The following is a 144,179-nucleotide window of genomic DNA, read 5'->3' on the forward strand; positions in this document are numbered from 1 at the left end:
AGTGACAGTGACCCAATCTGAGTGTATACCATTAATAACCACCCTCTGTTTTGTATCACTGAGCCAGTTACTTACCCACATACAGACATTTTCTCCCAGTCCAAGCATATACTAATCTTTTATGTGGTACAGTGTCAAATGCTTTGGAGAAGTCCAGATATACGACATCCATTGATTCACCGCTGTCAAGTCTAGAACTTACCTCCTCATAGAAACTGATAAAATTAGTTTGACATGACCGATCCCTCATGAAGCCATGCTGATATGGTGTTATTTGCTTATTTTCATTGACATACTCCAAGATTTGCTCACTCACTTATATCCTATGGATCCATTCTCATTTGCATTTGCCTTACTAACCATGATAACGTGATGTCATAATCACATGACACAAGCAGGCCCAGTCATATGACCGAAGGTGGGTTTCTTATAATATTTTGCATTACCATTGAGAATTCACTCATCACGATTCCTCTGAGAACCTCAATGTTATAGGATCCATCGACATGCTTTTCTGATTGTTATTCCTTTTTATCTTTGTATATTTCATCTATAAATCCTTGTTTATATCTATCATGGTTACCGTGCCAACGTGACATCACAGTCACATGACACAAGCAGCCCTAGTCACCTGACTAATGGCGGACCATTTAAATGTAAGATCATGTCTTCACTTACCTATCCTGCTGCTCACATTGCTTTGATAAAGGCACTTGCATGTGTCGAAATGCGCGTCACCTCTTCTATGAGTGGCGAATAAACCCGATATAATTGCAGTACCAAGGAGTGCCGTTCTCTTCCTTCATTTAAGCATCCGGAGTGATGTCCGCTAACCGCGCACCCATACCTTCACGCAGAGCCGCCCAACTATTCATAACCAATATTCCAAGATAGCATCTCTAAAAACACCTTCAAACAGTTTACCCACGAAAAACTTACCGGCCTATAGTTTCCCGACTCAGTTTTTGTACCCTTTTTGAATATTGGCACCACATTTGCTATGCGCCAATACTGTGGAACACTCCCTGTCAGTATAGAGTCCTTAAATATCAGAAATAAGGGTCTGGCTATTGCATTACTTAATTATCTTAGGATATGGGGTGTATGCCATCTGGTTCTGGCGATTTGTCTAGTTTAATCTTTTTAAGACACCGCTGTACTTCTTCCTGGTTCAGACGGTGCACTTTTAATGGAGAATTAACTTTTACATTCTGCATTTCATCTAACAGTTTATTTTCTTCAGTGAATACAGTGGATAAAAAAATATTTATTAGCTTTGCCTTCTCATCACTCTCTGCCACTCTCCCCTCATTACTCTGTAGAAGGCCGACACCTTCAGATTTATACTTTTTACCATTTATATGGGGACAGGTCCACAACCTGTCCCCTCCCTACATCTCTAAGCAACTTTACCGATACATCCTCACACGCAATCTCTGATCCTCCTATTCTCTTATCACCTCTTCCCGCAATCGCCTCCAAGATTCCTCCTGTGCATTGCCCATTATCTGGGACTTGCTACCCCAACATATCAGACTCTTCCCTACAGTGGAATCCTTCAAAAGAAACCTAAAAACCCACCTCTTCAGACAAACCTACAACCAGTGACCCTGCTGCCTCTATACCACCATGACTAGCTTCACCCATACCTACTGTGTCCTTCTCCCATACCATGTAGATTGTAAGCCCTCACCGGCAGGGTCCTCTCTACTTCTGAACCAGTTTGTAACTTGTCTTGTTCATGCTTAGTGCAATTGTCTGTATTATGTACAGTATGTATACCCCTTTTCGTATGTACAGCGCTATGGAATGAATGGCGCTTTAATAATAAATAATAATAATATAATTGAAGAACATTTTAGGGTTAGTTTTGCTCTCTTTGGTAATTAATCTCTCGGTCTCTAGTTTGGCTGCTTTTATTAGTTTTTTACATATTCTATTTTTTCCTTATAGTTTTTCAGTGCTTCCTCACTCCCCTCCTATTTTAGTGATTTAAATACTTTCTTTTTGTCATTTATTGCTTTCTTTACAGTTATATTTATCCACATTGGCTTCTTCTTGTTCTTTAACCTTTTATTCCCATAATGTATGTAGCTCTCACAATTAGATTTTAGGATGCTTTTAAAAACATCCTAATTTGTGGCTGTATTTTTATTTTTGAGGACTTTGTCCCAGTTAGTTAGGCCTATGGCCTCTCTTAGTTGGCTAAATTTAGCTTTTTTGAAGTTTGGTATCTTTGTTCCTCCCTGAGGAAACACTCTTTTGAATGATAATAGGAAGGTTATTACTTTATGGTCACTATTTCCCAGGTGTCCCCCAACCTGCACATCTATTGTTCTGTCAGGTCTATTGTTTAATACTAAGTCCAGTATGGCCATCTCTCTAGTCGGGTCCTGAACCAGTTGGGAAAGGTAATTTTCTTTCATTATTGCCAAGAACCTGTTTCCTTTATGAGATATATAAGTTTCAGTTTCCCAGTCTATATCTGGGTAGTTGAATTCCCCCATAATAACCACATTATGATTTGCTGCCTCATCTATCTCGTTTAGTAGTAGATTTTCTGTGGACTCTGGTATATTAGGTGGTTTATAAAAAAAACTCCTATTAATAATGTATTATTGTTTTTGCCTCCATGTATTTGTACCAACAGTGACTCCACATGTTCATGTCCCTCACTTATATCCCGAAGTGTGGACTTTAGACAGGACTTTACATAAAGGCAGACCCCTCCCCCTCTCCGGTTTTGGTGATTCTTTCTAAACAGACTGTAACCCTGTACATTAACTGGCCAGTCATACCTATCATCCAGCCATGTCTCAGTAATTCCCACTATGTCATAGTCCTCCTCACACATCACTAATTCCAGTTCACCAGTTTTATTAGTCAGGCTTCTGGCATTAGTATACATACATTCAAGAGGTTTATGTATATTGTTTACCCTACACTTTTCCTTCCAAACTGTTCTAGTCCCTCCTTCCATTCCTCCCCCAGTCCCGTTACCTCGCCCCCGGTCTCTATCTGCACTATCTTCCCATTCTATAATGTATTCCCCTACCCCCCAGTCCCTAGTTTAAACACTCCTCCAAACTTATAGCCATTTTCTCCCCCAACACAGCTGCCCCTTCCCCATTGAGGTACAGCCATCCCTACGTTAGAGCCTGTAGCCAACAGAGAAGTCGGCCCAGTTCTCCAGGAACCCAAACCCCTGCTTCATACACCAGTTGTTGAGCCGCTTGTTAACCTCCCTAATCTCCCACTGCCTTTCTTGTGTGGCTTGTGGTACCGGTAGTATTTTGTAAAATACTACCTTTAAGTTCCTTGCACTAAATTTTTTACCTAAATCCCTAAAATCATTTTTAACCGCCTCCGGACCGCCTAACGCAGGATCGCGGTCCGGAGGCAGCTGTCTCAGGCAGAGTCAAGCATTGGTGCGTCATCTCGCGAGACGTGAGACTTCCTGTGAACACGCGCATAGAGGCGCGCGCGTTCACAGGAACTGCAGGTAAGCGAGTGGATCTACAGCCTGCCAGCGGCGATCGTTCGCTGGCAGGCTGTAGATGCAATTTTTTTAACCCCTAACAGGTATATTAGACGCTGTTTTGATAACAGCGTCTAATATACCTGCTACCTGGTCCTCTGGTGGTCCCTTATGCTTGGATCGACCACCAGAGGACACAGGCAGCTCAGTAATAAGTAGCACCAAGCACCACACTACACCCCCCTGTCACTTATTAACCCCTTATTAACCCCTGATCACCCCATATAGACTCCCTGATCACCCCCCTGTCATTGATCACCCCCCTGTAAGGCTCCATTCAGACATCCGTATATGTTTTACGGATCCACGGATCGGATCCGAAAAACGAATACGGACGTCTGAATACAAACACACACTGGAACTCAAACATATGAACACTCACAAAGTCGCGTTATTTGCCTGCTTGTATAAATGCAGATCTCAAACCAGCCTGCTTTTTTTCCTGTAGATTCAAAGGTGTAGAGTCACTGCTGCCATGGCTACCACTGCCCCTACCATCACCACCATGACTACAAGTGCCACTACTACTTCTACCATCACCACACCCGTCCTACACTGCTTTCAGTTCTGCAGGCCAATCAGTGTCTAACCCCGCTCAATTTGACAGTTGGTAAAGTGGTGTGCGACAACGGTGCCAATCTGCTGAGCGCGCTGAAACAGGGCAAAATGACACACACGGCACATGGCACATGGCACATGTCCTGAACTTTGGCCAGAGGTGGGACAATTTGCCATGGAACTATTGGCTTGCCCCTCGTTGAGGGTCCTGTCCGAAAGGACAATCAGCGCAGCAGGGGGGATCTTGACCGATAAGCGCACTCGCCTAACTCAAGACAGTGGACTACATCACATTTCAAAAAATGAGGCATAGATCTTGGAGGAATTTAACACCTGTGCCGTGCATGGCACATGTCCTGAACTTTGGCCAGAGGTGGGACAATTTGCCATGGAACTCTTGGCTTGCCCCTCGTTGAGTGTCCTGTCCGAAAGGACGTTCAGCGCAGCAGGGGGGATCTTGACCGATAAGCGCACTCGCCTAACTCAAGACAGTGGACTACCTCACATTTCTAAAAATGAGGCATGGATCTTGGAGGAATTCAACACCTGTGACGACAACGTGTAATTGAATTTCCTCATGCCAGCCCACACATATTGCCACAACCCAGAACAAAGAATGGTCCTTGTCTTATGTATATACAGCGGCATAAAAGGCCTTTTCTGTCAGGTGAATGCCTAATTTTTGGGGCCTATACTGACCATCTAAAATACCTCAAGCCACATAATCACTTGTTCTTTTCTGTCAGGTGAATGCCTAATTTTGGGGGCCTGTACTCCACTGGCCTACAGTAAAATTGTTATTCAGTGACCACCTAATGTACCTCCAGTCACATAATCACTTGTTCTTTTCTGTCAGGCGAATGCCTAATTTTTGGGGCCTGTACTAACATGGTATAAAATATAACTTTTCTAGGCTTCAGCAGCGTGCATTTTTGAGAGTTTCACTTTAAGACACATAAAAATGGCCCCGATTAAAATACATATTTTTTGTGGGAATTTTTGACATTGATCCCCCCTCTGGTATGTCACTGTCCATGTTGTGGGACTATTTGTGCACTTCTAGTAAGTATTTGGTGGCTGCATATATGACCTGTAGGTTTTTCAGGTTCACATGCCATTAAAGTGAATGGGGCCCGCTGCGAATGTTTGATCGCGAACGCGCTTTCGGTAAACGTCCTGGCCGATGTTCGTCCATCACTACATTTGAAATCCAAACAATCATATATATCAAAAAATCTTTATTTCATATTATAATTAGTTTATAATTAAAAATCTACATAGAGATCCACATTACAAGATTAGTTTTATAAAAGAGGGGCCACTGGAAAAGGCTAGCAATAAAGTACTATATATCTGAGTAGACCAACTAGTGGCGTGTTGGTACCATTAGTATTCCACAACACACTCGATACACTGACAAAGCCATTGGGCGAAATGCGTTGGGTAAATTAGGGACATTGGTATGGCAGCGATGTGTTAGATAGGTATATGGCATACAACTGACTCGTATAGGTAGAACATTGTTTTAGGCATTTTTGTCCATATTATTGTTTGATCATATCGAATGTGTTGTGGAATACTAATGGTATCAACACGCCACTATGGCATTGGTCTACTCAGATATACACTGTATAGTACTTCATTTCTAGCCTTTTCCAGTGGTCCTTCTATTATGTAACTCATCTCTATGTAGATTTTTAATCTTGTACTAATTATAATATAAAATAGATATTTTTTTATATTTATGATTGTTTGGACTTCAAATGATCTGGGAATGCATATGTTTATTGTAGGAATTGTATAATGATTTACGTGGCCCTCATTGGTCGGTTTATAGGTATTCTAGATATATCCCTAAACTATCCCTGCCTCACCCTAAGATTGATGACTTGTGTATGCAATTAATGTTTGTCAGAGCAGCCAAAAACATGGCACATATGTCCTCTCACATCACTGGCTGAGCTTACAATGGAGTCTTTGGTTCTGAGCTAGCACAGAGCTTGAAGAAGTAGCCAATATACTGCCACCTGACAGGCTGCCTTCAAAGCTCAGTAGGCAAGACAACCAGCTAGGGCCCCTTTGGAGTTGTGATCCTCCCTATCCTGCTTCCCCGTAAGGGTACTTTCACACTTGCGGCAGAGGATTCCGGTAGGCAGTTCCGTCGCCGGAACTGCCTGCCAGATCTGGCAAAAAGGACGCAAACCGATGGCATTTGTCAGACGGATCCGGATGCGGATCTGTCTGACAAATGCATTGAAATACAGTATCTGTCTCTCCAGTGTCATCCGGAAAAATGGATCCAGCATTCTTTTTTTTTGCATTTTTTTGCATGCGCAGACCGGAAAGCCGGATCTGTTTTGCCAGAACACTTAACGTCAGATCCGGCACTAATACACTTCAATGTAAATTATTGCCGGATCCGGCATTCGGGCAAGTGTTCTGTATTTATGGCCGGAGAGAAAACTGCAGCATGCTGCAGAATTTTTTCCGTCCAAAAAACGTGAGAGGGACTGAACTGATGCATCCTGAAAGGAATGCTCTCTATTCAGAATGCATTAGGATAAAACTGGTCAGGTTTTTTCGGTTATTGAGCTCCTGTGATGGAACTCAATACCTACCGGAAAACAAAAACGCTAGAGTTAAAGTACCCTAAAAGTAAAATGGCGAGCGCAGTGAAATCGTGAAACTCCTGACAAATCCAAATCGCTTATCTCTAAATTATACTCCTTTTCATAGTTCTATATGTCATGAGAAAATGCCACAACAGATGTGTAGTGAATACAATGCATAGCACAAGATTATTGTACTACTGCATTGCCAACCAATCATGATGTTGACAGATTTGTTTGTGATCCACGTTTAATTTTTAAATATATTAAAACTCTATGGATGCATAGTAAGGATGAGTGAACCAGTTCAGACTGAAGCAAGTTAGGTCCAAACTTTGGTATTTATCAGATGACAGACTAACCTGAATCTTTCCAGGTTCATTTCAGATTAATCCACTAAAACGGCGTGTAGCGCCATTTTAGTGCACATGTTGGAGGAAAAAAAATCACTAGGGAGGAAGAAGAAGAGTTTTCACATGAGCCTGAGAGGGTGGAAAGGCTTGAACTGATTAGCTCCCAGGCTGACAGACAGCCTGGATGAGCCAATCAGTGCTGCAGCAGGATGGAAGGTGCCCTAGCAGAATGAGCAGAGCGCCATTTTGTGCTGGGCTATGAATGAGGGTAGTTGGGTGTTATAGTGTCTGCCAGGAAAATGATCTTAGGGAGACAGGGACACTGCAAAATCAATCAGGGATAGTCAGAAATCAATAAAGCATGTTGGGGAAAATGAAGAAAAAATCTTATGTGGGAGAAGAATAGTGTGTATTGTGTACAATGTACAGAAACAGGGCAGTTGACAGACAGGGAAAGAGGACACAGGACCTGTGGTTGGCTGTGCCTGCTATCTGAAGTGCAGGTGCACCTCTAAAGCACCTCAAAAATGTCCATTTACGCATTTTCAGTTTCCACACAGTCACAATGAAATTTTCAGTTTAATTAAGCAGCTTATATACATGATTTTTGCATCAATACCCACAGTGTGGTAGCAATTTATCTGTGTGTGTTAGGTTGAAATTGAGCATCACGCCTCAATAGTCTATTTACGTATTTTCAGTTTCCACATAGTCGTAATTTACATTTTATTTGTGGGGTGCTTTCAATTTAATTAAGCAGCATAAATACGTGATTACTGCCAGGGGCGTTGCTAGGTCAAAACATTCGGGGCCTGGGCCCCTGATGTTTTGTCCCAGGCCCCGAATGTCCTGCCTGCCTGTTAGATATAACTGTATTGCCATCCTCATGACGGCAATACAATTGAATCTAATGCACTACAAGAGCTGAAGGACCTGTGATGACCTCACAGGTCATGTGATCAGTTCTAAATGCATTAGCTGAAAAGGACCTTGGATGATGTCACCATCATGTGACCAGTGCAGGAGAGGATGGCTCCGCGGTGAAGAGAAGTCCTGGGAAGAGGCTGAGGTGAGATCTGCTACATAAGGAGAGGTAAGTGAAGATTACCGTGAGAGGCAGAGCAATGTTGGGAGTTGTAGTTATTTAACTGGGACTGTATGTTAGGGCTGAAGGAAGGGAAGTTATTTACATGGGACAGTGAGGTGGAGTGATGTTAATTACATGGGACTGAAATTTGGAAGTGGCTGGGGTAGTGTGATGTTATTTACATGGGACTGTATGTTGAGGGGTAATGTTATTTCTATGGGACTGCATGTTTAAGACAGCTGTGGGAGGGAGTGATATTATTTACATGGGATTGAATGTTAAGGGGTAATGTTATTTACATGGGACTGCATTTTGGAGGTGGCTGGGGAGGGGGTGATTTTATTTACATGGGAGTGTATGTTGAAGGTGTCTGGGGGAGGGAGTGATGTTATTTATATGGGACTGAATATTGAGGAGGTGATATTATTTACATGGGACTGTATGTTGAAGGCGGCTGGGGAGGGGGTGATGTTATTTACATGAGACTGTGTGTTGGAAGGGGCAGGAGAGACGGTGTGATGTTATTTACAGGAAGCATTGCAGGTGGCATTATAAATATTGGGGGCACTTAAGGGTGAGCATTATAACAGTAGGGGGCACTGCAGGCAGTATTATAAATACTTGGAGCACTTCAAGGCGAGCATTATAACAGTAGGGGCAGTATAAATACTGGGGGCACTGTGGGGGCATTTTAAATCCAGGAGACATTAGGTGTTTTTATTACTACTGGGGCTCTATAGGAGGTACTTATAGATCCGCATTATTTCTAAGAGCACTATGGGGGCCTTATTAGTACTGAGGGGTCTGTAGAGAGCTTTATTGCCTCTGGGTCGAATAATAGGGGGCCATATTTCTACTGGGGGCTCTGTGCGGGTATTATAAATACTGGAGGGCTCTTCTACTAATGGAGGCACTCTTGTGGAGCAGTATCACTGTTGGGTGCAGTAGGGGGCGGTATTACTAATAAGAGCATTCTAGAAGGGAATTACTATTGGTGGGACTATGAGGAGTACTGTTACTATGGGGGCACTAATTTTTCTTCATGATAGTATTTGGGGGTACAGAAAAGTAAGGAAGCTAAGATGTCTGTGTGTCACACTCTGCAGAGATGAGGCGGCTGAGAGAAGTGTCCGGACCGAATGGAGAAGATGATGACAGAGAAGATATACTTCAGAGCAGACGTCACCAGAAGGCCCTGGATGTGAGAGGTACCTGCTGCTGTATAGCAAGTACAGTAAAATGTCCTCAGTGCTAGTGTTTGCAGGGGGGGGGATGCGGTTGTTCAAATTAGAGAATTGGGCCATATGCATTGGTGCTTGGGCCCCGGATCTTTTGAGACCCTAGCAACGCCCCTAACTTTAGCAATACTCATGGTGTGGCAGCAATCAACCTGTGTGTGTTAAGTTGAAATGGAGCGTCACACCTCAATCGACCATTTACATATTTTCAGTTTCCACACGGTTGGAATTATTTTTTCTTTAGCTTTGTTAAATGTAATTAAACCTGCGTATATATGTGATTACTACAAGACACAAGGTATAGCAGCAAACTACCTGTGTGTATTAACAAAAAATTCAGTGTCAAGCCTCAGTTGTCTATTTCCGTGAATTCTATTTCCACACCATTGGAATTTATATGACTGTTTAGGACTTGTTCAATTTAATTAAACCAGCATGTAGGTGATCAACACCAATACACAGGCTAGCACACAAAAGTATCTTTGACGTATAACAAATTTACGCCTAAATCAGTTTTTCTTTTTTCTGTGTTCACAAACACGTTTCCAATTTTTTTTTATATTTTTTTTATTGGGGAGTGATTATATTCGAACTAGCAGGATATGTACGTGATTACTACACCAATAGACAGGAAAGACCCAGAGCCAGAATGTGGGTAGCAGCAACACCATCTATCCAGCCAGTAGTGGCATTGGTAGGCTACAGTTTTCCATGCTGGCTTCGGAAAAGTACATTATAGTTGAGGAGAAAGAGGATGAGATTGTGGTTTGGATGGTTCACTACTCCTCTCAGTCACAGCAGGTTGGCATTGAGATGACTTCAGAGTCCAACACCATGCCGTGGAGCCGGGGGTCACAGCTTTCTTCCTGATCCACCTCCTTGCAGCCCCAAAGAAGGCTTTCAGTGGAGTCCTCCCAGTCTTCACAACGCCTTTCTAGCATAGCACCTTCCTTTTTCCTAAGAAGTGGCAAGAAAACCCCACCATACCCTATGGCAGATAGTCAAAAGAGTCTCCCTGTTGATGACTTGTGTCAGAGCCCTCACAGTTTGGGTCACCCTGAGAAGGAGGTTAGGGAAGAGGCTGGTGACCCCATGCATACCTATGTTGATGGTAGTGGTAAAAGTGGCACCTGTAACCACGGCATTGGGGGTGGGGCAGCGACAGAGGCAGTCAGGGAAAACACAGCAGCAGGGGAGAGGGGACCAGGAGCCCTTCATGATATCTCCCAGTCTGATAAAAGCGGCAGGGAGGGTGAGGACTCTTATGACGATTGTGTGCTGGACAGAACCTGGGAGCCAAATCGGGGTGCTGAGAATGAGGCAACATCAGTGGAGAAGGGCGGTGTCAGCAGCAATAAAGAGCAGAGGCAACGTACCTCCCAAAGAACAGGTGATGCTGCTGATGCTATGGGTGGATTAGGCCCAAAAGGTGCCACAAGTAAGCCCAGCTTAGCTGCCTGTAGCTCTGTGCGAGCAGGGGTGCACCTAGCCTTTCTGCTGCCTGAGACGAAAACTGAAATGGCGAGCCTCCCTCCCCAATGCCAATTTCTTAACCTAACCCCTTTGCTTTAGCCTACGGCCCTTCGGCTGCCCCTCTCTTGTTCCTACCTGGTGCTGCCTGAGGCAATCTCCTCACCTGGCCTCATTGGTAGTGCCCCTTTGTGTGCGAGCAACTCCCTTATGGTGCTTTATCTTCACAAGGTGTGCAACCACAGATGTGTGCAAGATCTGCAGGATTAAAATAAGCCGTGGCCGTTCATACACAATTATAGGTTCCAGAGGTCTATTGCAGCACATGAGACATGAGGTGGCATCACCAAATCCTTTAGGAAAATACAACTGGCCAGCATTCCCAATCAGAAAAAGTCAGTCTACCTTCTCCTGGTCCTCTTTGTGGCAGCCAACCTGCATTCCCAAGCAATACAGAATCTTTGTCATCATCATTATCACCTTCTTCTTTTCCTGCTAAGACTCCTTATCCTCAGCTCCACCATGAGACATCCATAACAGAAAGTTTGGCTGTGAAAAAACTTTTCTCCACCAGCAATTAGCTTGTCAACAAGCTGAACATTACCACCTTCCTTGTGGAGAAGCATTTTTACATGAAGCCAAATAAAGAATGAAGATTTTATTTTCATCTAGATGCTGGACACTTATAATTTTTTTTATGGTTTACTTGCAGACTAGACTGGGTTCCTGCACAAGAAGTCATATGGGCAGTGCTGGCTTGACTCCTGATCTACACCAGACTGCCTCAGCAGGGAGCATGTGTTTCCAGGACAGGGAGTAGCAGCTCATGCCATTCATTAGGCAGATGTCCCTCATACCTCTCATATGTATTTTTTGATGCTCATGCAACAGGTGGCCATGCAGCTGTTGGGGACCGACAATGAGAAAATCCCATGGGGGAGGAGGTGCTGCCTCCAGTGTCATCTTAGAGATGGTTTTCAGCACCGCAGGGGGCATGGTGACACCCTGAACAGACCAAGTTGTCCTCCACCAGTGTCCAAAACACGGTGCCCCATCTTGCCACTGTTGCTGTCTCTCTGCTGTCTTTCTCCCTATTATCAAGTTCTGTACGGCTGCTGCTGCAGCCTGCAATTATGCTAATCATATTTTCCTGGAGTGTTAATTTAATTGGACTGAAAAGTATAAAATTCCTAAACCCAGATTATTATTTTTTATTGGTCACAGTTGTTGTATCAGCCTGGAAAAGAAAAATGGATCTGGCTCAACTTTACTTATACCAGAAACAATTGGGAAATATTTTCAGAACGCGTCTAAATCGCTAATTGCATTTCCTTGGTTGTGTGTCTGGATTTGTCTCACAGTAGGAGGTGGTATCTCCTTCACTTCCACTGACTTACCAGGCAAGATCCCTTTTCTCGCTTTTTTTTTTTCTCCAATATTTTCCCCTCACTGAGCATAAGCATATGATTATACAATTAAACTGTGCTTTGTTTAGACCTAATTTTATGTGGAACTGTTAAGAAATATCATGTTTAACTGTGCTTAATGTAGATTTCTTCTTAATGATATTTAAGTGCTCGACTGGTGTGCTTGGGAGAAACAATAAAGATCATTATTACAAGATTTGCATGTCTGCGCTCTTCCAAATATCGTACATAACAGAGAATTTCATCTTCATGTCCCTGATGTATGAAGAAGGAATGCTAATTAGCATTAAACAATGATATAAACCCTATAAATTGCACACACAAAAAAGAAAGCAAAAGGAAATCAAAATAAAACAGGTCAAAAATATAATTTATGGGTGGGGTTATAATGGTTGCGATTTATTTAATTCCATGTACAAACATAAAGTATTTGTCCACAAAATTCAGTTATTCTATCTCTTATACAGGAATCATCAACCCAAAAGCTCTGGCAAACAGAAGACAAAAAAGTAAATTAATACAGCTGTTTGGCAAAATTGGTCCTTATATGTGCCTCATCAACCAATGGAACAAGAGGCATAAGAAGCCCCTTGCCTAGTGTATATCTCCAGCATTGCCCGGGTGTACATCTATCTACATAAATATATTCAAATGCTTTTTCTTAGGCTACCGTCATAGGGTCTCAAAAACACTTCTGTTTTGTCCCCATTCATTGTAAATGGGGACAAAACGTAACTGAACAGAACGGAGTGCTCCAAAAAGCATTCCGTTCCGTTTGGTTGCATTCCCATACTGGGCAGCAAACCTGCCGCTAATGGGGGGTTAGTTAATTTTTATGAGGAGCGCCTGACTCTTCCCTGGCAGATGATGTCAGGGGAGAGAAGGATTGTGTGAAATGAATTTTTCACCTGATCCCTTTGTTCTCCTGGGGGTAAACTGCCACTTGAAGTCTCTGGCATCGGCTTTTTCTCTCCCCCCATTAAATACACATCCAGTACACGTTCGGCTTAGCAGAATGTGTATGTATGAAGGGGAGTCAGGAGAGCTAGCTGAAAGTTCAGCCAACAGCTAATTAATGTGTTTGGCCGCCCTAACACTTTGGTCATGCCTGCAAACTTTGCAAAAACTCTCATAATACATGACAGACTGGAGCTATAAAGTTATAATGGGTGTTGTATTTCTGCAACAGCTATAGCGCCATAGGTTGTGGAACATAGGTCTACAGTAGACATGGCCTTGCAGTTCACCCAGCGGTCGATTCGCATCGAACTTTGCTCATTCGCAATTAGCCGAACATGCGAACATATGGCGATGTTTGCATGCGCCATATTCTTTTGGATTGCGCCGAATTTTGACCCATGAAACATCCATCAGGTGGGACAGGACAGCCAATTGAGACGTTTCAGCACATGGACACACCCCCACCCTAGAACAGAACCCGATCTGGCAGCCATTTTACATTCAGTGTTTTGCCAGTGTAGGGAGAGGTTGCTGTGTGGAGCAGGGACAGGCTGTTAGGGACACCAAACGCTAGCTATTAGGGCCACAAAAGTCCTTTTAAGGACTGGAATAGGTGTGCTATCAATAGGTGTAATATACTGAGGGGTGTGATATACTTATAATATACTTTCTAACATAGAAAGTATATTGTAGTGCATTTGTATTGTGCGGCAGTTGTGTTCGGTTCTGCTGTGATACCGCAGGTATATAGAGGGTCAAGCGTTATTGGAACAACTATTTTCAACGTGTGTGATATACATGTTGCCCCCCCAAAAAATTATTGAGAGGTGTGATATACCTGCTTTCATCAAATATTGATTCAGGTGTTCTATATACCTACTTCCACAAAATACTGATTAAGAGGTTTAATATACCAGCTTTCACAAAATATTGATTGAGGGGTGCGATATACCTGCTTCCACAAAATACTGATTCAGGGGTGTGATATACCTGTTTCCACAAAATACTGATTGAGGGGTTCTGTATATAGTGGATATAAAAAGTCTACATACCCCTGTTACAATGTCAGGTTTCTGTGATGTAAAAAAAACTTAGCCAAAGATAAATCATTTCAGAACTTTTTCCACCTTAAGGGTCCATTCACACGTCCGCAAAATGGGTCCGCATCCGTTCCGCAATTTTGCGGAATGGGTGCAGACCCATTCATTTTCAATGGGGCCGGAATGTGCTGTCCGCATCCGCATTTGCGGATCCACACTTCCTCATCCGTGCTTCCGTTTCCGCAAAAAAATAGAACATGTCCTATCCTTGTCCGCAATTGCGGACAAGATTAGGAATTTTCTATTATAGTGCCGGTGATGTGCGGTCCGCAAATTGCGGAATGCACATTGCCGGTGTCCGTGTTTTGTGTATCCGCAATTTGCGGATCCGCAAAACACTTACGGACGTGTGAATGGACCCTTAATGTGACCTATAAACTGTACAACTCAATTGAAAAACAAACTGAAATCTTTTAGGTAGAGGGAAGAAAAAATATAAGAATAAAATAATATGGTTGCATAAGTGCACTCCCTAAACTAATAATTTGTTGAAGCACCTTTTGATTTTATTGCAGCACTCAGTCTTTTGGGTATGATTCTATCAGCATGGCACATTTTGAATTGGCAAGATTTGCCCACTCTTCTTTGCAAAAACACTCCAAATCTGTCAGATTGCGAGGGCATTTCCTGTGCACAGCCCTCTTCAGATCACCCCACAGATTTTCAATCAGATTCACGTCTGGGCTCTGGCTGGGCCATTCCAAAACTTTAATCTTCTTCTGGTGAAGCCAGTCGTTGCTTTGGGTCGTTGTCATGCTGAAAGATGAAGTTCCTCTTCATGTTCAGCTTTCTAGCAGAAGCCTGAAGGTTTTGTGCCAATATTGACTGGTATTTGGAACTGTTCATAATTCCCTCTAGCTTAACTAAGGCCCCAGTTCCAGCTGAAGAAAAACAGCCCCTTGGCATGATGCTGCCACCACCATGCTTCACTGTGGGTACGGTGTTCTTTTGGTGATGTGCAGTGTTGATTCACAGGGGATCACAGCACTCGGCAGATAACTGGCAGACAAATGGGTGCTCGTCACTTAATTATCCCTGACTCCACCGCAGGAATTTCTTCAAATAATCAGAGTTTCTGACAGCACACCACGATAGATTTTCAATGCAATTAGTGTTTTATTCAGCTGGACATTACATCATTTTAGACAGCAACGTTTCGGGTTTACATATTATGCCCTTCATCAGGCTGGTAAAAAATAAAAGTTGAAAAGACATCCAGTAGACATATAACATGTCATCCGATAGAGGCGATAGTGAGCATAAGTCTGATAAACATAGTCTTAAAGAAGGCTTGCATAGTCACATAGAAAGAAACTAACGATGACAAACTAGGCCATATCAGAAGAGAGATGTATATGAAGTCAAACAGAGTAGGTTCACATAGTGCGCCTCCATAATCATTCAGCAGAATGGGCTGGATATATTAACCAACATGCAGCAGTAGTGGAGACAAAAATAGCAATATACAGTGGCACATAAAGCAGGCAGGAGAAGCAGTCTTTCTTACCTATGGCTGATAGTGTATATATGGAGCGGGCATGTCCGCCAAATTCGCGCTCTGGATATAAATAATGGTGCGCTATGCGCTATTGGTGTCCGCGCTATAGTAGGCAGGGAATGTCCGATAGTAGTGTTCACTTAAATGGTCACCTATGCTTTCAATCAAAGGAGCCCAGGCTGTAATGCCGAATGGGGAGATTCCGCGGGAAGGTGGATTGGTGCTTGCACGGTAGAAAGGAGCGCATAGATTCCAGTAGTCAGACTGAACTTGCGCACTGGAGAGGATTTGTACCGCGCATGCGTGACGGGCGGCCAGCACTCACTGAAGGGCTGTACTAGAAGAAGTCAATGATAGCATCGTGCGCATGTGCGAACGCAAGCATAAGCAGATATGCATGGTGGCCATATTGGAGAAGGGCAGTTGCCCTTATGGTACAAAGGCTGCTTCCTCAACTGTTAGCAAAAACGAAGGCATCGTTACATCAACTCTATTATGCTGTGTAGATTAGGTATCGGCATAAATAAAACATCTAAGAGACATAGTATAGAGGACCATACTTAATAGACATAAGTAGTATTGATCCTGTTGGATGGGTGGATCGTGGTGTGTGCTTAGCGAGTGTCCCCATATCGCTACTGGACGACATACGACCTGAAAGGAAGGAGACAAACATATTAGATTTAATTTAGTGGTACATTAATCCCAGCAATATTCTTTATTTAAACCAAAAGGGTGCAGGGTATTAAGACATCTTATCCATCTCATCTCTCTCTCTCCTGGAGCACGGCCTCACGGTTACCGCCACGTCGTAATGGCAGAATCCAGTCTATGACCTGGTACCGAAGTTGGCTTACTGCATATTTCTGGGAAATAAAATGCTCAACCAAAGGGGCATCAATTCTTTGTGTGCGTATATTAGATTTGTGTTGTCCAATACGTTCTTTCACCTTTTGTGTGGTTTCCCCTACATAACCCTAGGCCGCATGGGTATTTAATTAAGTATACGGCATAGGTGGTTAACCACTTCAGCCCCGCTAGGTGAAACCCCCTTCATGACCAGAGCACTTTTTACACTTCGGCACTACACTCCTTTCACCGTTTATCGCTCGGTCATGCAACTTACCACCCAAATGAATTTTACCTCCTTTTCTTCTCACTAATGGAGCTTTCATTTGGTGGTATTTTATTGCTGCTGACATTTTTACTTTTTTTGTTATTAATCAAAATGTAACGATTTTTTTGCAAAAAAATTACATTTTTCACTTTCAGCTGTAAAATTTTGCAAAAAAAACGACATCCATATATAAATTTTTCGCCAAATTTATTGTTCTACATGTCTTTGATAAAAAAAAAATGTTTGGGCAAAAAAAAAATGGTTTGGGTAAAAGTTATAGCGTTTACAAACTATGGTACAAAAATGTGAATTTCCGCTTTTTGAAACAGCTCTGATTTTCTGAGCACCTGTCATGTTTCCTGAGGTTCTACAATGCCCAAACAGTAGAAAAACCCCACAAATGACCCCATTTCGGAAAGTAGACACCCTAAGGTATTCGCTGATGGGCATAGTGAGTTCATAGAACTTTTTATTTTTTGTCACAAGTTAGCGGAAAATGATGATGATTTTTTTATTTTTATTTTTTCTTACAAAGTCTCATATTCCACTAACTTGCGACAAAAAATAAAAAATTCTAGGAACTCACCATGCCCCTCACAGAATACCTTGGGGTGTCTTCTTTCCAAAATGGGGTCACTTGTGGGGTAGTTATACTGCCCTGGCAATTTAGGGGCCCAAATGTGTGAGAAGAACTTTGCAATCAAAATGTGTAAAAAATGACCGGTGAAATCCGAAAGGTGCACTTTGGAATATGTGCCCCTTTGCCCACCTTGGCAGCAAAAAAGTGTCACACATCTGGTATCGCCGTACTCAGGAGAAGTTGGGGAATGTGTTTTGGGGTGTCATTTTACATATAACTATGCTGGGTGAGAGAAATATCTTGGCAAAAGACAACTTTTCCCATTTTTTTATACAAAGTTGGCATTTGACCAAGATATTTTTCTCACCCAGCATGGGTATATGTAAAATGACACCACAAAACACATTCCCCAACTTCTCCTGAGTACGGCGATACCACATGTGTGACACTTTATTGCAGCCAAGGTGGGCAAAGGGGCACATATTCCAAAGTGCACCTTTCGGATTTTGCAGGGCATTTTTTACACATTTTGATTGCAAAGTTCTTCTCACACATTTGGGCCCCTAAATTGCCAGGGCAGTATAACTACGCCACAAGTGACCCCATTTTGGAAAAAAGACACCCCAAGGTATTCCGTGAGGGGCACTGCGAGTTCCTAGAATTTATTTTTTTTTGTCACAAGTTAGCGGAAAATGATTATTTTCTTTTTTTTCTCTTTTTTCCTTACAAAGTCTCATATTCCACTAACTTGCGACAAAAAATAAAAAATTCTAGAAACTCGCCATGCCCCTCACGGAATACCTTGGGGTGTCTTCTTTCCAAAATGGGGTCATTTGTGGGGTAGTTATACTGCCCTGGCAACTTAGGGGCCCAAATGTGTGAGAAGTACTTTGCAATCAAAATGTGTAAAAAAATGGCCTGCAAAATCTGAAAGGTGCACTTTGGAATATGTGCCCCTTTGCCCACCTTGGCAGCAAAAAAGTGTCACACATCTGGTATCGCCGTACTCAGGAGAAGTTGGGGAATGTGTTTTGGGGTGTCATTTTACATATACCCATGCTGGGTGAGAGAAATATCTTGGCAAAAGACAACTTTTCCCATTTTTTTATACAAAGTTGGCACGGCGATACCAGATGTGTCACACTTTTTTGCAGCCCAGATGCGCAAAGGTGCCCAAATTCCTTTTAGGAGGGCATTTTTAGACATTTGGATCCCAGACTTCTTCTCACGCTTTAGGGCCCCTAAAAAGCCAGGGCAGTATAAATACCCCACATGTGACCCCACTTTGGAAAGAAGACACCCCAAGGTATCCAATGAGGGGCCTGGCAAGTTCATAGAAATTTTTATTTTTTTCGCAAAAGTTAGCAGAAATTGATTTTTTTTTTGTTTTTTCTCACAAAGTCTCACTTTCCGCTAACTTAGGACAAAAATTTCAATCTTTCATGGACTCAATATGCCCCTCAGCAAATACCTTGGGGTGTCTTCTTTCCAAAATGGGGTCAGTTGTGGGGTGTTTGTACTGCCCTGGCATTTGAGGGTCTCCGCAATCATTACATGTATGGCCAGCATTAGGAGTTTCTGCTATTCTCCTTATATTGAGCATACAGGTAATGAGATTTTTTTTTACCGTTCAGCCTCTGGGCTGAAAGAAAAAAATGAACGGCACAGATTTCTTCATTCGCATTGATCAATGTGGATGAAAAAATCTCTGCCAAAAAAAAAAAATGGAGGGGAAAGGCGTCTGCCAGGACATAGGAGCTCCGCCCTACATCCATACCCACTTAGCTCGTATGCCCTGGCAAACCCGATTTCTCCATTCGCATCAATCGATGTGGATGAATAAATCATTGCCGGGATTTTTTTTTTTATTTTTTTTTATATATATATATACAAAGTGTTTGCCAAAGCATAGGAACGCCGCCTCCTCCTCAGCTCGTATGCCTCGGCAAACGTATCTGTCACTGCAGAGGAGAAAATCCCGTCTTGCAGTGCCGCATACACCGACTTGCGTGTAATCTGACAGCAGCGCAATGCTTCTGTCAGAATGCACATCGGTGCTGCAGCTGGTCGATCGGTTGGTCCACCTGGAAGGTAAAAAGACAAAAAAAAAAAAAGAAAAAACCAGCCCGCAACGCAATAATTTTATTAACTTTGCAACAGAACATGTAACTTTAACTTTTTGAACTGAACATTAACGTGTTTGCTTACTGGTGTGTTTTTTTTTTTTTTTTTTTTACCTTTATAGAACAAACCTCTCCTTCCCCATGGGTCAATGTGCAAAGCGCAAATCGCCCAAAGATGTGGCGAAGTGCGTTATGCACTTTGTCCCATGTGAAAGGAGACGTTTGCAGCAGCAGTGAGTGAATGGGCCCTAATAGCCCTGTGTGCCTATCCTGGTGAGATGATCCCTATGCTAATAGTGTACCTGTGAGTGGTACTTCCGGAAACACTCTCCAAAGCATAGGGCAGGGTGGTCAGGACAGTCGGGACAGAAATAGCGGGTGTCACGCCTTATTCCACTCCTGCTACAGACACGACATCTTTTTCGGGGTGACGGTTGGGTTGAGGTACCAGGAACGACATTGGGGAAATGTCGCTCGTGTAGACGGCTAACTACACTGGTGGATGGGGCCACGGAACCTCCTGGGTACAGGAGGTTCTCGATGATCTCTTCCTGAAATTTGAGGAAGGATCCAGTTCTCCCAGCCTTACTGTAGAGAACAAAACTATTGTACAGAGCCAATTGAATTAAATATACAGACACCTTCTTATACCAGCGTCTGGTTCTGCGGGAAACTAAATACGGAGACAACATCTGGTCATTGAAGTCCACCCCTCCCATGTGGAGGTTATAGTCGTGGACTGAGAGGGGCTTTTCAATGACACGGGTTGCTCGCTCAATTTGTATTGTCGTGTCTGCGTGAATGGAGGAGAGCATGTAAACGTCACGCTTGTCTCTCCATTTCACCGCGAGCAGTTCTTCGTTACACAGTGCGGCCCTCTGCCCCCTTGCAAGACGGGTGCTAACGAGCCGTTGGGGGAAGCCCGCGCGACTAGTTCGCGCGGTACCACAGGCGCCAATCCGTTCTAGAAACAAATGCCTAAAGAGGGCCACACTTGTGTAAAAATTGTCCACATAAAGATGGTACCCCTTGCCGAATAAGGGTGACACCAAGTCCCAAACTGTCTTCCCACTGCTCCCCAGGTAGTCAGGGCAACCGACCGGCTCCAGGGTCTGATCTTTTCCCTCATAGAACCGAAATTTGTGGGTATAGCCTGTGGCCCTTTCACAGAGCTTATACAATTTGACCCCATACCGGGCGCGCTTGCTTGGGATGTATTGTTTGAAGCCAAGGCGCCCGGTAAAATGTATTAGGGACTCGTCTACGCAGATGTTTTGCTCTGGGGTATAAATATCTGCAAATTTCAGGTTGAAATGGTCTATGAGGGGCCGAATTTTGTGGAGCCGGTCAAAAGCAGGGTGGCCCCTGGGACGGGAGGCGGTGTTGTCACTAAAGTGCAGGAAACGCAGGATGACCTCAAATCGTGTCCTGGACATAGCAGCAGAGAACATGGGCATGTGATGAATCGGGTTCGTTGACCAATATGACCGCAATTCATGCTTTTTTGTCAGGCCCATGTTGAGGAGGAGGCCCAGAAAAGTTTTAATTTCGGAAACTTGGACTGGTTTCCACCGGAAAGGCTGGGCATAATAGCTTCCCGGGTTAGCGGTTATAAATTGGCATACCGATTTGTTTCTGCCACAACTAAGTCTAAAAGCTCCGCAGTCAAGAACAGCTCAAAAAATCCCAGGGCCGAACCGATCTGAGCTGTCTCAACCCGAACTCCAGACTGGGCGGTGAAAGGGAAAACTACAGGTGCGGCTGAAGTTGGGGACTGCCAATCAGGGTTTGCCAGCACCTCTGGGATTCTAGGGGCTCTACGGGCACGTCTTTGCGGTGGCTGTGACGGGGTCACTACTGCACGTGCCACCGTACCAGCTTCAACTGCCCTTCTGGTGCTCGCTACTTCACCAGGTTGTACGGCAGTGCTGGTACTAGGTCCAGGAAGGGCTGGGCTGCTGGTGTATGCCTCACCACGTAATCCGACAGCACCAGCCCCACTCTGCTGCTCTTGAAGCGGATCCTGCGCAACCTGTGGTCTAGCGACACGGGGCTGGGTACGCCTGGTTCTATCAGGGACCTCAGCCTCCTCGTCCGAACTTTGGGTCAGAGAGCCACTGCTTTCTACAGGTTCGTATTCTGACCCGCTGGATTCATCAGATGAGGGTTCCCACTCCTCATCCGACTGGGTCAGAAGCCTGTAGGCCTCTTCAGAGGAATACCCCCTGTTAGACATGTGGGCAACTAAATTTAGGGGTATTCCCTGAGACTACCCAAGAAAAAAAAAGCAAGCCTGTCTTACAAAGGGGAGCCTAGCGAAGTACCGGAGGCCGCTGCGGTTGATAAAAAATATCAAAACTGATTTTTTTTATCGCCGCAGTGCGTGTAAATTGAATGTGCAGCGATCAAAAAAAAATTTTTTTTTTGTCACTGCGGTGGGGCGGGTGTGGGCGAACGCACGTGTGGGCGAGCGATCAGGCCTGATCGGGCAAACACTGCGTTTTGGGTGGAGGGCGAACTAAAGTGACACTAGTACTATTATAGATCTGACCGTGATCAGTTTTGATCACTTCCAGATACTATAAAAGTACAAATGCTGATTAGCGATACGCTAATTAGCGAATAACGGACTGCGGTGCGGTGGGCTGGGCGCTAACTGATCGCTAACTACCTAACCAAGGGACCTAAACTATACCTAAAACCTAACGGTCAATAACAGTGAAAAAAAAAAGTGACAGTTTGCACTGATCACTTTTTTCTTTTCACTTGTGATTGACAGGGGTGATCAAAGGGGTGATCAAAGGGTTAATTGGGGTTCAGGGGGGTGATCTGGGGCTAAGTGTGATGTTTGGTGTACTCACTGTGAAGCCTGCTCCTCTGCTGGATCCAACCGACGAAAAGAACCAGCAGAGGAGCAGGCAGCCATATAACAGATCATATTTACAAATATGATCTGCTATCTGGCCCTTTGATTGGATTTTTTAAAAATCAGCAACCTGCCAGCCACGATCATTGGCTGGCAGGTTGCTGACGAAATGGTCCTGAACGAAATGCCGGCGCGAACTGCGCACGCTCGGGCGCATACTCGCGTCATCTCGCGTCTCGCGAGATGACGCGTATATGCGTGACTCTGCGCAGCGCTGCCACCTCCGGACCGCACATCTGCGTTAGGCGGTCCGGAGGTGGTTAAGCAAGAGAAATGGTCCTGTATGAGGAATTTTTTCCCTGTTGAGGGATATGTGAAGGATGGACCCTTCATGACATTTCCACACTGGGCGCATGTAAGACAGGGTATGTCCCTTCAATGAGAGTCCCCATAATAGTGGATTGTAGACTATGAGCCCTATTAAAGCCAATGTCAGATTTGACCAAAATGTCTCGTATATTCCTTCCTCTTTTATATGACATTAGTGGTTTTTGTAAAAATATATTCTGAAAATTCCTAGCTAGTATGTGCCAGTGTTTGGATATAATAACCTTGATATACTGGCTAAGGTTCGAAAATGTGGTGACACATGGTATACGTTTATTGTCACACTTATCAATAGTTTTTCTTGGAGTTAACAAATTAGTTTGTGTGAGTCTTAGGACCTGCTGTTCATGTTGATTTAGTACTCGTTTAGGGAACCCTCTCCTTAAAAATTTGTCCAACATTTCCTTCAATCTAGTGTTTGTTAAAGATTCATCGGATACGATTCTCTTTACCCTCATCAGTTGTGAGCGGGGTAATGACCGGACTAGGCCTGGAGGGTGATAACTGTTCAATTTAAGGAGACTATTTTTGTCTGTGGGTTTTTTGTACAGGACTGTGGACAATATGTTTTCACTCACCTTAATGAGAACGTCGAGGAAGGAAATTTCTGTTTAGCTGTAACTCAGGGAGAGGGAGATGGATGCTATGCTAGATGTGATGATTTCATGAAATGACGTCAATTCATTTTCTGAACCCTGCCAAATAAAGAAAATGTCATCTATGAAACGTAGTCAACACCTGGCATATTTTTGAAAAAGGGGGTTACTATAGACAAATTTCTCCTCAAAATTATTCATGTACATGACCGCGAAAGTGGTCACCACATTACACTCCATTGCTGTCCCGGATATTTGAAGGTAAAATTGATCCTCGAACAAAAAATAATTGTGGGTTAATACAAATGTCAAGAGTGACACAATAAAGTTTTGTTCGTCGGGTGTAAATTCTTGGGTTACATTCAATACCTCTGTTATACAATCTATTCCTTCTTTTGTTGGAATGTTAGTATAAAGACTGGTCACGTCCATCGTGACCAGAAAGCATTCTCTCCAGTCCAGATGGGTATCCTGGATTTTATTTAAAAAATCCGTAGTATCCAAGATAAATGACTTGCCCTTCTCGGCATATGATCTTAGCAAGGCGTCAAGCATCTTGGCCGAGGGTTGAAAGAGAGAGTCACATCCCGAGACATCTCTGTTTTTATGTACCTTGAGTAGGGTATAAATCACTGGAATCCGTGGGAAACCAGGGACCAGATGTTCAGCAGTCCTTTTATTGATCAGACCATCCCTGAGGGCCTTTTCAATAATGTTGGAAAGTTCCTTATGATATGCCGTATACCACCTATGCCGTATACTTAATTAAATGCCCATGCGGCCTAGGTTATGTAGGGGAAACCACACAAAAGGTGAAAGAACATATTGGACAAAACAAATCTAATATATGCACACAAAGAATTGATGCCCCTTTGGTTGAACATTTTATTTCCAAGAAATATGCAGTAAGCCAACTTCGGTTCCAGGTCATAGACTGGATTCTGCCATTACGACGTGGCGGTAACCGTGAGGCCGTGCTCCAGGAGAGAGAGATGAGATGGATAAGACGTCTTAATACCCTGCACCCTTTTGGTTCAAATAAAGAATATTGCTGGGATTAATGTACCACTAAATTAAATCTAATATGTTTGTCTCCTTCCTTTCAGGTCGTGTGTGGTCCAGTAGCGATGTAGGGACACTCGCTAAGCATACACCACGATCCACCCATCCAACAGGCTCAATACTACTTATGTCTATTAAGTATGGTCCTCTATACTATGTCTATTAGATGTGTTATTTATGCCAATACCTAATCTACACAGCATAAGGCCTCATGCACACGACCGTTGTGTGCACCCGTGGCCGTTGTGCCGTTTTCCGTTTTTCTCTGCGGCTCCATTGACTTTCAATGGGGCCGTAGAAAACTCGGCTTGTGCACCGTTTTTACACCGCGCCCGTGACCCGTGTTTCGAGGCCGTGAAAAAAATATAACCTGTCCTATTTTTTTCACGGCCAACGGTTCACGGGCCCATTCAAGTCAATGGGTCCGTGAAAATCACGGATGCACACAAGATTGTCATCCGTGTCCGTGATCCGTGTCCGTGATCCGTGTCCGTTTTTTCCTATCATTTCAATGGCAAACTTGACTTAGATTTTTTTTTCATCTTTCATGTCCGTGGATCCTCCAAAAATCACGGCAGACCCACGGAAGAAAAAACGGCCACGGATCACGGAACAACGGAACCACGTTTTGCGGCCTGAGAAAAAAAACTGTCGTGTGCATGAGGCCTAATAGAGTTGATGTAACGATGTTTTTGCTAACAGTTGAGGAAGCAGCCTTTCTACCATAAGGGCAACTGCCCTTCTCCAATATGGCCACCATGCATATCTGCTTACGCTTGCGTTCGCGCATGCGCACAATGCTATCATTGACTTCTTCTAGTACAGCCCTTCAGTGAGCGCTGGCCGCCAGTTACGCATGCGCGGTACAAATCCTCTCCAGTGCGCAAGTTCAGTCTGACTACTGGAATCTATGCGCTCCTTTCTACCGTGCAAGCACCAATCCACCTTCCCGCGGAATCGCCCCATTCGGCATTACAGCCTGGGCTCCTTTGATTGAAAGCATAGGTGACCATTTAAGTGAACACTACTATCGGGCATTCCCCGCCTACTATAGCGCGGACACCAATAGCGCATAGCGCACCATTATTTATATCCAGAGCGCGAATTTGGCGGACATGCCGGCTCCATATATACACTATCAGCCATAGGTAAGAAAGACTGCTTCTCCTGCCTGCTTTATGCGCCACTGTACAGGGAGTGCAGAATTATTAGGCAAATGAGTATTTTGACCACATCATCCTCTTTATGACTTACTCCAAGCTGTATAGGCTCGAAAGCCTACTACCAATTAAGCATATTAGGTGATGTGCATCTCTGTAATGAGAAGGGGTGTGGTCTAATGACATCAACACCCTATATCAGGTGTGCATAATTATTAGGCAACTTCCTTTCCTTTGGCAAAATGGGTCAAAAGAAGGACTTGACAGGCTCAGAAAAGTCAAAAATAGTGAGATATCTTGCAGAGGGATGCAGCACTCTTAAAATTGCAAAGCTTCTGAAGCGTGATCATCGAACAATCAAGCGTTTCATTCAAAATAGTCAACAGGGTCGCAAGAAGCGTGTGGAAAAATCAAGGCGCAAAATAACTGCCCATGAACTGAGAAAAGTCAAGCGTGCAGCTGCCAAGATGCCACTTGCCACCAGTTTGGCCATATTTCAGAGCTGCAACATCACTGGAGTGCCCAAAAGCACAAGGTGTGCAATACTGAGAGACATGGCCAAGGTAAGAAAGGCTGAAAGACGACCACCACTGAACAAGACACACAAGCTGAAACGTCAAGACTGGGCCAAGAAATATCTCAAGACTGATTTTTCTAAGGTTTTATGGACTGATGAAATGAGAGTGAGTCTTGATGGGCCAGATGGATGGGCCCGTGGCTGGATTGGTAAAGGGCAGAGAGCTCCAGTCCGACTTAGACGCCAGCAAGGTGGAGGTGGAGTACTGGTTTGGGCTGGTATCATCAAAGATGAGCTTGTGGGGCCTTTTCGGGTTGAGGATGGAGTCAAGCTCAACTCGCAGTCCTACTGCCAGTTTCTGGAAGACACCTTCTTCAAGCAGTGGTACAGGAAAAAGTCTGCATCCTTCAAGAAAAACATGATTTTCATGCAGGACAATGCTCCATCACACGCGTCCAAGTACTCCACAGCGTGGCTGGCAAGAAAGGGTATAAAAGAAGAAAATCTAATGACATGGCCTCCTTGTTCACCTGATCTGAACCCCATTGAGAACCTGTGGTCCATCATCAAATGTGAGATTTACAAGGAGGGAAAACAGTACACCTCTCTGAACAGTGTCTGGGAGGCTGTGGTTGCTGCTGCACGCAATGTTGATGGTGAACAGATCAAAACACTGACAGAATCCATGGATGGCAGGCTTTTGAGTGTCATTGCAAAGAAAGGTGGCTATATTGGTCACTGATTTGTTTTTGTTTTGTTTTTGAATGTCAGAAATGTATATTTGTGAATGTTGAGATGTTATATTGGTTTCACTGGTAAAAATAAATAATTGAAATGGGTATATATTTGTTTTTTGTTAAGTTGCCTAATAATTATGCACAGTAATAGTCACCTGCACACACAGATATCCCCCTAAAATAGCTAAAACTAAAAACAAACTAAAAACTACTTCCAAAAATATTCAGCTTTGATATTAATGAGTTTTTTGGGTTCATTGAGAACATGGTTGTTGTTCAATAATAAAATTAATCCTCAAAAATACAACTTGCCTAATAATTCTGCACTCCCTGTATATTGCTATTTTTGTCTCCATTACTGCTGCATCTTGTTTAATATATCCAGCCCATTCTGCTGAATGATTATGGAGGCGCACTATGTGAACCTACGCTGTTTGACTTCATATATATCTCTCTTCTGATATGGCCTAGTTTGTCATAGTTAGTTTCTTTCTATGTGACTATGCAAGCCTTCTTTAAGACTATGTTTATCAGACTTATGCTCACTATCGCCTCTATCGGATGACATGTTATATGTCTAATGGATGTCTTTTCTACTTTTATTTTTTACCAGCCTGATGAAGGGCATAATATGTAAGCCCGAAACGTTGCTGTCTAAAATGATGTAATGTCCGGCTAAATAAAACACTAATTGCATTGAAAATCTATTGTGGTGTGCTGTCAGAAACTCTGATTAGGTGATGTGCAGTGTTGTTTTTGCGTCAAACATATCTTTTGGAATTATGGTCAAAAAGTTTAACCCTTGGTTTCATCAGACCATAACACCTTTTCCCACATGCTTTTGGTAGACTTCAGATGTGTTTTTGCAAAATGTAGCCTGGCTTGGATGTTTTTCTTCAGAGGAAAAGGCTTTCGTCTTGCCACTCTACCCCATAGCCCAGACATATGAAGAATACGGGAGATTGTTGTCATATGTACCACACAGCCAGTACTTGCCAGATATTTCTGCAGCTCCTTTAATGTTGCTGTAGGCCTCTTGGTAGCCTCCCAGACCAGTTTTCTTCTCGTCTTTTCATCAATTATGGAGGGATGTCCAGTTCTTTGTAATGTCACTGTTGTGCCATATTTTCTCCACTTGATGATGACTGTCTTCACTGTGTTCTATGGTATATCTAATGCCTTGGAAATTCTTTTGTACCCTTCTCCTGACTGATACCTTTTAACAATGAGATCCCTCTGATGCTTTGGAAGCTCTCTGTGGACCATGGGTTTTGCTGTGGGATGCGACTAAGAAATTTTCAGGAAAGACCAACTAGAGCAGTTGAACTTTATTTGGGGTTAATCAGAGGCACTTTAAATGATGTCAGCTGTATGCTGACTCCAATTTAACATGATTTTGAATGTGATTGCTTAATTCTGAACACAGCTAGATCCCTAGTTATACACTTATGCAACCACATTATTTTAGTTTTTTTTGTTTTCTTCCCTCCACCTAAAGGATTTCAGTTTGTTTTTCAATTGGGCGGTACAGTTTATAGGTCACATTAAAGGTGGAAAAAGTTCAGAAATTATTTATCTTTGTCTCATTTTGTTTACAGCACAGAAACCTGACCTTTTAACAGGGGTGTGTAGACTTTTTATATCCACTGTACCTGCTTCCACAAAATACTGATTGAGGGGTGCGATATAACTGATTCAACTAAATATTGATTCAGGGGTTCTATATATCTGCTTCCACAAAATAATGATAGAGGGGTGCGATATACCTGCTTCCACAAAATACTGATTAAGGGGTTTGATATGCCTGCTTCCACAAAATACTGATTGAGGGGTGCGATATACCTGCTTCCACAAAATACTAAATAAGGGGTTGATATAACTGCTTTCACAAAATAAAGATTGAGGGGTGCGATATACCTACTTACACCAAAAATAGATTCAGGTGTTCTAAATACCTGTTTCCACAAAATACAGATTGAGGGGTGCAAAACACCTGCTTCTAAAAAATACTGATTAAGGGATTCCATATACTTGCTTCCACAAAATACTGATTGAGGCCTGAGAAACACCGGCTCCCACAAAATACTGACTAAGGGGTTTGATATACCTGCTTCCGCAAAATACAGATTGAGAGGTGCGATATACCTGCTTCCACCAAATATTGATTCAGGTGCTCTATATACCTGCTTCCACAAAATACTGATTGAGGGGTGCGATATACCTACTTCCACAAAATCCTGATTAAGGGGTATGATATACCTGCTTTCACAAAATACAGATTGAGAGGTACTATATACCTGCTTCCACAAAATACTGATTAAGGGGTTTGATATACCTGCTTCCACAAAATACAGATTGAGGGGTGCGATATACCTGTTTCCACCAAATAATTATTCAAGTGTTCTATATACCTGTTTCCACAAAATACTGATTGAGGGGTGGGATATACCTGCTTCTACAAAATACTGATTAAAAGGTTCTATATACCTGCTTCCACAAAATACTGATTAAGGGGTTTGATATTCCTGCTTCCACAAAATACAGATTGAGAGGTGTTATATACCTGCTTCCACCAAATATTAATTCAGGTGTTCTATATACCTGTTTCCACAAAACTCTGATTCAGGGGTGCGATACACCTGCTTCCACAAAATACTGATTGAGGGGTGTGATATACCTGCTTCCACCAAATATTGATTCAGGTGTCCTACATACCTGTTTCCACAAAATACTGATTGAGGGGTGCGATTTAACTGCTTCCACAAAATACTGATTGAGGGGTGCGATTTACCAGCTTCTACCAAATACTGATTGAGGCCTGCAATATACCTGCTCCCACAAATGCTGCTCTTCTCTAGGGACTTTGGCACAGGGTCATTTTGAAAATGACAGGCAGATGAAGGAGCAGGCCATTCCACAGGGGTGGTAGAGGTCGGGCAGGTGCACCAGGCAGGAGCCTAAGTGAGAAGTTAGAGAAGGTGCGTGTGTTAAGTCAAAGGAAGCACCAAAGTTGGCTCATTCAGCCTTCCACTTCTGCACCCTCCTCATCCTCTGTATCTGCACCCTCCTCACTCTCTGCTGTGTGCACCCACAAAGACACCACCACCACCACCTTCATAGCCCTTTTACTCGAGTCAGAGGAATTATTTTCCCATCCATTTCCAGACCTTACCAATGTGCAGCCATACTTGGCATCGGATGAGGAGGTAGCAACTGCAGTCACCCAGCGGTCTGACAACAGTACCCAGATCAGCAAAAGGAGGGTGGTCCTCACTGTTGCTGCCTACTCCGAGATCTCTAATGTCAGTGGTGGTGAAGGTGACGATAATGACGTGTTGATGGACGTCACGTGGGATCCCACAAGAGAGGAAGAGGATGGGGATTTCAGAAGGAGAGACGGAGCAGCAGATAGAGAGGAGAAGGAGGAGAAGCAGGCAGAACTCGCAGTGCACAGGAGGCAAAAAGCAGACTGCAAATTTATCTGGAGCGAGCCATCCACCATGCACAGTCACATCTTGCGCTCCCATGACGCCATCACATGACTTCACAGTGTGGGCTTTTTTTAACAGGTCAGCTGCTGACAATAGTGTTTCCATCTGCAGCCTGTGTTGTCAACACATAAGTCGCGGTAAGCCAAACACTCAACTAGGGACGACCGGCTTAAGAAGCCCAGTGGGAGCAACGCCGTCAGAACCCACAAAGCCACACTCCCGGTGCTCCACATCCAGCCTCTTCTCCTTCTCCTCTCATTTGTCCTCCACTCCACCTTCCACCGTGCTTTCTGGCAGAAGGCAGGTTTTCTTGGCCCATGTGTTCAAGCGTAAAAATTTGATGACGCCGGATAACCCTCTTACCCAACGGCTGACCGCAAGATTGTCAGAACTTCTAGCCAGCCAACTACTGCAAAATAAACTGGTGGACTCAGAGGCCTTTAAAAATTTGTGGCCACTTGCACACCGCAATGGATGGTCCCTGGAAGAAAATATTTCTCCCAGAAGGGCATCCCAGACCCATATGGCCACATTCAGCGGTAATCGAATATATCTTTGGCACACAGTGTCAGTGCCAAGTTACATCTGACCACAGACATGTGGTCTAGCAAACATGGTCAGGGAAGGTACATAACTTTTACTGCCCACTGGGTGAACCTTCTAATGGCCATCAAGCATGTAATCCGTGGCACCCGTGTGGATTTGGTGTTACCGCCACGGAGAGAAGGTTTTGAGGGGGACTTTAACCTTTTCGGGGATCCCTGGTGTTGTCCGTGGCTGGGGGTGGAGACCGAGGACGACATTCTTCTGGGCGATGAGCAGAAGCCAGGGCACTCCACCACTTCCAATTTAGTGCAAATGGGGACCTTCATACTTCAGTGTTTGAAGAGGGACCTCCTTATAAAAATCATAAAGGGCAAGGACCTGTACTGGGTGGCGACGTACTTAGACCCTCAGTACAAACACAAAATGGTGGACACATTGCCAGCATCACAGAGGGCTGTCAGAATGCAGCATTTCCAGGCCTTGCTGCGAGAGATACTGCATTCTGCTGCTGCGGGTGCTGGCAGAGGAATTTCCACTTACAGCGAAACAGGTGCAGGTACCAATCCTACCGCACCTGCAAGAAGAGGGCAGTTTGAAGATGTGTTGGTCACTTCGGATATGAGATTATTCTTGCAGCCAACCCATCGACAGCAGCCCTCCAGATCCAGCCTCAGGGGATGCCTAGACCGACAGGTGTCCGACTACATCGGGTAAACGGCCGATGTGGACCCTCTGAGAAGCGAGGAACTCCTGGACTACTGGGTGTGCAGGCTTGACCTGTGGCCAGAGCTGGCACAATTTGCCATGAAACTCTTGGCTTGCCCCTTGTCGAGTGTCCTGTCCAAAAGGACGTTCAGTGCAGCATGGGGTTCATGACTGATAATCGCACTCGCCTAGCTCACAACAGTGTGGACTACCTCTCATTTCTAAAAATGAATGAGGCATGGATCTCGGAGGAATTCAACACCTGTGACGACCACTAGTTTTGATCTAGCACCAAAGTGCTTGTGTACTCGGGTGCTCAAATAGAACACTTTGCGATGCTCGGGTTCTCTACCGAGCACCCGAGCACAGTAGAAGTCAATGGGAGAACCACAGGCACCCCCTGCTCTGAAGAGGGGATGGTGTCGGGATACTAGTTTGGCTTAGGAGTCCCTGCTATACCTCCATATATACAGGTGAAACTCGAAAAATTAGAATATTGTGCATAGTTCATTTATTTCAGTAATGCAACTTAAAAGGTGAAACTAATATATGAGACTCATTACATGCAAAGCAAGATATTTCAAGCTTTTTTTTTGTTATAATTTGGATGATTATGGCTTACAGTTTATTAAACCCCAAAGCCACAATTTTGAGGTACCCTTTGCTCAGGGGGTATGGATTAATTAGCTGACTAGAGTGTGACACTTTGAGCCCAGAATATTGAACATTTTCACAAAATGTAAATTTTAAGCTGCATTAATGCAATTCCTTTTAAGTTGCATTACTGAAATAAATGGACTTTTGCACGATATGGAGTCAGTGCTTGGTGACACCCCAGTGTATTTAAATCTAATTTAGCCTGTATTTAAGAAAAGTTTCTGCCGGGATTCAAACTCATGACTTCCTATATTAGAGGCAAGGCACTTAACCACTAAGCTATAATAGCTGCATAGCTAGTTACTTCAAATAAATACATAAATAAATAAAATGAGACTTCTACTGAGACTTATACAGTAGAAGTAATTTTTTTTTTGTGACTGGCTATCTAGTGTAGTGGTTAAAGTCCTAGGACTGTGATGCAGAAGCTGTGAGGTTAAATTAGATTTATATATTGTAAGAATGAACAAGGAGCCGTCATTAACGGAAGATACGTGTCACCGAGGTTCCTGGCCTCGGTGAGTTAAGAACCATATTTTTTCCTGAAATGTCAGTTCTGTTGTGCAGTCTGACACTTCAGCTGTCAGAATGGCTGTAAAGTCAATCCGGGACGGTTCTTATTGGGAGAAGCCAAAGAGCAGGGAGGGTGGCTGTTCCCCACGCTTCCAGGCAGGGTTTTGGCTGGGATATAAAAACCCAGCCAGCATGTTCAGCTGTGTGGATTATCCTCCATCTGCTAGTGGAGTGTTGGCAGTCTGGGTGTTGGAGCTTGAGTGTTTAGGCCTGGACTAGTCCTGCTACACTGTTTGTGGACAAAAGCACATGGACTACTGCTTCCTTCAAGGACTTATGCGCTGCTGCAGCCTGGTGTGAACAAACCCCAGAGTCAAGGTGACTGTTTTTCTTGAAATTGTTATTTTGTCACTTTACGTCTGTGTGAATAAAACACTGCACTATTTAAGTTAAAGACGTTGTCATTGCCTCTGTACTGCGTCCTGTCTACCAGAGCAAATCCCCACAATATATACAGTACAGACCAAAAGTCTGGACACACCTTCTCATTCAAAGAGTTTTCTTTATTTTCATGACTATGAAAATTGTAGATTCACACTGAAGGCATCAAAACTATGAATTAACACATGTGAAATTATATACATAACAATAAAAGTGTGAAACAACTGAAAATATGTAATATTCTAGGTTCTTTAAAGTAGCCACCTTTTACTTTGATTACTGCTTTGCACACTCTTGGCATTCTCTTGATGAGCTTCAAGACGTAGTCACCTGAAATGGTCTTCCAATAGTCTTGATGGAGTTCCCAGAGATGCTTAGCACTTGTTGGCCCTTTTTCCTTCATTCTGCGGTCCAGCTCACCCCAAACCATCTCGATTGGGTTCAGGTCCGGTGACTGTGGAGGCCAGGTCATCTGGTGCAGCACCTCATCACTCTCCTTCATGGTCAAATAGCCCTTACACAGCCTGGAGGTGTGTTTGGGGTCATTTTCCTGTTGAAAAATAAATGATGGTCCAACTAAACGCAAACCGGATGGAATAGCATGTCTCTGCAAGATGCTGTGGTAGCCATGCTGGTTCAGTATGCCTTCAATTTTAAATAAATGCCCAACAGTGTATAGCAAAGCACCCCCACACCATCACACCTCCTCCTCCATGCTTCACGGTGGGAACCAGGCATGTAGAGTCCATCCGTTTACCTTTTCTGCGTCACACAAAGACACGGTGGTTGGAACCAAAGATCTCAAAGTTGGACTCATCAGACCAAAGCACAGATTTCCACTGGTCTAATGTCCATTCCTTGTGTTCTTTAGCCCAAACAAGTCTCTTCTGCTTTTTGCCTGTCCTTAGCAGTGGTTTCCTAGCAGATATTTTACCATGAAGGCCTGATTCACACAGTCTCCTCTTAACAGTTGTTCTAGAGATGTGTCTTCTGCTAGAACTCTGTGTGGCATTGACCTGGTCTCTAATCTGAGCTGCTGTTAACCTGCGATTTCTGAGGCTGGTCACTCGGATGAACTTATCCTCCGCAGCAGAAGTGACTCTTGGTCTTCCTTTCCTGGGGGGGTCCGCATGTGAGCCAGTTTCTTTGTAGCGCTTGATGGTTTTTGGGACTGCACTTGGGGACACTTTCAAAGTTTTCCCAATTTTTCGGACTGACTGACCTTCATTTCTTAAAGTAATGATGGCCACTAGTTTTTCTTTACTTAGCTGCTTTTTTCTTGCCATAATACAAATTCTAACAGTCTATTCTGTAGGACTATCAGCTGTTTATCCACCTGACCTCTCCACAACGCAACTGATGGTCCCAACCCCATTTATAAGGCAAGAAATCCCACTTATTAAACCTGACAGGGCACACTTGTGAAGTGAAAACCATTTCAGGTGACTACCTCTTGAAGCTCATCAAGATAATGCCAAGAGTGTGCAAAGCAGTAATCAAAGCAAAAGGTGGCTACTTTGAAGAACCTAGAATATGACATATTTTCAATTGTTTCACATTTTTTTGTTATGTATATAATTCCACATGTGTTAATTCATAGTTTTGATGCCTTCAGTGTGAATCTACTATTTTCATAGTCATGAAAATAAAGAAAACTCTTTGAATGAGAAGGTGTGTCCAAACTTTTGGTCTGTACTGTATATAGTATGTATATATATATACACAATATAGGACACAATGCAGAGTGGATGAGTACTGCGAAGTGCTTCCCTCACCGCTCCCTGCACCTCCCGTATGCTGATGACTGCTTCCATAATTCTTAGATGCACTACCACTTTTTCCGGGGGGAAAAGTGCATCTCATAGTCCAAAAAATACAGTACACTAAAGCAAGGTATAAACCTAAGCTAAGGCTGGAGTGACACCTAGACTTTTTGTAGCATTGTTAAAGGGGTTGTCCCTTGAAAACATTTCTACCGTTTTCAAAACAGCATCTGGATCTGAATACTTTTGTAATGACATATATTTCGTATAGCTGCTTCCTATATTATACCCTACAATCATGTGATTTTCTGGTATCTTGAGAATAGAAGAGCTGCAGGGTCTTAGCAGACCCTGATCAGTTATGCTTGTATACAGTGCCCTAACAGGAAGCTGTTTTTCCCCTGCAACTGAGGCTCCTTTGGATGCCCCGATTACAGTAGGAATAATAATACGTTTTAAGAAAGTGTCGATGTCCCCAGAGATCTTTTGATGACCTCTAGAGAGACATAATACCAACAATAAATTACACAATACATAAATTATATAATAAAATACAAATAAAATAAAAAAAATAAAAACACCCATGCCAACCAAAATTGTCACCATTATACCAATTTTAATAATGTATTTTGGTGTCAGTTTACATACTGTATTTAAAGAATTAAAAATGTTGTGTGCCATTTTCTCCAAATCATCCTAAAAAAAAGAAATTAATCAAAAACTAAACATCACATAAAAAACAGCAAAAAATTACACACATTCTTGTGTTCGCATTCGTATGTCTGTTCTGTGGCCACGCAAAAAAGACAGAACATGTTCAATATTCGTCCATTTTGCAGACAAGAATAGGCAGTTCTAACAGAGGACAGGATGTACTGTTCTGCAAAACGCGGGACGCACACAACTGGTATCCATGTTTTGTGGATCAGTAATTTGAGGACCCCAAACATGGCTATAGCCGTGTGTAGGAGCCGTTACATATAGCATAGCACCATGCTGAAACAGCTTGAAAAGTGTTGCACTGGATATGCATGCAGGAATCTTAGCTCCTACATAGTGTGAAATAAGTGACAATAATAATACGAGAAGTGTCATTTGTTCAGTGGTGATAGCACATTGTCAGCTAACATATCCAGAATGTTACACACCTATATCACTTCATCCCGTACTGAAGATCTGCTTCCAGAGGAGATTACACAGGGTAAACAGCACTTTGATTCAAGCAATTGGGTTTTAATCTCCCAGTGTAACAATTATTAAAACAAACATCTCTCCATTTTAGGACAAGGTTCCTTTAGCAAATGTCAACACATTTACATGTCATATACACAGCACATAAAGTCTGTGCCAAAATCTAATAATCCCGAGAGAACCAACTCATTATGCTCTGCCTACAAGAGAGAGAACAGAAGTGCATTTTATACAACCAAATGGAGGGCTGAATAGAATTTCAATCCAGGATTGTCACTATCTGTGTAGTGTTACTTTTCCTAAATGTTGGAAGATTACATTCCAATATTCAAATACAGCTAAAGTTATTAGATTTCACTAGAGGTTTCCAATCTTAACTTTCCTAGCTATTGCAAAACCAAACCGGGAGTTGTAGTTTTGAAACCACTGGAGGTTAAAGGAAATGTGTTTTCAGAAAATGACCTATTGTGTAAATCACGTTTTTATGGTTACCATATTTTAAATAATTTTTGATGATGTAATTTTTAATTGTCACTATCTAGATTTAGACAAAAACTATAAAATCCTGCAGTTTTCCCATTGGCTACTCAGCCTAATAATAGGCGTCACCTCTTGGTCTGTATAGATCAGTGTTTCCCAACCAGTGTGCCTCCAGCTGTTGCAAAACTACAACTCCCAGCATGCCCGCACAGCCAAAGGCTGTGCGGGCATGCTGGGAGTTGTAGTTTTGCAACAGCTGGAGGCACACTGGTTGGGAAACACTGGTATAGATCACTTTTCTGCAGTTAACTGCTTATCTGGCATTCTAATTGTTAGCTATTTTTCTCGGCAGGTTTATGATGGTTATATTATGAGGCTTCAGACCTCCAACCCGTGAATATTTTCCCTGTGCAACGAATATCCCCTTTGCTTCTGATCAGAGAGATAAGACAGCCCTGACTCAACATAGGTTGTCAATATCTGAAATCTTTATTCTCCCAGCACATAGTTTATAGGGCTTGTTGGGGGTGGGAACATAGTGTCCTTCCAGATCCAATGGCACCAATCCTCCTAGAACTCACAAGGCATTGGGAAACATGTGTTTGTCAATATACAGTTGAAACTTTGCTAAACAATGCTGACATCTGCTATATACAATACATGAAAGGGTTATTTTACATTGAACAGGTTTGTCTCTCCATGCTAACGAGTTGAATAGGAAATCACAGGTTCCTATGAATGTATGTGAGGTGAGATGTTAAATAGCCTTTTGGTCAGGAAGGCTTCTATTGTGTCCAGGACTAGCAGAGGGTGTGAAATATGTTAATGCAAGGTACTGCATTTGACAAGAGAGGAGGCTTGTATAATATATGTCTAATCTGTGATGTATCAAAAGTAAGATTATGAAAATCCCTTTCAATCCAACCATTGATCCCAACTTTTATATATATATAAAAACGGGATCACTGTATGTTTTCCTCCATCTAAGGCTGTGTGTGTGTATATGTGTATGTATGTATATATATATATATGTGTGTGTGTGTGTGACCCATGAAGACACTAAAGACTATGAAGGAGATGAAAAAAACCTTCTGTGTAATTTGGCGCACAGTAGGAAAAAATCTCCTGCATAGTGAAAAGAGAGAAGAAAGAAAAGGAAGAAAAAACATAAGGCATGCAAGTTCTACACATAGATAGGATATTCGGGTTAAACCTTTTACTGGGCTAACCCCGCCCTCTATGGCACATGGCTGCCCAGTAAAGTTGCAGATATGCAGGTACATTCCACCTTATGCCTTGACCAATAGAAATTATTTTTAGACCTGGAAGGTATACATTCGCACATTTCCTGAGAGTGCCGGTGGGTGGTGCTCAAACACTCACCATCCACCACCACACCCAGAACATGCGCAAATGCTCCCAAATGAATCAGCCCTTTTTTTAAACAAATGTGGCCCTAATCGGACAGCATCTATTTAATCTGGTACAAAGATGCTACTAACCCACAGTGAATCTCTGTTAGACATGGTTCCAAAAGGGGGGATCAGTCCCTGAGGAAGGTCTTTTAAAACAGGGTCGACCAAGAAAGGTGATATAGCATTCACATGGACACCAGTCCCACCAACCAATGTTTCATGTTGGGGCGCCCATGGTTCAGTGAGACTGGCATCAGCGTGCCATACCCCACCGTTTCTGATGAGGACCCGCTGGTAGCTTTCACTAAGAACATTGCTCTCAGAGCCAGCAGCCATTAGATCCCTCTCAAACCAACGGTGGCGGCTTTCACATGGGTAGCAGGAACCAGAGTGCTGATCTATAGACCTACATACCATTCCTAAGCCAAAAAGAAAGTCTACCATAGTCATCCTATGCTTAATAAAACTTTCCACGACAGTTCCCTCCTCTCTGCAATATGTCCCCTGTGTTCTTTGAGTCTCTTGCTGAATCTTCGGTTTCCTCAGCTTGCCCTCGTCGATTGTGGTGCTCCTTGGGTGTTATTGCCTCCATGATGATGCTCCATCCTTCGGTTCGATTCTTCAGGGAGTTGACTCTGAGCCCTGATGTGGCGATGAACGTTTAGTTGGACATCCTTTCCATCAAAGACATAGGTTGATCCGTGGTGTATCTGGGAGCTGCGATGAGGATGTGATTATCTGCACGTGACTGGGCGATCCGATCGATCAAACAGCAGGAGCATCTCACCAGGATATATATGATAAAGAGAAAACAACAACATGAGGATATATACTCCTATTTCCTTTAACCAGTTACCTATGGAAAACAGGAAATCTCCAAAACCACCCAAAGCTGTGAAAGGATTCTATCTCTCATTAATAATAGCCCTATCTATGCCCTGAACTACAGTGACCTTATCTATATGGGCCTGGACTTTATCCCTGGTATCTGCAGTCCTCTCCTATAAACTCACAGAAACCCCCCCTTAGAAGCTAAAAGATAATCCAGTGCCATCTTTTCCTCTCAGACGAGGGTTGGGTTGGTGCACCTGTTGGCAAGGGAAACAAAAGCGAAATATCATCATAATCAATGTTTTTATTTTTCAATCAGTTTTGTCATATATTCCTCTTGTATCTGCTGCAAGTATCTAGGCATCAGAATTAATGGATTCATTGTCCATGGGGCTGGGAGAGGTCTGCCCATACTACTCCTCCCTTTGAGCATAGACCCATTAGAGTCTTTGCTCATCCCTTGAATCTTTGATGCCCTTGCATATATTGTTCTATTGGGCTGTGCAGACTGTACAATAGGCTGATTTGCATGCCCAGACAAAACTTGTTCCTCAGATTCTGTAAAGCCAGGAACCTGTGGTAGAGTCAAGTGTGCGCACATCTCATCATCTGATTCTGTTGTTAATTTTGTTGCTACGGGATACAATGGCACGTATGGGGGTGGGGCAGGAGTTGGATTCACAATGGGGATTCTACTTTGTTGTTTTGTATTTGAACTGCACAAGTCAGTCCAAAACTTCTGCACAGATAGCCATGCTTGGCCACAAGTTTTCATATACATTTTATTCCAATGAGGGTCTCCTTTGTACCATGGAAAAGTGTCTATGTCATTCAGACATAGGCCCTTGATCATGGCCATATGAAAGTCTGAAAAAGACCCTTCTTTTGGGAACGGGTCAGTACATTTCATTCCTTCTGTCCATTTACACATATTATCAACCCAAGGATCAGTATAAAATGGACCTAAACACCTCTGGACAAACATTTTTTAGACTTTTCCCCAATTCATTTTTAGGAGACAGTTTCACCATAGAGATTTGCAGCAGACTCAGGGTACATGATTTTCAGTTCCAAATTTTAAAATTGTTTCTTTATGGGATCCTTCTTACCATAAGAATTGCCCTTTTTTTTTTTTTACTTAGCTAAAATATACAGTGAGATCAGCTGAATTTGAAGGTTTATCTAAGGATAATTATGTTTGTGTTCAGTGCGAAAATACTTACTGATAAACCTTATGCTTATCAGTTTATGTGTTTGTTTTTTTGTATCCTATTTCTTCTAATTCAGGTTCATAACTACTCCTGAATTTATGGCAGATTTTAAACTATTCTGGATGGTATTACTTCTAATTCAGGCTCATATTACTCCTGAATCTATGGCAGATTTTAAACTATTGATGGCCAATTTTATACCTTCAATTTCAGCATGAACTCGCATACAATCTATACATAATCTATACACAGTCTATACAGTAAAATTCAACCTTATACATATATATAACGACTAAAAATGCTTAAGCAACTATACAGCTATATACAGGTTTAGCCAAGGATATTCGTTGCACACAATACTGTTTTTCAAACTAGGGGAATACAGACCCCATTTTTTCTTCAGGAATATCAGATTCCTGCGGGATTTCAGATCCCTCTATTACTTTAGGAATATCAGATTCCTGGGAGACGCTTATCAGAAGCGCTTACCGGGTTCAAATAATCCACTCTTACAGTATAGGGCAGTAATAATATATATCTTAAATATAGAATCACTTACCCGATACTGCTTTGGCGGATCCCACCTTCTGACACCAAACTGTTAGCTATTTTTCTCGGCAGGTTTATGATGGTTATATTATGAGGCTTCAGACCTCCAACCCGTGAATATTTTCCCTGTGCAACGAATATCCCCTTTGCTTCTGATCAGAGAGATAAGACAGCCCTGACTCAACATAGGTTGTCAATATCTGAAATCTTTATTCTCCCAGCACATAGTTTATAGGGCTTGTTGGGGGTGGGAACATAGTGTCCTTCCAGATCCAATGGCACCAATCCTCCTAGAACTCACAAGGCATTGGGAAACATGTGTTTGTCAATATACAGTTGAAACTTTGCTAAACAATGCGGACATCTGCTATATACAATACATGAAAGGGTTATTTTACATTGAACAGGTTTGTCTCTCCATGCTAACGAGTTGAATAGGAAATCACAGGTTCCTATGAATGTATGTGAGGTGAGATGTTAAATAGCCTTTTGGTCAGGAAGGCTTCTATTGTGTCCAGGACTAGCAGAGGGTGTGAAATATGTTAATGCGAGGTACTGCATTTGACAAGAGAGGAGGCTTGTATAATATATGTCTAATCTGTGATGTATCAAAAGTAAGATTATGAAAATCCCTTTCACTAATCCTGTCTGTAATGATATCACCTCTGTGTATAGATAAGACAGGATCCATCATTAACAATAGGAGATTGTCAAAACTTATCTATTTTTTTCCTTGTACAATGACCTCTGCCATAAAGCAATTTTCTTAATGATTTCTAAATGCTGTAATAACAGCTTAGGCAAGATGGCCGCCCCCATAATTATGTTTAGAAAATAGAATTAAAAAAATCTACAAGCAGGAAATAAAAACTGATTAGAAAAAAGGAGATTCAGAGAACCGCTTTGCGCATCAGTTTTCGTCCACCCAATCCTGTGCATATTTGCTGGGTTTTGGCCGGATCTCCACCGGCCCCCACTATACTTAATGGGGCTGAACGGCAGCGTGGTAGCTTTTTTATTTTTAATATATTTTTAAAGAATTTTGATGCAGTTATTTTTTATTTTCTATGTCAGTATCTATGTTTAAACAAAAAACATAAAATCCTGCAATTTTCACACTGGACACTAAGCCTAATAATAGACAACACTTCTTGGTCTCTACAGATCACTTTACTGCAATTATCTGCTTATATGTCATTCTAATCCTAGCTGTAATGATATAACCTCTGTGTACAGATACGACAGGATCTACCATTCACAATAGGTGATTGGCAAAGCTTATCCATTCTGCCCTTGTACAATGACCTCTGCACAGGTCATGGAGCATGCCTAGAAAACTCTCCCATACAAGTCCAGGAGGTCCCCTCCAGAACATTGTGTCTGTGACCCATGGAGCTGCCGTGATTTTCTCTGGTGGGTCCCAAGAACACCAGTACTACCAAAAATTGTATATTTTCTCCAACACAGGGCCCTCTATTTTTGGGATGGAGTGTGGTGGTACAAATCAACACCAGCATGGGGGCTCTTATTAGTATAATCCTCCTAGTTCGTTCTATGCAAATTCTTATAAAAACCAAAAATTACATAAAAAAATTGTTGCAAATTTAAATCCACAATATATAAGAAAATGAACTATACAGTGATATGTGTTTCCAATTGTAATGGGATGTTAAACAGAGCTTACCTAAGCTGGAAGTGAACCATGTCATACTTAAGTACTTACCTGTCTATGTAATGATGAAATATAATGATTATGGTAAAGAAAACAGACCTCGGAGTGAACCCTGAGCCATCTAAATCTAGCATTTCAAGAGTTAATAATTCCTTATGACTGTTTATAGTTCCTGTCTAATCAAATGAGAAACTTTAAGAGACTTTAATCCACCCTAAAGTTTTACTATAAACGGATTTCAAGTGGAAAATATACAGATGAAGTCAAGTATATTTCTAGTGGGGACTCTGTAATTCCATGTAACATTTTGACAGGTTTGCAGTCAAATTGTATCTTTACGCATGATCTTTAATATTTTACGTTTCAAGGAGTAAAATAGGTTTATGGTGCATGATGTTCTGAATGAGAGTGATGGCAATATGGCCTTCAATTTAATCTGACACAGGAAATGCATGTAATGTGTATGGCCACCTTAACAAACAAGTTAGAATTGGATAAGACTAGAAATTATTTAGGACTTGCTAAGTTTACACTCCAGTTATTTGGTCAGTTATTTCCATCAGTTATTCTGAGCCAAAACCAGTAGTGAAACCTACACAGAGATGGGGTATAATAGAAAGATCTGCACCTGTTCTGTGCTTTTGACCCGCACCTGGTTTTGGCTGACAATCACTGATGGAAATAACTAACCAAATAACTGTAGTGAGAACTTGGCCTAAGTGGGTAACTGCAGTAAAGTTATCTATACAGACCAAGAAGTGGCGCCTATTATTAGGCTTAGTGGCCAGGGTGAAAACTGCAGGATGCAATGGTAATATAGATAGTAACATTGAAATAAAAAATAATGTTATAAAAAACACTTAAATAAATATGGTAAACATAAAAATCGGATTTAAACAATAGGTCATTTTCTGATGACATTTTGCCTTTAACAGATTCCCAGTCTGCCTCTAAAATATGTCCAGCTCTCGGGGCCTTTCATCTTCTGGACAAATTAGTTGTGGAGTACATAAGCCTCTCAAACATAGTATCTCCACAGTCTCAATTTTGCACGCACCTCCTCTGAACACTGGTATGCTCCACAATCTCGTCTTCTCCACTTAAACTGGTTTTGAAGCTTTTTTCTCTAAATTCTTTGCTCGTCTCTGGTTCTTCTTCAGGGCTGTTCTCTGCATCTGCTTACATCACTGTCTCACTGTCCACTAACTCTTCTCCCTTTGGGGAGGGTGACACAGCGCTACCTAGCAACGATTACTATGGTCTGTTAACCCTTTGTGCTGTGCACATACAGGAAATACATAAAATCTATTTTTCCACTTATGCAGTGGACCATTGCTGTAGTGGTGGGACACTGCTTGGACGCAAAAACATAACTTCCATTATTACTTTAGTCAGTTAATTGTGTCTTTCTCTGCCCTCAGCTGTCACATCAGAGAACGTAGAATAAGATTCATTAATTCACCAGCTTATTAGTGAAGCTATAACTTTTAGCAACTATATTCATGGTTTAATAGTCCTGCAGAGGCCATTTAATTACAGCGTGCACCTAGGAAACAGAGTCAATTGAATTATTAATTGGGCTGTCTGGCCTAGGACACAACAACCGCATGTCTCCTAATATGTGCCCCATAGAAGAAAAAAAGTCAATCATCTGGCCGTCATCTGCAGCAGTGGTATATCATTCACTCAGATGTTACCGCTGAGGCTTGTGATTGGCTGCAGCAGTCACAGGACAAAGCCATTTCCTGGTCCTGCAGGGACTGGAAGGGCCCCTAAACAGGATAGCAGGGCAGCGGAACCACAGGCAGGTAAGTGGCATTTTTGGGGGGCACACATTATGAGCATTGGAGTTTTCGGCACTTAGGCTGGACAACCCCTTTAAAGAAAGGGTACATTAATGCTGTTGTAGTTAGGTTCTATGCTAGATATTATGAAAATACCCCATCAGAGGCAAAATGGAGGTTTTGGCATAAAATAAACAGAAGGACTGTAAGTATAGATGTGGGAATTTGCCATTTGTAATGGTCTTGAATAAGTCTGACTTCTATACAAGGAAACCCTGGACAGTGCCTAGGATAGGCTTGTGGGGGTCATGGTGGCCTGGGTAAGCATTTACCATGATTGTTAGCTGGGTGGTGTGGATAGGGGCCCACTGTAACTAGTCACCTAGGAGCCCACACTTACAGTTGCCTCTGAACTTTATCTATATTGACAGTCATAGAAGATCTTACAAATAGTGTTGTTGATCTGCCATTCCTCCTGAAGATGTCTGACTAAATTGACTATTTAGTGTGACATTATTGTCAGTGTGATAGTAAGACACTGATAACCTTGACATGGTGTGAAGAAACAAGCCCCATCGATAAGAAAAATTGTAATATCCAGTTGTCAATTTATATATACATTTCCAGGAGGAATAAAAGAGAGATGGTACAATACACAATTGGTGCTGCAGAATTTATATTTCATGAGGAATACAAGCATTTACTAAAACAGACATGTCAGGAGAGGCTTCCATCACCTTCCATCTTTCATCACCACTCTGGTTAGTAGATGTAAAGATACCCAATACCATAGTTATTCACCAGAGCCTGCTTCAAGGCCAGTTGGACTTGGACCCAAGTTGCATCTGTGGAGTAAGATGACAAAAAAGTGCAATTTCATAGGTATCAAACTTCTCAGATGCCAAAGACTAGACAGTAAAACAAGCCAGAGTTAAAGCAAGAAAAGAAGGGGTTGATCCAGAAACAAGACAAGAGTCAAAGACAAGAAAAACAGTAGAATTCTAATTAGTAGACAAGAAGGGAAATCCTGAAACAAGACAAGCAGCAATGTTCTGAGCACAAAGAGTAAAGAAAAGCTAGGAATCTATGAATCACACGCAGACTTAAATCCCCCTAGCTCTGGGATTTGATGTTGAGCTGGTGACCTGATTGGTCTAGAATTGAGACTCACTGATAGGCTGACCAGCTGGAGTTTGGTTGATCAGCAATGCAACCCTCCTGAAATGTGGCTGGGTAAGTTCTTGACAAGTGACAAGTTAACTTTTAATAGAATGCACCAAAACATAAAATCATGTTTGGAACCATCCTGCTATATGGTATTTTAAAGAGGTATTCCCATCTCAGACATTTATTGTAGATCACAAGGGATGTCATAAATTCCTAATAGATGCAGGTCCTACTTCCTGTCTCTACAATGGGCCCCCCTCCACTTTTCCTGCCTCCACGTGGCGGTTGGGACTACTCAAGCGGTCTGTGCTAATACCGATACAAGTGAATAGGCGTTACTGAAACAGTGTCGCACAGCTGTAACTTTTGAGAGGAGGAAACAAGATAGCTCCAACCTATTTGTATGGCAGTTATAGTGTAGAAGAACCCGAACCCATTTCTGTAGTTCTGTAGTCTCTCCCACCTCTGACTGCTGCAACCAAGCGGGATGGTGTTGGAGAGGCCTTCCTAAAGATATTTGTGGGTTCCAGAGGCGGGTCTCACATCTATTAGACATTTTTGACATATCGTGTGGTTATGGCATAAATGATGGAAATACTCCTTTAAATCATTCAATAATTATAATTGTGTATTATTATATTATATGGAATTATCATCTATCATATCACATTAAATTGCATATTAAGGTTATAATTACCACGCAAACCCACAGATTTTTGCCACTTCTACTTTGCTGTGTGTGTCAGTAAAGCCTACAGTATGTGCCTTTATTGGGAGCTGAAAGCATTCTGCTAATCTCTTCCCAAAGAAACAGCTTTCCGCATAGAAAATGGAGCTTATGTGGTCATTAGCAGATGCTACATGAAGCAACCAAAAATATACACATTTAAATTCTTAAGCACAATCTATGAACACTACACAGATGGTTTCCAAGAAACTGTACCTAAATTGATTACGATAAAAATGATCTGCAGCAATTGTTTCTGTCAAAAGGGAGAAGAGAATTTGTCCCAATGTGTCGCTCTGCCCAGTCATGCAGAGAACCCAGCTGCTTGGACAGATGTTGCTCCAAGCACTTTATTTTAGGGTCATTAAAAATGGTTACAGGGGTTAGTCATTCACTGTTTTATAAATTGTGCTTACTAGCTGATCCTAACAGACGTTAAAACAACTTCTTTATTGTTTCGCAGGAGTTTAGACGACACATCTTACGAGGCTTTCTTGGAATAGGAGACTTACTTCATCTGTTATGCTCCATGTGATATTAGTGCTGATATCAATGCAACATCTTGTAAACATATTGTTTTCCATATCTCAACAGAATCTTATCAATGTCAAACACAGTAGAGATATGTGGCGATGCCGACATCTATAGGTTGTGTAATGGGAAGCTTAATCAGTGCATGGATGGGTGGAAGATGGAAGCAATGATTGGATATAAGGTGCTGTCAGTCTACTGGCCCCTATGATATTAGTGGACTGGTACTTCTCTGGGTTAGTTTAGGGTTAAATGAACAAGATGTTTTCTGTAGGCCTGCATTATAGACAGTTGGTGTGCCAATCTGTAGAAAAAGAAAATGGATTGCACATCCACCTACCTTGATCTGTCTCTTCTCACAATAATTTATAAACATGTACAAGAGACCCTTTGTATACATTTCGATCAACATGGTAGAACTTGCTGCTGTGGTGCTTTGTCTGTGGGCTGGTAGGGCCAGGTGACATGGCAGCTTATTCTGACAGCAGAAGTGTAGTAGTTAGGCTGCTTGGTCTTGGCGCCTCATGGGATATCATACCTTTTATGGATTTCTGGACCAGGGAGAATGAGAACGGCCTGTCTGTCCAATGTTCTGAACTAGCACCAGATCTCCTTAGCACCTCTGCACCTGCCCTACCTGGTCCAAGAATCCATAATCAGGATCCATCCCAGTATTTCAGTTCAGCTACAAGCAATCATGCTCAAAGTCTAGGCCTCTTCCTTGCTAACTTTTGCTATTGCAATCCAAACCCTTCCCAACATTGCTAATTCATTGAATTGACGGCTCTGTTTAACTGCAAATAAAAATGGCAGCCTCCAATAAATCAATATGGCAGCCCCATGAAAATTTCAACAGATGGAACACTGAGCGTGTCAGAATGGAACCCTTCTGCATACGTGCATGATGACATCACAATAGGCCCTTGGAGTTTTCCTCCCTGGCACCAGCCATGATGCTTCATTCTTCAGTCAGGTATGGATCTGTGCACATCAAAAGCTAAGGGTGCCCATCAGCAGATAAGAGTGCATTTATTTGTGGTCCCAGTTTACTGGAAGATATGTTTAATCGAAAAAGGTGCTTTTGTGCAGGTAGGAAAACTGTCCAGTGTATTTTAGCATGCACACAACACACAAGCCTTCTTACCTGTTTCTGATGGTATGGCCATTAGAAATTTCAAGGTTCCCTTCTTCACCCTCTGTCTCAACACGAGGAGAGGAAACGGCCACAATTAGTGCTGAGCCTTTTCTGGTTGTTGCTTTTTGGACACTGCAATGCAGGTTTAGATCAGTTTAACTTCTGCACCTCTGAACCTCCCATGATATATCATACCTTTTATGGACTTTTGGACCAGGGAGAATGAGAATGCGCCTCTCTGTCCAATCAACGTTTTATGTTAGTACCAAATCTCCTTAGCACCTCCGCACTTGCCCCACCTGCTCCAGGAATCCATAAGCAGGATCCAGACCATATTTCCAGTTCAGCTACAAGCAATCATGCTCAGAGACTAGGCTTTCTCCTTGCTGACTTTTGCTGTTGCAATCCAAACCCATTGCAAATTCATTGAACTGACAGCTCTACTTATCCTCAAATCAAAATGGCAGCCTCCAGAAAATAAATATGGCAGCCCCCATTAAAATGTAAATAGATGGAACACTGAACATGTCACAATCGTCTCCTCAGCCTACAGGGATGATGACATTACAATGGGCCTTTGCTGCTTTCCTCGCTGGTAGCAGCCATGGTGCTTCATTCTTCAGTCAGGTGTGGATCCATGCACATCAACAGGTAAGAGTGCACATCAACAAGTAAGGGTGCATTCATGTGTGTGTCAGCTGAGAGTGTCAGTTTGTTTGATGGAAAAAAGATCTTCTGTGCAGACTGGAATACCGTCCAGCATATTTTTAGCCAGCCCAGAACACACACGCCTTCTTACCTGTTTCTGATTGATATGGCTATTTGGGCTCCCAGAACTGTCCTCTGCACCTGCTGTCTCAACAAGGGTGGGAAGAAGTGGTCACCAACAGTGTAGAGCCTTTTCTTCTTGTTCCTTCAGTTTACCACATCCAATGGGATATCATATCTTTTATGGATTGAGAATAAGAATGTACCTGTCTATCCAATCAATGTTCTGTGCTTGCACCAAATGTCCTTATCACCTCGGCACCTGCCCTACCTGCTCCAAGAATCCATAAGCAGGGTCCAACCCTGTATTGCAGTTCAGCTGCAAGCAATTATACTCAGAGTCTAGGCTTCCTCCTTGTTGACTTCTGCTGTTGCAACCCAAACCCTTCCCAATATTGCTAATTCATTTAACCCCTTAGTGACCACCCATACGTGTTTTTACGGCGGTCACTAAGGGGCCTTAGACTGGGCCGCCGCGTTTTTACGGCGGCCCGGTCTAAGCACTGCACGGCTCCCCGGTGCAGTGGGGAGCGCGGACCCGGCTCTCACATGAGAGCCGGGGCCCTGCTCTAACAGCCCCGACCGGCAGGAGTGCCGATCCGGGCTGTTTAACCCTTTACATGCCGGGCGCAATGGCGCCCGCTGCATGTAAAGTGGTGACAGAGGGAGCAGACTCCCTCTGTCTCCCATTAGCACCCCGAAAATAAGATCGCGGGGTGCTGATGTGTTCGGATGTTAGCAGTCATGATGCTGTGATTGGCTACAGTGGCTACCACTGAGGAAGGGGCCACTAAGAGCACCGAAACGCGTCTGGTACTGGACCCCCCAATTGGACTTAAGGACCACGAATTCTTGCAGTTCCGACCCTTCTTGGAGAAAATACACTGAAGGTTGATCGTATATCTGCAGAGCTGTGGACTACAAAGATACTGCTGGTGCCAGTAAGTGAGGAACTCTGATTGTTCAATTGAAAAACAGCTTGTCTAAAACCCTTTGCGAAATCCACTGGGGGTTATCATAGACCATCCAATTGTGAAGTCGAGGCTCACACGTGCAAGCGGAGATCATACCCTGACCATTACGCGGGACGCCGCGGATTGTTGATCTGAGCCGCCTAAGTACATCTATTATGTGAGTAGACTGAACAAAAATATAATCGACAAATAATTCATTTGGAAGTTAACGCTGTTACCTTGAACTGTGCAAATATATTCGTATCCACGATTACAATTATACAGGCTACTAGTATCTGCAACAGAGCCTAGGATATCGGATCGACTATTTCAATTTAAATTCCGAATATCATCTGTCTTTTCTTGTATATGGCATACCTCTGACATTGGACTGAACATTTGGATAGTTTCGGATATTTCCTATCCTCCATATATGCGAATTATTGGCCATATCCGCCTTTTTCATATATCAAATAGGTCCTTTTTACCATTGTGTTACAGTGATTATATATATATTTTAGGTACTTTTATTACTGATGTGTATGTATATGTGTATAAATATATGGTTTTAATAATATTATATTTTATTTTATTCAATAAAGTACCACGGCTACCAGATATAGTGAGTGCCCAGCCCTTTCTTTTGTATAATTTTCTGCTTGTTAGATTGGGTGAATCTGCGGGCTGTGAGCACCCATCCGGGTTCCCCCATACAGTAGTGCGACCTATCACTTGTGAACCAATACAATTAACATCTTACCCCAATGACGGAAGCACCAGAAGGCATCGGCACTTGCAGTAACATCAAGGCCTTCTCGCAGTTTTGCCTAGGCTATGTGACCTCACGTTCATCAGTTACATGACGTAGGTGCAGATCAGCCCCATTGAAGAAAATGGGGCCAAGCTGCGATACCAGGTATAATTGCTATCAAATGGTTCCACGATGTGCTTGGTGAGCAGAAAGAAGGCCTCGGCGCTACTGCGAGTGCCTGTGTCTTCTCAAACAGATGATTGGCAGAAGTCCCATATTTTAGACCTCCAGCAATCGCAATCAGATACTCATGACCTATCCGAAGGATAGGGCATCAGCTAAAAAATCCTGTAAACCCCTTTAATGGGGCAATTAAGAATCAGACGCGGCAAGCGGCAGTCCAGACCACAGGGGGACACCTAACATGTGACATCTTCTGGGCAATAAATGTGAATTCTCAGTTCCTCCTACTTGGCCTGCCCCATCATGGTATCAATCAGGACACAGTAAATACATCCAGTATTATCTGTTTTCTTCATCCTGCCTGATGTTGCCCATTATAACTATTATCTTCTAACCGACCCCCTGATGAACCAAAAGTGGGGAAACGCGTCGGGGTAAAAAATTGACATCATCTGTAATAAATTCCCACTGTACAGGGTTGTACAGGGCTAGACAGGGTAGGTACAGGGACAGGGTGATCCCACCATCAGGGCTCATCCCTGGGCAGAGGATTATCTTAGGGCGGGTACAGGGAGAGAACCATCCCTAATACCCCTATTAATGTGCCCCACTCTCTACCCAACTCCCAACCTTGAATAAAAGTCACCAATGCCCCGGGAATTTATACATATCTGAATTATTTTGGTGTTTATCTATTCTTTTCTTCACCAATTCACGGTGGTAGCTGGGCAACATCTTGTCCTATTATTATTTTGGATACCCGGTTATCAGAGGGTGTTTATACTTATGCTTTTTAAAGTAAAATTAATAAAAGCGATATTTTAAAAAGGGTCTACTTCCAGGTTAAAACTCACGTATACGGACACCCATACTAATTGTATATTTAATTCTATAATAAATGTTCTTGGCAATTAAGAATCCCATATTCTACTTTACTTGGTGTCCATATACTATTAGATATCTTTCTACATTATCTGATCTCTTCCATTATTAAAAATATTTTGTCTCTGGCAGACAGATATATTTTCCAGGTGGGCGGACGACAAGTGTTTTATCAGCAGCGATAATATATATTTCAACTAATTGTGGTGTGACCTTCAAGCCTTCATTTGCAGACTGTATTCATGTTCAGTACTAAATGAGCATTACTTTCTGTTGTAGGCACCAAGTAATAATGACCATGTCTCATGCAGATGAGGTTAATATATTAATAGGTGTGGTCAGAAGTCATCAAGGCAAGTGTGCAAACACCTGGCCCTGTGTAGGCGGCACTCATTTCTCCTCATCTTAGATTGCCGTGTTCATCAACTTTGATGCAAACCACATCCTTTCACTTACGGCACCTTCAACCTTCAACCTTTATTAAATCTGCAGAAACATCTGAAGATCAATGAAAACTTCATGCAAAATATCTTGTTGTTTGGAAAATATGATGTTAAATGTAGAAAATTGAAAACAAAGGCACCCTCAGCGACCAAAGACACAATTCTAGAAAGATATGGTAAAGGAAAAATATATTCTATTTATAACGGTGGGTAATTTTCTATGGCTTTCAATAAGTATTCAATAAAAAACATGTTATTGCGTACAGTGAATGCTTTTGCAGGCTTATATAATTGGAATGGTTGCATCTGTATTGTATATATACAGGGTATATATCAAAACAGCTCTACCGAATGAAGGATAATGGAGAAATTGTAAACTCAAAATATAGTTTATTTAAAAAAAGAGAGGGGCGAAGGTTGCAGTAATAATTGGGTCCTGGTGCTTGTGGGGGTCCATTGATTTGGAGTTAGAAGAGCCTTGGTGCACATTTTGTCTTGGGGCCCAGAAACTTTGTTTCAACTCTATAACCATAATGGTCTGGTGCCAGAGAAATGTACAGCTGATCGTCTATACTATCATAAATTGTGCTCGTCCATTGGAAGAAACAGATAGTAGCTGTAACGGTCACGTACACACACACACACAGGGGGGATGATAGTGACCACTGCGCTCCACCCTCACCCCTGGCCCTGCCTACTTGCCCCACGAGTCCTGATGACAGGGGACAACTGGACGGCAGTCCCTATCTTAGGATACGTGCAGGAAGGACAGACAAGACAAATAACGGATAGTGAACGGACCGGGTCAAAACCAAAAGGACAACACAGTACAAAGGGATAAGCAAAGAATGGTCAGGAGAAGCCGGGGTCATAAATACCAGGAGAGTCGAGAAGTACCAAAGGAGTCCGCAAAGAATAGTCAGGTGGAAGCCGAGGTCAAAATACCAGGAGGGATGAGCAGTACAGGAGGAGCAGGCAAAGGATTGTCAGGTAACAGGATCAGGTAGGTATACAGGTATCCAACAAACGCCAGGAACCTAAATTAACAAGCAACCTGTGGCCAGCAGGCTGTCTGTATTTATAGTGGGGAGTGAGGGTCATGTGACGTGGCCAGCGTCACATGACCGACAGACCGACCAGTCGAGCCCCAAGTGATCAGCTTGGCGCTCAAGGCAGACCTAGGAGCAGGGAGCCTCCCAGCTAGCAAAGCTGCCCTGGGAACCTGGGAACGAGGTCAAACACAGATCCTCGCTCCCAAAGCTAAGCAGCAGGTCTGCAGCTGATGGGAGACCGAGTGCGCCTTCGGCACCCTGTTACAGTGGCCATCTACAGATTAATACATTGGGAACGGTTGTCTCCCAATCCTTGCCTTCACTCCATTCCTTTTGTAGAGGTCAACTGCAGACTAATTTTAAAAAATACCTCTACGTACCTCTCTAAGTTCATAGTATGTACAGGTTGCATTATTGCTCATCTTACAGATCATTGAACTGGTAAATATATCCAGTGGCAGTCTTTATCACCATGCAAAGGGGCCCTTCGGACTCCTTGATAGGCAAGTCAGACAGAGCCACATCTTTCCACCAGACACGGGAGTCTACAACTCCCATCTCCGCTGTTCACTCTCGTAGGCCTCAGGCAGTCAATGCAACCTCCTGTGCTGGGTCTTAGGTGGCGCAATGACCTAGTCCACAGGCTGATGTGCCTGTGTCAACACACAGATGGATGTGATGATGTCATCATCGGTACACAGGCAACGCATTGTATGGCAACATGGAGCTGGAGTGAGGTGAGTACTTTTTTTAATGAAACAGTATATCAACTGTAATACTAATAATGTAATATACCTTATTCTGTATAAAGCTTGCAGCCTAAAGTATGTGAACTGTACAGCGGGACCGCTTAAAATCAGAATCCGCAGACACTTATCGGATGGTACCAATCTGAAAAATAAGAACAAAAAAACATGAAAACATATATCTGCTGTTTCTCATCATATTCTCCATGTGCACGAAGTTCACACCTGGAAGTGCAAGGCATTGAAAAAGTGACTCTGCCAGTCGGAGGTGGAGGTGCACACTGAAGACTATTAAATGCTGAAGCTAGAGGGATATTCAAACTGGATACTTGTGTACCTAATGGGCTAAACAGCAAGCAAGATTTTATATTACATTATTGATTTTGACCTTTTTTGCCCTCTGTTTATTTGATTTCTGTATTAGTTTTTCCTATGTGTATTGCTGTGGCTGTCGTATTTGAAGTCAGTGGGGTCATTCACTGTGAGCTGCTGCCACACATGAATTACATTTTATAATTAATGAATTCAGCTCTACCGCAGCCTTAGATATAAGCCGTAGCAGTATTCACATCACCTTGCTATGACTAAGGGTGTTGTACACACCCGAAATGCGTCAAAGGATTTGCATTTTTCTGTGCACTGTGTATTTGGCATACCTGGATTTTATGACTATTCTTCAATAAAGGATTCTGTCTTTTTTTAATCCGGAGGCTGAAATTAACTTTTTTTGTCAGTTTGCACTACTGGGGATTGTTATAGAAATACAAGGATCACTGCTGGGGGGCATAATACTGGGAGCAGAAGAGAGGGAAGAGCATTACAAATAAAGGGGCAATACTTGGGCACATTGTAATAATAAAGGGGCAGTAACAAGAAGGTGCATTATAAATACAGGTTGCACTGCTGTGTACATGAAACATACTGGGGATATTACAGGCTGCAAGTATAAAAACTGGGGGATTAAATATAAGTGGCACTACTGGGGGCCTTAAAAAGATTGGGAAGCATTAACCATAAAAGGGTCACTAATAGGGTATTATAAATACTGGGGGCACTACAAGATGGGGCATTATAACTGCATTATTACTACTGGGGTACTGTGGGGGCATTACTATTGGGCATCGCTACTAATAAAGCGCTCTTGAAGAACATTGTCACTAGTGAGAGTACTCTGGTATAGAATTATTACTATTGGTGGGACCTTTGGGAGCACTTTGGGGACTGTCTGCATGGCACAGTTTTTTCTGCAGCATAGTATTTGGTGGCATTGGGGAGCACAGCGGGCACAGTATTGGGTATAGCAACAGAAAAACACTGTTAGAAAACCAGTGTATGATGGAAAGGTGAGGGATCTAAGATGTCTGTGGTATGATAGGTAGAACATGATACTTTTACCCAGAGGAGCAGTCTCTTGTACTCTAAGTGTGAAGACAGCGATGAAGAAAGTTGCAGTGGGGGTAGTAAATTACATATAGCATAATTAACCATGAAGATGCATCTGAACACTGTGATTTCTGCATCAGCCAGTTAAAGTATGCCTCTGACCCCTTCTCCTCGGTGTACCTTGGTCAGGGAAACAGCTAAGGTACAGCAACCATTTTTCACAGCTAGGGGGCAAAACAGTCTTCTATTTTTTTCTACAATGTTCCACTAATGTCTTCTCCCATTGCCATAGTCAAGTTGTTGGTTCTGATGTCATACAAAACACACTTTTTGTATTTTTGCAAGTGTTGAAAAAGTCTGATTCCTGTTTGTCAAGGTGCTGGACTCTTGTTGTTCCATATACAGTACATCAATCTCCATTATAGGAAGTAAAAAAGATGGAAAGTGTTATTTTTGTAAAATAAATGTTACTTAGAATAACACGACATATTTGGTACCCTAAGATCTTGTACAATACAGTAAACCTGCTATTTATGGCCATTTGTTCTGCATTTAGACCATTGTAAAAGGTAAAATAAACAGAAGAAATGAACAAATCGATTCTAAACACAACAAAATAATAAGTGGCACCCGAATCTGAATTTTGGGTGATTGGATTCGAGCAAAATTGGCGGTAGAGAGAGATAGAGAAAAATAAATTGATTAAAAAAAATGAGTCCTGGAAGAACTCACAGTCTCCGAGTAAAATGTTCAAAGGAGGCTGTTTGGAGCATTATTTTTTTATTCAGATGGAATCGTTTAGATTTGGACAAATCAAACCTGAATCAAATCTTGATAGATTCGTTCATCTCTCCTAAACACTTATTTATGTGTATGGCTGTGTAAAAAAAACTACAGTTGCAAGAAAAAGTATGTGAACCCTTTAGAATGATATGGATTTCTGCACAAATTGGTCATACAATGTGATCTGATCTTCATCTAAGTCACAACAGCAGACAATCACAGTCTGCCTAAACTAATAACACACAAAGAATTAAAGGTTACCATGTTTTTATTGAACACATCGTGTAAACATTCACAGTGCAGGTGGAAAAAGTATGTGAACCCCTAGACTAATGACATCTCCAAGAGCTAATTGGAGTGAGGTGTCAGCCAACTGGACTCCGATCAATAAGATGAGATTGGAGGTGTTGGTTACAGCTTCCCTGCCCTATAAAAAACACACACCAGTTCTGGGTTTGCTTTTCAAAAGTAGCATTGCCTGATGTGAATGATGCCTCACACAAAATAGCTCTCAGAAGACCTACTATTAAGAATTGTTGACTTGCATATAGCTGCAAAGGGTTATAAAACTATCTCCAAAAGCCTTGCTGTTCACCAGTCCATGGTAAGACAAATTGTCTATAAATGGAGAAAGTTCACCACTGCTGCTACTCTCCCTAGGAGTGGCCGTCCTGTAAAGATGACTGCAATAGCACAGCGCAGACTGCTCAATGAGGTGAAGAAGAATCCTAGAGTGTCAGCTAAAGACTTACAAAAGTCTCTGGCATATGCTAACATCCCTGTTAACGAATCTACGATACGTAAAACACTAAACAAGAATGGATTTCATGGGAGGATACTGTTCTGGTTCTGACAAAGCTGCCAGTTTGATTTGATGTACTGCTCCAAATTAATTAATTAAGATACGTGCACGGAGAGATCAGACAGACAACTCACTACATGGAGTTAATCAGTATCTCTGGTTTATTTCTGAAAACAACATGGGTTTCATGAGAGGAGGGAGTGGGAGGGGGGTGAAAGATAAAGTATATATTTTCTATTGGCTATGAACTCTCTACTTTTCTGTAACCTTGACGGCCAGAGGAAATTCCTTCTCCCTCCCCCCTGGGTGAAACCGTTACTTCTTTCTTTGTAGCTGCTTGCTTGAGCTGAACAGAAACCACAAAGAAACACATGATAAAAACACAAAGTAAGATTCTAGTTTATAGGTGTTGGCTGAATGCCTGGCCACCATCTTAGCTCAACAAGCAAGTATCCATTTTGTATCAATAGTCCATAACAGTCCCCCCTTGGAGACTTGATTGTAGACTTTCCCTTCGCCTAGCGAATCCCCTGGGCATACCATTCGTATCCTCTTCACCCGCAGTGGCGACAACCTACCCCTTATAGGTAGGCTCCCGGTTGCTCGGACTTGTGGTAATACCCTGGGATTCATCTCACCCTATCTCAGCCAGGCATCATTGTGAGGAGGGGGAGCTGTGTTGAACGATGTTTCCTTCTGTCCTTCTTCATCATAGAGGAGCATAATAGGTCGTTCATCAGTTTTCTTCATTCTTTTTGAAAAGCGGGTCACACAAATAAGAACGAGCTTAATCACTACATATATCACCAATATTATTAGGGCTACCTGCAATATTACCTGGACAATTCCCATGAGCCAACCCCCAATACCTTTGAACCAGTTATTGGGGTTAAGGGAAGAGAAGGTATCAGACCACCATGTATCTTTACCAGCTTTATGTGCGTCCAGCCATTTATCTCTTAAATCCGCCATTTCCTCTATACCCACCTTAACTTGCAAATTACCCTGCGGGTCTATGTAATGGCAACAAGAGGGTCCCACAACCTGGCACATACCTCCATCTTTAGCTGTGACATAATCTAGAACTAATGTGTGTCAGTTGGTGACAATGATTAACTGGTTTTGCACAATGTTTGAGGTATTCATAAGTCTAATCACTCCCCATATTTGGTCATCCAGGTAGTCTGTTGCTACTACCAGATGATCCCACATCTGCGCTATCATGGGATATATGAAGATGGAACTGCTCATCTCTACTACATGTGGCTTGCCATTTGGTCTGGGTGTGTTATCTTTGGCCCTACGATACAAGGTGCGTTTAGGTACTGCATTTATGTCAATTTGAGAGTGTGATACTATAAAGGTGGCAGGAGTAAGCCTGGCGATGGTGCACAGTCCTGTGACATTCTCGGATAACCATTTGTACACTTTGTGTCCACAAACTAAGTATATGTCGTCTGGAACTGCTACTGCTGTGCCATTGAATAATCGGGTAATTAGTTTGGCTAATTGTGTCCCTTTCGCCAACTCATATCCTTTTGACTGACTTTCGGTGTCGTTAGCTAATATACCTGTCCGGAGATCCTGTACAGTATGGTGGTTACAGGGCAGATCCTTTCCGTTCTCAGCATCTACACCAATACACTGCACGTGGCTGTCTGTTTTTGAATCATTGCAACCTGAGTGTATGTGTGGACTAAATGTCATCCCTTTGGTTTGTACATGGAGACAATATCAGTGTGTCCAGCTTGGAAAACATGTGACATTAGCCCAGTGTCCCTCTTGCCAAGGAGTAGAGCTATAATCTACCGAGGGTCCTGATCTGTTTATCATGAGCCATGGGGCATCTGCCCACCCTGCAACAGAAAAGGCTATTTCCCTGTCCTTGTGTATACTGGATTTAACTTGGTGTATACTAGTGAGAAAGATGGTAGAATTAGACAGGTCAATCAGTTCAGAAAGGTCCAAGGGAATTGCAACATAAGGCATACTGGTTGAACTCACGGGACTGCGGGTACAGATCCAACAATCTCTGAGTGTCTCAACCCCTGGACTAGAATTTGATGGTGCCGTGTCAGTGAATTGTCCCATTCATCACCCAGTGGTGTGAACACTGCTGATATGCCTACAGTCAAAGTCATAAGTAGGTGGACCCTCATGGCTTATTGTTCCAGGGTCGTCGGGACAGCCTTTACTCTTTTACAATGTGAGGCGTGGATCCAGGTAAGCCTCCCTTCGAGTTTCACAGAGGTCGGGGTAGTCAGCAACACCTGGACGGCCCCTCGTATCGTGGTTCGAGGGTGTTTCTGACGTGTTTCTTGACCACCACCCACTCTCCAGGTTTGAGAGTGTGTATTCCCTCTAGGGAGTCAGGATCTGGAATGGAAGAGAAAACTTGTGCACATATGTTAGACAATTGTTTACTCAGGGCAATCACATATTTAGCAACAGTTTCATAATGCAATTGCTGTGGGAAGTACTGTCCCATCCTAGGCCGTGTCCTAAACAAAATTTGGTGTGGAGGCCTAGGGGTGTGTCTAACTGAAAATAGTGCTATTGGCAGGCATTGTACCCAACTGAGCCCTGTCTCCCCATTCATTTTCAGCATCTTGGACTTCAGTACCCCGTTCAGTCGTTTGACTTTGTCGCCGCTTTGGGGTCTGTAGGGTGTGTGATAGGCTAAGTGTGACCCTACCATCTTCCAGACTTCTTGGGTTAATCTAGCAGTGAATGCTGGGCCCTGATCACTCTCAATGACCTCAGGTACTCCGAACCTACAGACAAGCTCCTGCATCAGTTTTTTTGCAGTAGTGGTTGCTGTCTGGTTTCGGACAGGGTAGGCTTCTGGCCACCCAGAGAACAAGTCTATCACTACTAGCACATATTGAAACCCTTGGCACATTGGCATCTGGATGTGGTCAATTTGAATCCGTTGGAACGGGTACTGGGCTTTGGGGAGACATTTGGTTGGTGTAGGCTCAGGTCTTCCCGGGTTGCACTGCGCACAGATGAGGCAAGACTGAGTATGCCTCACCAGGACAGGGGTTATCCCTGGGGCCATTGTCTATTAGTTCTTTCATGATGGTCTTAGATTGGTGGGTGGGCCCATGAGCTATTGAAGCTATCAGAGGATAGAGAGCTTTGGGCAGAGATGCTCTCCTTCCTTGGGTCCACAGTCCAGATTCTTTCTCTTCTTGGGCTGACTCTTTTAGCCAATCCAATTTTTCTTGTGGCGTGGCCTGTTTCTGTATTTGTTTCAGGAGGTCCTATGTGATTTCTTCTTGTTCCAGGTCTTCCTGTGTTATCATAATCTGGTCTGACTGGACTCTTTCCTCTTTCACTGCTGCTTCCTTCGCAGCTTGGTCAGCTAGGGCGTTTCCTCTGGCCTCAGAGGTGTCAGCTCGAGTGTGCCTGTAGATCAATAAAATCTTCAGAATGTCCATTATACTCCCCCCTTGGAAGAGGAAGGAGTGCAGCAGGATGGAGGATGTGGCACCTCCGAATCGTGACATTATCTGGCAGAAGCAAACTACACGGAAGCCGGAGGTGGCGCTGTGCAGTGAGGTGTTTAGGTTGAGTCTGCTGGAGGATGGCAGAAATGTCATGGGGAGCCAGAATAGTGAGGGGATGACCCAGCACAACGTCAGATGTGACGTTTAGAAGAGAGCTGGCAGCATGGATAGCTCTGACACAGGAAGGGGCTTCTCTGGCTACTGGGTCCAGTCTCTTTGTATGGTAGGACTTTGGGGTCCTTCAGGGTCACAGTGACTGGTGGGACATTGAGGTATCCAATATCCTGGGGTCCTCTGGCCCAGAGAGTATTGGGGATGAGGTGCAAAATGGTTTGCAGCGAATCCCCTTGCTCATATAAATCAGTGCAGAATTTTATTGTCAGACATCCGGCATCTGTGGGTGTCACATAATTTGAGTAAAAACCACAAAGACCAAGAAGCAAGACAGTTTCTTATCAGAAAGAGGAGCTTAAACTAACACAGCAGAAACCAACATTTCTGTGAAAAGAAAAAAGGTGGGGGTCAACTGATCCCCCGCAGCTGTCCTGCAGTGTGGTGAAATGATCTGCTTGGAATGATCTGCAAATTTAGCTTTTGTCCATTTCTGTAGTTGTTCTATAAAGAATTCTCCAGACTCATGATCCCGGGGGTCAAAGTTAGCACCTTTAAGTTCAGGGATGTGGATTTGATCCATTATCAGTGTGGAGTATTCACCTGTCTTGTTTTCCACTATACTTTGCAGGTCCGACCATGTGCACCCATAGGTTTGATGCACTTGGGACAGCTTCCTGAAAAAGGGCATGGGATGGGTCTCAGGGTCAGGCAGTAAATTCACTATGGTGAATAACTGTTGTGGGGTGAAAGACACATATTTTGGTGGTCCCTGTGGCCGGTTAAGTGCTAGGGCTTCTTTCAGTGTCTCAAGGTTTCCCTGCTCAATTTTCTGTAAGTTCTTTTGTAACTCTGTAATCTGACCCTGCAGTATTTGATCTTGTGAACGTCGTGATGGGCGCACGGTCATGGGTACAGTCCACTGTGGTGCCAGGGGTAAAGTTGGCGGATCACCGTAGTCTGTCGGGGTACCCCGCGAAGGAGTTTGCATATTACCCGGTGCATTTTGTATGCCCATTGTGGATTCTGCAGCACCGTCTGCATCCCCCTGTTCTGCTTCATCAGGTTGCCCCCCTACCATTATAGGAGTAAGGGTGGCAGGTGAGTGGGGTAGCATGAATGTACCGTCCGGGTTTATCATCGGGTACAGCATAGAGATCACCGGGACACTAGGGGTGACATAGGAGTGACGGGGGGGGGGTCCGGACCGAATGATATTAAAGGTCCGTTCATGGGCGTTGCCTGGGGACAAGATGGCGCTGTAGCTAACACGGGAAGTGATGGGACGTGCCGGGGAGTAGTTACCAAGGTGTGGTTTTGTGGGTGGGGAACCCCACAGGGAAGGCACGTATCACGGGAGCAGGGATTCTGTTGACCACATGTTTTGCAGGTCCACCCACCTGCTTTCTTCCCGGCGCCATTATAGGGTGGTGGCTAGTCATGTATCAATGCAACACCAGGCTTACAGAAATATCTGTCTTTTCTCATCAAAATTTAGTTCCCCCCCCCCCGGTCTGTTCAAATTCTTTACTACAGTCCAACCACACACGGACCATGTCTGTCAATTAATCATCTTCTAACTTCCCTCTCTTCTCGTTTAACAACACTTGCCAGGTAGCACTACATAGGATGCCTCCTTTACAGACACCTTTAACTCTTCTCCAACTTACTTAATCCTTTTATGAGGATGCCTCCTTTACAGACACCTTTAACTCTTCTCCAACTTACTTAATCCTTTTATGAAACGTTTGCCTCTCCTGTCCGCCACGTACTGTTCAGGTGAACAGTAACCCTTCGGGACACTTTCCTCATTTCCCATTATCTCTCGTACCTACTGAAGCCGCCTAAAGACCTCTGCATAGAGTAATCACTGGACGTGAAGACCTTTGAGTCCCGGTCAGCACACTCTGGGCTACCGCGAACCGCTCTCCACCCATCTGTGATCGTCCCCTTTATGGAGATTCGAGTCAGACACCGGGCTGAACTCCGATACAGGAACACAGGAGAACTCCGTGTCTCAGTCAATGATACTTGTCAACAGGGTCTTCACAACTTATAGGCACAACACAGTACATCAAGACTTTAAGAAAACATATGGGGTTCTTACTTTCATGCCCTCGAGGACGTCCCAGACTGCTTCCGCACCCCTCCCTCAGACGAACACCAAGAGGCTACACCAGGGGACACTTTATAGGCAAGATGACTCAATTTTCCTACCTCATATCACGGGTTGCGATCCCGGTGTCCGTTAGTGCGCCTCTCCTCGTCTGGTCTCTGGGGGTACGGGAACAGAGGGTCCAATCCTCGAGCCCCACGTTGGGTGCCAAAATTGTTCTGGTTCTGACAAAGCTGCCAGTTTGATTTGATGTACTGCTCCAAATTAATTAATTAAGATACGTGCACGGAGAGATCAGACAGACAACTCACTACATGGAGTTAATCAGTATCTCTGGTTTATTTCTGAAAACAACATGGGTTTCATGAGAGGAGGGAGTGGGAGGGGGGTGAAAGATAAAGTATATATTTTCTATTGGCTATGAACTCTCTACTTTTCTGTAACCTTGACGGCCAGAGGAAATTCCTTCTCCCTCCCCCCTGGGTGAAACCGTTACTTCTTTCTTTGTAGCTGCTTGCTTGAGCTGAACAGAAACCACAAAGAAACACATGATAAAAACACAAAGTAAGATTCTAGTTTATAGGTGTTGGCTGAATGCCTGGCCACCATCTTAGCTCAACAAGCAAGTATCCATTTTGTATCAATAGTCCATAACAATACCACAGAGGAAGCCACTGCTGTCCAAAAAAAACATTGCTGCACATTTACAGTTTGCACAAGAGCACCTGGATGTTCCACAGCAGTACTGGCAAAATATTCTGTGGACAGATGAAACCAAAGTTGAGTTGTTTGGAAGAAACACACAACACCATGTGTGGAGAAAAAGAGGCACAGCACACCAACATCAAAACCTCATCCCAACTGTGAAGTATGGTGGTGGGGGCATCATGGTTTGGGGCTGCTTTGCTGCGTCAGGGCCTGGACGGATTGCTATCATCGAAGGTAAAATTAATTCCCAAGTTTATCAAGATATTCTGCAGGAGAACTTAATGCCATCTGTTCACCAGCTGAAGCTCAACAAAAGATGGGTGTTGCAAGAGGACAACGACCCAAAGCATAGAAGTAAATCAACAACAGAATGGCTTAAACAGAAGAAAATATGCCTTCTGTAGTGGCCCAGTCAGAGTCCTGACCTCAACCCGATTGAGATGCTGTGGCATGACCTCAAAAAAGCGATTCACACCACACATACCAAGAATATTGCTGAACTGAAACAGTTCTGTAAAGAGGAATAGTCAAGAATTACTCCTGACCGTTGTGCACGTCTGATCTGCAACTGCAGGAAACGTTTGGTTGAAGTTATTGCTGCCAAAGGAGGTTCAACCAGTTATTAAATCCAAGGGTTTTTCCACCTGCACTGTGAATATTTACATGGTGTGTTCAATAAAAACATGGTAACATTTAATTCTTTGTGTGTTATTAGTTTAAGCAGACTGTGATTGTCTATTGTTGTGACTTAGATGAAGATTAGATCACATTTTATGACCAATTTGTGCAGAAATCCATATCATTCCAAAGGGTTCACATACTTTTTCTTGCAACTGTAGATTGTCTCGCAACATTCAGCGACACCTAAAATAAATAAAAAGGTTATGGCTGTTATGGCCATGAACTCAAACCAATTTTTTTGGCTCAAGTACGGCACAAATTTCTATCAGTAAAAGTATTAAATGTGATGTGATGGGACTTTTTGGTGGTCTTTGGTAGAAATGACAAATACATGTATATATTTTTGCTATTTTTTTAATAGGAGCAAAGATTATTAGTTGTGTATAGCAGTGTTTCCCAACCAGTGTGCCTCCAGCTGTTGCAAAACTACAACTCCCAGCATGCCTGGACAGCCTTTGGCTGTGAGGGCATGCTGGGAGTTGTAGTTTTGCAACAGCTGGAGGCACACTGGTTGGGAAACACTGGTGTATAGTATAAACATAAGGGGAACCAATGTACTTCTGTTTCCCAAGGGCCCTCTATAATGGCAGCTGTGGGTAGCCAACATTTTATATATCTGAGTGCTATAGACATATATTAAGAGACTAATCAACCTAGAATATTAGACCTAAAAGTGACATGATGATGAAAGAAGGTTCACTTTAAGTTAATAATAGACATGAGATGTCTGTGTTCCCTGATGCCTGGCTGAGCATACATATGTGATTTCACTAGGGGGATAAACAGCCAACAGGTACCGTATCTCTGTATAATGGAACAGCGGATGTGAACCCACTGTGCCACTAAGTAGCAATACTCCAGAGGCTTGTTACTAAGCATCTACCCGGATTTCACTAGAGCCTCTGATGGTGAAGGTAGGCTTGACTGTCGGTAGTTGCCAGGGTCTGGTCTAGGCAGACCAGGAGGTACCTGTAGGTACCGACAGTACAGACGTAGTTAACCAGGCAGGGCCATGACCAGGAGCAACAAGACAGGAACAAGAGGATAATGCAGAGACGTAGTCAGGACGAGTAAAGGGTCAAGGCAGGCGGCACAGGAGCAAGGTCAGACAATCCAGGTCGGCAACAGGAGAGGCGATGCAAGCAGGCTGGAATAGGAGATAAACGAAGTCCAGGAACATAGCACGAAGTCAGGAACATGAGTGGTAAGCAAGCTCTTTAACTAAAGATTAAGACCTACTAAAGTACCTGCAGGAGAGCCAGGATAGATTAAGGAGATCACCTCACACAACTCAACCCCACTCAGGGAGTGATGCGCACTGCCACAACTGAAGCCAAGTTCAAGCAGTGTTCAGGTTGAATGGAAGTTGTGGAGTGGAATCTTCAAAGGTAATACTAACCACACAGGCAGAACCCAAAGCTGCAGCAGAGACAGGAAAGCACAGACCACGATCCCAGATGAGTACGGTGACCGGAACCGTGGCAGTAAGCAAGGGGACAGCGTGGCACAGAGGATGCTGTTACACTCTGTTACCACTTATATCCTGGGAAATAAAGGAACAGGCACTGGGCTGTCCCCATAGATACATGTTTTTCATCATATTCAGTGGGACTCACAGATAAATATCTCTTGACCATGCCCATCTTTCCAAAGACGTGGCTGATCGACTACTGTACATCCCACACTAAAAAAAGGTAACTCTTTCCCAAGGTTGAGTGTGAGCAACAAAATTAATTACCTTCTTCATTTACATGCAATCTAATAGACTGTATTTAACAGCTTTTAAGGTGACTCTGGGCCCCCCTCCCTCCAAGCCCACTGTGTGCTGCAAAGGTGGTATGATATGGTATGGTATGTGCCCTCCTGCTCTGTCCCAGTCTACACAGCAAAGCTGACAAATGTTCACTATGAGGCAGAGGTGTAATTATTTTGTGTGCACTCTAGTGACCAATGTAAACACTGCAAATAATATATGATTCTCATTCAGGGTTTTCTTACCAATATGCCCCTAAGTGTTAACTATAGCATATCTCCACAAATGTAGTAACCGGCTCCAGGGTATTCAAACTCAGCGTGCATTCCATAATGCTTCTGCAAGAGGAACCAAAGGAGCAGGGGTCAGAGGAATGGTTAATAGGTTTAAGGGGTTGCAGAAATTTGTAGAAGGACATTTGTAGCAGGACGTAAAGGTGATATTGGAGATTTGCTGAGGGGGGGGGGGGCCTAGATTTGGAGAGATATCACCAGCAATAAGGAGAAGCTATGGAATGAATGGAACTTTAATAATAAATAATAATAATTTCTTTCTGTTCTGACTCCTCTTTATGCCCGAACCATTTATATACTGAAGTTCTTCCACCACTATGCTCACCATGTGTACTTTCTGACTCACAGAGACTCCCACAATATGGAATGAAAGTCTTTTCATATGCGCTGTAAGGGCATATGGAAAGACTTACCAAGAGTGGTCACAACTGAAACAGAGTTTTAGTAGGAAACATAATTTGACCCTTCGATAACACAGAAAACTTAAAAGCGCATCATGGCTGAATTTAAAATGTGAAAAACCTCATGTTATGCCTAGTTAACTGTATATGTCAATTAAATTATAATTATTTTTCAAGGAGAACATCTTCGTGTTTCCTCTAAAGAAAAATATCTTAATGTAATCCCAGGGTGCTCAAATTAAAATAATATTACCATGAGTGATTGTAAAGCAATTACACAATTGGGCAGAAGTTCCAGGATTGGTTAAGGAAAAATCTGTAAGTTATTCATATTTCTCACTCTTTTCAATATGTTATAACTGGTGGCAAATGGCCGGGTTGTTTATTTTCAAGTTTTACACAAATTGCCTAAAAGGTTTCACATTGCTTCAAAGTTAAGTGGTTACTGCCACGGACTTTAATTCAATAATCAATCTAAGAATCTTACAAAGCAGCCATTCTATCCATTTAATTAATGATCCTGTAAGATTCACCAATTGGCGCCAGGTAATAATCAGTGACTCTAATTCCCCAAGGAGCCATTTGAATCTAAGGCTTCTAAATTAAAATTTACTGTAGGCTGGTACAAAACCATCATTAATAAGAAGGTCAGTGAATTATAACTTAAAACACAATTACTGACACTTTCCTATCTGCATAGTCAGACTATTCTAAATCTAAAGCTGTTGATATAAGAAATTAAAACTTGTAAAAAAAAATAAAAAGTGCTCATTAACTACACGGTTGTCATTATGTAAACATCCTTATTAATGATGGGAGTGATTTACTTAAAAAAATATTAATTAATATTATAAAATCATTATGCAGCTACCTGCTTTATCTGCCATCAACTCCAAAGACTCTGGAGGTAAATGAGTTTGCTGCCACTTACTAATTATTATTGTTTAATACTATCATGTGAAAAAATACCGTAAGCACACCTGATGTCATTTTTTTATTTTGCAAGGTGTGCGGACAGATTCAATATTTTATCTTCATTCAAACAGTATATAACTATAAAGTCAAATAATAGAACAAAAACTATGACATATTGAGATCAGGTTGATAATCTCAACAAAAAAAGTACTGGCATGTCAAAACACCCTTCCAGTCCTACTATATACACTGCCTGTCAAAAAAAAAACACTTTAATATCTCGTTGGACCGCCTTTAGCTTTGATTACGGCACACATTCGCTGTGGCATTGTTTCGATAAGCTTCTGCAATGTCACTAGATTTATTTCCATCCAGTGTTGCATAAATTTTTCACCAAGATCTTACACTGATGATGGTAGAGTCTGACCGCTGCGCAAAGCCTTCTCCAGCACATCCCAAAGATTCTCAATGGGGTTAATGTCTGGACTCTGTGGTGGCCAATCCATGTGTGAAAATGATATCTCGTGCTTCCTGAACCACTCCTTCACAATTTGAGCGCTATGAATCCGGGCATTGTCATCTTGGAATATGCCCGTGCCATCAGGGAAGAAAAAATCCATTGATGGAATAACCTGGTCATTCAGTATGTTCAGGTAGTCAGCTGACCTCATTCTTGGAGCACATACTGTTGCTGAACCTAGACCTGACCAACTGCAGCAACCCCAGATCATAGCACTGCCCCCACAGGCTTGTACAGTAGGCACTAGGCATGATGGGTGCATCACTTCATCTGCCTCTCTTCTTACCCTGATGCGCCCATCACTCTGGAACTGGATAAATCTGGACTTATCAGACCACATGACCTTCTTCCATTGCTCCAGAGTCAAATCTTTATGCTCCATAGCAAATGAAAACCTTTTTTTCTGGTTTGCCTCACTGTTTAGTGGTTTTCTTACGGCTACACAGCTGTTCAGTCCAAATCCATTGAGTTCCCTTCGCATTGTGCGTGTAGAAATGCTCTTACTTTCACTATTAAACATAGCCCTGAGTTCTACTGTTGTTTTTCTTCGATTTTATTTCACCAAACTTTTAAGTGATTGCCGATCATGATCATTAAGGATTTTTTCCCCGCCACATTTCTTCCTCGAATACGACGGGTCCCCACTATCCTTCCAGTTTTTAATAATGCGTTGGACAGTTCTTAACCCAATTTTAGTAGTTTCTGCAATCTCCTTAGATGTTTTCTCTGCTTGATGCATGCCAATGATTTGACCCGTCTCTAACAGACTAACATCTTTTATTACGACCACGAGATGTGTCTTTCGACATGGTTGTTTAAGAAATGAGAAGCAACTCATTGCACCAGTTGGGGTTAAATAACTTGTTGCCAGCTGAAATTATCCAATTGGAGGCTTATAACTATTTGCTTAGTTGCAGAGACAGAAAAAATGGTAACTGTGGGAAACAAACGTGGGCAGAAACTCGCCATATCACGCCCCAAATTCCAGTACCTGGGGAGTCCAGAGCCCACTTGGCTCCCTCCCCACCACGCCCTCCCCGGCCGCTATGACATTTAAAAACTTTACCTGCCTGACCAAACAAAAACCCACCCATAACCACTGTGCCATTACCAAGAACCACCATCACTCCAGGAAACCAAACCACCTCATGAACCAAACACAGCCCAAAGGGTGGGTGGGTGGGAGCTGCTGCAGACTCGCTGTCCCTGCAAAATGGCCCCTTTTCCCGCTCTCCCCACCCCTTTTAAAATCTTAACCCCCTCCCCTAATGCAACGCCCACCCTTACCTACCAATTAACCCCATAACTCCCTAACAGCTCCACTCCCTCCAAGCCTCTGTCATGCCAGGCCTCCCCCAGGCTTGCAGCCCTAAATCCGGCCTGTACTTGACAAGCGTACTGTTGAGTCGTTTTCCCCTATATCCCCCCATTCCCAGCCAAATAAAGACACAACACCACAGGTGGATTTTATTGGCCACAGCAGCCATTTTATTAAATAACAAACATACAATAAATAACATAAATAACTAACCCCAAAGGCTTTCCCACCTAAAGGCCCACCCAAGGAACACATAAAACATGGGGAGGGTCCTTGGAGCCTCGCAAACCTGACGGGTAACTGCCCCACCCCTCAATTTAATTGAATTACCTGTAGCCGATAAACGCCAGCTCAGAGGCAGAAAAAATGCTAACCATGGGCAACAAACGTGGGCAGATACCTGCCATATCACGCCCCAAATTCCAGTACCTGGGGAGTCCAGAGCCGACTTGGCTCCCTCCCCACCACACCAGATCCACCATAACCAACAACTCCAAAGACCCACCACCGCCCACGACCCAAGGTGTTGACACCTCACCTCCTTACGTCCCGCCACACCTGCAAAGCCAACTCAATCCTGTCTTGCAAAGCTGAACCCATAAATCAATACCCACCCCATTCAAATGTACTTCATCCCCGCTCCAAAACACCCCCTATCCCGCTTCCAACTCCCTATTACGCACCGCAAGACCGCCATTCCTCACCACAAAATGACCTACCGCCTTATTAATCTTTAATCCTGGCTTTTTTGACCCTCTCCACTGACCTGGCGTCCCTCCACTGCTTCCGCGGCACTATGTTTGACCAGACTGTCACCAAACCTGGAAACTGAGCCCACAACCGCAATAAATCAAATTTAATATCTTTTGTGAGCTCCCTGAAGGGGCGCACCCCCAAATAATTTCCCCCCCACAAGTAACACCAACACCCCCGGGGCAACATATAACCTTACGAATCTATGGAATTCTGGAAGAACACGACTCCACAGTATTCCTCTCATCCCCTACCAGCGGATCACTACCACCTCTCTCGGAAAACCCAGTTGCCCAGAACACGTAGGAATGCCCCATGATTCTCCAACTCTTTAAAGCCTGCAACACCCAAAATGATTTTGTTACATCTGGCTTAGCCCTACACTTTCAACCAAAACTCACCCCCACTGAAAACGTTCCCATTCTTGACACTAACCACCTCTTCTCTCTGCAATGCCCCACAAACAACAACAACAGAACCCCATCCTCTAAATTATTCCCCTGAAAACGCTGACACCATTCCAATCACAATCCCCATGCCTTATCATATGCCGCCCAGGTCCCTGCCGACAAGGATCCCCTCACCAACTGACCAACTGATCAAATGGCAGATTCCACAACTTCTGGGGAAAGCTTGTTTCCTGTTCATCCGCCCCCGGTGCCAACGCCTGAAACCGGTCCCACTGAAAACGAGACAATGCATCCGCAATTGAGTTACTGACCCCAGGTACATGGGTCGCTACTATCCAACCATTCAGTGAAAGACAGCCCAAAACCAAATGCTGACGCAAGCACACAACTGGCGGAGATGAAGCCGAAATGCTATTAATAGCCTCCACCACCCAGAAGTTGTCACAATGGAATCGCACTTTCCTATTTCGTAAAAATTCCCCCCAAATGGACACCGCCACCACAATGGGAAAAAGCTCCAGTAGCACTAAATTCTTCACCCAACCTTCTTCCCTACAACGCAATGGCCACTCCCCTACACACCACCGACCTTGCAAATACGCCCCAAAAGCAGGGATAGACGACGGATCCTAAATATTGTTAGGCAAGCAAAGCAGGAAAGGGAAGTGGATGTTATTCTCCATCTTGGGACAAACGATCTGGCATGCAATGAGGTTTCAAAGGTGAAGGAAGCTTTTCACACACTTGGAAAGGATATACGGGAGGTTGCATCAACTGTTTCATTCTCTGCAGTTTTGCCTGTGCAGAACCTTCAGCATGACAGGAAGATGCGCATTAAGGAATTCAATGTATGGCTTGGTGAATGATGTCTGAACCAATGGTTTGGCTTTGTGTTTCTCATGTTAGCTCTTGTTGGAATGGAAAAGAACTGTACAAGAAAGATGGTTTGCATCTTTCTCTCAAGGGAACGAATGTCCTCGGTGAACAGTTCCAAGTATTTGCTAAGAAGCATTTAAACTAGGAGAGAGGGGCAAAAGAGTGATAATCCAGCAGTCCGACTGCCCCCCCCCCCCCCCCCCCCGGAACAATGCCAGAAGAGGCCAGTAGCACAAAGGTTAAGAAATGACAAGCTCAGAGTCTTGTCTACAAATGCTCGCAGTCTAGGGAATAAGATCAATGAACTTGAGGCTATAATGGCATCTGAGAATATAGATGTTGTGGCTGTTACTGAGACGTGGTTCAAGGGGAGTAATGACTGGGATACATCAATACCAGGGTTCTCTCTATACAGGAAAGACAGAGTAGGCAAGAAGGGGGGAGGGGTGGCCCTGTATGTGAAAGATAGCATAAAATCTAATTTGATACAAGTTAGCAAGAACAATTTGGAGTCAGTTTGGGTTACCTTGCAGCTTGATAATCATAAGGTAACTCGTGTAGGTGTGATATATAGACCACCTAGCCAATTCAAAGAATTAGATGATCTACTAGTTGAGGAAATAGCTAAAATGACATTGAAGGGGGAAGTTATCATTATGGGAGACTTCAATCTTCCAGATGTAAACTGGAAAACCAAAATAGCTAGTTCTGCCAGGAGTACAGATATTCTAAATTCCCTACTGGGATTATCTCTACAGCAAGTAGTGGAGGAGCCAACCCGGAAGGAGGCCATTTTAGATTTAGCATTCACAAATGGGAATTTGGTATCTGATATTACTGTAGGGGAAAGCTTGGGATCTAGTGATCACCAGTCAGTGTGGTTTACTATAAGTACAGTGACTGAGTCACACCACACAAAAACAAAAGTTTTAGATTTTAGAAAAACGGACTTTTCTAAAATTAGATTAGTGGTACACGAGTCCCTATCAGACTGGAACAGTTTCATTGGAGTACAGGAAAAATGGGACTACTTAAAAGTGGCACTATTGAAGGCAACAGAAAATTGCATTAGGCTTGTCAGTAAAAGCAAAAAAAGGAAGAGACCACTGTGGTACTCAGCAGAAGTGGCCAAAATCATAAAAAAAAAAAAATGAGGATGACAGACAAATTTATAAGATTAGGCAGAGAGAGGCCAAACAAGTTATAAGAGCTTCTAAAGCACAGGCAGAAGAGAAATTAGCTCAGTCAGGGAAAAAAGGTGATAAGGCATTCTTCAGATACATAAATGAAAAAAGGAAACTAAAACAAGGAATTACCAAATTAAAAACTAAAGAAGGCAGGTATATAGAAAGAAGATAAAGAACTAGCTGACTGCCTCAATAAATACTTCTGTTCAGTTGTTACAAAGGAAAATGAAGGAGAAGGACCTCAGTTAGGAAAGAAGACTAATGAATCTTTTGACGCATGTGTCTTTACAGAGGAAGAGGTTCTAAGTCAACTGTCTAAAATTAATACAAATAAGTCACAGGGGCCTGATGGGATACACCCAAAGCTATTAAAAGAGCTCAGCGGTGAACTAGCAAAACCATTAACAGATTTATTTAACCAATCACTGGCAACAGGAGTCGTCCCAGAAGATTGGAAATTAGCAAATGTTGTGCCCATTCACAAGAAAGGTAGTAAGGAGGAATCGGGCAACTATAGGCCAGTAAGCCTGACATCAATAGTGGGGAAATTAATGGAAACCATACTTAAGGAGAGGATTGTGGACCATCTAAAATCCCATGGATTGAAAGATGAAAAACAGCATGGGTTTACTTCAGGGAGATCATGTCAAACTAATTTTATAGATTTTTTTGATTGGGTGACTAAAATAATAGATGGAGGAGGTGCAGTAGACATCGCTTATCTAGACTTTAGTAAGGCTTTTGATACTGTCCCACATAGAAGGCTTATCAATAAAGTGCAGTCATTGGGCTTGGACTCCCATATTGTTGAATGGATTAGGCAGTGGCTGAGGGACAGACAACAGAGGGTTGTAGTCAATGGAGTATATTCAGACCAAGGTCTTGTTACCAGTGGGGTACCTCAGGGATCTGTTCTGGGACCCATATTGTTTAATATCTTTATCAGCGAAATTGCAGAAGGCCTCAATGGTAAGGTGTGTCTTTTTGCTGATGATACAAAGATTTGTAACAGGGTTGATGTTCCTGGAGGAATACACCAAATGGAAAAGGACTTAGGAAAACTAGAGGAATGGTCAAAAATCTGGCAACTAAAATTTAATGTTGATAAGTGCAAGATAATGCACCTGGGACGTAAAAACCCAAGAGCAGAATATAAAATCAGTGATACAGTCCTAACCTCAGTATCTGAGGAAAGGGATTTAGGGATCATTATTTCAGAAGACTTAAAGGTAGGCAGACAATGTCACAGAGCAGCAGGAAATGCTAGCAGAATGCTTGGGTGTATAGCAAGAGGAATTACCAGTAGAAAGAGGGAGGTGCTCATGCCGCTCTACAGAGCACTAGTGAGACCTCATTTGGAGTATTGTGCTCAGTACTGGAAACCATATCTCCAGAAGGATATTGATACTTTGGAGAGAGTTCAGAGAAGAGCTACTAAACTGGTACATGGATTGCAGGATAAAACTTACCAGGAAAGATTAAAGGAACTTAACATGTATAGCTTGAAAGAAAGATGAGACAGAGGGGATATGATAGAAACTTTTAAATACATAAAGGGAATCAACAAGGTAAAAGAGGAAAGAATATTTAAAAGAAGAAAAACTGCTACAAGAGGACATAGTTTTAAATTAGAGGGGCAAAGGTTTAAAAGTAATATCAGGAAGTATTACTTTACTGAGAGAGTAGTGGATGCATGGAATAGCCTTCCTGCAGAAGTGGCAGCTGCAAATTCAGTGAAGGAGTTTAAGCATGCATGGGATAGGCATAAGGCCATCCTTCATATAAGATAGGGCCAGGGGCTATCCATAGTATTTAGTATATTGGGCAGACTAGATGGGCCAAATGGTTCTTATCTGCCGACACATTCTATGTTTCTATCTACGATACCTAGCTTCATGTCCCAGTTTGCAGGGCGGCGCAGGACACCACTCTTGAAGTCAGACCAATACGACCAGGTGGTCGGTTGGATTGCAGCAGATAATGCTTCCAGTCGGTTAAGCACCACCCTGTCTTCCACAAAGTCCAGTCTCAGTAGCCAAGAGTCTGGTCAATAGAATCCTCACCCTGATACTCCTTTCAGCCACCATGAAGAGTCTTGACAAACAAGTGATCCCCCACTCGGATATTCCGAGGAGCTCTTTTCATCGCCATTCCTTAATTTGGGCCTCTCACCAAGCCCGCTTGAAGAGGGACATGAGGAGATCTTGTGCCTTGATTCCCAAACTCTGGAGCATCCACAGTCGGAAGAAGATGAAGGTGGGAAACGACAATTAGTGTTTAACGAGGTGGATGATGATGATAAGACACAATTGCCAATAAGTCAACCGCAATTAGTGTCTCAAGAGGTTCATGATGCGGATGAAACACAGTTGTCAATAACTGAGGTTGTTTTTTAGACAACAAGTCAGGAGGATGACCAGAGTGAGGAAGTGGAAGAGGAGATGCTGGACAATGAAGTCACTGACCCAACCTGGGAAGGTGGCAAGCCGAGCGAGGACAGCAGTACAGAAGGGGAGGGATCCGCAGCACCGCAACAGGCTGGAAGAGGCAGTGGGGTAGCAAAAGGGAGAAGGCGTCAGTAGCGTCACCAAGGGGGGCCAGAGGGGGCCACGGCCCCCCTACATCACGCTGTGCCCCCCCATGTGCCCCCCAACTGAAATGCCCCCCCAACTGAGCGGCCGCAAGGCAAAGGGAGATGAGCGCTTCCATTGCGCTCATCTCCATAGTCATCTGCCTGTGCTAGTGCAGCGGGGCAGGGGAGGGAAAGGCGTGTCCCTTCTTCTGATAGGCTGCAGGCACTAGGCCGGCAGGCTATCAGAGGCTGGCGCAGGCGGCGCGATGACATCATCGCGCCGCCTGAGCCATACAGAGCGGGACACAGGTCAGAAGAGGGCTGCATCGCATCCCTGACATGGAGGTAAGTATAAGTGTTTTTTTTTATATGTACAATAGTTTTACAGGCACATTGGGGGGGGGGGGCTCTTGTTACTGGCACATTGGAAGGGCTCTAAGCTCTTGTTACTGGGCTGGCACATGATGGGGGGGCTCTTACTGGAACATGGGGGGCTCTTACTGGAACATAGGGGCTCTTGTTACTGGCACATGGGGGGCTCTTGTTGCTGGCACATGATGGGGGATCTCTTATTACTAGCACATGGGGGGCTCTTGTTACTGGCACATGGGGGGGCACTTGTTACTGGCACATGATGGGGGTTCTTTTTACTGGCACATGATGGAAGGCTTATTACTGGCACATGTGGGGCTCTTGTTACTGGCACATGATGGGGGGAAATTATTACTGGCACATGATGGGGGGAAATTATTACTGGCACATGATGGGGGGCTCTTGTTACTGGCACATGATGGGGGCTTATTACTGGCACATGATGGGGGGCTTATTACTGGCACATAATGAGGGGCTTATTACTAGCACATGATGGGGGCTTATTACTGGCACAGGATGGGGGGCTCTTGTTACTGGCACGTGATGGGGGCTCTTGTTACTGGCACGTGATGGGGGAAATTATTACTGGCACATGATGGGGGGCTCTTGTTACTGGCACATGATGGGGGCTTATTACTGGCACATGATGGGGGGCTTATTACTGGCACATAATGAGGGGCTTTTTACTGGCACATGATGGGGGCTTATTACTGGCACAGGATGGGGGGCTCTTGTTACTGGCAAATTGGGGGGCTCTTGTTACTGGCACATGATGGGGGCTCTTGTTACTGGCACGTGATGGGGGGCTCTTATTACTGGCACATGATGGGGGCCTCTTATTACTGGCACATGATGGGGGGCTCTTGTTACTGGCACGTGATGGGGGCTCTTGTTGCTGGCACATGATTGGGGGCACTTATTACTGGTACATGATTGGGGTCACTTATTACTGGCACATTATTGGGGGCACTTATTACTGGCACATTATTGGGGGAATTTTTTGTCGCATTATAAGGAGAATTATTTCTACTGGGGGGCATAATGGTGGGCTTTATTACTCCCCCATGGTATGAGCTCCCTAGTAGCAGCACCAGCCTCTCCCTGCTCTGCGACCCCACTGCCCCTTCTCCAAATCCTTATTATAAAAATATTTCTCATTAGGATAAAACACAACATCAGCTCACCCGAGCCCCCCAGCCAGGCATTGAAGTGGTGTCCAAGATCCCCAAGGGCCAAGCCAAGTAATTGTAAGTTTTCATGTGAAATATGTATATGTTATACACATATAGCATACACTGTGCCACACAATATACAGTATAACTCTACACTGTGTAGTTTGTTCTATAAGCACCATTGTTTTGTGGCGGCGGACAGAAAATAATCTAGACATGCCGCTCCCGAGACCAGGCTCTGGATCCGCCACTGGACCGCTCACGGGAGTGTACATTTCTTCTAAACTGTAATCCGTATTGTCTGACCTGCAGAAATCAGCGCTCGCTCGGTAACAACTAACAGGTAGTGCCTGTAGGCTGTAGCCTGGCCCTGTTACCGAAGCTAGCTGAGTGGTGTAAGGTTAAGGTACTATTAGAGATGAGCGGCTGCTTAATCCTGATTTAAAGTTAGTTACTGCAGGATATGGATTACAGTTTAGAAATGTCAAATGTCTTTAGTTTATTCTGTATGTTGTGTATGTTATTGTTGTATTGATTTCGGCCACGTTGGTGCTGCCAATGTGGCTATGTGTAGCGCTGACCGTAAAGCCGTTTGTCTTTTTTTTTCTCTCTCTCTTTTTTTTATGCATAATCATGTATGTCTCTTTTTTAAAAAAAATTAATAAAAAGTATTGAATAGAAATGTCAAATGTACACTCCTATGAGTGGCGGGGAGGGAGATCTGTGGATGACACTGTTATAGGGAGGGGGATCTGTAGATGACACTGTTATGGAGGGGGAAATGGGGATGACACTGTCATGGGGTGGATCTGTGGATGACACATATAGCATAAGATGCTATATACGGTATGTGTTATCCACAGATTCCCCGCCATAACAATGTCATCCACAGATCCCCCTCCATAACAGTGTCATCCACAGATCCCCCTCCATAACAGTGTCATCCACAGATCCCCCTCCATAACAGTGTCATCCACAGATCCCCCCCATAGCAGTGTCATCCACAGATCCCTCAGTCCTCAGCAGCCAATATTTTTTTACGGTGTGCAGTCCTAGCTTTACGCCAGCATGTGTCCCGTAACATCACCCGTGCCCTGACCAACGCAGTTATTTGGAAGGTCCACTTAACGACTGACACATGGACAATTGCTTTTGGCCAGAGACGCTACATTTCCCCGAAGGCACACTGGGTGAACGTTGTGGAGGCTGGGAGCGAGTCGTACCCTGGGATGGCACAGGTGCTACTGACCTTAAGGATTGCGGGCCCTACTTCTATCAGGGTTTACGCCGCCACCTATATTAGTGGCTGCACCCCCATCCCCTTCTCCTCCTCCTCCACTTCCACCTCTGAATTATCATCTTGCAGCACCAGTCAGCCATCAGTCAGTAGCTGGAAGCAGTGTAGCACTGCAGTGGGGAAGCGGCAACAGGCCGTGCTTAAACTGATCTGCTTAGATGACAAACAGCACACCGCTGCAGAGCTGTGGCAAGGGATAAGAGACCAGATTGAGCTGTGGCTCTCGCCACTCAACGTACAACCAGGCACGGTTGTGTCTGATAATGGCCATAACTTGGTGGCGGCTTTGGAGCTTGGCAAGCTCACACACATACCATGCCTAGCCCACGTGTTCAACCTAGTGGTTCAGCAGTTTCTCAAAATCTACCCCAATTTGCCTGAGCTACTGGTGAAGGTACACTGTGTGTGTGCCCATTTTCGCAAGTCATCGCTGGTCTGGAAACAATGCAGCAGCTTATAATTTCCATCTCACCAACTGTTGTGCGATGTAAGCACGTGCTGGAATTTGGCGTTTTAACATGTTTGCCAGGCTTTGTGAGCAGCAGAGGGCAGTAGTGGAATACCAGCTGCAGCATAGTCGTCGCCTTTCCAGTCAGCTTCAGGTCTTCACAAGCGACGATTGGGCATTAATGTCTGTTGACTGAAAAAAATATACTTAATTGGTAGTTGTACCTAGAACACTATCACTGAAGCCAACTACCTAAAACATAACTTTTAATCAAAATATATTTAAAAATACACACATAGAGGTCCCTCATGTGGGGACTGGTATACATACAGAACAGACAGTAAGAACCAATTAAAGGAAGAGGCAGGAGAAGATGTTAACGGTGGTGCATCAGGGCCAGAACCATATGGGTCCCTAATGTGTCCCTAGGGTGTCCCTGCCCTAGTCTCAGCCCAGAGATGCACCCAGATGGTAGGAGCACTCCGTCCCCGTACCTAGACTACCTGTCCTTAAAATGCCCTTACAACACAATGACCCATATGGATGTCTGGGTCCTGCAACAATAATTAACAATAGTTGCATTTAAATTTTTAGTCTTAATTTCTTGATCCAAATAGATGCCTGGGTCAGTCAATATAAAACAATGATTTACATAAGTTGTTATAAATTTATAATCCAAGTCTCGACACGTTTCCCCTTTCAATGACACAGTTCGTCAGGAGACCATAAGAGTGGATAAATCAATACCTCGCTGCCAAAATCCAGCGGCTACATAACAACGGTTTAACAGACTCCAAATGAAAGTCAACATGAAAACCCAAAAATACTGGAGCACCCCCAGGCGGTCCTCAACTGTCAGAGGTGGAACATCCACCAATAATAAAGATACAATTAGTAAAGGATGATAAAATACTTATCCGTTCCTGTGGATCCTCTCTGAACAGTGGACTGCAGTCTGGAGAGCTTGCAGGAGAGCGAGTTCGTTGACTTTAGAGTACTATGCGATCTGCATGAGGAAGGTTCCCGTACACCCGGCCAGGGTTCATTTACAGACCTTCGTCCCAAAAGCAAAAAAGCACCCCCACCCATGAACTATGATCATATTGAGATATTCCTTCGGATGGTCACTGAGGCTATTGATAAATTGCCCCTCAAGAAACCATATTTCCATAATCTATCTGGCGGTAAAACGGAGGCCCTTCGTAATCTTGAGAGGGATGCCTCAATTATAGTTAAACCGGCAGATAAGGGAGGGAACCTTGTGGTTATGGGGCACTTGCAATATAAACATATGTGCAAACAACTGCTAAATGACAAGAACTGCTATCGTGTGCTGCCCTCTGACCCTACGGAGACCTTTCTGGGAGATCTCACGTCTATACTCAATGACGGACTGTCTAATAGAGTGATCAGTGATGCGGAGTACCACTTTCTGCTGCCTAGTAAACCCCAGACAGCAACATTCTATGGGTTACCTAAAATCCATAAGGATTTGTCCCCCCTCAGGGGTCGCCCCATCATATCAGGGGTAGGCTCAATCATACAGAATAGCGGAATATACATAGACAGTGTTCTTAAGAGCTTTGTGTCCTCTCTTCCGTCTTACACAAGAGACACAATGGATTTTTTACGCAAAATTGAAGCTCTGAGTATTGAACCATCGTGGTCTCTTGCGAGTGTAGATGTGGAATCACTTTACAGCTCGATACCCCATGATAAGGGCCTGATGGAAACAACAGAATTCCTTAAAACCAGGGCAGTATGTCATAAATTGCACAACACTTTTGTGGTGACCCTTCTCGAATTTGTGCTTACACATAATTTCTTTCTCTTTGATGGGCAATTCTTCCACCAGCTCAGGGGGACTGCTATGGGGAGTCCCTGTGCCCCGACCTATGCAAATCTCCTCCTGGGCTGGTGGGAGGATAAAGTGGTCTTTCCTGACACACATACTTGGTGGGGTGACAAGATCGTCTTCTAGACCAGGTATATAGATGATGTCTTTATTATCTGGAACGGAAATTCTGACGAATTTGATTTATTCATTAGGGCCCTTAATATCAACGAATTGGGGCTCTCCTTTACTTCGGAATTTCACCCTGATTCATTAACGTTCCTTGATGTCAGGGTTACTAAAACCAGAGACGGTCTTGTCACCTCCACCTTCAGGAAGACCACTGCCACAAATAGTTTACTACACTGGGATAGCCATCACCCAGTGAGTTTAAAGAAGGGTATACCCCGTGGACAATATTTACGCATGAGAAGAAATTGTTCGGATCGAGAAGGCTTTCATCATGAATCCAGGAAATTGCAAAAGAGATTTGCTATGAGGGGCTATCCACAACGTGTCCTCAAGGAAGCGTTTCATAACACATCCATATGTGAACGTAACACCCTTCTGGTACCGAGAGAATCAAAAGGAAAAGATGACGTTATCAGGATTATCTCGACTTTTGACACCATGAGCCAGGAGGCTAGGGACATCATTAATAAATACTGGCCTATCCTCTTAATGGATCCAGATGTGTCAGACAGACTATCTTCCCGTCCGAGCATTTCATTAAGAAGGGGTAGATGTCTCCGCGACCGGTTAGTCCATAGCCATTTCTCTGGACCCACTCCAAAAGGAACATGCCTAGATTGGAAACCACTGGGCACATTTCGCTGTGGATCCTGCCTGGCCTGCACTAACATGAAAAACACTGAATTTAATATCTGTTCGGTCACGGGTAAAACCTTTGACATCCGGGATTTCATCAACTGTCGTAGTAAGGAGGTGGTCTACCTGGCCCAATGCACATGCCCAAAAGATTATGTGGGCAAAACTTTCAGGGAATTTCGGATGTGATTACTCGAACACTTAAATGATATTAAGAACAAAAAGGATACGCCCCTAGCTAATCATAAGTGGGAAGTCCATAATGGGGACCCTAGACTCATTAGGTTCTCCGCGCTGGAACTGATTAGACCCTCTCTAAGGAGGGGCGACTGGGACCGCAGGATCCTCCAGAAAGAGTCTGAGTGGATCTTCCGGTTCCGGTCGCAATCTCCGGGAGGTTTGAACGAACAACTTACGTTCTCATGCTTCCTGTAATGTACCTGGCCTCCTTGCTTTTACCCAAAACTTCTTCCTCGCATGATAGAACTGATTATCGACACGCGAAGTGTCAATAGATAGAATTTAGGACCCATCTTCATTAGTAAGGTCCATCGACTATGTTGATAGTTTATCGCCCCAGGATGCCGTCGTGGAACGCAAGCGCTCATGTGATCCAACGCCCGCAGCTCTTTGATGACGCGGACGGCCTGGACTGGTTCCTCTGCGGTGGAACGCACGGCCATCTTTAGGCCTCGGCGTGTGTTCCACTGACGATCCAGGACTAGTCATATCGGATTCAGCATCCGCTTCTCGGCACATAGAATGAGGGGACATTATGGACATCAATTAAAGGTACCCCAGCCTTTTTTTATGCCACATCTCTAACTGTGCCCTATAATTTTGCTCAAAATCATTAAGACTATCAGGTCACATGAGTAAGAGTGGCACGGTGATTAGAGTGCAATTATGGAGGTCTGCCCTGTCCAGGGTATAAGTAATCGTATCGTCAGTGTACAAATTGGAGCCTTATCTTGTATGCCCCCTGGAGCACCCCAGACTGCAGTCCACTGTTCAGAGAGGATCCACAGGAACGGATAAGTATTTAAGTATTTTATCATCCTTTACTAATTGTATCTTTATTATTGGTGGATGTTCCACCTCTGACAGTTGAGGACCGCCTGGGGGTGCTCCAGTATTTTTGGTTTTTCATGTTGACTTTCATTTGGAGTCTGTTAAACCGTTATTATGTAGCCGCTGGATTTTGGCAGTGAGGTATTGATTTATCCACTCTTATGGTCTCCTGACGAACTGTGTCATTGAAAGGGGAAATGCGTTGAGACTTGGATTATAAATTTATAACAACTTATGTAAATCATTGTTTTATATTGACTGACCCAAGCATCTATTTGGATCAAGAAATTAAGACTAAAAATTTAAATACAACTATTGTTAATTATTGTTGCAGGACCCAGACATCCATATGGGTCATTGTGTTATAAGGGCATTTTAAGGACAGGTAGTCTAGGTACGGGGACGGAGTGCTCCTACTATCTGGGTGCATCTCTGGGCTGAGACTAGGGCAGGGACACCCTAGGGACACATTAGGGACCCATATGGTTCTGGCCCTGATGCACCACCGTTAACATCTTCTCCTGCCTGGTCCTTTAATTGGTTCTTACTGTCTGTTCTGTATGTGTACCAGTCCCCATGTGAGGGACCTCTATGTGTGTATTTTTAAATATATTTTGATTAAAAGTTATGTTTTAGGTAGTTGGCTTCAGTGATAGAGCATTAATGTCTGACCTCTGTGAGGTTTTATGCAACTTTGAGGAATCAACACAGATGGTTAGCGGCCATAACACTATTATCAGTGTAACCATCCCACTTCTGTGTCTACTCAAATACTCTCTGCTCACAATTAAGGACAACGCTTTGCATGTGGAGGTGGAAATGGGGGAAGAAAGTACACAGGGTGATAGCCAGACCACACTCAGTTCGTCTTCTCAGTGCGAATTGGATGATGAGGAGGAGGAGGAGCAGGAGACGGTTGCCTCCGCTACAGAGGGTAGTACCCATGGAAGTTTTCTTCTATCTGTTCAGCATGGATGGGTAGAAGAGGAAGGAAGAGGATGAGGAGATTGAGAGTCATCCTCCTGATGAGGTCAGCAAAGTCTTGTCTGTTGGGACTCTGACACACACGGCTGACATGTTAGGCTGCCTTTCCCATTACCTTCGCGTTGTACGCATTTTGGCCAACACCGATTACTGGTTGTTCACCCTTCTCAACCCCTGCTACAAAGAGAACTTCTCATCTCTCATTCCTGTGGTGGAGAGGACGAGCAAAATGGTGCAATACCAGAAGGTCCTTGTGGAAAAATTGCTCCAAAAATTTCCAGCTGACAATGCTGGCTGCAGAGTACATAGTGGAGGGGAGAAGAGGGGAACACACAGCAGTTCCAACAGAGGCAGAGCAACACTCTCCAAGGCTTGGGACAGTTTTATAACACCCAGCCAGTACCCTCAACCTGATGCGCAGTGATCCCTGTGTGCCTTACAACTATTGGGTACTACCCTCTGTAGTGGAGGCAACCGTCTCCTGCTCCTCCTCCTCCTCATCATCCAATTCGCACTGAGAAGACGAACTGAACAATTGTACCACAATGTGAATGAGGCCCTCCTTTATGTGATATACAGGTTGTATCAGGGTGCCTCTTCCTTGTAATTTTTGGCAGCACTTGCACTTTATATACAAGTAACTATACAGGAAAGAATGTTTCCTAACAATTTTTCCTCTAAAATCGATTTTATCTTTGCTTAGGTGCGTATTATTGATAGTCTGTAAAAGTGGCGTACTACTCGGACAACATCGTTCCCAGCAGCGACCTGGGAGTCCAAGATGCATCCAAACATCCTCCCTATGCTGTTACCGAACCATTTCAGCGGTGTTTCCATCAATTTTACTATGAACCAGACACCCTCCCCTCTTCAGAGCAGGGTGTGCTTGGTTTAATGCTCAGGTGCTTGGTAGAGCACCCGAGCATCCCGAGATGTTCTACTCGAGCACTTTAGTGCTTGACCAAGCACTACTAAAGAGATTTTTAAGTTAAAACAAATATTCAAAGAAGTACTGTATCTCCCAAGAAAGAGAATCATCTTGTTAGTCCTACCTCTTGGAAGTGGCTCCCTATGAGTCAAAATCCAACTTTCCAAAAAAGCCTTGGGATATGACAAGAGAATACAGCCGAGCCAGATATCTATACACTACGTGCAGAATTATTAGGCAAATTAGTATTTTGACCACATCATCCTCTTTATGCATGTTGTCTTACTCCAAGCTGTATAGGCTCGAAAGCCTACTACCAATTAAGCATATTAGGTGATGTGCATCTCTGTAATGAGAAGGGGTGTGGTCTAATGACATCAACACCCTATATCAGGTGTGCATAATTATTAGGCAACTTCCTTTCCTTTGGCAAAATGGGTCAAAAGAAGGATTTGACAGGCTCAGAAAAGTCAAAAATAGTGAGATATCTTGCAGAGGGATGCAGCACTCTTAAAATTGCAAAGCTTCTGAAGCGTGATCATCGAACAATCAAGCGTTTCATTCAAAATAGTCAACAGGGTCGCAAGAAGCGTGTGGAAAAACCAAGGCGCAAAATAACTGCCCATGAACTGAGAAAAGTCAAGCGTGCAGCTGCCAAGATGCCACTTGCCACCAGTTTGGCCATATTTCAGAGCTGCAACATCACTGGAGTGCCCAAAAGCACAAGGTGTGCAATACTCAGAGACATGGCCAAGGTAAGAAAGGCTGAAAGACGACCACCACTGAACAAGACGCACAAGCTGAAACGTCAAGACTGGGCCAAGAAATATCTCAAGACTGATTTTTCTAAGGTTTTATGGACTGATGAAATGAGAGTGAGTCTTGATGGGCCAGATGGCTGGATTGGTAAAGGGCAGAGAGCTCCAGTCCGACTCAGACGCCAGCAAGGTGGAGGTGGAGTACTGGTTTGGGCTGGTATCATCAAAGATGAGCTTGTGGGGCCTTTTTGGGTTGAGGATGGAGTCAAGCTCAACTCCCAGTCCTACTGCCAGTTTCTGGAAGACACCTTCTTCAAGCAGTGGTACAGGAAGAAGTCTGCAAGGTAAGAAAAACATGATTTTCATGCAGGACAATGCTCCATCACACGCGTCTAAGTACTCCACAACGTGGCTGGCAAGAAAGGGTATAAAAGAAGAAAATCTAATGACATGGCCTCCTTGTTCACCTGATCTGAACCCCATTGAGAACCTGTGGTCCATCATCAAATGTGAGATTTACAAGGAGGGAAAACAGTACACCTCTCTGAACAGTGTCTGGGAGGCTGTGGTTGCTGCTGCACGCAATGTTGATGGTGAACAGATCAAAACACTGACAGAATCCATGGATGGCAGGCTTTTGAGTGTCCTTGCAAAGAAAGGTGGCTATATTGGTCACTGATTTGTTTTTGTTTTGTTTTTGAATGTCAGAAATGTATATTTGTGAATGTTGAGATGTTATATTGGTTTCACTGGTAAAAATAAATAATTGAAATGGGTATATATTTGTTTTTTGTTAAGTTGCCTAATAATTATGCACAGTAATAGTCACCTGCACATACAGATATCCCCCTAAAATAGCTAAAACTAAAAACAAACTAAAAACTACTTCCAAAAATATTCAGCTTTGATATTAATGAAGTTTTTGGGTTCATTGAGAACATGGTTGTTGTTCAATAATAAAATTAATCCTCAAAAATACAACTTGCCTAATAATTCTGCACTCCCTGTATGTAGACAGCTGTTTCAGTGTGCTGGCCCTTCATCAATACAGAGTAGGACTCTAGCTGGCTAAGTGCGATCCCTTGAATGTGACCTAGACATGACACTAAATCTCCTTAAAGAGACCAGTCCTGGTTGGAGACTTACTCAAAGTGCTCCATTGTATGGAGACTTATTGACAATGCTCCATGGGAAACGACTATGCAAAGAGAAACTGTATATAACCAGAAAGAGAACCATCTGGCTAGCGCTGCCCTGCCTACGTTAAAACAGTTCTGCAAATAATGATAGGAATGCATTTGGGGGCAATTTCTTCTTCTTATGCATGTTTTAAGTGTAGAATAATATAGTATACCTTATAATTCAGTACCGGTATTATGTGTTTAAAGGGGTATTCCGGTTACCTAACCTATTTTTCAGAAAACTATATGCTGACTGTACTGTATTATACCTAAGCTGATGTATTTTACCTTCTAATAGATCTCTTGTACCTTTTTCTTCACACTGTTAGCTCGCGTTGCAATCTCATTGAATTTCAGACTGTCATGACTGTTGTGCCTGCCCACATGACCATAAACAGGGTTGCTATGATCCTTTGCTGCAGTGGTCATGTGCGTTTATGAGTGCCTCTGCTCCTTCATTGGCTGCTAGGAGAGCTGTGTGACACTCACATTGCAGAATCCCAATGATTGTAGAGATGGTGAGCTCATTTAGTTCCCGTTGTCCAGATAAAATTAACGTAAATGCGCACCAGTGCTCAATCACGTCACTGTGCATGGACTCAGTGTCACGTGCCGGAGGCCCAAGGCAGACCTCCGGGACATCATGCGAACAGGACACAGGCAAAACAGACCAAGGACGCACAGATAACTTTATTACAAGTGTAATAAAAGAACATGACAGTAATTAGGTTAGGCAATAGTGGTAGCACTACCACAGAACCAAGTGCACTGGCAGACCAGAGGCAAACCCAGAGAGTGGAGAGCCAGTGAGCCCCGTTCTTCACAGAGATCCTGGTGGTGGGGATGAACTGGGCTGAGGGTTCACTGGTCGCACCTCCAGGAAGATCCCAGTAGACTTGGCCCCTACCTGCAGAGAACCACCAGCGAAAACAGACAACAGAACTGGAACCCAAACAAACACAGGACATGGAACAGACAACAAAACAAACAGGAACCAGCACAGAAGCAGATGCCTGGACCCCAAGTGGAATGGAAGCATGGCGGTCTCAGGCAGAGCTGCACACAGACTAGAGGTGCTGCACACAGACTAGAGATTAACACAGACTAGAGATCCTCCCTCTGGAGAACCCAGGGACCCTCTCACGAAGGCAGGAAAAACATGGGATAGGAACATAAGCAGAAAGGAACTACAGGCAGACAAGAACAGACAAGGATCAGAAGCAGTAGGCACTCCCAGGCAGGACATAGGACAGGATATAATCAGAAGCAGTTTAGCACTGCCAGGCTATCAGATGCAGTTGCGCACTGCCAGGTGAAACAAGGTACAGACAAGGATAACATAAATATCATACAGGACAGGTACAGATCAGACAAGGAAATAACACAAAACACCATCACAGAACAGGTACCAACAACATCAGACAAAGCAGCAACAATGCATTACCAGGTGACACCACAAACAAGGGCAGATAAGAAAAAACACTGTATCAGCAGCAAGGGGCTACACCCAGTAAGGCACTGTACAGAAGATAGACTGACCTCCTGGGTGAGCAGCGAGGTTCTACACCCAGCAAGACACAAGAAAGAATGACCACAAGCCCCACAGCTCACAGATGGATATAGCTGGATAAGGAGGGTACCTGATAGGGAATGTTAACCCCTTCAGAACAGGGGTACCGGAATCACAGAACACACAGGTTGCAGTACAGGACATTGCCCCTGGCAACCAGCATACACCACAGCCAGCACGCCAGAGCACAAACAACCCGTGTCACAATGACAAACAGGGAAGCATCCAAATTCAGACCCAGTTCACACACAAGCTTGCAGCCAGCACACATCACAGAACCAGCATGCATGGGAAAGCCCATAGCCAGTACACAAGGTGCATGCAGCCAGCCTGCACGGCACCAGAGACATGAGCCACAGAGATGCAGACACGGGAATACACAAACACAGGACACAATTCACACACTACACTGCAGCCAGCATGCAGTCCCAAGCAACAAGCATACACAGGTGTAAGCCTGCAGCCAGTACGCGAGGGAACCTGTAGCCAGCCCGCACAGCAACAGTGATAAGAACTGCACAGAGAAGCAGACATGAGGAGAGCAAACATTCACAGGCAGCAGTTCACAGAAGACACAGCAGCCAGCACGCAGCCCCAAGCAACCAGCCTGCACAGGAGGCAGCCTGCAGCCAGTACGCGAGAGGGCATGCAGCCAGCCTACATGGCCAAAACAGTCACAGTGAACCGCACCGTGACACTCGGTCAGGAAAGAAGGAACTGCTACAAAGGTCTTTTTTTTAGCAAACAATAGAAACCTTTTAACAACAGTATATTGGGGACTTTATTATATTGATAAGCTTTCAAACATTAGTCCAACTTTTAGTAACCAGAATACCCCTTTAATTAATTTGTCTGATAATACATTTTGTTGAAAGTCAGATATCATTCAGTGTGACTGCTATACAATATTATGATGAGAGAGGAAACATACTAGTCGTATATTGTAAACCAAACCAGCAAAATAGATCTCATATTCAAGCTCAATCCTATTTTAATGGGTTTGCTCATCAAAAGTTAAAAAAGAGTAAAAACAGTTTCTGAGAAGAGGGTGGAGGGCCGCTGAATACATCTGTTCTGTGTTATCACATACAGTGCTGGCTATGCGTAGGTGTTAGGTAAAACCACATTGACTTTATGGCACTGTTTATCACAAGGTACCATAGATTCTTATTTTATCTCAAAATAAAATAAAAGCAATGGATAAACCAAGTCGTGGCATATGCGAAAAACCCATCTCCTGTCAAATGACAAAATATAACAAAGGGACCGTGCCACCTACTGCCAATCCCTTTTAAATCTAATTGAAGACAAACACACAGTACATTATGAAATCTTGCAGCTGGGTAAGCCATGATGAAATATCCATTGATCCATTCTTTTTTATTAGTTGTGAGAGATTTCAGTTGATATGACAGTAGGAAGTCTCCAGTGGCAAACAATCAAATAATTTCCAGCCCAAAGTATATATAATCATTGTAATTTTTCTCTTTGAGATTTGTCACATGAACAGAACAGCTGGGGTCCTAGGAAACAGTTTAAATTGAAGGTTTCTCTGATGCATACAGTGAAGGAAACGTATTTGTCCTCAGACGTGTTGTAGAAAATGAGACAAGAATACTGAGATTCTAAACAGCCATTGTCTAGGTTTGGCCTATGTGCCATAGAAACTCATTTGCTAAACTGAATATTTTACTATAGTGCCTATCAAAATTGTTGTTATGTGACCACTTAGAACTCATGTGCCTGAGCATATTGTGGCCCATATAGCAATCACGTATTTCTAGCGGCCCTATTGTACCTGATTGCATATGAGACACACAGAGGTTTCCCATACAGGAAATGTAGATGGCAGTACATGCCCATGTGTGTGTGACTCTGTGTGTTTTTTGTGCATATATAATAGACTTCTTTCAGAACTCCTACAAAAAAGAATGGAAACACACATTCACAGTGGCCACGGTACCAAACTGGACAGGAACCACCATTCTGGAGATAGATACGGGTCCCAGAGATAGGACATCCCACATCTATCAAAGCTGTATGGCCTCTCCTGTCAATATGCCATACATGTTTAGGATGAGAAGACCCCTTCGAGGCCTCATGAACCTAGTTAAACCATGTGCACAGAGTTTTTCCATGGTATAAAGACTCCCTAGTATTATGTATCTACTACAGAGTCATAGGTCGTACATTGAAAGTAATTGTCCAGGGTACCTGTAAGAGCAAGGACTTAAGTGGTTTTGTAGAAGATGGCAGGTGAATGAAGGGACAATAGTTTTAGGAGTTGGGACTGGACAGTGTGATTAAAGCTCATAAAAGTCATGAATTAAAGGGGATTTCCAGGATGCATAAATCACTGCAAAAGGTGCACTACAACAATATGCAAATGATAATACATAGCTAAACCCTCACGCTGCTGTTAAAAATGAGATTTTAGCCAATATATTCCGGTCAAGAACATATCGGAGCCTGCGCACCCCGACAAGGTATCTCAGTGTAGTGTGGGACCTAACGCTAACCTACTTGTAGTGTGTGAACACTGTCTGATAGGCGCAAAAGTCAGACTCACAGCCAAAGCTCCTAAAATCCTCCAAATTAGGATCACAAATACAATGGGAGGAGGGAGGAGGAGGCTGTGAGCCCCACCTATAACAGGCTCATGTGAAGCAGGCTACCAGGTGCACCAGAATGTTACCATAGAAGAAAGGAGGATTTGCTCCCCCGGTTATAAATACGCTGCAGTATTTGGGGTTCTGAGCACTTCCTCCCATTTAGGCCATTTTATTCAGTGATTTGGTTTTGTTATATGTATGGAATGTGCTGTTTTTTTATCTTTGGTAACATTCTCGTGCACCTGGTAGCCTGCGTCACATGAGCCTGTTATAGGTGGGGCTCACAGCCTCCTCCCATTGTATTTGTGATCCTACTTTGGAGGTTTTTGGGAGCTTTGGCTGTGAGTCGGACTTTTGCACCTATCAGACAGTGTTCACACACTACAGGTAGGTTAGCATTATGTCCTGCGCTACACTGAGATACATTGACGGGGTGCGCAGGCTCCAATATGTCCTTGACCATAATGTATTCGCTAAAAACTAATTTTTAACACCAGCGTGAGGGTTTAGCTATATATTATCATTTGCATATTGTTGTAGTGCACCTTTTGCAGTGATTTATCTATTCTTATAGTCTCATCCACACATGTATACATTTTTGTGTAGGATGTTGTTGTGGCACATGTGGTCCGTTGCCGGCATCCTCCATTGTATGCATTTTTGCTGGGGATTGCCGTTAGCAAAGGACCACATGAGGAGGATTTGCTCACCCGGTTATAAATATGCTACAGTATTTGGGGTACTGAGCACTTCCTCCCATTTAGGCCACTTTATTCAGTGATTTGATTTCCAGGATGCAGCAGCAAGTTCTTATTAACTTTAATGGGCAGCCATATTTAATTTTGCAACTTTTTGTATTTATAATTCCTGCCCCATGACCACATTGTTTTCTTCACTTCCACTTCTTCTGATGTCACATCCATTTGCTTGCAGCCAGGTGTTCTCATTGGTGCTGTGTTCAGGAGCATGAATGTCCATCTAATTAGCATGGGCAGGGAGTAGGCATGTCCCTCTGATCCTTCTGTTTGCCTGAAGTGAAGTAGGGTGCATGTGCTGTAGAGCGTTCTTCAACAGAAGTGTCTATGCATGTGCTGGATCTATATTTTTGGGTAGAAGCCTTAAGATATTACGGGGTTATTCATAAATAACCAACAAGCAACAAGTCTGCACGGCAACTGCGTCATGTTCAAACACCAATATATGACCATGACAGACCTCCACCATTCCCTGCCCCCTTAACAGAGACCTCAACAGTGCCTGCCCCTTTAACAGTGACCGCCACAATACCCCCCTTAACAGTGACTTCCACAGCAGTCCGCCCTTTTAACAGTGACCTCCACAGCGACCACCCCCTTATTAGTCACCTCCACAGTACCCCATCTCCTTAACAGTGATTTCCACAACACCCCATCCCCTTAACAGTGGCTTCTACAGCAATCTGCCCTACAACACTGACCTCCATAGCGGACCGTCCCCTTAACTGTGACCTCCAAAGCCTGCCCCTAGGGTGGCCAAAGGTCCGGTTTTAGGCTTTCAGACTCCCTGTCCTCCGTCCGGTGCAGGGCCTGGACGGACACAGGGATGTCCTTTTGAACAGCTAACTCTCAAACAGCAGCACTGGAGCGTGAGCTGCAGTGAGAAAGTCAGCCTCCCTCCCCCTGCAGCTGACAGAAGTTGAATTTTGCCTTCATTTTTTCAATCCCCATTCGCAATATTTCACAGATTTTTGGCCGAATATTCGCCGTAAATTAGCAAATTCAAGAATTTGTGATCTCCAGTCATTGTTTACTTAATTGCAAAAATCGGCAATGTAATATATTTGCGATTGGAATATTTAACACTATTCACGCGAACAAATAAATAGCACTATATTCTAAATATTCGCGAATTCTCAAAGTGGCAATATTCGCGCTCAACACTACTCTTCTTTGCCATGCGCTGTATCACACAAGGCTATAAGGACGTTTTTGTTTACAATGGCACACTGTTAGGTGGAGTATTCTGCCCAGCAGTGTTCCCGGTGACATCACCTGCTCTGATTGGCAGGCTTTAGTGCTGCCCTAGCCATTTGACAGGCCCACCCATTATTGCCGGTGATGTCACCGGGCTCACTGCTGGGCAGAAGCCTCCATCTAGCAGTCCCTATGGAGAGCCAGGTACGTCACTGGTAGTGTTTAGCGAGCATGCTCGGTCGAACACCAGTTCAGATCGAGCATCGCAATGCTCGGCTGAATACCTCATGTGCGATGCTCGAGTCAGTGTATTTCAATCCAATTTAGTCTCTAGTTCCGAAACATTTCTGCTGGGATTTGAACTCACAACCTTCTTCATTAGAGACAAGGACTTTAACCACTCAGCTATAAAGCTACATGTTAACCTGCAGTGAAATATGAAATTATACTTCTGCTGTATAGGAATGCTTACTACATGACAAACTACTATGAGGTTTTTAGGACATAGTTTATCATTCAGCTTTATAGCTGAGTGGTTAAAGTCTTTGCCTCTAATATAGAAGGTTGTGAGTTCAAATCCCAGCAGAAACTTTTCAGAAATAGAGGCTAAATTTGATTTATATACACTGGGTGTCCACAAGCACTGACTCCATATATGGACTTAGCTATACATAGAGTCAGAGCAGGGACTCCTAAGTCGCGGACTCACACTGTAGAGCACCCAAGAATCTCAAAGTGTTTTACTCGAGCACCCAAGCACTTTGGTGCTCGATCAACACTAGTTACTGGAACTCCAAAAAATGCCTTTGCCCTGTGTGATTTAGCGCAGGGCAAAGGAGAGGATCGGAGAATGAAATGCTGTGATGCTCAAGATAGAGGAGCCAAAGGGGTGAACCCAGACAATTCTTTTTAGTGCATGGAGTATCAGGGCTATGGTTGGATGAAGGCTACAGGTTTGAGCAAATAATATAGAAGGCGGCAGAAAAGAGTTACATTAGGGATTGTTATAGGCCTGCCTAATAACATGTTTTTAAGGCGATGTTGGGAATCAATATGATTTTCTGCATTGCAGAGAAAAAGGGGTGGAGCTTAGTAGGAGGGTATTTGCACCACCCGATTTACTATAGAAACTGGTATAAGTTATAGCTGAAGTCTGTGCCAGCCTGTAGGGTATCGCTAAAGCAGCGATCTGTATATTTTACTCTATACAGGATAGGGATAGTGTAAAATGTAAACTTTATTGACGTTTGTGTTGTATTTGGTGCAACTTATATGATATGGACCCTGGTAAGCGTCTGATTAGGCAGAGAGGAGTGATAAGATGAGTAAGGGCTTTTGTTCACAATCCTTTTTCTGTAAAAAAGACTCCCTTTATGTGACAATTAGTGTTGATCGCAAATATTCTAATCACAAATTTTTATCGCGAATATCGTCAGTTCGAGAATTTACGAGGATGTAGAATATAGTGTTCAATCTTCGTAATCGCAAATATTCTAGTTTTTTTCATCAGTACCCTCACTGCTTCTTGCTTGTGGGCCAATGAGAAGGCTGCAATATCTTTGTCTGAGCTTAGCAACATCCCTAGCAACCAATAGGAAAGTTGCCTACCCCTTACTATATAAGAAACTCTCCAGAAGCCATTTTCTGCTGTTTTTTGCAGTTGTGAGAGAGAGAGAGCAGTGACATTGCTGTGCTCTGTGATTTGCTGAGTCATCTGGATCCTTATTCAATTACTTTAGATAGTTAGTTAGCTCATATATACAGGGTGGGCCATTTATATGGATACACCTTAATAAAATAGGAATGGTTGGTGATATTAACTTCCTGTTTGTGGCACATTAGTATATGTGAGGGGGGAAACTTTTCAAGATGGGTGATTACCATGGCGGCCATTTTGAAGTCGGACATTTTGAATCCAACTTTTGTTTTGTCAATAGGAACATGGTCATGTGACACATCAAACTTATTGGGAATTTCACAAGAAAAACAATGGTGTGCTTGGTTTTAACGTAACTTTATTCTTTCATGAGTTATTTACAAGTTTCTGACCACTTATAAAATGTGTTCAATGTGCTGCCCATTGTGTTGGATTGTCAATGCAACCCACTTCTCCCACTCTTCACAGACTGATAGCAACATCGCAGGAGAAATGCTAGCACAGGCTTCCAGTATCCGTAGTTTTATGTCGCAAGTTGAACACAGAATGGGGTTCTATGACGTTCTCGGCAAAAAGACCTTCCTGAGTCCTACTCCTGATTGGCTGATCAAGCTGTCTATCAGCCTCTGAGCCAATCAGGACAAGCCTTACTCACGCGCTTCCAGTATCATGTGATCCTCCATCTCCTTCCTCTCTCCTGATTTCCCCTGCCAATTTTCACAGTAAAATGGTGCCTGGAGCTATTTTTGCAGCATTCACCCAAAACTAATAGCCAAAACTTTGGATCTGTTTGGTGGATGAATTTTTGTGAAACTTATTTAGAATCGATTCACTTATCTCTAGTATAAAGGTGTTTCACACGCTTTCACACAAATCTGGAAAATAGTGGTAGACAATCTAAATATCAGGTCTGCGAAACCCTAGAAAATGATATATAGTTTTGCTTATTTCTTTTTGAAATATACTGTAGATCAGTCATCTCCTCCTAGCAACAAAGGCATGCAGTCTAGTAGAGGTTCGAGCAGGTGCTTGTCTGTAATTACATCTATAATTGATCTTTTTTGGAGTAGCAACAAAGTCTTGATACAGATATGGAGTGTTAGAGCTGTAATTCCAGCTATAGTCCTGATAGTGAAATCTTTTTTATGTGGAAGAGCTGGAAATATTACTTAACCTCTTAAAAATGGAGCTCATTCTTAACTTGAGGATGCAGCATGTATTCTCATTTTTGCCTCATAAGTTGTTGTTTTTTTGCTGAATGTTCTGTGGATGAGGTTTTCTTTTTCTACATTTTAGGTGCATTTTTCTTGGTATAATATTTGGTGCATAAAATTGCATTGCATTTATGTTTTGTTTTTTCAACTAGAATGTGTAACAATTAAATTTTTAAAGCTTTTTTCCTTAGTTCTTAGTTTTTGAATTTAGAGGGATATACAGTACTGTTGCAAAGGTTTTTTGGCTGGTGTAGAAAAAATGCTTCAAAGTAAGAATGCTTTTAAATAGAACTGTTATTATTGGTTCCAAATTTATTCTGCATTCTGCAGCAGAACAACAACCCCAAACATACAGCCAGTGGCATTAAGCTAGCTTCAGCAAAAAAAAAAAACAAAAGAACAATTTGTCCTGGAAGGGATGGTATGGCCACCATAGGGCTCTGATCTCAACATCATCAAGTCAGGGATTACATGAAGAGACAGAAGGATTTGAGAAAGCCTACATCCACAGAAGATCTGTGATTAGTTCTTCAAGATGTTTTAGAACAAGCTCCCTGCCGAGTTCCTTCAGTGTACCTAGAAGAATTGATGTTGTTTTAAAGGCAAAGGTTTATCACACCAAATATTGACTTAAATCAGATTTCTCTTTTGTTCATTTACTTTGCATTTTGTTAATTGATAAAAAATAAACTAGTAACACCTATATTTTCAAAAGCATTTTACATTTCCCCCTAAAACATTTGCTAAGTATACTATACTATATATATATAATTATTATAGTAGGTTTTATGACTGATCTTTACTTGAAAGTTTTTTTTTTTTATAATTGTGTTTTTTTTTCTCTCCACATGCAAGGTACATGTGTGTTAACTAGTTATTTAAAGGGACTCTGTCACCTCCATATGGCCATATACAGTGCTTACACTGTCCTATAGCACACCTATACATAAATGTAATGGTACCTTTGTCTTTTTCTTTACACTCGCAGAAGCTGGAAAAACAAAGTTTAATTCATATGCAGATGAGCACTCGCAAGTGCCCAGGGGCGACGTTCACTGTGTTGGAACCCAGGCTGGTCTGCCTTCTTTCATTGTTTCCCCGCCCCAGCCTCTGCCTATGCCCGCCTTCCTATGCCCTTGCCTCATCCTTCAGTTCTGTCGAGATCCCGCGCCTGCGCACTGCCTTGCCGGGCCGGGGAATGCGCGCTGCGATGCCCATTGTGGGGACGGCATCGCTTTAACTACTGCGCATGCAGTTAATCAATACATTACTGTACCATATTAGCATTTCTATTTGACCTTAATTAGCAAGTCACATTTTGTGATTATTTGATGGTTTATGAATCTTCCTACGGGAATGGATTTAGCCGGTAGTCTTGGAATTGAGACATTAAGCACAATATATTTATCTTAATGTTTACTGTTTGTATCCAGCGATGTGCGACTTCTAGTGTACGTCTGGTGAACTTAAAGACTCCTGGGAAGAATACAGCAGTGAATGCTGATTACTATCATAACCACAATTAGCTGTGGGTGAAGCAGAGCAAGTTGTAGAAAGTAGCAGACACTGAAACACTACTGTTACTATAAATAATGAACTGGTTAACATGGATATGGCATACAATGCAACTCTAACTAGACGTGTCCTGCTTCACGACAGAATGTATTTACCAATATGAGCCGTTTCCTTACTTCAGTCCTATAGGCACCAGCTGTCCTTGGATAAGCTCAATTTCCTTGCAACATTTGAGAAACCGCTGACCACCTCTTATCTTAGCTTTGTTAAACACTAGGAAAAGTCACATCATCATCCAAGTCAGGCATGGTCTATTTACCAAGATAATATGCAACTGTCTAGGACATTATGAAAAATGACGATTCAGCAAGCACTGACGTGGAAATCTAATAGCTCCATTCTGACCTTCATCGTATGGAAAGTATGTATGCTAGAAATACAGTATGTGGAAAGTTCAGTTTTATACAAAACATATCACATAGTATTAAAAGGGTTGTACAATGCAAAGATACTGATAAGCCTTTCCTCAGAATAGGTTATCGATATCAGATCGGCACCTTCACTGACCAGCTGTGTGAAGAGGTAGTGGCCCACATGCGAGTTCTGCTTCCATTTAAAAGTTGCGAGCGCATCGTCTCACTTGTAGAGGCGGCCCAATGTAATTACAACTGCTCATTCCATTCAAGAAGATGTTGCACCGGTAATTTTGAAAAGGAAGCAGCATTTGCACGAGGGCCGCCACCTCTTCACACAGCTGTTAGGTGAGGGTGCCGGGAGATGGACCCCCACAGATCTTATATTGATGAAGATAGGTCATCACTATCTTTGCACTGCACAACCCCTTAAAACAACTGCACTAAAAGTCTAATAAAATATTACATATAAATGATAAATAATAAAACCCCAGTCAGTTGATGCAGATGATAAATTAAATAAGCCAGGAACCAGCTCTAAACATGAAGGTGACAAAAGAATGTGTGCAAGGACCTGCGCTCTTTGCTGAAATGATCTGGTTTCACGGGCATCACCATCGCTTTAAGATATTTTGTGCTTCTTAATATTCACAACCCCAGAGATTCGGCTTGTTGTCACTTTTAGGTACAGTTTCTCTTATCCCAGGAACCAAGTTCAATTGTGTTGGTCAATCTTCATTCATAAAGGAAGGCTGATATGGGTTCAAGGATAGAGTGTAGTTAGGACAATGCTGACCCTAGTCTCCATCTAGTTTTCCCTGCCTAACTGCGGAGTAACCGCCTTCAAAAGGAAGCCCCTGCTCCACGGAGGCTGACACCTGTTTTGTCACTGCAATGACCCTGCAGTTTTGATAAATAAAAAGTTCCAACGCGTTTCCCTGCTAATGATACAGAGAGAGTTCTCCTGGAGATACTTCATGCTGCTTAATAGCTATTAGAAAGACAAAGGGATCTTGGTGTTGGACTTCTCTGTCCAAAAAGATGCTGACACCCATGATAGTCTGGTCTGGGCGCCTGGATATCCAAAGATGGAGCTATGACAAGTTCTATTGGTTTCCACAATCATACTTTACATATACTGTATTTTTTGCTTAAGAAGACAAACTTTTTTCCCCAAAAAGTGGGGGGAAATGATTTTGTGTCTTATAAAGAGAATACTAGTGAGCACTACCATGATGGATCACTAGTATGCTTTAAGTGCGGGAAGTGGGGAGTGAAGCGCTGTGAGCACTTCCTGTCCTCACCCTCCCTGGTCTTCTTCCCTGGGTCCGTGCTGCACTGCAGGTCCTGACCGTGTACAGCGTTACGAAGGTAGTGCGTGCACTATCACCTGATGCTGCACTTAGTCAGATGACAGTGCAGCACGGGACCCGGAGAAGACAAGGGAGCATGACAGAAGAGCGGCAGATCAGGAGAGGTAAGTGAAGTTATTTATTTTATCTCTGATGGGGATCTGACATGAAGGTCTGATAGGGGTCTGACATGGAAATCTGATCTGAGGTCTGAGAGGGGTCTGACATGGAGGTCTGATTGGGGTCTATCATGGGAGTCTGATCTGAGTTATCGTGGGGGTCTGTCACCCCAGTAACCAAAAAGCTGTATTTCTGGCCTAAATGTGACAGTCACTTATGCATGTGTAATCCCAGATGCGCAGTATATTAGAGGGTTTTTTCACCCCAGTAACCAAAAAATAAATGAGGGGCCAAGCAGCAATCCATGTTCACTCTTCATTTTTACAAAGTGACATGCACAGCACAAATGGTTAGTAAATACAGTATGTTGCACAGTAGACAAGAAGTCAAATTGAAGTAAAATGTACCAAAAAGTCACAAACACAATAATACAAATGGGTCATCACATAAGGGGGTAACAGGTTGTAGGAGGCTGGGTCTGAGCAGAGGTAGTATGACTTGGGTTAGGCAAGTCATATTGCAAGAAGGGGGTCTAATCCCTTTAAATGGATGGGTTACCTAATCATGGAGCTCTGCTATACACAGAAAAACTTCAAAGAAGCTCTTTCATTCTGAGTAGGGATGAGCGAACCCGAACTGTATAGTTCGGGTTCGTACCGAATTTTGGGGTGTCCGTGACACGGACCCGAACACGGACATTTTCGTAAAAGTCCGGGTTCGGGTTCGGTGTTCGTCGCTTTCTTGGCGCTTTTGTGACGCTTTCTTGGCGCTTTTTGAAAGGCTGCAAAGCAGCCAATCAACAAGCGTCATACTACTTGCCCCAAGAGGCCGTCACAGCCATGCCTACTATTGGCATGGCTGTGATTGGCCAGAGCACCATGTGACCCAGCCTCTATTTAAGCTGGAGTCACATAGCGCCGCCCGTCACTCTGCTCTGATTAGCGTAGGGAAAGGTTGCGGCTGCGACAGTAGGGCGAGATTAGGCAGATTAACTCCTCCAAAGGACTTGATTAATCGATCGATCTGCAGCTGTGCATCATTGAGCTGCTGAAATTCAATTGCTCACTGTTTTTAGGCTGCCCAGACCGTTTGTCAGTCACTTTTTTCTGGGGTGATCGGCGGCCATTTTGTGTCTTGTGGTGCGCCAGCACAAGCTGCGACCAAGTGCATTTAACCCTCAATGGTGTGGTTGTTTTTTGGCTAAAGACTACATCAGGGTGAAGCTGTCACACCAAGTGCATTTAACCAGCAATAGTCTGTTTATTTTTGGGCCATATACTACATCAGGGGCAAGCTGCGCCTGTCACCAAGTGCATTTAACCCTCAATGGTGTGGTTGTTTTTTGGCTAAAGCCTACATCAGGGTGAAGCTGTCACACCAAGTGCATTTAACCAGCAATAGTCTGTTCATTTTTTGGCCATATACTACATCAGGGGCAAGCTGCGCCCGTCACCAAGTGCATTTAACCCTCAGTAGTGTGGTTGGTCAAGCTGTCACACCAAGTGCATTTAACCAGCAATAGTCTGTTCATTTTTTGGCCATATACTACATCAGGGGCAAGCTGCGCCTGTCACCAAGTGCATTTAACCCTCAGTAGTGTGGTTGGTCAAGCTGTCACACCAAGTGCATTTAACCAGCAATAGTGTGGTTATTTTTTGGCCATATCCCAGTCTAATTCTGTCAGTAAATCCATACCGGTCACCCAGCGCCTAAATACTAGGCCTCAAATTTATATCCCGCTAAATCTGTCGTTACCGCTGTACTGTTCTGGCTGGGCAAGTTATTTAGTGTCCGTCAAAGCACATTTTTTGTTCTGGGTTGAAAAACAATTCCCAATTTAGCAATTTCCTAATTTAGTGGTTTCTGCTGTATCAGAGCTATTTGAAATCTATCCCTAAAAGGGTATATAATATTCAAGGTGCACATAGGGTCATTCAGAATAACTTCACACACACGCTACTGTGCATTTCCAAGTCTAATTCTGTCAGTAAATCCATACCGGTCACCCAGCGCCTAAATACTAGGCCTCAAATTTATATCCCGCTAAATCTGTCGTTACCGCTGTACTGTTGTGGCTGGGCAAGTTATTTAGTGTCCGTCAAAGCACATTTTTTGTTCTGGGTTGAAAAACAATTCCCAATTTAGCAATTACATAATTTTGTGGTTTCTGCTGTATCAGAGCTATTTGAAATTCTATCCCTAAAAGGGTATATAATATTCAAGGTGCACATAGGGTCATTCAGAATAACTTCACACACACGCTACTGTGCATTTCCAAGTCTAATTCTGTCAGTAAATCCATACCGGTCACCCAGCGCCTAAATACTAGGCCTCAAATTTATATCCCGCTAAATCTGTCGTTACTGGTGTACTGTTCTGGCTGGGCAAGTTATTTAGTGTCCGTCAAAGCACATTTTTTGTTCTGGGTTGAAATACAATTCCCAATTTAGCAATTTCATAATTTAGTGGTTTCTGCTGTATCAGAGCTATTTGAAATTCTATCCCTAAAAGGGTATATAATATTCAAGGTGCACATAGGGTCATTCAGAATAACTTCACACACACGCTACTGTGCATTTCCAAGTCTAATTCTGTCAGTAAATCCATACCGGTCACCCAGCGCCTAAATACTAGGCCTCAAATTTATATCCCGCTAAACCTGTCGTTACCGCTGTACTGTTCTGGCTGGGCAAGTTATTTAGTGTCCGTCAAAGCACATTTTTTGTTCTGGGTTGAAAAACAATTCCCAATTTAGCAATTTCATAATTTAGTGGTTTCTGCTGTATCAGAGCTATTTGAAATCTATCCCTAAAAGGGTATATAATATTCAAGGTGCACATAGGGTCATTCAGAATAACTTCACACACATGCTACTGTGCATTTCCAAGTCTAATTCTGTCAGTAAATCCATACTGGTCACCCAGCGCCTAAATACTAGGCCTCAAATTTATATCCCGCTAAATCTGTCTTTACCGCTGTACTGTTCTGGCTGGGCAAGTTATTTAGTGTCCGTCAAAGCACATTTTTTGTTCTGGGTTGAAATACAATTCCCAATTTAGTAATTTCATAATTTAGTGGTTTCTGCTGTATCAGAGCTATTTGAAATCTATCCCTAAAAGGGTATATAATATTCAAGGTGCACATAGGGTCATTCAGAATAACTTCACACACACGCTACTGTGCATTTCCAAGTCTAATTCTGTCAGTAAATCTATACCGGTCACCCAGCGCCTAAATACTAGGCCTCAAATTTATATTCAGCTGAATTTGAATACAATACATTGGGCCAAATAATATTTTTGTTGTTGTGGTGAACGATAACAATGAGGAAAACATCTAGTAAGGGACGCGGACGTGGACATGGTCGTGGTGGTGTTAGTGGACCCTCTGGTGCTGGGAGAGGACGTGGCCGTTCTGCCACATCCACACGTCCTAGTGTACCAACTACCTCAGGTCCCAGTAGCCGCCAGAATTTACAGCGATATATGGTGGGGCCCAATGCCGTTCTAAGGATGGTAAGGCCTGAGCAGGTACAGGCATTAGTCAATTGGGTGGCCGACAGTGGATCCAGCACGTTCACATTATCTCCCACCCAGTCTTCTGCAGAAAGCGCACAGATGGCGCCTGAAAAACCAACCCCATCAGTCTGTCACATCACCCCCATGCATACCAGGGAAACTGTCTCAGCCTCAAGTTATGCAGCAGTCTCTTATGCTGTTTGAAGACTCCGCTGGCAGGGTTTCCCAAGGGCATCCACCTAGCCCTTCCCCAGCGGTGAAAGACATAGAATGCACTGACGCACAACCACTTATGTTTCCTGATGATGAGGACATGGGAATACCACCTCAGCATGTCTCTGATGATGACGAAACACAGGTGCCAACTGCTGCGTCTTTCTGCAGTGTGCAGACTGAACAGGAGGTCAGGGATCAAGACTGGGTGGAAGATGATGCAGGGGACGATGAGGTCCTAGACCCCACATGGAATGAAGGTCGTGCCACTGACTTTCACAGTTCGGAGGAAGAGGCAGTGGTGAGACCGAGCCAACAGCGTAGCAAAAGAGGGAGCAGTGGGCAAAAGCAGAACACCCGCCGCCAAGAGACTCCGCCTGCTACTGACCGCCGCCATCTGGGACCGAGCACCCCAAAGGCAGCTTCAAGGAGTTCCCTGGCATGGCACTTCTTCAAACAATGTGCTGACGACAAGACCCGAGTGGTTTGCACGCTGTGCCATCAGAGCCTGAAGCGAGGCATTAACGTTCTGAACCTGAGCACAACCTGCATGACCAGGCACCTGCATGCAAAGCATGAACTGCAGTGAAGTAAACACCTTAAAACTAAGGAAGTCACTCAGGCTCCCCCTGCTACCTCTTCTGCTGCTGCCGCCTCGGCCTCTTCTGCTGCTGCCGCCTCGGCCTCTTCCTCTGCCTCTGGAGGAATGTTGGCACCTGCCGCCCAGCAAACAGGGGATGTACCACCAACACCACCACCACCTCCGTCACCAAGCATCTCAACCATGTCACACGGCAGCGTTCAGCTCTCCATCTCACAAACATTTGAGAGAAAGCGTAAATTCCCACCTAGCCACCCTCGATCCCTGGCCCTGAATGCCAGCATTTCTAAACTACTGGCCTATGAAATGCTGTCATTTAGGCTGGTGGACACAGACAGCTTCAAACAGCTCATGTCGCTTGCTGTCCCACAGTATGTTGTTCCCAGCCGGCACTACTTCTCCAAGAGAGCCGTGCCTTCCCTGCACAACCAAGTATCCGATAAAATCAAGTGTGCACTGCGCAACGCCATCTGTGGCAAGGTCCACCTAACCACAGATACGTGGACCAGTAAGCACGGCCAGGGACGCTATATCTCCCTAACTGCACACTGGGTAAATGTAGTGGCAGCTGGGCCCCAGGCGGAGAGCTGTTTGGCGCACGTCCTTCTGCCGCCAAGGATCACAGGGCAACATTCTTTGCCTCCTGTTGCCACCTCCTCCTACTCGACTTCCTCCTCCTCTTCTTCCACCTGCTCATCTAGTCAGCCACACACCTTCACCACCAACTTCAGCACAGCCCGGGGTAAACGTCAGCAGGCCATTCTGAAACTCATATGTTTGGGGGACAGGCCCCACACCGCACAGGAGTTGTGGTAGGGTATAGAACAACAGACCGACGAGTGGTTGCTGCCGGTGAGCCTCAAGCCCGGCCTGGTGGTGTGTGATAATGGGCGAAATCTCGTTGCAGCTCTGGGACTAGCCAGTTTGACGCACATCCCTTGCTTGGTGCATGTGCTGAATTTGGTGGTGCAGAAGTTCATTCACAACTACCCCGACATGTCAGAGCTGCTGCATAAAGTGCGGGCCGTCTGTTCGCGCTTCCGGCGTTCACATCCTGCTGCTGCTCGCCTGTCTGCGCTACAGCGTAACTTCGGCCTTCCCGCTCGCCGCCTCATATGCGACGTGCCCACCAGGTGGAACTCCACCTTGCACATGCTGGACAGACTGTGCGAGCAGCAGCAGGCCATAGTGGAGTTTCAGCTGCAGCACGCACGGGTCAGTCGCACTACAGAACAGCACCACTTCACCACCAATGACTGGGCCTCCATGCGAGACCTGTGTGCCCTGTTGCGCTGTTTCGAGTACTCCACCAACATGGCCAGTGGCGATGACGCCGTTATCAGCGTTACAATACCACTTCTATGTCTCCTTGAGAAAACACTTAGGGCGATGATGGAAGAGGAGGTGGCCCAGGAGGAGGAGGAGGAGGAGGAAGAGGGGTCATTTTTAGCACATTCAGGCCAGTCTCTTCGAAGTGACTCAGAGGGAGGTTTTTGGCAACAGCAGAGGCCAGGTACAAATGTGGCCAGCCAGGGCCCACTACTGGAGGACGAGGAGGACGAGGATGAGGAGGAGGTGGAGGAGGATGAGGATGAAGCATGGTCACAGCGGGGTGGCACCCAACGCAGCTCGGGTCCATCACTGGTGCGTGGCTGGGGGGAAAGGCAGGACGATGACGATACGCCTCCCACAGAGGACAGCTTGTCCTTACCCCTGGGCAGCCTGGCACACATGAGCGACTACATGCTGCAGTGCCTGCGCAACGACAGCAGAGTTGCCCACATTTTAACGTGTGCAGACTACTGGGTTGCCACCCTGCTGGATCCACGCTACAAAGACAATGTGCCCACCTTACTTCCTGCACTGGAGCGTGATAGGAAGATGCGCGAGTACAAGCGCACGTTGGTAGACGCGCTACTGAGAGAATTCCCAAATGTCACAGGGGAACAAGTGGAAGCCCAAGGCCAAGGCAGAGGAGGAGCAAGAGGTCGCCAAGGCAGCTGTGTCACGGCCAGCTCCTCTGAGGGCAGGGTTAGCATGGCAGAGATGTGGAAAAGTTTTGTCAACACGCCACAGCTAACTGCACCACCACCTGATACGCAACGTGTTAGCAGGAGGCAACATTTCACTAACATGGTGGAACAGTACGTGTGCACACCCCTCCACGTACCGACTGATGGTTCGGCCCCATTCAACTACTGGGTCTCTAAATTGTCCACGTGGCCAGAGCTAGCCTTTTATGCCTTGGAGGTGCTGGCCTGCCCGGCGGCCAGCATTTTGTCTGAACGTGTATTCAGCACGGCAGGGGGTGTCATTACAGACAAGCGCAGCCGCCTGTCTAGAGCCAATGTGGACAAGCTGACGTTCGTAAAAATGAACCAGGCATGGATCCCACAGGACCTGTCCGTCCCTTGTCCAGATTAGACATTAACTACCTCCCCTTAACCATATATTATTGTACTCCAGGGCACTTCCTCATTCAATCCTATTTTTATTTTCATTTTACCATTATATTGCGAGGCTACCCAAATTTGAATGAACCTCTCCTCTGTCTGGGTGCCGGGGCCTAAATATATGCCAATGGACTGTTCCAATGTTGGGTGACGTGAAGCCTGATTCTCTGCTATGACATGCAGACTAATTCTCTGCTGACATGAAGCCAGATTCTCTGTTACGGGACCTCTCTCCTCTGCCTGGGTGCTGGGCCTAAATATATGCCAATGGACTGTTGCACTGGTGGCTGACGTGAAGCCTGATTGTCTGTTACGGGACCTCTCTCCTCTGCCTGGGTGCTGGGCCTAAATATCTGACAATGGACTGTTGCATTGGTGGCTGACGTGAAGCCTGATTCTCTGCTATGATATGAAGACTGATTCTCTGCTGACATGAAGCCAGATTGTCTGTTACGGGACCTCTCTCCTCTGCCTGGGTGCTGGGCCTAAATTTATGAAAATGGACTCTTACAGTGGTGGGTGACGTGAAGCCTGATTCTCTGCTATGACATGAAGACTGATTCTCTGCTGACATGAAGCCAGATTGTCTGTTACGGGACCTCTCTCCTCTGCCTGGGTGCTGGGCCTAAATTTATGAAAATGGACTCTTACAGTGGTGGGTGACGTGAAGCCTGATTCTCTGCTATGATATGAAGACTGATTCTCTGCTGACATGAAGCCAGATTGTCTGTTACGGGACCTCTCTCCTCTGCCTGGGTGCTTGGCCTAAATTTATGACAATGGACTGTTGCAGTGGTGGCTGACGTGAAGCCTGATTCTCTGCTATGACATGCAGACTGATTCTCTGCTGACATGAAGCCAGATTCTCTGTTACGGAACCTCTCTCCTCTGCCTGGGTGCTGGGCCTAAATTTATGAAAATGGACTCTTACAGTGGTGGGTGACGTGAAGCCTGATTCTCTGCTATGATATGAAGACTGATTCTCTGCTGACATGAAGCCAGATTGTCTGTTACGGGACCTCTCTCCTCTGCCTGGGTGCTGGGCCTAAATTTATGACAATGGACTGTTGCAGTGGTGGCTGACGTGAAGCCTGATTCTCTGCTATGACATGCAGACTGATTCTCTGCTGACATGAAGCCAGATTGTCTGTTACAGGACCTCTCTCCTCTGCCTGGGTGCCGGGGCCTAAATTTATGACAATGGACTGTTACAGTGGTGGCTGACGTGAAGCCTGATTCTCTGCTATGACATGCAGACTGATTCTCTGCTGACATGAAGACAGATTCTCTGTTACGGGACCTCTCTCCTCTGCCTGGGTGCCGGGGCCTAAATATCTGAGAATGGACTGTTCCAGTGGTGGGTGACGTGAAGCCAGATTCTCTGCTATGGGACCTCTCTCCAATTGATTTTGGTTAATTTTTATTTATTTAATTTTTATTTTTATTCATTTCCCTATCCACATTTGTTTGCAGGGGATTTACCTACATGTTGCTGCCTTTTGCAGCCCTCTAGCCCTTTCCTGGGCTGTTTTACAGCCTTTTTAGTACCGAAAAGTTCGGGTCCCCATTGACTTCAATGGGGTTCGGGTTCGGGACGAAGTTCGGATCGGGTTCGGATCCCGAACCCAAACATTTCCGGGAAGTTCGGCCGAACTTCTCGAACCCGAACATCCAGGTGTTCGCTCAACTCTAATTCTGAGGACTGATATCTGCTCTAGCGATATAGCGCCATTTTTATAGGGAAATGTCAATAAGCGTTTGTATAGTTTCTCCTTGTAGAGACAGCCAAGTTGTCATCTCGGCCTTCTCCACAAGTAGAAACTTAGGTGGTCATTTATTAAGACACTGGTCTAAATATCCCCTATAGCTGGAGGTGGATCTGCCGAAGTTATGAAGAGGCTCCAACCTCTATAAAACTTTGGCGTATCCTGCGTCAGTCTAAATGTGAGCCAGCTTCCTTGCTGGCTTAAAGGGAATGTGTATCAGAATATGACCTGCTGCTGAAATCACTTCATTATGTTTAATATATTTTTAAAGAATTGTTGATGATGTTGTTTTGTTAATTTTCCATGTCACTTTTTCTATTTCAACTAACACCAAAAATCCAGCAGTTTTTTGCCCTGGCCACTATATCCAATAACTGGTGCCACTTCTTAATTTGTACAGATCACTTTACTGCAGTTAACTCATTCTTATCCAACCTGTAATGATATCCTCTCTGTGTATAGATAAGTCAGGATCCTCCATTCACAATAGGTGATATCACAGCTTATCTATTCTGTCCTTGTACAATGACCTCTGCACGGGTCACAGAGCAGCCTAGAAAACTCTCCCATGTAAGTCAATAGGGCCCTCTCCTGTCCATTGTGTCTATGGACCATCGGTCTGCCGTAAAGCAATTTTTTTAATGCTGTTAAGAACGGCTCAGGCAAGATGTTTTCATGTTCAACAAATAAAATAAAATAAAAAATCTACAATCAGAAAATAAAAACATATTAGAAAAAAAGGAGACTTGTTACTATCTGGTTTTAACTGGCAGATAAAATTTTGGTGACATATGTCCATTCAATTTAGACCATTTTTTACACATAAAACAGGCATAGAAAATAATGAGTGAGATGGGCCTGCTGGCCAGTCCCCTTCCCCACCCGTGCCAAGTCCACTTTTTTAGACCTGGCGTGAGCAGGGTATAGTCGCAGATTGTGGGTCAAATAAACTTTGCACCACAATCTACAAAAGAAATACGCCAAATATAGGCGAATTTATGGATAGCAGATGACCCCCTTAATTCTCAAGACACACATCAAAGTCCTCTCATCCAGCCAAACGAGTTCCATGCCTTGCCCTGCTGAGGGGCAAAAACCCAAGTCATTGTTTCAAGGCCTGTTTAAAGAGCAAGGCACTGATTTTTAGGGTAACCAGCCAATATGTGGTGGTAGAAAGCCAGCTTTTGTCATCTCGGAGAAGGGTTTATTTATGTATCTGCTTATCCAGGGAGCATTGCCTGGCCTATAAGACTTACTCGGATGTCTCCATAAGGAGAAACTTAATTGTCCCAAACTTACACCAAAGTTCTCTCACCAAGTCAGTACCACTGCACTGATGAGGGCCAGAGAAAAGCAAAACAGCTGTCTTCTGATGGGTGTCTTTTATTATGGAAAAGATTCTGGTTTTGGCTTTTTTTCCACGTCGTTGCATCAAGGTTTCTTAAAAAGTCATACCTTGACTTACAGTGTGGCCATCCAATAGGTGGCAGTAGACAGACAGCTTTTGTCCTCCTGGATAAGAGTTTAATTACATTTCTTTTTTCCCAAGGAGCATTGCCTGGTCTTTAAGACTCCCTACCAGTTGATGGTCTCCACAAAGAAAAGCTTAACTCCCCTAAATGTGTGATATTTGAAAAATACCTTTAATAGCCTCCACTCAAATGGCCATATATACACAAGCTTCGGTTGTAGTTTATTAGCAGCTTTAAAAGATCTTACAGATAACATTTTATTACATATATCTGACTATAATTAGCTAACATCCCTACAGCTAAATCTGTGGCGTTGTGTCTTTCCTTCTCATTTTTGTTATTTTGGCTTGACATTTCTCATGACTACAGGTAGGTGTAGAGGAACACTCTCCAATGATTCAGCACGGCTGTCATAGAGAGAGTCCTTCCAGTTTTAGATATTTCATTCCCAGTGCTTACTCAGGCTGCCCTCCTACAGTACACACACATTATTTCTTAGCACATGGTATGCTGAAAAAAACAAACTTGAAAGTGGGCTTTATGCCATCCTAGCAGATGGAGCCGAATGTATAGAGAGACCGTTTCATAAGGATATAAGGACGTATAACAATTTGCTGCTGTGTGGGAGACCAGGGTTTCGATTGGAACTTGCTAAATCATACTTCTGTAAAATGAAACCTTGCATCACTTCCAAAGTCACCCCAAGGTCTTCTCAGAACTTTTTTAAGTGTTTTTGGCTAATAGTTCTAGAAAACACTTATTAATAAATTGTAAATTGTTTTCTGAGAACATAGAGAATTGTAAGTTTGTATAATACCAACAACATGGTATTAATCTGCAGTGACGTGCCAAGGGGGGGATGCGGGGTCCGCCCCGGGTGCCCGCTCTCAGGGGGGTGCAAGAGCCAAGAAGCAATGAGCGTTTCCATCAATAAAGATGGAAGCGCTCATTGCTGCAGCGCCGAGGAGCTGTGGTCCTGTCACTCACTGACTGCTCAGCTCCCTCTGCTCCTTCTCTCCCGCACTGAATGGTGAAGCAGACACAGATTGCGCTGCTGGCCTATGTGGGAGGAGCCTGCAACCCGGGAATCTGTCTAAGCTCCTCCCACACCGTGCAGAGTGAGTAGTTACAGTTTTTTTTGTTTTATTAACAAAGAGTAATTACCACTATGAAGGGGGCACAACTGGCTTTACTACCTTGAGTGGGGCACAATGGGCATTACTACTGTGAAGGGGCACAGAGGGCATTACTACTTTGAAGGGCCATAACTGTTATGGGGGCACAGTGAGGGCATAACTAATCTGAAGGGGCACAGAGAGGGCATAACTGCTATGAAGGGGCACAAAGAAGGCATTACATGTGTGAAAGGGGCACAGATAGGGCATTACTACTGTGAAAGGGGCACAGAGAGGTCATAACTACTATGAGGGGGGTAGAATGACTGTGAGGTGGAGCACAATGAGGGCATAACTACCATGAGGGGGCACATATCTGGACAAAACTACTGTGAAGTTTGTATAATGAGGGCAGTACTACTGTGAGGGGGTACAATTTTTTTAAGTATTGGGGGGGACCAGAGAAAGGACCTGCACCCGGGTACCAAACACCTTAGGCATGTCATTGTTATTCTGTACTCGATATACATCACACATAGCTCTAGGCACAAAACTTCAGATGTTCCCAGTCATATGCCATACACATTAGTACAGCTGCACCACTGAATATATTGATCAGACCTTCTAAACTAACTGTTATATATAGAGAGAGAGCCCAAATACAGGTGCCACATGGAGCCCATCTATTACTGTTGTACTGTAGCTGCCAAAATAACAGCATCATGCACTTGAGAAATAATAGATCTACATATAACAGTGATATAGTAAAAATAACAGTCCCATGCAGTGCCCTAACCATATAGCCAGGGTGTGATCAAGGTGCTTTAATGGCTCCTAACTAGGTAGCAGGCATATACAGCTTTTAAATAATAGTATGCTGTAGTGCAAATAGTACACAGCCATGAAGTTCTGAGCCCTACACCATGAGGTGTCCATGTAATACTGTCATATAATATCTGCATAATACCATTACGTATTGTTCACTTATTGCTGCATTACAATCAAAATATACCTCTACAGTCCCACGTAACTGTGCTCAAGTAGCACATACTGCTCACATAATAAAAAATAGTGCTTAAAGGGGTTTCCAAGTTTATTTTTTATGTGATTGCCTATCCTAGGGATAAATTAGCCGTGGCTGATTGGTGGGGGGTCCAGCACCCTGCACCTCTTCCAATCAGCTGTTTTGTGTAGCACTGTCACCAGACTTTGGAGTGGGAGCTATACTGCATTGTCAACATTGTAGTGGACAGCGCTGGTCAATGCAGCACAGCTCCCACTGACTTCAAAGTGAGCAGCACTGCAGTAACGAGCGCTGTCCACTGCAATGTTGACAGTGCTTTGTAGCTCCGGTATCAACTTCTGACAACGGAGCTACACAGAACAGCTGATCGGTGGGGTGCTGGAACACTCACTCTTAAGGCTGGGTTCACACGGGCGTTGCGGGTGATGTGCGGGAAAAGATGCGGGTGCGTTGCGGGAAAATGCGCAATTTTTACATGTGAGTGCAAAGTGTTTTAATGTGTTTTGCATGCGTGTGAGAAAAATCGGCACATTTGGTACCCATACCCGAAATATTTGGGTTATGTGTTGTGTAGATTTTATTATTTTCCCTTATAACATGGTTATAAGGGAAAATAATAGCATTCTTAATACAGAATGCTTACTAAAATGTCCATTGAGGTGTTAAAAATAACAAACAAATTTAACTCACCCCATCCACTTGGTTGCGTAGCGGATCTCCTCTTTTTTTCTTCTTTCTTCAGGATCTGGGTAAACCTTTGATGACATCCCTGCGCTCATCAGTGATGGATCATGTGACGGACCATGTGATGAGCACAGTGATGTCACCACAGGTCCTTTTCCTCCTGGGCATCAAAGAAGAAGACAGAAGACAAGCCGGGCTGCGCGAACAGGGTGATGAGGTGAGTTAAATAAATAAAAAATTTAACCCCTCCATCCCTATTTTACTAAGCATTCTGTATTAAGAATGCTATTATTTTTCCTTATAACCACGTTATAAGGAAAAATAATAATGATCAGGTCCCCATCCCAATCGTCTTCTAGCAACTATGCGTGAAAATCGCACCGCATCCGCACTTGCTTGCGATTTTCACGCAGCCCCATTCACTTCTGTGGGGCCTGCTTTGCGCACAATATAGAGCATGCTGCGATTTTCACGCAACGCACAAGTAATGCGTAAAAATCACTGCTCATGTGCACAGCCCCATAGAAATGAATTCGTCCGGATTCAGTGCGGTTGCAATGCGTTCACCTCACGCATTGCACCCGCGTGGAAATCTTGCCCGTGTGAAAAAGGCCTAATTGAAGGGCAGCAGGACCTGCAATACCAGAGTGATCATGTGATGTCATCACGCTGGAAGTGCAGGTCCTGCTGCATCCAGTGAATAACAAGGTTTTGAGGAGCGAGTGTTCTCACACATTCAAGTGGAAGAGGTGAGTATTTTTTGCAATTTTAACTCCTGAAAGGCCTTTCTAGAGGTTTTTAATGGTCATTAGACAGGTGCACTCCTGTCTATACAGCTAATAAAAATAGGCCCATTAATTTTAAAGGGGTGTGTCTGGCTGTGAAAAAACTGCCACAAATAGGACATGTCCTATTTATTGACAGCAGTTATTCAGTGGCAGTTAAAAATGGCTATAGATGTTAATTGTGTGAAGGCTGTTACAAAAACGGTCATAAATTGCTTCTAAAAATGTGTGAATGTAGCCTAAGTAGGACCATTCACATGACATTTAAAGCCTGGAAAGAGCAGTAATTGTATTAAATAAATTATGTTTTGCCGAATTTTTCCCACAAAACTACGATCCTCAATAGGGATGAGCGAATCCTACTTCGGATGAAACATCCGAAGTCGATTCGCATGAAACTTTGTTTCAATACTGTACGGCGCGAGCGCTCTGTACAGTATTAGAATGTATTGGCTTCAGAAATGTATTTGTACTGTAAAAAACTTTTCCCGAACTCGGGTTCAGTTCCAAGTGGTATTTTGGAACCGAACCCGAGTTCGGGAAATGTTTTTTTACAGTATAAATACATTTCTGAAGTAATTATGTGAAGTCTCGCGAGTAATAACTTCGGCTCATTTGAGACAATACATTCTAATACTGTATGGAGCGCTCACTCCATACAGTATTGAAACAAAGTTTTATGCAAATCGACTTCGGATGTTTTATCCGAAGTCTATTCACTCATCCCTACTCCTCAACATTGAAATTGCAACTCCAAAAAGGAAAATTCCTGGAATTATGGAAATGATTGCTAGACATGTATGCAAATGATAAAAAAAAACAAGATATTCAAAACATCTTTATTTATCCAGGAATAAGTATAAATGCCACGTGCAGAAACAAACACACTTACACACCTTCACATGCTATCAAAGAGGCTATTAATGGTTATCTGAGGAATGTTCTGCCACTCTGAATGCACTTGAGCTAGCAAACCATCAAGATCCACTGCTGAAAGCTACCTTTGCAATTACCAACCGATGACACCCCAAAGGCTCTTGATGGGAGACAAGTCCAGAGACGCTGCAGGCCATGGTAGCACGTTTAAGTCATGCAGGCTGCTCACAGAAGCACAAGCAACATGCAACCTTTTAGAAAAACAGCTCCTGGGACATTTTGGAGAAATGGCTGTACAACTGGTTCCACGACCAAATCAACAAAATGCCACGCTGTTACTGTTCTTGAAATGAAAAATAGAGGGGTTCGACTACAGTATATTACATCACCCCACACCATAATTCCAGGAGTAGGACTGGTGTGACATTTGATTATGAAGGCCTCTTCATGGCTTTGCCCACATGATCTACAGACCAATCTCCAGCTATTTTTGTATCTGACACAAAAGCGGGACTCACTGATTGCTGAGGAGGCTAGACCTCCATTCCAGCCTCCATTGCCGTCTTGCTGTGCACCAAGATAGACTTCGAAAGCGCTGGTGTGAAGTAAATGAAACACCTGTAGCTGGACGTCTGGCTGATAGCCCAATGTTGTGAAAAGGCCTTCGGATGGTTTGTATAGACACTGTGTTGTGTCCGATTTCACTTGTCATACAGAATGAATGACTATGCGCCATTCTTCTAATCAGATGATCAGTTCTCCTCTGTTCACCTCTTGCTTTTATTCCATTATATAATTAATCTCCCAACCACCAGGACATGCAACATTGAACAGTGCTGATATCTCAGCCTAGATGGGTAGTGATCTGCAAGAGTGATAAACCAAGGTCTCTAAGGTCAAGCATTCTGTCCCTCTCAGATTGCGACAAGTGGCAATAACTGACATGTTGATGAACAGGAGGTATCTCACAATCATCCCACACAACTTGATCCAATTTTTGAGGTTTCATGTGGCTAAAAAAGCTTTGCTTTCAGTCTGTCTTTTATATCCCTCCCACATGCTACAGATTGGAGCTAGGTGCTTAAAAATGTGATCATCTGCAGATCTTAGTGACACCTGCTAATTCCTCATTTTGCATAACCTTATGGCTTGTCCTTCTTGGTGTTGCAGTTGCAATTTTAATTTTGAGGAGTGTATATAACAATCTGCTGCATCTGCTCTGTAACATGTTTCCTGCATATTGCACTGCATTTCCATGCTGACAGGTTCATTTAAGATATATTTAACTTGGTGGTTAAAATTTTTGAACATTTGAAAAATTATTTCCAAATGGACATCATTGTTCATTGCTATGACCTCACTGTTTTCCCCATGGTTTGCACAATGGCTTGTTCTCCAAAGTTTTCACTCTTTATAGCATCTCGCCACTACTATCCTGTATCTGCTCAATAAAAGTTGTGGATAAATATTGGAGAGTGATTTATTACATATGTCAGGCATTGTAGGTATGAATTATTTAGGACTCTTTATGGAATGTGCGTCGTGCCAGCTTGCTCACAGTATGAGAAGCTGAAATAGATGAATAATAGTTTTGGTATTAAACAGCATGTTTGATGCCATAATACAACATCTGCTATTTAAAACATAAAAGTTAAAATGTCATTCAGAAGAGAACATTTGTTAAAATAACACTATCTGTTACTATATATTAATTTTGCAACCAAGAAAGTACAAGGGATAACTCAACGAATTGTGTAACTCTTCAGGTTGGTATATTGTATATAAAAAAATAAAACCTTTTCTCAGTGCTTACAAAATATCCTATGTTTAATTCGAACTCTATACATGTGTATAGTAAGGTATATTGTTACAGATTTCAAAAGTCTTCACCAAATTTGTCACATCTGAAATGAGTCTACGGCTGGGGCTGAACACTGACACCAAAGATCACTGTGTAGCACTGCAGTCTCACAACATAATGGAAGTATTTCTTGAGATTCTGGGGTAGAGGTAGCGGTAGTGGCAATTTTTGCTGCAAACCCATTCACTTCCATTAAATTGCAAGGCTGCAGAGATACACAGTAATCGGTTTCCCCGTTGTAAGGATGAAATACACTATTTTTAAAGACTAGATTCACTTTAAATTGCTGGGTGTGCCCTTACATATAGCTTAATCTACTGTAGACCTAAACAAACAGGTTTCATGGAACCCATTCCTTTGACCCAAGAAACAGTGCAGTCTCAGATAGGAAGACAGTACCTGCCTGTCACTTTTTGCCCTGCCTGCCCTCTCTACAGCGGCCCTGCCACCTTTCTCTCCCAGAATGCCTACCATCTGTACTTAATTTCGCTTCTCATACAGAGTTTATGCCACCTTCTATGCTACAACCCCATCTAAAGTCATTTCTGCCTTCTGAGACCCCAACTTCTAAAAGACTCCCCGTCACCTTTCTTCCACAAAATGCCTACCACCTTCTGTTCCGTCTTCCTTTCTCCCACAGAGCCTCTGCCAGTTTCAGTGCTGCCACCCCACTCTAAGGGCTCTGCCAACTTCTGTGTCCCCTGCCTTCCACAGAGCCACTGCTAAATTTCATGCCCAGACCATGATGCCCTTACCACCTTCTGTGCCTTCTTCTCCTTACAGAAATCCTGCTACCTTTAGTCATCCATGCATTGCCTCCCTGCTAGCAGCTTCTGAGTCCCTGCGTCCTAATTACCTTTTATACCCCTGTACCACACAATACCCCTACAATCTATTTTGTCCCCCAAACTCCAGGGCCCAGATGGCCCCCAATCGCTCTATTACGCCACTTTGTATATACTGTATTGCATTCAAGACAGGAACTGATTATGGAAAGCAAACTCTCTTACTAGAATGTTACAGTGTATGGTACAGATCCGATTCAGCTACTTCTCTGGTTTTCATTAACTTTTCAAACACTTGCTCAGCAAAACAAAAGTGCAGGTGTATAAGCCTCAAGCCATTTTGGACATTGGCAGATTTTCAACACAGATTAAGCACCATGCAAGGCTTTCTCCTCTATAAGTGGTATGCTTAACCCATGCCAAGTAGAGTAAAAGAGACAACTCACCTTGTGTGAAAGGACCCTTTTTAATGAAAGGCATAAAAATAGATACCTCACTACGAGGGACAATCTGAAATGTGTGCCCTTTGTGCAATCTGCAAACATCTTTTTTTTTTTTTTTGCAAAGCAGATTACTGCTACATTAAGCAAGATTTAGAAGAAGTCATTTGAATGTGTATTGGTTTTACTCTAACTAGAGTTATTCTTGAAATATACATCACAATTAACACCAGTATGTCACATCCTCCGACAATGGCAGGTCATTGGACTATGTCAGAGCCAATTGCTCAGGACTGAAAGGAAAGGGGGTTAGAAAATAAATACAACATCAGAACCTGCAAATACTCTGTAAGTGATTCATATAAAACAAATAAAATTCTTTCCTGTGATATGAAACAAACGTGCTAAAGCACTGCAATGTGCTGCCTCCCAGGGCCGATCGGGGTCCCAGTGTGTAGAAACGTCGAGTGGTGATATGGCCTGTCACCATCCCTACTCTCGGGTCACGTCACTGGGGTGAATTATACTAGTGAGCTCATCAAGCTACCACAAAAATTCCCACCCACCTATTCTAGATGACGGAATTATGCTAACTTACTCCCCTGGAATCTAACACCCCAATATTTTCTATCACAATAGCTGCCACCATCTATACTATAAGGCAATAGGGGCCTATACTCAGATATTCTCTCAACCCAAATTTATCACCGTAACACAAGTTATCTTGAGGTGGTTATTATGGGGGACTTCAACTACCCAGATATAGACTGGGAAACTGAAACTTGTATATCTCATAAAGGAAACAGGTTCTTGGCAATAACTAGAGTTGAGCGAACACCTGGATGTTCGGGTTCGAGAAGTTCGGCCGAACTTCCCGAAAATGTTCGGGTTCGGGATCCGAACCCGATCCGAACTTCGTCCCGAACCCGAACCCCATTGAAGTCAATGGGGACCCAAACTTTTCGGCACTAAAAAGGCTGTAAAACAGCCCAGGAAAGGGCTAGAGGGCTGCAAAAGGCAGCAACATGTAGGTAAATCCCCTGCAAACAAATGTGGATAGGGAAATTAATAAAATAAAAATTAAATAAATAAAAATTAACCAAAATCAATTGAGAGAGGTCCCATAGCAGAGAATCTGGCTTCCCGTCACCCACCACTGGAACAGTCCATTCTCAGATATTTAGGCCCCGGAACCCAGGCAGAGGAGAGAGGTCCCGTAACAGAGAATCTGGCTTCATGTCAGCAGAGAATCAGTCTGCATGTCATAGCAGAGAATCAGGCTTCACGTCAGCCACCACTGCAACAGTCCATTGTCATAAATTTAGGCCAAGCACCCAGGCAGAGGAGAGAGGTCCCGTAACAGACAATCTGGCTTCATGTCAGCAGAGAATCAGTCTTCATATCATAGCAGAGAATCAGGCTTCACGTCACCCACCACTGTAAGAGTCCATTTTCATAAATTTAGGCCCAGCACCCAGGCAGAGGAGAGAGGTCCCGTAACAGAGGATCTGGCTTCATGTCAGCAGAGAATCAGTCTGCATGTCATAGCAGAGAATCAGGCTTCACGTCACCCACCACTGCAACAGTCCATTTTCATAAGTTTAGGCCAAGCACCCAGGCAGAGGAGAGAGGTCCCGTAACAGACAATCTGGCTTCATGTCAGCAGAGAATTAGTCTGCATGTCATAGCAGAGAATGAGGCTTCACGTCAGCCACCACTGCAACAGTCCATTGGCATATATTTAGGCCCAGCACACAGGCAGAGGAGAGAGGTCCCGTAACAGACAATCTGGCTTCATGTCAGTAGAGAATCAGTCTGCATGTCATAGCAGAGAATCAGGCTTCGCGTCACCCACCACTGCAACAGTCCATTTTCATAAGTTTAGGCCAAGCACCCAGGCAGAGGAGAGAGGTCCCCTAACAGACAATCTGGCTTCATGTCAGTAGAGAATCAGTCTGCATGTCATAGCAGAGAATCAGGCTTCACGTCACCCACCACTGCAACAGTCCATTTTCATAAGTTTAGGCCAAGCACCCAGGCAGAGGAGAGAGGTCCCGTAACAGACAATCTGGCTTCATGTCAGCAGAGAATTAGTCTGCATGTCATAGCAGAGAATGAGGCTTCACGTCAGCCACCACTGCAACAGTCCATTGGCATATATTTAGGCCCAGCACACAGGCAGAGGAGATAGGTCCCGTAACAGACAATCTGGCTTCATGTCAGTAGAGAATCAGTCTGCATGTCATAGCAGAGAATCAGGCTTCACGTCACCCACCACTGCAACAGTCCATTGGCATATATTTAGGCCCAGCACCCAGGCAGAGGAGAGAGGTCCCGTAACAGACAATCTGGCTTCATGTCAGCAGAGAATTAGTCTGCATGTCATAGCAGAGAATGAGGCTTCACGTCAGCCACCACTGCAACAGTCCATTGGCATATATTTAGGCCCAGCACCCAGGCAGAGGAGAGAGGTCCCGTAACAGACAATCTGGCTTCATGTCAGCAGAGAATCAGTCTTCATGTCATAGCAGAGAATCAGGCTTCACGTCACCCACCACTGTAAGAGTCCATTTTCATAAATTTAGGCCCAGCACCCAGGCAGAGGAGAGAGGTCCCGTAACAGAGAATCTGGCTTCATGTCAGCAGAAAATCAGTCTGCATGTCATAGCAGAGAATCAGGCTTCACGTCACCCAACATTGGAACAGTCCATTGGCATATATTTAGGCCCCGGCACCCAGACAGAAGAGAGGTTCATTCAACTTTGGGTAGCCTCGCAATATAATGGTAAAATGAAAAGAAAAATAGGATTGAATGAGGAAGTGCCCTGGAGTACAATAATATATGGTTAAGGGGAGGTAGTTAATGTCTAATCTGGACAAGGGACGGACAGATCCTGTGGGATCCATGCCTGGTTCATTTTTATGAACGTCAGCTTGTCCACATTGGCTGTAGACAGGCGGCTGCGGTCTGTAATGACGCCCCCTGCCGTGCTGAATACACGTTCAGACAAAACGCTGGCCGCCGGGCAGGCCAGCACCTCCAAGGCATAAAAGGCTAGCTCTGGCCACGTGGACAATTTAGAGACCCAGAAGTTGAATGGGGCCGAACCATCAGTCAGTACGTGGAGGGGTGTGCACATGTACTGTTCCACCATGTTAGCGAAATGTTGCCTCCTGCTAACACGTGGCGTATCAGGTGGTGGTGCAGTTAGCTGTGGCGTGTTGACAAAACTTTTCCACATCTCTGCCATGCTAACCCTGCCCTCAGAGGAGCTGGCATTGACACAGCTGCCTTGGCGACCTCTTGCTCCTCCTCTGCCTTGGCCTTGGGCTTCCACTTGTTCCCCTGTGACATTTGGGAATGCTCTCAGTAGCGCGTCTACCAACGTGCGCTTGTACTCGCGCATCTTCCTATCACGCTCCAGTGCAGGAAGTAAGGTGGGCACATTGTCTTTGTAGCGTGGATCCAGCAGGGTGGCAACCCAGTAGTCCGCACAGGTTAAAATGTGGGCAACTCTGCTGTCGTTGCGCAGGCACTGCAGCATGTAGTCGCTCATGTGTGCCAGGCTGCCCAGGGGTAAGGACAAGCTGTCCTCTGTGGGAGGCGTATCGTCATCGTCCTGCCTTTCCCCCCAGCCACGCACCAGTGATGGACCCGAGCTGCGTTGGGTGCCACCCCGCTGTGACCATGCTTCATCCTCATCCTCCTCCACCTCCTCCTCATCCTCGTCCTCCTCGTCCTCCAGTAGTGGGCCCTGGCTGGCCACATTTGTACCTGGCCTCTGCTGTTGCCAAAAACCTCCCTCTGAGTCACTTCGAAGAGACTGGCCTGAAAGTGCTAAAAATGACCCCTCTTCCTCCTCCTCCTCCTCCTCCTCCTGGGCCACCTCCTCTTCCATCATCGCCCTAAGTGTTTTCTCAAGGAGACATAGAAGTGGTATTGTAACGCTGATAACGGCGTCATCGCCACTGGCCATGTTGGTGGAGTACTCGAAACAGCGCAACAGGGCACACAGGTCTCGCATGGAGGCCCAGTCATTGGTGGAGAAGTGGTGCTGTTCTGTAGTGCGACTGACCCGTGCGTGCTGCAGCTGAAACTCCACTATGGCCTGCTGCTGCTCGCACAGTCTGTCCAGCATGTGCAAGGTGGAGTTCCACCTGGTGGGCACGTCGCATATGAGGCGATGAGCGGGAAGGCCGAAGTTACGCTGTAGCGCAGACAGGCGAGCAGCAGCAGGATGTGATCCCTGACCTCCTGTTCAGTCTGCACACTGCAGAAAGACGCAGCAGTTGGCACCTGTGTTTCGTCATCATCAGAGACATGCTGAGGTGGTATTCCCATGTCCTCATCATCAGGAAACATAAGTGGTTGTGCGTCAGTGCATTCTATGTCTTTCACCGCTGGGGAAGGGCTAGGTGGATGCCCTTGGGAAACCCTGCCAGCGGAGTCTTCAAACAGCATAAGAGACTGCTGCATAACTTGAGGCTGAGACAGTTTCCCTGGTATGCATGGGGGTGATGTGACAGACTGATGGGGTTGGTTTTCAGGCGCCATCTGTGCGCTTTCTGCAGAAGACTGGGTGGGAGATAATGTGAACGTGCTGGATCAACTGTTGGCCACCCAATTGACTAATGCCTGTACCTGCTCAGGCCTTACCATCCTTAGAACGGCATTGGGCCCCACCATATATCGCTGTAAATTCTGGCGGCTACTGGGACCTGAGGTAGTTGGTACACTAGGACGTGTGGATGTGGCAGAACGGCCACGTCCTCTCCCAGCACCAGAGGGTCCACTAACACCACCACGACCATGTCCACGTCCGCGTCCCTTACTAGATGTTTTCCTCATTGTTATGGTTCACCACAACAACAAAAATATTATTTGGCCCAATGTATTGTATTCAAATTCAGCGGGATATAAATTTGAGGCCTAGTATTTAGGCGCTGGGTGACCGGTATGGATTTAGTGACAGAATTAGACTTGGAAATGCACAGTAGTGTGTGTGTGAAGTTATTCTGAATGACCCTATGTGCACCTTGAATATTATATACCCTTTTAGGGATAGATTTCAAATAGCTCTGATATAGCAGAAACCACTAAATTATGAAATTGCTAAATTGGGAATTGTATTTCAACCCAGAACAAAAAATATGCTTTGACGGACACTAAATAACTTTCCCAGCCACAACAGGACAACGGTAACGAGAGATTTAGCGGGATATAAATTTGAGGCCTAGTATTTAGGCGCTGGGTGACCGGTATGGATTTACTAACAGAATTGGACTTGGAAATGCACAGTAGCGTGTGTGTGAAGTTATTCTGAATGACCCTATGTGCACCTTGAATATTATATACCCTTTTAGGGATAGATTTCAAATAGCTCTGATATAGCAGAAACCACTAAATTATGAAATTGCTAAATTGGGAATTGTATTTCAACCCAGAACAAAAAATGTGCTTTGATGGACACTAAATAACTTTCCCAGCCACAACAGGACAGCGGTAACGAGAGATTTAGCGGGATATAAATTTGAGGCCTAGTATTTAGGCGCTGGGTGACCGGTATGGATTTACTAACAGAATTGGACTTGGAAATGCACAGTAGCGTGTGTGTGAAGTTATTCTGAATGACCCTATGTGCACCTTGAATATTATATACCCTTTTAGGGATAGATTTCAAATAGCTCTGATATAGCAGAAACCACTAAATTATGAAATTGCTAAATTGGGAATTGTATTTCAACCCAGAACAAAAAATGTGCTTTGACGGACACTAAATAACTTTCCCAGCCACAACAGGACAGCGGTAACGAGAGATTTAGCGGAATATAAATTTGAGGCCTAGTATTTAGGCGCTGGGTGACCGGTATGGATTTACTAACAGAATTAGACTTGGAAATGCACAGTAGCGTGTGTGTGAAGTTATTCTGAATGACCCTATGTGCACCTTGAATATTATATACCCTTTTAGGGATAGATTTCAAATAGCTCTGATATAGCAGAAACCACTAAATTATGAAATTGCTAAATTGGGAATTTTATTTCAACCCAGAACAAAAAATGTGCTTTGACGGACACTAAATAACTTTCCCAGCCACAACAGGACAGCGGTAACGAGAGATTTAGCGGGATATAAATTTGAGGCCTAGTATTTAGGCGCTGGGTGACCGGTATGGATTTACTAACAGAATTGGACTTGGAAATGCACAGTAGCGTGTGTGTGTGAAGTTATTCTGAATGACCCTATGTGCACCTTGAATATTATATACCCTTTTAGGGATAGATTTCAAATAGCTCTGATATAGCAGAAACCAATAAATTATGAAATTGCTAAATTGGGAATTGTATTTCAACCCAGAACAAAAAATGTGCTTTGACGGACACTAAATAACTTTCCCATCCACAACAGGACAGCGGTAACGAGAGATTTAGCGGAATATAAATTTGAGGCCTAGTATTTAGGCGCTGGGTGACCGGTATGGATTTACTAACAGAATTAGACTTGGAAATGCACAGTAGCGTGTGTGTGAAGTTATTCTGAATGACCCTATGTGCACCTTGAATATTATATACCCTTTTAGGGATAGATTTCAAATAGCTCTGATATAGCAGAAACCACTAAATTATGAAATTGCTAAATTGGGAATTGTATTTCAACCCAGAACAAAAAATGTGCTTTGACGGACACTAAATAACTTGCCCAGCCACAACAGTACAGCGGTAACGAGAGATTTAGTGGGATATAAATTTGAGGCCTAGTATTTAGGCGCTGGGTGACCGGTATGGATTTAGTGACTAGAATTAGACTGGGATATGGCCAAAAAATAACCACACTATTGCTGGTTAAATGCACTTGGTGACGGGCGCAGCTTGCCCCTGATGTAGTATATGGCCAAAAAATGAACAGACTATTGTTGGTTAAATGCACTTGGTGTCACAGCTTGACCAACCACACTACTGAGGGTTAAATGCACTTGGTGACGGGCGCAGCTTGCCCCTGATGTAGTATATGGCCAAAAAATGAACAGACTATTGATGGTTAAATGCACTTGGTGACGGGCGCAGCTTGCCCCTGATTTAGTATATGGCCAAAAAATGAACAGACTATTGCTGGTTAAATGCACTTGGTGTGATAGCTTGACCAACCACACTACTGAGGGTTAAATGCACTTGGTGACGGGCGCAGCTTGCCCCTGATGTAGTATATGGCCAAAAAATAAACAGACTATTGCTGGTTAAATGCACTTGGTGTCACAGCTTGACCAACCACACTACTGAGGGTTAAATGCACTTGGTGACGGGCGCAGCTTGCCCCTGATGTAGTATATGGCCAAAAAATGAACAGACTATTGATGGTTAAATGCACTTGGTGACGGGCGCAGCTTGCCCCTGATTTAGTATATGGCCAAAAAATGAACAGACTATTGCTGGTTAATTGCACTTGGTGTGATAGCTTGACCAACCACACTACTGAGGGTTAAATGCACTTGGTGACGGGCGCAGCTTGCCCCTGATGTAGTATATGGCCAAAAAATGAACAGACTATTGCTGGTTAAATGCACTTGGTGTGACAGCTTGACCAACCACACTACTGAGGGTTAAATGCACTTGGTGACGGGCGCAGCTTGCCCCTGATGTAGTATATGGCCAAAAAATGAACAGACTATTGCTGGTTAAATGCACTTGGTGTCACAGCTTGACCAACCACACTACTGAGGGTTAAATGCACTTGGTGACGGGCGCAGTTTGCCCCTGATGTAGTATATGGCCAAAAAATGAACAGACTATTGCTGGTTAAATGCACTTGGTGACGGGCGCAGCTTGCCCCTGATTTAGTATATGGCCAAAAAATGAACAGACTATTGCTGGTTAAATGCACTTGGTGTGATAGCTTGACCAACCACACTACTGAGGGTTAAATGCACTTGGTGACGGGCGCAGCTTGCCCCTGATGTAGTATATGGCCAAAAAATAAACAGACTATTGCTGGTTAAATGCACTTGGTGTCACAGCTTGACCAACCACACTACTGAGGGTTAAATGCACTTGGTGACGGGCGCAGCTTGCCCCTGATGTAGTATATGGCCAAAAAATGAACAGACTATTGCTGGTTAAATGCACTTGGTGACGGGCGCAGCTTGCCCCTGATTTAGTATATGGCCAAAAAATGAACAGACTATTGCTGGTTAAATGCACTTGGTGTGATAGCTTGACCAACCACACTACTGAGGGTTAAATGCACTTGGTGACGGGCGCAGCTTGCCCCTGATGTAGTATATGGCCAAAAAATAAACAGACTATTGCTGGTTAAATGCACTTGGAGTGACAGCTTCACCCTGATGTAGGCTTTAGCCAAAAAACAACCACACCATTGAGGGTTAAATGCACTTGGTGACAGGCGCAGCTTGCCACTGATGTAGTATATGGCCAAAAAATAAACAGACTATTGCTGGTTAAATGCACTTGGTGTGACAGCTTCACCCTGATGTAGGCTTTAGCCAAAAAACAACCACACCATTGAGGGTTAAATGCACTTGGTCGCAGCTTGTGCTGGCGCACCACAAGACACAAAATGGCCGCCGATCACCCCAGAAAATTGTGACTGACAAACGGTCTGGGCAGCCTAAAACAGTGAGCAATTGAGTATCATCAGCTCAATGATCCACAGCTGCAGATCGATCAATAATCAAGTACTTTGGAGGAGTTAATCTGCCTAATCTCGCCCTACTGTCGCAGCCGCAACCTCTCCCTACGCTAATCAGAGCAGAGTGACGGGCGGCGCTATGTGACTCCAGCTTAAATAGAGGCTGGGTCACATGGTGCTCTGGCCAATCACAGCCATGCCAATAGTAGGCATGGCTGTGATGGCCTCTTGGGGCAAGTAGTATGACGCTTGTTGATTGGCTGCTTTGCAGCCTTTCAAAAAGCGCCAAGAAAGCGTCACAAAAGCGCCAAGAAAGCGACGAACACCGAACCAGAACCCGGACTTTTACGAAAATGTCCGGGTTCGGGTCCGTGTCACGGACACCCCAAAATTCGGTACGAACCCGAACTATACAGTTCGAGTTCGCTCATCCCTAGCAATAACCAAAGACAATTACCTCTCCCAACTGGTTCAGGACCCGACTAGAGGGACGGCCATACTGGACTTAGTATTAACCAATAGACCTGACAGAACAACAGACGTGCAGGTTGGGGGACACCTGGGAAATAGTGACCATAAAGTAATAACCTTCCAATTATCATTCAAAAGAGCGTTTCTACAGGGAGGAACAAAAATACCAAACTTCAAAAAGCTAAATTTAGCCAACTAAGAGAGGCCATAGGCCGAACTAACTGGGACAAAGTCCTCAAAAATAAAAATACAGCCACAAAATGGGATATCTTTAAAAGCATCCTAAAATCTCATTGTGAGAGGTACATACCGTATGGGAATAAAAGGTTAAGGAACAAAAAGAAACCAATGTGGATAAACAGAACTGTAAAGAAACCAATAAATGATAAAAAGAAAGCATATAAAAAACTAAAACAGGAGGGTAGCACGGAAGCACTGAAAACTATAAGGAAAAAAATAGAACATGTAAAAAACAAATAAAAGCGGTCAAACTAGAGACCGAGAGATTAATTGCCAAAGAGAGTAAAACTAACCCTAAAATGTTCTTCAATTATATAAATGCTAAAAAGTATAAATCAGAAGGTTTCGACCCTTTAAAGAGTAATGAGGGGGGCGAGTCGCAGAGAGCAACGAGGAGAAAGCAAAGCTGTTAAATATTTTTTTCTCCAATGTATTCACTGAGGAAAATAAATTGTCAGATGACATGCCGAATGTTGAAATAAATTCCCCATTAAAAGTGTCCTGTCTGACCCAGGAAGAAGTACAACAGCGACTTAAAAAGATTAAAATAGACAAATCGCCAAGACCGGATGGCATACACCCCTGTATACTAAGGGAATTAAGCAATGTCATAGCCAGACCCTAATTTCTGATATTTGCAGATTCTATACTGACAGGGAATGTCCTACAGGATTGGCGCATGGCAAATGTGGTGCCAATATTCAAAAAGGGTCCAAAAACAGAGCCTGGAAACTATAGGCCGGTAAGTTTAACATCTGTTGTGGGTAAAATGTTTGAAGGTTTTCTGAGGGATGCTATGTTAGAGCATCTTAACGGAAATAAGAAAATAACGCCATATCAGCATGGCTTTGTGAGGGATCGGTCATGCCAAACAAATTTAATCAGTTTCTATGAGGAGGTAAGTTCTAGACTTGACAGCGGCGAATCAATGGATGTCGTATATCTGGACTTCCAAAGCATTTGACACTGTACCACATAAAAGGTTAGTATATAAAATGAGAATGCTCGGACTGGGAGAAAACATCTGTATGTGGGTAAGTAACTGGCTCAGTGATAGAAAACAGAGGGTGGTTATTAACGGTACACACTCAGATTGGGTCACTGTCACTAGTGGGGTACCTCAGGGGTCAGTATTGGGGGGTCACTGTCACTAGTGGGGTACCTCAGGGGTCAGTATTGGGCCCTATTCTCTTCAATATATTCATTAATGATCTTGTAGAAGGCTTGCATAGTAAAATATCAATTTTCGCAGGTGACACTAAACTGTGTAAAGTAATTACACTGAAGAGGACAGTATACTACTACAGAGGGATCTGGATAGATTGCAGGCTTGGGCAGATAAGTGGCAGATGAGGTTTAACACTGACAAATGTAAAGTTATGCACATGGGAAGGAATAATGCAAGTCACCCGTACATACTAAATGGTAAAACACTCGGTAACACTGACATGGAAAAGGATCTAGGAGTTTTAATAAACAGCAAACTAAGCTGCAAAAACCAGTGTCAGGCAGCTGCTGCCAAGGCTAATAAGATAATGGGTTGTATCAAAAGGGGCATAGATGCCCGTGATGAGAACATAGTCCTACCACTTTACAAATCATTAGTCAGACCACACATGGAGTACTGTGTACATTTCTGGGCTCCAGTGAACAAGGCAGACATAGCAGAGCTAGAGAGGGTCCAGAGAAGGGCAACTAAAGTAATAACTGGAATGGGGCAACTACAGTACCCTGAAAGATTATCAAATTTAGGGTTATTCACTTTAGAAAAAAGACGACTGAGGGGAGATCTAATTACTATGTATAAATATATCAGGGGTCAGTACAGAGATCTCTCCTATCATCTGTTTATCCCCAGGACTGTGACTGTGACGAGGGGACATCCTCTGCGTCTGGAGGAAAGAAGGCTTGTACACAGACATAGAAGAGGATTCTTTACGGTAAGAGCAGTGAGACTATGGAACTCTCTGCCTGAGGAGGTGGTGATGGTGAGTACAAGAAAGGAATTCAAGAGGGGCCTGGATGTATTTCTGGAGTGTAATAATATTACAGGCTATAGCTACTAGAGAGGGGTCGTTGATCCAGGGAGTTATTCTGATTGCCTGATTGGAGTCGGGAAGGAATTTTTTATTCCCCTAAAGTGGGGAAAATTGGCTTCTACCTCACAGGTTTTTTTTGCCTTCCTCTGGATCAACTTGCAGGATAACAGGCCGAACTGGATGGACAAATGTCTTTTTTCGGCCTTATGTACTATGTTACTATACTATCTATATGGGACCTAAAATCCTCTGAAACACTACTAGTAACGTTATTCCCTCCGAAAGAGCAAGTTTTATAAGACCACAAGGAAGGGACTTATCAATTTTTAAATGTAATACACAATAGTGCAGTGCAATACAAAAAGAAAGTGTCAGATAAAAGATACAAATATACATACAATAACAATGTAAAACAGATAAAATAAAAGGGATAAAATACAGAATATTGGCTTACTGAGATGCAGCAGTTATATTCCGGCTGTGGGGACAGCTGAAGATATGGGCAGTCACTCCAAACGATGTGGATCCCCAAAATGGCTGACAATTACCTGTTCCTAAACACCCATTTTTATCCCCCCTCAGCCGAGGGGTGGGCTGTGAGGGAAGCTCCCTCCTTTCGGTCCGGCCTTCTGGGACGTCTGATATTATTCAGGTTTTTGCCCCCACCTTCCCACAAGGCTGACCGATGTGGCAATATGAATCACAGTGATTTCTCGCCGTATGACAGGGACTGCGAGTACAGGTACGATCCCATAATCTGAGTCGGCTCGTCCAGGTCATACAGACACCAAATGTGATCGAGTTATGAATTTCAGAAGGCCAGATACTGAATACTGAGAAATGCCTCATGTTCAGTATGGCATGTATAGACTCTGCCCGAAGCCCATGTCAGACTGAACACAATTATTAGGGTTCTTAAGATGTGGGTGTTATGAGGTCGGAGTTATGGCTTCTGATATTATTTCATTCATCTATTGAATGGGTTAGACCACCCGCTGGTCTACCAGACAACATGTCTGAGGTTGCTCCGCATTTTTAATATCTCCCTTCCAGGTCTTGATTAGTGTGCCCAAATGGCTTGTAATTAGCAGGCCAGTGTTAAATAGAGTTTCCCCTAAGACGGTGGAGTGTCTCACCTAGTTTTCAGACGGGCTGGCACCCGGAAGTACAATTTGCATTTACTTAATAGATCCACAGCCACTGCTATACAATCAGCTATTAATAATACGTTTTGGAAAATATGAAATTAATCTATCTATCTATCTATATAGCTATATAGCTAGCTATCTGTCTATTTACCTCGGATTTCATTACATGGCCTGATAGATAGACCTTTACATTCAGTCTTTGTCCAGTGTAGGGAGAGGTTGCTGTGTGGAGCAGGGACAGGCTGTTAGGGACACCAAACGCTAGCTAATAGGGCCACAAAAGACCTTTTAAGGACTGGTATAGGTGTGCTATCAATAGGTGTGACATACTGAGGCGTGTAATATACTTATACTTTCTAACATAGAAATTATATTATAGTGCATTTGTATTGTGCAGCAGTTGTGTGCGGTTCTGTTGCGATACTGCAGCTATACAGAGGGAAAAACATTATTGGAATAACTAATTTCAACTGGTGTGATATACCAGTTGCCCCCCAAAAAACTGATTGAGGCAGGGGTGTGATATACCTATAATATACTTTCTAAATAGTACATTTGGATTGTGTTGCATTTGTGTGCGGTGTTCTGCTGCGATAACACAGCTATACAGAGGGACAAACGCTATTGGAACAACTAATTGCAACTGGTGTGATATACCAGTTGCCCCCCCCCAAAAAAAAACTGATTGAGGTAGGGGTGTGATATACCTATAATATGCGATCTATATAGTGCATTTGAATTGTGCAGCATTTGTGTGCAGTTCTGCTGCATTACTGCAGCTATACAGATGGACAAACACTATTGGAACAACTAATTGCAACTGGTCTAATAAACCAGTTGCCCCCCCAAAAAACTGATTGAGGCAGGAGTGTGATATGCTTATAATATATTATCTATATAGTGCATTTGGATTGTGTAGCCTTTGTGTGCGATTCTGCTGCGATACCGCAGCTATACATAGAGACACACACTATTGGAACAACTAATTGCAACTGGTGTGATATACCAGTTGCCCCCCCAAAAAACTGATTGGGGCAGGTGTATGATATACCTATAATATACTATCTATATAGAGCATTTGGATTGTGCAGCATTTGTCTGCGGTTCTGCTGCAATACCGCAACTATACATAGAGACACACGCTATTGGAACAACTAATTGCAACTGGTGTGATATACCGGTTGCCCCAAAATAAACTGATTAAGGGGTTTGATATACCTGCTTCCAGAAAATACTCATTAAGGGGTTCAATATACCTGCTCCCACAAATACTGCTCCTCTATAGGGACTTTGTCACAGGGTCATTTTGAAAATGACAGGCAGAGGAAGAGGCAGGCTATTCTGCAGGGGTGGTAGGGGTTGGGCAGGTGCACCGGGCCGGAGCCTAAGTGGTAAGATGGATAAGGTGCATGCGATTACGTCAACTGACGCACCAGAGTTGATTGAGTGGCTCACTCAGCCTTCCGCTTCTGCACCCTCCTCATCCTCTATATCAGCCATCTACTCACTCTCTGCTGTGTGCACCCCCAAAGACACCACCACCACCATAGCCCCTCCACTCGAGTCAGAGGAACCATTTTCCCATCCATTCCCAGACCTTACTGACGCGCAGTCATTCTTGGTATCGTATCAGGAAGAGGAGGTAGCAACGGCCGCCACCCAGCGGTCTGACAACAGTACCCAGATCAGCCCAAGGAGGGTGGTCCCCGCTGTTGCTGCCTACTCCGAGATCTATAATGTCAGTGGTGGTGAAGGTGACAAATCCGATGATGACGTGTCGATGGACGTCACGTGGGTGCCCACAAGAGAGGAAGAGGAGGTTAGTTCAGAGGGAGAGACGGAGCAGCAGATAGGGGGTAGAAGGAGGAGAAGCAGGCAGAACTCACAGTGCACAGGAGGCAAAAAGCAGACTGCAAATGTATCTAGAGCTATCCATCCACCATGCAAGGTCACATCTGGTGCTCCCAGGACACCGGGACATGGCTGCGCAGTGTGGGCTTTTTTTAACATGTCAGCTGCTGACAATAGTGTTGCCATTTGCAGCCTGTGCTGTCAACGCATAAGTCGTGGTAAGCCCAACACTCACCTAGGGACGACCACCTTAAGAAAGCACCTTGCCTCCCATCACCGAGCCCAGTGGGAGCAATGCAGTCAGAACCCACAAAGCCACACTCCCAGCGCTCCACATCCTGCCTCTTCTCCTTCTCCTCTCTCCTCCCATTTGTCCTCCACTCCACCTTCCACCGTGCCATCGCGGCGTTCATCTGGCAAAAGGCAGGCTTCCGCGGCCCAATTGTTCGAATGTAAAAAGTTGATGACGCCGGATAACCCTCTTGCCCAACGGCTGACCGCCGGATTGTCGGAACTGCTAGCCCGCCAACTACTGCCATATAAACTAGTGGACTCGGAGGCTTTAGAAAATTTGTGGCCATTGGCACACCGCAATGGAAGGTCCCCGGAAGGAAATATTTCTCCCAGAAGGGCATCCCAGAGCTATATGGCAACGTTCAGCGGCACGTGGCACACGTGTGGATTTGGTGTTACCACCACGGATTGCATGCAGACCTGCTTCTTCTTCTCCTCCTCCTACTCCATCCTTTGTCATCTCCTCGGCTGACTCCTCCTTTTCCACTGCTACCGCCTCTTCCTCTGCATCCCCCCAGCTCCCCAGAACCTATTTGACGTGCCAGGTGAGATGTTGCCATGCTGTGCTGCCGTCGTGGTGCTGTGATTTCCACTGGCTCTGGAATAATGCCAAGTGTTCAGAGGCCACGTACCCTGAACCCAATAAATTCGGAGAAAATAGTTGACTGGCTTACACAGGACACCCAATCTTCAACAGCTTCCGCTAAGAACCTTGACGCACCATCCTCCTCCAGCTCAGCTTTGGTCACCTGCTCTTAAGTTACCACTCTCCCGCCCGCCTCCACCACCACCACTACTACCACAGCCACCACAGCCGCTTCACTTGATCCCTCAGAGGAGTTATTTACACATCAGTTGGATGAAGTTAGTGATGTGCAACCATTATTGCCAGGGGATGTAGATAACAGGGATATGTCTCAGTCAGGCAGCATTACACACATGGACGTACAGTGTGATGATTATGATGATGTTGTACCCGCTGCTGCTTCCTTTGCTGAGGTGTCAGATACAAGTGAAGTGGTTGATGATGACGATGTGTCCATGGATGCCACGTGGGTACCTGCTCGAAGAGAAGAAGAATAGGGGGAAAGTTCAGAAGGGGAGACAGAGAGAAGGAGGAGACGAGTTGGAATCATGGGGAGGTCGTCGCAAGGAGCCAGTGGCACAGTCAGACAGCATGTATCGGCACCCGGGGTCAGCCAGACAGCACACCAATCAACGCATGCTGTTGCCACCACCAGAATGCCGTCATTGCAAAGCTAAGCAGTGTGGCATTTTTTTTGTGTGTCTGCCTCTGACAACAGCGATGCCATTTGCAACCTGTGCCAAAAGAAACTGTGCCAAAAGAGTTGTGGGAAATCCAACACCCACCTAGGTACAACTGTTTTGCGAAGGCACATGATCGCACATCACAAACGCCTATGGGATTAACACATGATGACGAGTAGAAGCAGCACACAAGCTCAAAGCCACCATCCTCCTCCTGGTCCAGCATCTCAGCCACGTCAACCACTGCTGTCCTCCTTGCCCCCTCTCAACCACCCGCCACTCCGTCTCTCACCTTCAGCAGTTCCATCTCATCTGCCCACATTCAGGTGTCTGTAAAGGAAATGTTTGAGCGCAAGAAGCCAATGTCACAGAGTCACCCCCTTGCCCGGCGTCTGACAGCTGTCTTGACGGAACTCTTAGCCCGCCATCTTTTACCATACCAGCTGGTGGAGTCTGAGGCCTTCAAAAAATTTGTTGCTATTGGGACACCACAGTGGAAGGTACCCGGACAAATTTTTTTTTCAAATAAGGCAATCCCAAACCTCTACTCAGTGATTGAAAAGGAAGTCATGGCATCTCTGGCATACAGTGTTGGGGCAAGGGTCCATCTGACCACTGATACCTGGTCTGCAAAGCACGGTCAGGGCAGGTATATCACCTACACTGCACATTGGGTCAACCTGCTGATGGCTGCCAAGCATGGAATGCGTGGCTCTGCAGCGGAGTTGGTGACACCGCCACGACTTGCAGGCAGGCTTACTGCCACCTCCTCTACTCCTCCTACTCCATCCTCTTCCATAACCTCCTCGGCTGAGTCCTCTTATGCTGCGGCGTCTGGCTGCAAATCAACTGAATACCCCCAGCTCCCCAGGGGCTATTCCACATCCCTGATACGACAGTGTCACGCTGTCTTGGAGTTGACTTGTCTGAAAGCAGAGAGCCACACCGGACCAGCACTCCTGTCCGCCCTGAACGCACAGGTGGATCAGTGGCTGACCCCGCACCAACTGGAGATTGGCAAAGTGGTGTGTGACAATGGAAGCAATTTGTTGGCGGCATTGAATTTGGGCAAGTTGTCACATGTGCCGTGCATGGCACATGTGTTGAATCTCATCGTACAACGCTTTGTGTCTAAGTACTCAGGCTTACAGGACGTCCTCAAGCAGGCCAGGAAGGTGTGTGGCCATTTTAGGTGTTCCTACACAGCCATGGCGCACTTTTCAGACATTCAGCGCCGAAACAACATGCCAGTGAGGCGCTTGATTTGCGACAGCCCGACACGTTGGAATTCAGCACTCCTAATGTTCCACCGCCTCCTCCAACAAGAAAAAGCCGTCAACGAGTATTTGTATGACCGGGGTGCTAGGACAGCCTCTGCAGAGCTGGGAATTTTTTTGCCACGTTACTGGATGCTCATGCGCAATGCCTGTAGGCTCATGCGTCCTTTTGAGGAGGTGACAAACCTAGTCAGTCGCACCGAAGGCACCATCAGCGACCTCATCCTATTTGTTTTCTTCCTGGAGCGTGCCCTGCGAAGAGTGCTGGATCAGGCTGTAGATGAGCGTGAAGAGGAAGAGTTGTGGTCACCATCACCACCAGAAACAGCCTTGTCATCTTCGCTTACCGGACCTGCGGCAACGCTGCAAGAGGAGTATGAGAAAGAGGAGTCAGAGGAGGAATGTGGCTTTGAGGAGGAGGAAGACCAACCACAGCAGGCATCCCAGGGTGCTCGTTGTTGTCACCTATCTGGTACCCGTGGTCTTGTACGTAGCTGGGGGGGAGAACAGACCGTCAATGACATCAGTGAGGAGGAGGAACGGGAAATGAGTAGCTCGGCATCCAACCTTGTGCACATGGGGTCTTTCATGCTGTTATGTCTGTTGCGGGACCCTCGTATAAAAAGGATGAAGGAGAACGACCTGTACTGGGTGGCCACGCTACTAGACCACCGGTATAAGCAGAAATTGGCGGAAATGTTACCAAATTACCGGAAGTCAGAAAGGATGCAGCAGTTCAAAACCAAACTAAAAAATATGCTTTACACAGCTTATAAGGGGGATGTCACAGCACAACGGGAATCTAACAGGGGAAGAGGGGAAAGTAATCCTCCTCCTACCATGACCACGGCGTCAAGGACAGGACGCTTTACAGATGTGTTGTTGATGGAGGACATTCAGAGCTTTTTCAGTCCTACACATCGCCACAGCCCTTCGGGATCCAGCCTTAGAGAACAACTCGACCGACAGGTAGCAGACTACCTCGCCTTAACTGCAGATATCGACACTCTGAGGAGCGATGAACCCCTTGACTACTGGGTGTGCAGGCTTGACCTGTGGCCTGAACTATCCCAGTTTGCGATAGAACTTCTGGCCTGCCCCGCTTCAAGTGTCCTGTCAGAAAGGACCTTCAGTGCAGCAGGAGGCATTGTCACTGACAAAAGAAGTCGCCTCGGTCAAAAAAGTGTTGATTACCTCACCTTCATTAAGATGAATGAGGCATGGATCCCGAAGGGACTGACAGTGGGGGATACGTTTGACTAACAAAAGGCCTGATGACATGCCTTGGCCTCAAAATGGTCCCCACGCTGCTGTATTTAATGTCTGCATACCGGATGACTTTCGTGAATTCTCTGCCACCAATTAGGGTTCAAGCCGCAATGTTTTAGTCACCTTTCTGCCTGAAACAATACCTAATTTTTCAGGCATGTGTACATGCCTAATTTTTCTGGCCTCTAGTGCTGCACTGTGGCTGCAAAAACAAAACAAAAAAAAGGCACATACATGTGTCAATTCCCCTTCGCGATCGGTACCTTGTTGTGGTGAAGGGGCTTGCGTATCACAATGAAGCGATCATCACCTCTATGAGTGTGTTGGCGATGTTGCCACACCCCAGATAAGGCCGTTGCTTCATTATGATCAGACTAAGGGCTGTTTCACACAAGCGGATGCCGTGCGTGGCATCCGCTCCGTGAAAGAGTGCCAAGACCCGATGCAGACTACAGAGGCACGGAGCATTAACATGACTGATAATGCTCCGTGCCTCTCTGTGATCTCTTTACTACGAAATCACAGTTGTCACTGTGATTTCATAGTAAAGAGGTTACAGAGAGGCACGGAACATTATCAGTCATGTTCGCGACATCTCTAATCTTCCATCCTTAATTTCAGTGCTTGGCAAGTCCTGATGACTAATGGCCGCTATACACTGCCCAAATACTGGCCAGATTCGTAGGCAATGATCTGCTGGTGTAAAGGTGCCACCAATTACCCTAAGGCCCCATGCACACGGCCGTTGTTCACAGCCGTGTGCGGGCCGTGGAACCGCGGCCTGGATCGCTCCTGAGAGCAGGAGCGCATGGCGTCACTGGTTGCTATGACGCCGTGCGCCCCCTGCTGCCGGCACAGTACAGTAATACACTGGTATAGATCATACCAGTGTATTACTGTATTGCGGCGGCAGCAGGGAGCGCACGGCGTCATAGCAACCAGTGACGCCGTGCGCTCCTGCTCTCAGGAGCGATCCAGGCCGCGGTTCCACGGCCCGCACACGGCTGTGAACAACGGCCGTGTGCATGGGGCCTAAATCACAGTTTGCTGCCAGCAGATCATGCCGCGTAAACAGCTCTATGCTACCAGCAAATAATGATTTTGTATAGGGACGGGCGATGGCATTTCCAATCGCTCCTTCCCATACTGTGGAGGAGATCGCTGCATGTAATAGCAGCCTTCTCCTTTATTGACAAGCCTTCTTCCCAGCAATCGTCTACTCAATTGAGCAGTATAAAGGGGCCTTTAGAAAGGTTGTTGGTGATGTTTTGCCACCCTAATTCTACTTTTTCTGTTTGTGCATCCAGGTACTACATTTTATGGTATAAAAACCACAAAACACTTGTCACAATTAATAAAAGAATCTACTTTATAGCTTTTAGAATTCGATCCCTCAAAGGTTCTTCTCTTGTCCACAAAAACATAGACATTGCACCTAATGTATGACCTACGCAATTATAAAAAACTTTTTACTGCATAAGGTGATGATCTTTTACTTTGACACCGTCCTGATAGTGGCTGGGGTATAATATGGCCCCTAAAGATTGTCATATTTTTGCTATATGACTGAGTTATTCCCCTTCTTGAAGTGTCCCTGTATTTCTAAAAACTTTTGATATGTCATAGCATTACATCAAAGGCTCTCATTTGTCGGGGTCTGTGTGCAGAGACCCCTACCATCACTAGCATGAGGAGCTTGAAGCATTCACAAAGAGCTCTCTTGTGCTCAGCTTTTTCCACGAAAGTGAATGGTGAAAGACACACATGCCACTTCTACATTCTTGGTGGATCCTGCACCTAAGATAGAAGAAGGCCAAAAAAGTTGGGACCCATACCTATCAAACATTTATCAGCAAAAAAGGCAAGAAGAGGGGAAAATGAGCTCATAAGGTGGTATGTACGTGATGGAGAGGGTCGTTTTGGAGAAACGATTGTGCTATTGTAGGCACAACATTAGTGTACGTCGGTGATAGTGGGAGGTCGGTGCTGCCAGTGTCGTCTGGTCCTCACTTGGATGAGTTGCCAGCCCTTGTGAGGTGAACAATAAAATGGGAGGGGATGGGACCCATAAGAGGGTCCACACCCATGGTAGAGACACTGTCCGCGCAACTGTACGACCAGGTCAGTATTTGATATAGTGCTCCTTTTTCAAGTCTGGTGTGACGGCGGCTGATGATGGCTGGTGAGTCCTGCTTGGCGCGGTGCCGGGCATGACCAAGCAGGATGCACCAGCCATCATCAGCCGACGCCGGCACACCAGACTTGAAAAAGGAGTACTGTCCGAGCCGAAACGCGTTGGTTTCCTTGAAATAAAGAAAAGTGTGTATCAAATACTGACCTGGCTGTACAGTTGCACCGACAGTGTCTCTACCAAGGGTGTGGACCCTCTTATGGGTCCCATCCCCTCCCATTTTATCAAACATTTATGGAATATCCAGTGGCTATGCCATAAATGTCCAGAAGGGACAACCCCTTTAAATTTGAGCCCAGGCAGCCCCTGTGATCTGACAATAGGAGCAAAGGCATTTTCAGGATATTTGGTGACATACCGGGCTCTCCATAGAGCTGCCAGGTGGAGGCTTCTGCCCAACAGTGAGCCGATGACGTCACCGGCACTGATGAGCGGGCTTTAGCACTGCCCTAGCCTGTAAAATGGCCAGGGAAGTGCTAAAGCCGGCCCATCAGAGCCTGTGAAGTCACTAAACACACTGTTGGCTGGAAGCCTACACCTAGCAGTGTATTATTGCAAATAAAAAAGCCCTTGCCCTGCACGATCCAGCACAGGGCAAGGGAGAGCATTGGAGCATAAAATGCTCCAATGCTAACATTAGGGGAGTTGTCTGGGTGAAATTCTGGGTTCGCCCGGGTTCAGCTGTGAACCCGGACAACCCCTTTAAGGGTAGTTTTACACACAGCATATTTTTTAAATGCCCCAGATTTTCTCACAATTTTTTTTCTAAAGTGGACTCAAAAGTAATAGTAAATACTATGTGAAGAAATGAATTATATTTATTTTATTTTCCTGATCTGGTTTTGGCTAAAAAAAAATAAAAAAAAGCATAAAAAACTGCTGTGTTGTGAAGCTACCCTTACACGTGTTTTTTTTTTTGTTTGTTTTGTTTTTTTGGTGTAGTAAAAAAACACACAAAAAAACAGCATTGATTCAGGAACTGTAACATGGGTGGTACAGTAAGATACAGTTTTTATTAACTTGGAGTTCTATGGCTGAAATTACTCAAACATTTTTACACCTAGCTCATGCTACATTTTAGGAAACATTTTACAGGGACAAAAATGCCCCCAAAAATGCCTGAAACAAAAGAACATGGGTGAGATTTATTATTAGTCTCATAAAAAGCATCAATTTACACAAGTGCGTCAAATATAATAAAAAGGGGCACATGCAATATTTTATTAAATAAATACATTTAAAAAAATTCCCCAAAAATGTTACACTGTATAATTCCCATGAAGTAAATATACATTTCAAAGCATAAGAAGCTCCCATTAGTTGGAGAACGACTACCTAGTAATAGGCTCGAACTGTAGACTCAATCTAATTAACCACTGCTGTAAAGAAAGGCAAACTAATCCTGATTCTTGACAGTAATGCAAATTTACTGGACAGATCAAAAGGCACCTGGGCAGTTAGCTAACAGATCTTCTAATGGAAACTTAATGGGCTTTCATCAGACTGATGAAAAAGGTTCTGCATAAAAAGATGCATTTAATATAAAGAAGAGTCATTGTACAAAGATAAAGAATAAATTCATTTGCCTTATGCAGCAGCAGGAAAAAAAATCCATTTAGCAAATTGATCTGCTCAAAAGGTGTACCCATCATTACAGAATGCATTAGGGTGGGCTGAATTTACCAGCTAGACAATGCAAGAGTGTTACTGGAAATAGCTGAATTATATGAGAAGGCAAAATATAAAGATGGAAACGTGCAAATGGAGAAAAAACAATCACTTTCCTGTAAGCACTTTATAAGGCACACACTTCTCTGCAATGTATTAATGTGATCTTAGTAAAATACTAACTGTCTGCACAGACGGATCCGCTCCTATAACGCAAACAATGGTATGCCCCCACCACCATACTTCACAGTTGGGATGAGGTTTTGATGTTGGTGTGCTGTGCCTCTTTTTCTCCACACATAGTGCTGTGTGTTTCTTACAAACAACTCAACTTTGGTTTCATCTGTCCACAGAATATTTTGCCAGTACTGCTGTGGAACAGAAATGTTTTTTGGACAGCAGTGGCTTCCTCTGTGGTATCCTCCCATGAAATCCATTCTTGTTTAGTGTTTTACATATCATAGATTCGGTAACAGGGATGTTAGCATATGCCAGAGACTTTTGTAAGTCTTTAGCTGACACTCTAGGATTCTTCTTCACCTCATTGAGTAGTCTGCGCTGTGCTCTTGCAGTCATCTTTACAGGACGGCCACTCCTAGGGACGAGTAGCAGCAGTGCTGAACTTTCTCCATTTATAGACAATTTGTCTTACCGTGGACTGATGAACAGCAAGGCTTTTGGAGATACTTTTATAACCCTTTCCAGCTTCATGCAAGTCAACAATTCTTAATCGTAGGTCTTCTGAGAATGATGGCATCATTCACATCAGGCAATGCTTCTTGTGAAAAGTAAACTCAGAACTGGTGTGTGTATTTTATAGAGCAGGGCAGCTGTAACCAACACCTCCAATCTCATCACATTGATTGGACTCCAGTTGGCTGACACCTCACTCCAATTAGCTCTTGGAGATGTCATTAGTCTAGGGGTTCACATACTTTTTCCACCTGCACTGTGAATGTTTACATGGTGTGTTCAATAAAAACAATGTAACATTTAATTCTTTGTGTGTTATTAGTTTAAGCAGACTGTGATTGTCTATTGTTGTGACTTAGATGAAGATCAGATCACATTTTATGACCAATTTGTGCAGAAATCCATATCATTCCAAAGGGTTCACATACTTTTTCTTGCAACTGTATGCTAACTTGTTTTGTAGGAAGGAACAAGGGACCGTCATTGATGGTCGGTATGTGTCACGTGGTTCCTAGCCTCGGTGAGGTAAGAGGCGTTTTTTTTTTCAAGTGCAGATTGCAGTCTGACACTTCGATCCGAATAAAGTTGCGGCGAATTACATTAAAAAAATGCTATTTCCTGGCTGCACAGAGCCTTTATAGTGGTGTAGAACACTGTGCCTTGCAGTAATACGCATGGGAAATCTTCTTTGGTAGTGAAACAATACTGTGAGTCCGTATGACATGCAGATGACAGGCGTCACTCTTTGAATCACTGCGCACTTCACTTATTTGGGCAGTCATGGGGCCAAAACTGACCAAATAACTCAAGTATGAACTCAGCCTTGCAGGTCGATGTTTGCGCCAAGAAGAAGCGCACTCCTTTTACACTGCCATCAGCTGATTCCACATAGATGGAACATAGTCTACAGAACCTGTTCTATTAAATGCTTATACAAGTAGAGCCCCCCAACAGAGTGGAGAGGGTGTCAGCAGTAGGTTTGTGTTGATGTCACTGATTATTTTGCGCTTCCTCTGATCCGTCAGAAAAGTAACCGAATGAAGCGAATTCAATTATCCTTTCATTGTTGCCATTTTTTATGTGAAACAGGCTTTTTTCTGGAAAATTGATGGGTGATTGTAAACCTCATTTTGCCGTATGGATCGAATTACGTCGTTGTGGGTCCAGCAGCAAACATAATGAAGACGCTGATGACAACACACCAGCAGACTTTTCCTTTACCATCTATTCACAATTAAATCAAGCAGCTTCAGTAAGCTAAAAATATTAATGTTATCAGTGACTGCCAGACCCCTGCGCTGATTGGGCGGGAGAAGCTCCTGCACCCACCTGATCAGCCCTCCGTACATGTACGGCGCTGGTCCTCAAGGGGTTAAATCAAGCAGCTTCAGTAAGTTGAAAATATTCATGTGTTTTTATCTGCTTCATCTGCATTCGATCTCCACAGCACACATAGAAACATAGAAACATAGAATGTGTCGGCAGATAAGAACCATTTGGCCCATCTAGTCTGCCCAATATACTGAATACTATGGATAGCCCCTGGCTCTATCTTATATGAAGGATAGCCTTATGCCTATCCCATGCATGCTTAAACTCCTTCACTGTATTTGCAGCTGCCACTTCTGCAGGAAGGCTATTCCATGCATCCACTACTCTCTCAGTAAAGTAATACTTCCTTATATTACTTTTAAACCTTTGCCCCTCTAATTTAAAACTGTGTCCTCTTGTGGTAGTTTTTCTTCTTTTAAATATTCTCTCCTCCTTTACCGAGTTGATTCCCTTTATGTATTTAAAAGTTTCTATCATATCCCCTCGGTCTCTTCTTTCTTCCAAGCTATACATATTAAGGTCTTTTAACCTTTCCTGGTAAGTTTTATCCTGCAATCCATGTACTAGTTTAGTAGCTCTTCTCTGAACTCTCTCTAGAGTATCTATATCCTTCTGGAGATATGGCCTCCAGTACTGCGCACAATACTCTAAGTGAGGTCTCACCAGTGTTCTGTACAGCGGCATAAGCACTTCACTCTTTCTACTGCTTATACCTCTCCCTATACATCCAAGCATTCTGCTGGCATTTCGTGCTGCTTTATTACATTGTCTTCCCACCTTTAAGTCTTCTGAAATAATTACTCCTAAATCCCTTTCCTCAGATACTGAGGTCAGGACTATGTCAAATATTCTATATTCTGCCCTTGGGTTTTTACGCCCCAGGTGCATTATCTTGCACTTATCCTCATTAAATTTCAGTTGCCAGAGTTCTGACCATTCTTCTAGTTTTCCTAAATCCTTTTCCATTTGGCATTTCCCTCCAGGAACATCAACCCTGTTACATATCTTTGTGTCATCAGCAAAAAGACAAACCTTACCATCGAGGCCTTTTGCAATATCACTTATGAAGATATTAAACAAAATTGGTCCCAGTACAGATCCCTGTGGAATCCCACTGGTAACATGACCTTGTTTTGAATGTTCTCCATTGACTACAACCCTCTGTTGTCTGTCACTCAGCCACTGCCTAATCCACTCAACAATATGGGAGTCCATGCTCAATGACTGCAGTTTATTGATAAGTCTTCTATGTGGGACAGTGTCAAAAGCCTTACTAAAATCTAGATATGCGATGTCTACTGCACCTCCACCGTCTATTATTTTAGTCACCCAGTCAAAAAAATCTATAAGATTTGTTTGACATGATCTCCCTGAAGTTATCCCATGTTGTTTTTCATCTTGCAATCCATGGGATTTTAGATGTTCCACAATCCTATTCTTTAGTAGGGTTTCCATTAATTTGCCTACTATTGATGTCAGACTCACTGGTCTATAGTTGCTCGATTCCTCCCTACTACCTTTCTTGTGAATGGGCACGACATTTGCCAATTTCCAATCTTCCGGGACGACTCCTGTTACTAATGATTGGTTAAATAAATCTGTTAACGGTTTTGCCAGCTCACCACTAAGCTCTTTTAATAATTTTGGGTGTATCTCATCAGGCCCCTGTGACTTATTTGTCTTCACTTTAGACAGCAAACTTAGAACATCTTCCTCTGTAAAGACACATGCATCAAACGATTTAATAGTCATCCTTTCTAGTGGAGGTCCTTCTCCTTCTTTTTCTTTTGTAAAAACTGAACAGAAGTATTCATTAAGGCAGTCCGCTAGCCCTTTATTCTCTTCTACATACCTTCCGTCCTTTGTTTTTAATTTAGTTATTCCTTGTTTTAATTTCCTTTTTTCATTTATATATCTGAAGAATGTCTTATCCCCTTTTTTCATAGACTGAGCTAGTTTTTCTTCTGCCTGAGCTTTAGAAGTTCTTATAACTTGCTTGGCCTCTTTCTGCCTAATCTTGTAGATTTCCTTGTCTTCATTGCTCTGGTTTTTTTTATAATTACAAAATGCTAGCTTTTTATTTTTAATGATTTGGGCCTCTTCTGCTGAGTACCACAGTGGTCTCTTCCTTTTTTTGCTTTTACTGACAAGTCTAATGCAATTTTCTGTTGCCTTCAATAATGCACCTTTTAAGTAGTCCCATTTCTCCTGGACTCCATGTAATCCGTTCCAGTCTGATAAGGACTCATTTATGACTAATTTCATTTTTGAAAATTTTGAAAAGTCTGTTTTTCTAAAATCTAAAACTTTTGTTTTTGTGTGGTGGGACTCTTTCACAGTTCTTATATTAAACCACACTGACTTATATTAAACCACACAAGACATGACAGGAGAGCTTCTGCTTTGGAGTCCAAGTCCAGTTTCTTAAGATCAGGAGTTCCATCAGAATTGTGCGTAACATTCTTGCTTCCTGTGCAAAGCCATAACAAAAGGACTCCGTAGGCATACACATCAGAGGAAGCTGAAGTTGGTTGCCCTAATTTTAATTCAGGAGCAGTAAACAGTGGGAAGCAAATAGAGGTGGCTGAACGCCGCTGCTCTGTATCTCTTGTGAAGTCAATGTCTCCAACTATGCTCCTCTCGGGATTTACAACAAATACATTATTTTCATGTAGAGATCCAAGAATTATGTTGGAGGCATGTAGTGTATGCAAGCCATGTGCGACCCCTCTCATCACTCTCACACTGTTCTGCACCTAGTTTGCCTGGGCGAACAGAGTCATACTAAAGGCTACACTACACTAAAGGCTTTTCAACATATAACATTGGTCCATACAGAACAAAGTCTACAATCACCCATCAATTTTCCCAAAAAAAGCCTGTTTCACATAAAAAATGTTACCAATACGTAATTCAGTCCATACCGCAAAAAGGGCTTTAGAATATATAACTGTACCGCTGAACAGCAATTAGGCTCAAATTTTTTTCACTACACTAAAGGCTTTTCAACATATAAGTGCAACGCTGATCAGCAAATATATTTTTTTTCCGCTAAAACACGATTCTCGCAAGAACTTGAGATCATAACCACTCCCATGGAAAATATAAGTCTCTGCCTAGTATAACCGAGTTGCCTCATTATAATATAAGGTGCCAAAATATACAGGGCCAACAGTGGACGAACGGGGGGTTCTTTAGAAAAAAAAAAGTGCCATGGCATCAGTGGGGGACGCCCTATAAGGTAGGATAATAATTACACTAGAGCTAGCCTAATGAAAGGTCCTCTTTAAAGTGAGTCTGTCACCTCCATATGGCCATATGCAGCGCTTACATGGCTCTGTAGCACACCTATACTGGAGTGCAACGGTACCTTTGTTCTTTTCTTTAGACTTGCACCAGCAGGAAAAACAAAGTTTAATTCATATGCAAATGAGCTACAGAGCCGTGTAAGCACTGTTTTTCTTCCAAACAACTCAACTTTGGTTTCATCTGTCCATAGAATATTTCGCCAGTACTGCTGTGGAACATCCAGGTGCTAACTGTAAATGTGCAGCAATGTTTTTTAGAACAGCACATGTGTGGAGAAAAAGAGGCACAGCACACCAACATCAAAACCTCATCCCAACTGTGAAGTATGGTGGTGGGGGCATCATGGTTTGGGGCTGCTTTGCTGCATCAGGGCCTGGACGGATTGCTATCATCAAAGGAAAAATGAATTCCCAAGTTTATCAAGACATTTTGCAGGAGAACTTAAGGCCATCTGTCCACCAGCTGAAGCTCAACAGAAGATGGGTGTTGCAACAGGACAATGACCCAAATCATATAAGTAAATCAACAACAGAATGGCTTAAACAGAAGAAAATACGCCTTCTGGAGTGGCCCAGTCAGAGTCCTGACCTCAACCTGATTGAGATGCTGTGGCATGACCTCAAGAAAGCGATTCACACCAGACATCCCAAGAATATTGCTGAACTGAAACAGTTCTGTAAAGAGGAATGGTCAAGAATTACTGATCTGCAACTACAGGAAACGTTTGGTTGAAGTTATTGCTGCCAAAGGAGGCTCAACCAGTTATTAAATCCAAGGGTTCACATATTTTTTCCACCTGCACTGTGAATGTTTACATGGTGTGTTCAATAAAACAACATGGTAACATTGAGCTATTTGTGTGTTATTAGTTTAAGCAGACTGTGATTGTCTATTGTTGTGACTTAGATGAAGATCAGATCACATTTTATGACCAATTTGGGCAGAAAT

Source organism: Bufo gargarizans, chromosome 4 (assembly GCF_014858855.1).
Source record: "Bufo gargarizans isolate SCDJY-AF-19 chromosome 4, ASM1485885v1, whole genome shotgun sequence".
Lineage (NCBI taxonomy): Eukaryota > Metazoa > Chordata > Amphibia > Anura > Bufonidae > Bufo > Bufo gargarizans.